This window comes from Vigna umbellata, chromosome 8 (genome assembly GCF_029865625.1).
Source record: "Vigna umbellata cultivar VRB3 chromosome 8, Vumbellata_1.0, whole genome shotgun sequence".
Classification (NCBI taxonomy): Eukaryota; Viridiplantae; Streptophyta; class Magnoliopsida; order Fabales; family Fabaceae; genus Vigna; species Vigna umbellata.
In genome coordinates this window covers 33,446,476-33,585,520 of record NC_142172.1, presented here as the reverse complement: position 1 = coordinate 33,585,520, position 139,045 = coordinate 33,446,476, and the positions used below count along the sequence as shown (strand labels likewise).

At 32.7% G+C, this 139,045-nt stretch overlaps 20 protein-coding genes and 1 pseudogene across 26 annotated transcripts in view; 15 read left to right on the top strand and 6 right to left on the bottom strand.

The window, feature by feature from the left end:
* Positions 1–1,822, bottom strand: part of LOC124844071 (Protein kinase superfamily protein) — a 3,512-nt gene extending 1,690 nt beyond the window's left edge. Inside the window, exons 1-2 of the mRNA XM_047320927.2 lie at positions 1,215–1,822; positions 690–937 (exon numbers count right to left, since the gene is read on the bottom strand). Of these exons, the coding sequence (XP_047176883.1) occupies positions 690–937; positions 1,215–1,518 (552 nt within the window). The 5' untranslated portion in view covers positions 1,519–1,822. The remainder of the gene's footprint in view (positions 1–689; positions 938–1,214) is intronic.
* Positions 1,823–12,987: 11,165 nt separating this feature from the next.
* On the top strand, positions 12,988–15,797 carry LOC124844069 (Heavy metal transport/detoxification superfamily protein). The gene is made up of 3 exons (XM_047320924.2): positions 12,988–13,313; positions 13,462–13,537; positions 13,879–15,797. Exons 1-3 carry the CDS (start codon positions 13,284–13,286, stop codon positions 15,462–15,464), a joined length of 1,692 nt encoding a protein of 563 aa, XP_047176880.1. The 5' UTR covers positions 12,988–13,283; the 3' UTR covers positions 15,465–15,797.
* A 16,428-nt stretch (positions 15,798–32,225) lies between these two features.
* LOC148194534 (nuclear transcription factor Y subunit C-3 pseudogene) lies at positions 32,226–33,191 on the top strand (annotated as a pseudogene).
* Positions 33,192–35,172: 1,981 nt separating this feature from the next.
* On the bottom strand, positions 35,173–37,474 carry LOC124828811 (HSP20-like chaperones superfamily protein). Of its 2 annotated transcripts, XM_088097714.1 has the most exons (3): positions 36,355–37,474; positions 35,695–35,776; positions 35,173–35,590 (listed from the first exon to the last, which is right to left on the bottom strand). In XM_088097714.1, the coding sequence occupies exons 1-3, from the start codon at positions 37,247–37,249 to the stop codon at positions 35,587–35,589; spliced, it is 981 nt and encodes a 326-aa protein (XP_087953840.1). In that variant the 5' UTR covers positions 37,250–37,474; the 3' UTR covers positions 35,173–35,586. The 2 variants fall into 2 exon arrangements, with proteins under 2 accessions (XP_087953840.1, XP_047158145.1); XM_047302189.2 differs by having other exon boundaries at positions 35,173–35,776; positions 36,355–37,469.
* A 7,922-nt stretch (positions 37,475–45,396) lies between these two features.
* On the top strand, positions 45,397–47,491 carry LOC124828812 (root phototropism protein 3-like). The gene is made up of 4 exons (XM_047302190.2): positions 45,397–45,594; positions 45,689–45,758; positions 45,880–46,968; positions 47,063–47,491. Exons 1-4 carry the CDS (start codon positions 45,461–45,463, stop codon positions 47,429–47,431), a joined length of 1,662 nt encoding a protein of 553 aa, XP_047158146.1. The 5' UTR covers positions 45,397–45,460; the 3' UTR covers positions 47,432–47,491.
* A 321-nt stretch (positions 47,492–47,812) lies between these two features.
* Positions 47,813–50,186, top strand: LOC124828810 (uncharacterized). 3 transcript variants are annotated; one of them, XM_088097716.1, is made up of 8 exons: positions 47,813–48,028; positions 48,382–48,476; positions 48,626–48,694; positions 48,774–48,853; positions 48,934–48,989; positions 49,103–49,215; positions 49,523–49,587; positions 49,660–50,186. In XM_088097716.1, exons 1-8 carry the CDS (start codon positions 47,899–47,901, stop codon positions 49,952–49,954), a joined length of 903 nt encoding a protein of 300 aa, XP_087953842.1. In that variant the 5' UTR covers positions 47,813–47,898; the 3' UTR covers positions 49,955–50,186. The 3 variants fall into 3 exon arrangements, with proteins under 3 accessions (XP_087953842.1, XP_087953841.1, XP_047158144.1); XM_088097715.1 differs by having other exon boundaries at positions 47,817–48,028; positions 49,657–50,186; XM_047302188.2 differs by lacking the exon at positions 48,626–48,694 and having other exon boundaries at positions 47,819–48,028; positions 49,657–50,186.
* Positions 50,187–50,701: 515 nt separating this feature from the next.
* Positions 50,702–55,065, top strand: LOC148194533 (amidase 1-like). Its single transcript, XM_088097713.1, has 10 exons — positions 50,702–50,971; positions 51,069–51,221; positions 52,008–52,132; positions 52,293–52,418; positions 52,870–53,052; positions 53,284–53,431; positions 53,548–53,716; positions 54,199–54,333; positions 54,444–54,605; positions 54,812–55,065. Exons 1-9 carry the CDS (start codon positions 50,862–50,864, stop codon positions 54,564–54,566), a joined length of 1,272 nt encoding a protein of 423 aa, XP_087953839.1. The 5' UTR covers positions 50,702–50,861; the 3' UTR covers positions 54,567–54,605; positions 54,812–55,065.
* Positions 55,066–56,100: 1,035 nt separating this feature from the next.
* Positions 56,101–57,635, bottom strand: LOC148194532 (NADPH-dependent aldehyde reductase 1, chloroplastic-like). The gene is made up of 4 exons (XM_088095628.1): positions 57,321–57,635; positions 56,802–57,178; positions 56,371–56,729; positions 56,101–56,285 (listed from the first exon to the last, which is right to left on the bottom strand). Exons 1-4 carry the CDS (start codon positions 57,618–57,620, stop codon positions 56,263–56,265), a joined length of 1,059 nt encoding a protein of 352 aa, XP_087951754.1. The 5' UTR covers positions 57,621–57,635; the 3' UTR covers positions 56,101–56,262.
* A 2,860-nt stretch (positions 57,636–60,495) lies between these two features.
* Positions 60,496–61,636, top strand: LOC148194531 (putative GPI-anchored protein At3g06035). The gene is made up of 2 exons (XM_088097628.1): positions 60,496–60,894; positions 60,989–61,636. Exons 1-2 carry the CDS (start codon positions 60,810–60,812, stop codon positions 61,483–61,485), a joined length of 582 nt encoding a protein of 193 aa, XP_087953754.1. The 5' UTR covers positions 60,496–60,809; the 3' UTR covers positions 61,486–61,636.
* A 771-nt stretch (positions 61,637–62,407) lies between these two features.
* LOC148194530 (uncharacterized) lies at positions 62,408–68,120 on the top strand. Its single transcript, XM_088096998.1, has 9 exons — positions 62,408–63,101; positions 63,582–63,830; positions 63,934–64,230; positions 64,443–65,090; positions 65,174–65,242; positions 65,682–65,849; positions 66,138–66,354; positions 66,459–66,803; positions 67,561–68,120. Exons 1-9 carry the CDS (start codon positions 62,514–62,516, stop codon positions 67,653–67,655), a joined length of 2,676 nt encoding a protein of 891 aa, XP_087953124.1. The 5' UTR covers positions 62,408–62,513; the 3' UTR covers positions 67,656–68,120.
* Positions 68,121–69,670: 1,550 nt separating this feature from the next.
* LOC148194529 (serine--tRNA ligase-like) lies at positions 69,671–74,263 on the top strand. 2 transcript variants are annotated; one of them, XM_088097570.1, is made up of 10 exons: positions 69,671–69,883; positions 69,977–70,047; positions 70,136–70,297; positions 70,400–70,505; positions 70,885–71,078; positions 71,553–71,656; positions 71,741–71,924; positions 72,341–72,520; positions 73,298–73,501; positions 74,020–74,263. In XM_088097570.1, exons 1-10 carry the CDS (start codon positions 69,751–69,753, stop codon positions 74,131–74,133), a joined length of 1,452 nt encoding a protein of 483 aa, XP_087953696.1. In that variant the 5' UTR covers positions 69,671–69,750; the 3' UTR covers positions 74,134–74,263. The 2 variants fall into 2 exon arrangements, with proteins under 2 accessions (XP_087953696.1, XP_087953695.1); XM_088097569.1 differs by lacking the exon at positions 74,020–74,263 and having other exon boundaries at positions 69,673–69,883; positions 73,298–73,702.
* Positions 74,264–74,908: 645 nt separating this feature from the next.
* Positions 74,909–76,894, bottom strand: LOC148194528 (uncharacterized). The gene is made up of 6 exons (XM_088097644.1): positions 76,838–76,894; positions 76,703–76,736; positions 76,412–76,495; positions 76,129–76,315; positions 75,448–75,715; positions 74,909–75,354 (listed from the first exon to the last, which is right to left on the bottom strand). Exons 1-6 carry the CDS (start codon positions 76,892–76,894, stop codon positions 75,148–75,150), a joined length of 837 nt encoding a protein of 278 aa, XP_087953770.1. The 3' UTR covers positions 74,909–75,147.
* Positions 76,895–80,311: 3,417 nt separating this feature from the next.
* LOC148194527 (uncharacterized) lies at positions 80,312–81,870 on the top strand. Of its 2 annotated transcripts, none has more exons than XM_088096788.1 (5): positions 80,312–80,539; positions 80,620–80,675; positions 80,787–80,899; positions 81,207–81,271; positions 81,344–81,870. In XM_088096788.1, exons 1-5 carry the CDS (start codon positions 80,454–80,456, stop codon positions 81,636–81,638), a joined length of 615 nt encoding a protein of 204 aa, XP_087952914.1. In that variant the 5' UTR covers positions 80,312–80,453; the 3' UTR covers positions 81,639–81,870. The 2 variants fall into 2 exon arrangements, with proteins under 2 accessions (XP_087952914.1, XP_087952913.1); XM_088096787.1 differs by having other exon boundaries at positions 80,318–80,539; positions 81,341–81,870.
* A 516-nt stretch (positions 81,871–82,386) lies between these two features.
* On the top strand, positions 82,387–86,749 carry LOC148194526 (amidase 1-like). The gene is made up of 10 exons (XM_088096786.1): positions 82,387–82,655; positions 82,753–82,905; positions 83,692–83,816; positions 83,977–84,102; positions 84,554–84,736; positions 84,968–85,115; positions 85,232–85,400; positions 85,883–86,017; positions 86,128–86,289; positions 86,496–86,749. Exons 1-9 carry the CDS (start codon positions 82,546–82,548, stop codon positions 86,248–86,250), a joined length of 1,272 nt encoding a protein of 423 aa, XP_087952912.1. The 5' UTR covers positions 82,387–82,545; the 3' UTR covers positions 86,251–86,289; positions 86,496–86,749.
* Positions 86,750–87,748: 999 nt separating this feature from the next.
* Positions 87,749–88,826, bottom strand: LOC148194525 (NADPH-dependent aldehyde reductase 1, chloroplastic-like). The gene is made up of 3 exons (XM_088095895.1): positions 88,450–88,826; positions 88,019–88,377; positions 87,749–87,933 (listed from the first exon to the last, which is right to left on the bottom strand). The coding sequence occupies exons 1-3, from the start codon at positions 88,686–88,688 to the stop codon at positions 87,911–87,913; spliced, it is 621 nt and encodes a 206-aa protein (XP_087952021.1). The 5' UTR covers positions 88,689–88,826; the 3' UTR covers positions 87,749–87,910.
* Positions 88,827–92,139: 3,313 nt separating this feature from the next.
* LOC148194524 (putative GPI-anchored protein At3g06035) lies at positions 92,140–93,280 on the top strand. The gene is made up of 2 exons (XM_088095896.1): positions 92,140–92,538; positions 92,633–93,280. The coding sequence occupies exons 1-2, from the start codon at positions 92,454–92,456 to the stop codon at positions 93,127–93,129; spliced, it is 582 nt and encodes a 193-aa protein (XP_087952022.1). The 5' UTR covers positions 92,140–92,453; the 3' UTR covers positions 93,130–93,280.
* Positions 93,281–94,051: 771 nt separating this feature from the next.
* Positions 94,052–99,764, top strand: LOC148194523 (uncharacterized). The gene is made up of 9 exons (XM_088095894.1): positions 94,052–94,745; positions 95,226–95,474; positions 95,578–95,874; positions 96,087–96,734; positions 96,818–96,886; positions 97,326–97,493; positions 97,782–97,998; positions 98,103–98,447; positions 99,205–99,764. Exons 1-9 carry the CDS (start codon positions 94,158–94,160, stop codon positions 99,297–99,299), a joined length of 2,676 nt encoding a protein of 891 aa, XP_087952020.1. The 5' UTR covers positions 94,052–94,157; the 3' UTR covers positions 99,300–99,764.
* A 1,550-nt stretch (positions 99,765–101,314) lies between these two features.
* LOC148194522 (seryl-tRNA synthetase / serine-tRNA ligase) lies at positions 101,315–105,907 on the top strand. Of its 2 annotated transcripts, XM_088097565.1 has the most exons (10): positions 101,315–101,527; positions 101,621–101,691; positions 101,780–101,941; positions 102,044–102,149; positions 102,529–102,722; positions 103,197–103,300; positions 103,385–103,568; positions 103,985–104,164; positions 104,942–105,145; positions 105,664–105,907. In XM_088097565.1, the coding sequence occupies exons 1-10, from the start codon at positions 101,395–101,397 to the stop codon at positions 105,775–105,777; spliced, it is 1,452 nt and encodes a 483-aa protein (XP_087953691.1). In that variant the 5' UTR covers positions 101,315–101,394; the 3' UTR covers positions 105,778–105,907. The 2 variants fall into 2 exon arrangements, with proteins under 2 accessions (XP_087953691.1, XP_087953690.1); XM_088097564.1 differs by lacking the exon at positions 105,664–105,907 and having other exon boundaries at positions 101,317–101,527; positions 104,942–105,346.
* A 645-nt stretch (positions 105,908–106,552) lies between these two features.
* On the bottom strand, positions 106,553–108,538 carry LOC148194521 (Integral membrane Yip1 family protein). The gene is made up of 6 exons (XM_088097645.1): positions 108,482–108,538; positions 108,347–108,380; positions 108,056–108,139; positions 107,773–107,959; positions 107,092–107,359; positions 106,553–106,998 (listed from the first exon to the last, which is right to left on the bottom strand). Exons 1-6 carry the CDS (start codon positions 108,536–108,538, stop codon positions 106,792–106,794), a joined length of 837 nt encoding a protein of 278 aa, XP_087953771.1. The 3' UTR covers positions 106,553–106,791.
* Positions 108,539–118,050: 9,512 nt separating this feature from the next.
* Positions 118,051–126,674, top strand: MIRO1 (MIRO-related GTP-ase 1). The gene is made up of 15 exons (XM_047302181.2): positions 118,051–118,211; positions 118,294–118,533; positions 119,099–119,231; positions 119,502–119,651; positions 119,757–119,933; positions 120,091–120,339; positions 120,462–120,530; positions 120,645–120,700; positions 122,954–123,035; positions 123,325–123,536; positions 123,619–123,688; positions 123,845–123,957; positions 124,550–124,700; positions 125,062–125,248; positions 126,266–126,674. Exons 2-15 carry the CDS (start codon positions 118,316–118,318, stop codon positions 126,337–126,339), a joined length of 1,941 nt encoding a protein of 646 aa, XP_047158137.1. The 5' UTR covers positions 118,051–118,211; positions 118,294–118,315; the 3' UTR covers positions 126,340–126,674.
* Positions 126,675–133,253: 6,579 nt separating this feature from the next.
* LOC124822151 (rRNA processing protein-like protein) lies at positions 133,254–135,637 on the top strand. Its single transcript, XM_088095660.1, has 2 exons — positions 133,254–133,362; positions 134,559–135,637. The coding sequence occupies exon 2, from the start codon at positions 134,564–134,566 to the stop codon at positions 135,431–135,433; it is 870 nt and encodes a 289-aa protein (XP_087951786.1). The 5' UTR covers positions 133,254–133,362; positions 134,559–134,563; the 3' UTR covers positions 135,434–135,637.
* Positions 135,638–139,045: the final 3,408 nt, after the last annotated feature.

Genomic DNA, 139,045 nt, shown 5'->3' with positions numbered 1-139,045 from the left:
TCACAATATGAGTTGGCAAGTGGGATGGACTGATAGAAAGGTAAATGGATGTTCATTCCAATTTTGATGGTCCCAAATTTGGTTACAAAACGCCAGAGATTTCTTTTAAAAGGATAATCGCTGACGGGAAATGTCTTATTGTCTGTATTTTAATGACCTATGAATAAATTTTATTAATATTTTGATTCAATAGTAGTGCATTATTCAAATGACTTAAATCTTTTTAACTTATTTTAATTTTGTGAATGATTTTTTTAATCTTTGACATGGTTTCACACTATACAAAAATTTCTAGGTTAGAAGATGCAGAAAGGTTAAAACTTTAAGATATTATATATAGAAAACCTAAGAATAATTTATATCCCTAATTGCTGGAGTCAAATGTCAAACCATTAAGGGATAAATAATCTGCTAGTAGGATATGAAGTTTGTCACGTGATAGTTTGTAAAATTCCTTTCACATTAATGTAAACATTTCGTTACGACTTACAAATTTTGTTAGGCAAGCAATACTAGTTTGAGCTTAACAAAAGACAAAAACAAAGTCTCTGAACAAACTGGATCTAATACAAGGAAAGGAGACATTGGGAGAGAGAGAGAGGTGCAAGTAACAACAAGAAATAATTCAATCTCTGCATGCTGAAAAGAAGAGGATATAGTAACTCATTAAATGAAGCACACTGACTCACCTCTATTCTGAAGGCACGTTCCCCTTGCTTACCCTCACTGCGAAGCAACTTAATTGCTGCCAAAGTGCCATCACTTAGAACTCCTCTATACATCAAGCCATGTCCTCCATTACCACCAATCATATTTCTTTCACTGAATCCATCGGTAGCAATTTCTAGTTCCCTATATGTGAACACTTGGACTCCTCGAAATGTAGGTGCTGGGGTCCTGCCCAAATTTCCCCCGTGAAGACACCCACTCTTTACTTCTACAATAAATGTCTCCAAGCATTTATGGATTAGCTTCTGAATTTAAAGCCTCACCCCTCAAAGACTAGTTGAATTAATGTTAAGAACAACTAATGAATTAATGATATGCTAGAGACAAATTTATATGATCATCTGCAGTCTGGAAAGTTATGCAGTTGTAATTGCTAGCAAATTAACTCTTCTAAGTTTGCACATAGTTATAGTATTGCTTCACTAATTAGTATTTAAGATACTGTTTGCAATTCATTGATATCATGTGACGAGGAAGCTAGTTACCTGGGCTAGAATTCAACGTTGATGAAGTAATGAGCCTGCTGCTTGTGTCATGAAGCTCTGTGCTGTCTTCTTTGCAAGTGCCACTTTTGGAGGAAGATTTTTGGCGACGGATCAAGAATAGGACCACAAAAATGACAAATAGGACCGTAACTAAGGTAACGAATGAGACGGTAATGAGAATGGTTTTGGTGGGGAAATGGCCGTGGCTATGTCTATGTCTTTCTGAATGTAAGCGGTGCTGTGTGAAAGAATGGTTCTTAGCTGGTGGCCCTGCAGGTACGGTGGCCGTAGTATTAACTTCCATGACTGACAACAGAGAGAAAAAAAGTAAATGGGTTGTGTGTTTGAGGTGAGAAAGAAGTTTGAGATTGGAAGGCAGGAAATAAAAGAGGATGGGGAGAGTGGGGAATGCCGAAATGGATTTTGTTTACAGTAATAAACGAAAGAATGAGGGTGCAAGCATTTTGCTAGTTGTAAGCCTCCTTTCCTAGGAGGGCAAGCCAGCCTCTCGTGAATATTTAATTAAGTGGTTTTGGTGTACTTCCTTTGTCTCTTCTTCTGTTATTTTCTGAAGAATTGTCTTTTTCTTTGCATAAGAAAATCTCGGAAGCTTTTGCACAATCTTTCACTCTTGCTCTCTCTAATAATTCCCTAATTTTATATCATACGCATTCTGTTTTCCTAAAACAAGAATGCATTTGTAGCGTATCTTTTTCTTGGTCTTCTTTGGAAATAGAAAACAGAAAAGATAATTATGCTTTTGGCTGGCTGATCAATCAATTTATATCTGCTTTTGCTGCAGGGCGTGGTCACCGGTCAACCAGTTCCACCACTGTTAAGAGTGGAGCAAGGAGGTGAGTTTGTATGGTAACTTTGCCATCTCACACCAATAACTGCCAATAACAACAATCCAATTACCACCTGCATAACTCAAAATCCCCGAATTCAATAACAACCAGTTCCAGTTCCTGGTTCAGTAAACCACTTCCATCATGCATCATTTTATATGATTTAGTTTCTTCATTTGGCTTGAAGGCTAGTTAAAGAAGGGGACAAAATGACAAATAAACTTGCTGCATTTAGCTAATCTAAATTAGCAGCTGAAATATGCTATTTTACCCTGGTCTTCGTCCCCTGCTTGTTATTTTTTCAGGATGAGTACCTGATTATGCACATTTTAGCTTATGTTTTCTTCTTTCTATCCATTGAAATGATATTTGTTTTAATTAAACCATTTTTCTATTATTTCTTTTTTCTCTTTCTATTTTTCCATTTTAAGGAGATGTTGGAGTGAAATAGGCATATTTTGTCATAGTTAAACTTTTTAAAAAAGGTAAATTGTATGGAGTGGAAAGAAGAAGCCCCCACATGGATTGTTAGGGAAAATTGGCAATCATATGGCTCGCAATCACGTGCCTTTGAGTCGTGCAAAAAGTGAAGTCGTGAAAAGACCAAAAGGGGAAACATTCTCTCAAACTTAAACACATTTGCTAATGCCCTACCTTCCTTCCCATGTCACCAAATAACATTTACAACTAATCAACACGTTTCCTCTTACCACAACATTAGGGTTATCTACTAAATAAATACCAATACTACATCAAATTCCACTCAATCAACTTAATATCACATTTCATAAAAATAAATTACCTTTCCTAAAAATATAAATGCCATTATTCACAAATTATTTTATACAAGTTCTTAGTGGCGCATCTTCAGAAAATAAAAAATTTTGGATCCCGAGATAGATGTATAAAGTTTTTGAAGGTGCCAAAACATAAAATATATTAAAATCAATAAATATACAAATTTATAATTTTTTCTCACAAAAATTATAAACCTTTTTATACAATCTTTCTGAATAAAAATTGCAATTCTTCTTGTACAATCTTTCTAGAAAAAAAATGACAAATTTTCTTGTATTTGTATAATTTTATTAACAAAATTCTAAACTTTTTCGTAACACATTATTACTTAAGCTCTCAATACACTTGAGAGACTTACGGAGTTGTATAATTATCAAATCTACTATTTGTTCTTGCTTTTTTTTTCCTTTTCATATTACTCAGTATAAGATTTGGCTGAATAATTGACATATTCTCTTTTCACTCAAATAAGATTATAACACATTGTCACTAAATCTATGTGAATCGTTTTTGTCCCTAGTGACAGTCATCAACAACAAATCATACTTTCGTCATGGTTGATACCAACTACATTTTCTTAATTTCAAAGTAATTTATTTTTATAAAATTGTAATTATATTTCATTAAGATTGATAACCCTCACCTTTTTTTTATTATTTAATTGATTAATTTATGGTAGATGAACCTAAAACGTAATGTGCATGCTTACCATTTGAAGGATCTATGTTGTGATCTCAATTTAAAAACTTGTAAGAGGAAGAATTTATATTATTAAACCATCTCTTAATCTTAAATGTAGTAAAAAATATATTAAAAAGAAAACCTTCCCATCTTAAATACCTTTTCAATTTTAAACGTGAGTGTATACTTTATTAAAGAAATACGCAAAATGGCTATCATAGATAACTCCTCGTCATTGACATTGATAAAAACATCTGTTGGTGCAAAGTCTCCTAATTTTGAACTCGTTAAACAGACATCAATACATAAAACCATAAAACATGTATCCTTCTTAAGAGGTAATCATGCTCAAATCACAGTTAAATCAGTCCTTGATGGTAAGAAAAATTATTTCGGAATTATGAAAATACTTCACTAAACTCTGAAATGCTTATAAGGTGATGATAAATTAAAATAAATGGTTTTAATTCTGGAGCAGGGTGGGGAAATGTGGTTCGTGGAGTATGTGAATAGAAGCCCAGATAAATGGGCCCATGATCTCTCTGGCCCGGTTGAGGTACCAGTAAGACCCGTTATTTGGTCGGATTGTCGCTCCTTTTTGTTCTTGCTGCTTTTTTATTTTTATTTTTATTTTTATTTTTGTTCTTCCAATTTGAATGTTGTTGTGGGGACCACGTAAACTGAATACAGTACTTCTTATCTGATCAAAATATTACTTTTTGACCCAAAGTACACACAAAGTTAAAGCTTCACTTTCAATTAAAATTACGCGTCGAAGATAAATAGTACAAGTAACTTATTATTATTATTAAATAATTAACTAAGCTAAAATGTAAACTATTGACATTACAAACTTTAGTTTTAATATATTTTAAAAATTAATCTAATAGAGATTGGAAAAAATTGGTTTAGTAAGGATTTGTAAATTTGTAAATATATAATTATAAGTGATTGACTATATTTGAGTGTTAACACAAAGTAGAAGATCATAATAGTAAATGCAGAACAAAATTAATTGTGACACAAATTGGACAAGAGAGCTTATTTTTCATTATCTAATTATAGTAAAATCTTACCCAAAGTTCATGACCTCCTACGGTTTGGCAGGTTATGATAATATTATTTGGCACACATACGCAGCTTGCTCTATAAACACATGCAGCCTGCAACATTCAGCCAAAGATTTTGTCACCAAGTTTGTTGTAAAGGAAGAGGACATGAAATATAATTGGCGTGACAGCTAACAGCCGTGACTTGGAGAGTACATATATGACAGTGAGAGACAAAATTCAAGATATATATTACCCTTTTGTAACTGAGATGCATGCAAAAAAGACAACACCTCCTCATAATTCATCCCAACTTGTCAACAGAATCTCATCACTGATATACCACTTACTTAATAACACCAATTATACCTAGGTCAAAATCTTAAATTTCAACTTATCAGAACAAAGTTAAGGATTCAGAATCATGTTTCAAAACGGAAAGAATTCAGAAATTTGTTCGCATCCATCGGAAATCATAAGCAACAGATAATGAAAGAAAAATAACACATGCTAAACTTTATCTGATAGAAAGAGTATATACTGATTATATCTGCAAAAGTTTAGCTACTATTTCATATAAATAAAGTATACACCGAGTTAAAGAATCTGATATCTTCAATGACAAATTTCAACCATATTTTTTTATCCACAAAACAAAATCCTAGTTCAGTACTTTGTTTAAAAAGGTTATAAGAGAGCAACTACTTCAAAACTATATATTTACTGAGTCCTTGGGCTCCGGTCATGGGCCTATGGCAGAAGACCTCCCAACCACCAAAGTTTTTTCTGCAAAAGATTTTCTCACTAAATATTCATTTTAGATTATCAATTCTTAGTATGAAGTTAACCAATTCTGTATAACTTAAATTTAAGATTTTAAAATTTATATTTAACCATTTAATTTATTGGATTAATCAAATTTGGTTTGTTTGAATTGCGAATCGAATTAGTGGGATTTTATGGATTGCTAATTTGTATTAAATAAAAAGTTTTTAACGAAAAAAATTGCTTTTGTTTTGAATAAATGAGATAAAACAACCATTATAGACCACAAGCTTCTTGTTCCAAATGTGACAAAAATGGTTTAACCAGATTCCGTGTACCCCAAAAGAACTAGTGGAAAATAGAACTAATGAGACAGAAGTTATATAGACAAAGCCTTGGTGGGAGCACATTACCCGAGATCCATTTGAATAATGAGAAAGTGGGTACATGTTTTTTTTTTTGGAGTTCTCTTTTTTTCACAAAAATCATCCCAACAAGTTGTCCCTACAGATGAAAATCACTTCTGTTACTTAGTGAATCATCCAAGACTTGCATGGTTTATTTAGTTTGAAACTTCTCCAGATTCAAAGAGATCTTACAAATACATTTTAAGCAGACAGAAAAATAAAAAACTTCATGGTAACCAATGCAAATGTAGGACTATTGGGGTGTAAAACTGCACCAGGCTAGGTTGTCACGATAAAAGAAACAGAGATTATCCATTAATACAATGGAGGACAAATTAATGTGACAAAAATGTTGAGACAGATTTTAATGCATCTCGGAAATTGTTGTAAAAATTTGGGCATGGTTGAAGAAAAGACTCATGGTTAAGTTCTGTCAAATTTAACAAAGAGATTTCTTTCCATTCAATCTTACAAAACTACTTTCTTTCACTGATGTTTTTTTCAGCACTATCCTAATGTAATATCAGCTAAAATTGTGTACAGTTACACATATTACATTGAGTGAATAACATCATATAACACTAACTATTGACTTGGACTTGGCATTGTACTAGTCTTAATTTTAATTTTGAATCAATTTATCGTGTTATGAAATTTTGAAAAAAGCTTGTAGAGATTTTGTATGTACATCAGAGAGCAATGTGATGATCTTTTTCCTTTTCTCTTTTTTACTTCTTTTCCGTTTTATGTTTTAGCTGGTTAATCATTACAGACACCATTCCTTTTAGTTTATTTACTGTTTCCATGCCTTTGGCCAAGAATAAATTTGTTGTTGCTATAAGAGTTGTTTTAATTTCTTGCAATGTTACAGTATAAGTCAATATATACTCAACATATTTCATTTCATCACCCCTCTATTATCCACAGCCTACATTCTCATCTCTCAGTAGCTGAGAATAGAATCAGTCTATAGTAACATTGTGTCTTTCTTTTCAGATAAGATGGTCATTTGAATGTTCACTGAGAATATGTGGTTGTGAGGGCATAGTATTGGTAAGGTGGACGAGACTATGAATGTCTGCAGATGCTGATTCTGTGTCTTTTGAGTAATTCTTTTTAACTTTTTTACCAATCTCTGAGTGACATCGTTGCAGTTTAATCATCTTTAAAGTTGACACTTTTATCATTTGATGTGGACTGAATTGATGTTGGACCTGCAATGGTGAGTCTCTATACAAGTTAGTTGAAGGTAAGGACTAAAGTTATTGTATATTCTACCCTTGATTTCTGCTTATTGTAGTTTGAGAATTAATTGAAGACCTTCCAGATGTGTGTTGAAGTAGCTTGTAGGTAAAATCTGAGAGAGGTATGTTTCTTATTTTGGCTTTAAGACTTTAGTGCACAAAGGTTTATGCCATGAATTAGACCCTGCTGCTAGGCTATGCTATGTTTTGTCATTGACATGTTACTTGTACAACAGTATCTTTGCAACCTTATTGAAATGTGAACATTATTTGTCGCCTACCCGAATCTAATAATGGTCTGAGATATCATTCATACCAAATTACAATAATCTCCCTTGAGGTAAAGCAAAATTTCTGATAATGGTTTTCAAACAACCACCAGATAACTGTCTCACTGTTACAGCAAATTAAAGTATTCTTATTGGTATATCACTACTATAGGATTCATAATTGATCTTTTTGCTAATTGTTGTTATGTATATATATCAGAAAGGAAAAATAAACATCTTTGTAGTCTTATGCTTTTAATCAAAATTGTTTAAGTTCTTTATACTTTCAGATTAACAAATCTGGTTTTCTAACTTAGCAGAGTATAGGCTTTAGAAAAATTATTAGTTTAAAAATAGAATAATTAAGTTTATACATTTTTACATAAAAAATTACAAACAAATTTTGACAATTGACTGAAAATATTGACTAAAAATATAATAACTTCAACATAATCAAACCAAATTACTTTTAGAGCTTGTAAGAAATAAATGTACATTGGAATTTCTTTCAGTCTATAAAGAAGACTATTAGCACAAGTGATATTAGTTCAATTCCTGTACATTGGAATTTCTTTCAGTCTATAAAGAAGACAATCAGCACAAGTGATAGGTAATATACACTTGTCTTCATAAGTAGCCCAGGTGAAATGAATGAATTACTGTTAGCCTGGTATTTTATGGTCTCTGATAAGTTTCTCTGGTCAAAGCTGCCAAATTGGGAATGAGATTATTCTCTCTTTTGGCACAGTTTTGCACTGTTTCGCATCCATTTGTTACCACCTCTTCCTTTTTTTTCTTACTTATTTATTGATTATCCCACTCTATCTTTTAATACATAAGAAAAATGTTCTTGTGCATACTTGTGTACTCTTGTGAATATCATGAATATGGTTCCGTTTGCTCAAAGGAATCACACATGCATAGCATGTGAACTATGGTACTGCATGATTTCAAGAATTGATATTTTTTGAGGTGACTTAATTAGTATTTTGAACTTAACTACGGTGGTTTATAGTAATCTTTTCTATGTGTCCAAAGGAAGTGGAGTCTCAGATCTGTTGTGCAATTTGCACAATGTTGAACATCATTGACAACTTCAATTTTAGCTTGGTTAGAAAGTGGGACATCCATGGTGTTTATCTGTCCAATTTTATCTTTATGAAGAAAAAAGTGTATGGTAATGTAAGAGAACAGTGAGAGAAATTGAAGTAGGAGGTGAGTGAGTTACTTCCTAGAGACAGAGAAGGATAATTTCAAAGCTGTCAATCAAGTTATGTTACGTTGCATCGTTGTTGGAGAAAGTGAGGTAAAGAAGACATCAGTCAAAATGGTCTGTGAAGGAGCATAACATAAATGTTGTATATTTTCTTTTCTCTTCTTTAGTTGTTTTGTGTGTTGGTTGCTTGGTGGTGTATCATAGATGAAGTAAACTCTGTGGTGGGTGTCCCCTGCACAAGGTCCCAGGAGAATAAAAAGGCAGAACAAAAGTGGGAATATAGAATATCAACCGCGACAAGCAAGCGTAAAACCACAGTATCTTTGGCATCTTAATATTATTATCTACTTTAAAGTTGAATTTTTTGATCCAAGCCTCTCAGAATTTAGAATATCGAAGTCAAATAAAGGTACCCAAAGCACACTCCTCTCTGTGCTCTCAAATCTCAATGTCTGAAACTCTTAATTCCTGTCTTAAAGCAAACCCAACCACTCCGGACACTAACAATCCTTTCTTTCTCCTCAAGGATTTTCCACCTTCTGGGGATTGCTGCTTCCTCTTCCATCAACTTCAATCTATTAATTAACTCTGCTTTCATATAATTCATACTATTCTATATCATGCTACTGTTCCACACTGTCATAAATTAGTAACAGTATAATTTGTCTTTGGTCTTTGTATTGCTACTTTGCATGATCAAACTTTCTGACTTGAAATTTCACTGAAACCTGACATCATGGTCAACTGTCATACATTAGCAAACTAGAATGTCATGAGTTCAGCTTCAGCATGCGTACTGTCTAATGGGTCGGGTACGGGTCACCACGGAACCATGTTACCCCGATTCATCCTTTTTATTAGGTTAGGATGTGTAGCATCTGGCTTCCACTTCCACAGGCACACATGGTGTCAGTGTCAACACCTTACCAGTTTGCAGAACCAATAATTCAGTTCGGTTTCAAACCAAGCAGTGTTAAATCTAGTAGAAAATTTAGCATCTTTTTTTATGTTTTGTAAACTGTTTTTCTCTCACTCTATTACTTGAAATACTGAAGAAGTATTTCATAACAAGCATGTCTTGAAGATGATTTTTTTTTGGCTGAAATGTATGTGTAAAGAGAATAAAAAAGGAAATGGAATTGAGATTGGGTTTTTGGTTCCTCCAATCTCATAAAAGCACTTATGACTCTGAAGTGATTACCCAACAACTCCACTGTACCAACCTGGCCCTTCTGTTTGGGGTCCCGAGCTCTTAATTTATCTGTCAAGTTCATAAACCAGTCCCTGCCTTCCTAGGGCACATGTCCCTCTATGAAAGGTAGCCTATTCCTTCTGATAAGGACCTTACTTCAGTTCTCATTGCCACTACCAACACCAATCACTATCCTTCTTCAGGATTAAATTAGCCCCCGCAAGTGTTGTTGCATGTCTTTTGTTATGTCAAATCTTACTCTAATATCAAAAATTAAACAACCCTTAACCAAAATCAGTGTGAACATGATCTACCACGTCTTAATCTGCTGTAGAAGTGCTCAAGTTTGGTCACGACTGTTACTTGCACGATAATAATTTTTCATATCTTTCAAAACTTAGGCAATAACAATAGTACTTTTTTCATGCACTGATACATCTAGATCTTGAACAACTTTATGCATGTTGCGTGAATTATTTGACTACAATTTTGGGGTTAGAAGTCAAATTTTTCTTTTCTCCATTTTCCGAAATTCGGCTATATCAGTTCTGTATGTGACCATCACATAGCTAATCAACCAACCGAGTTTTTAAGAGCAACCGTCCCACTAAAATTTTGCTCTTTTTTTTTCTTTTGTGCAAGTGTCACTTTTTAACCAGATTTAGGTGGGATATTTGTATTCCCATCTTAATCATTGATTTCCTCGTTTATTACGAGGAGGGATTCAAACATCTCTAGCCGAAATAATAATAGTTGCATAAATAAAAATAAAATTTCTTTTTTTCATAATATCAGATGACTTTCACTATACTGACTGAATTATTGGACTGTGACGTCTTGAGGATTTTGTAACATATCTCTAATAATTTTCAGGAGTTTGATATGTTAGATTCAATGGGTTCATTATTTGCCAAATACATCTGTTGCTGTATAACAATGGAGGGGGAGGTGAAACATCAATTCAAAATGGAATTAATTTATTTTTAGTCATTTTCCAGACAGAAAGGATTAGCAGGAAGTGGCTGTTTTAGACAGATTTTGAACAACATCAAATTATTTGTGTTTGGAATGAAACATGTATGCTAAATTCTAGCGGATTATTTATAATAGTTGAGCTTTCCATACATGTGATGGGTTTCCTCATCGCTTTCCTCAATGTAGTTTCACATTTCCTGGACCATTTTGCTTGTTATTTTCTTGGTAACACTACCAGCAAAGTTTTGATTTTAAGTCAAGGAACCCCAACCTGAAAAAGACCATTTAATAATTTTTAATGCATTACAAGAGTCAAAAAAAAAAGAAAAAGTACTCATTTTTATAATACTGTTAAACCAACCCCATAAGGTAAAAAAAAACACATGAAAATATCATTTGTTGAAATTTAAACACGAGAAGTGTCTAATTCAATAAATGAGACATTAAATAGCACATGAAATAATTTATTGTAATGAGATATATGCTTCAAACACTCTTGTCAAACAGGTATATATATTTATGTCAATTGGGTCAGTGGATCCAAAAACTTGCATCTGAATAATGGAGTGATGGGTTAGTTGACAGCCAGGTATTTATCAAGCTATTCTTATTGGCATGTTCACTCAATGATGCAACAAATTCTCTTTACTTTTGAATCTTAAACATTTAAATATGGTAAACTCCTTACCTCAAACACTGTTCGTTTGGTTTTTCAAATAAATTGGAGACTGTAAATATCAAACCAAAAACTGATAGTTCTGTTTTAAAATGTATTAAACTGCAAAAAAGATGTTATATTTTATGTTCAATCATGTGTAGAGTAAAATCTATAACTTAAAAGAGCAGTTGTGTGTGTCCTTTTCAGTGGCAGGGTCCCTAATTAAAGGGTCAAATAATGATCAATAAGAAAAATGTGAAGTGGAAAGCTTGTGAGAAACGAATCTTCTATTCCTTTCATAATAATACAAGATGTTCGATTCAACAACAGGAAGGAGTTGTCCATGAACAGAAAACAAGTACAATCCATATAATATAATTTGCAGCACTACAAAAACAAAGATTGATTAGCACATACACTACATTTTTTTTTTATTGATTTAGTATACACACTAGTCGAATACCAAGTAGTAGGAAACTATAAAAAAGGAAAGGAGACAGAAAAGAAAAGAAAGGATAAATGGAAAGTGGTGGAAATTATACAAAACTAAACCAACCCCACATCCTACAAAAACAAGCATTTTGATAAACTTTGGATTTTTTTAGGAAGGTGGGGTGGTTCTTTTGTAGATTACAGAAATCTTTTGAGGCTTTTTTTTTTTTAAATTTGAAAGGGTAAACATAAAGAAAAGGTGACATGGGGACAGCAAATTTGCACCAGGTTGGACTTTTAATGAAGACAAACAATGATTTTGGTTGGAAAAGCAGGGTCCTAACTCGCAGAAGATCATTGTTCTACTTTAAAAAATTGTGCATTATTTTAGAGTGTAGTGATTGGCTGTATTATATGTCAGTACCATCGGGATGGGTTTTAGAGGTCCCTGTGTTCCTTGCTTTTACACACAAACCCAGAATCACCGTCTTACCTTCCTTTCTGAAACTCCAAAACCATCTTCTTATTCCACACTTTCACAACGGAAACATTAATCCATAGACAATATATACGTTACAACACCTAATTCTTTTATAATCATCAAAGAAAGAAACAGTAACAAAGCATGAAATGGTAATGAGCTCTTCAAGAAACACATTCCAATTACAAATTATAGTTTCACTAGAGTGTAGTGCAGTGGATTGTAACGTAATGTGCTGCACAAATTATCCCTTCCAAGAATTGAACTTCTCAAGTAGTTTCATTGACTATTCTTCTTGATAGGGAGAGTTCTACTCTGCTTTCACGCAAGGTCACATGCTACATAAGCTATTGTACCTTTTTTGTGTCATTTATTTTTCTGCTTCTTTTTGACTGGTTGAATACCAGTTTCTCTTGAACAATTCATGTAATGTCATGAACAACTTGACCTTATTTTTTGAGACCTTATTTTTTGAGACAAATTACTTACATAAAATATATACATTTTTGCATGCCCAATTTAACAGGGCCGGCCCAGAAGCTAATGGGCTGAATAGGGTAAAAGAAGGGGGTCAAAGTAAGTCAGTGTGTCATTTTATGAAAAGGAAAACAGATTAAAAAGATAGTTTGGTCCTAATTTTTTAGGTGAGGCATGGCAGTATTAAGCTGTCAGTGTGAGACCACTTTGAAAGGTTCACGAGTTTCTTATTTATATATATATATATATATATATATATATATATTATAAAGCATAAAACATAAAGCCAACTCACAGTCATAGGAAGCTATCTACCCTGGTTCGAAAATCACCTTCTCTCTTCTCTTCTTTCTTTCTCTCTAAAATGTGACTTTGCTGTTCTTGTACGTGTGTTTGAGCCTAAACAGTACGGATACTTGAGGAAAGGAACAAATATAGAAGTGTCCAATGCGTACCAACAATAACCTTTCCTCTCTCTAAAAAAACAATTCTCAAAACACTACTCTCACTGTCTGTTCTCTACTTCTCCACTCACATATCTGTGCTGTGTGTGTGAACCACCACCTATCCAACCAGGATGAGTAAACAAGACATGCTCAAAGTTCAGGTGCACACTTGTTACTGCTTTCACTCTTTTGTTCATAGCTTAATTAAACTAGTTCAAAAGACAAACCTGTTTGTTATTCTGCTTAAGATGTACTGTTCCCTAAACTTGTGATAACTGATCTATGTTGTGTTTTTATTCCCCCGTGTAGAATTGCCTTCTCAAGGTGAATATCCACTGCGATGGCTGTGAACAGAAAGTAAAGAAAATCCTGCAGAAAATTGATGGTACATCTCTAGCACCCACCATTTTGCCTTTTCTTTTTTTCAAATTCTCATGCGATGCTAATTAGCTTCATTACTCAACTTTATCCTGTCGCCTAATTTATCCACTTTATTTTGATGTTATACATCAAGCTTCCAACTTTACTCTCTTTTTCTTGGTATGTAGCTTCCAAGTTTACTTTTTTATTTTTTTTTTCTTGGTACATAGATTGGAACTTTTCTTTATTGGGTAGGATGGTTTCTGTATTTGCAAGCAAAGATAATTAGATTTGAGATTCGACAGTTTAGTTTTGGAGAGTATTATTTAAGTTTGTCGTTAAGCATAGTGAGTTATTGGTGTGCAGGAGTGTATTCCGTGAACATAGATGCGGAGCGAGGGAAGGTAATGGTGTCAGGGCACATAGATCCAGCGAAGCTGATAAAAAAGCTGAAGAGGTCAGGGAAGCATGCCGAAGTTTGGGGTGGGCAGAGAGGCATGATGTACAACCAAAACTACCCCACCTACCCTCAGTTCAAGAACTTGCACATAGATAACACCAAAGGAGGCAAGGACAACAAGTCTCACAATCACAAGGGTGGTGCTCCTCAGAAAGGTGGAGGAGGCGGAGGCGGAGGCGGTGGAGGTGGTGGTCAACTAGCACACTTCCAAAATATGAAGGAAGGGTCAAAAGTACCCCCCAAGAATCAGAAATCTGTCAACTTCAACTTATCAGAGGATGAACTTGATGAAAGTGATGAAGATTTTGATGAATTTGATGATGACTACGATGAGTTTGAAGACGATTATGATGATTTTGACGAAGAGGATGAGGAGGAACTGTATGGACACGGCCATGGTAATGGCCATGGCCGGGGGCAGGGACAGGGGCATCCTATGCAACACAACAAGATGATGAGCCAGATGGGCCAGATGGGCCAGATGGGGAACGGGCGTGGGCCTCATGGGCCTGGCGGAATGATGAATGGGCCTGGGATGAACAGCCATAAAGGGAATGGGGGTGGGAATTTTGGGAGTGTGAAGAAGGGTGAGGTCATCGATCTACCCATACAGATGAAAGGCAAAGGTGGAAACTTCAACGAGGGTAAAAATGGAAATGGAGGGAAAAAAGGCAATGGAGATGGTGGTCAAAAGAACAAAGGTGGAAAGCAAAAGGGTGGTGGCGGTGGGGGAGATAACAATCATAACCATGGTAACAAGAAAAAGAGCTCCAAAGCCAAAAATGGTGGTGGCTTCCTTGTTCGGTTTCTCGGCCTTGGGAAAAAGAACAAGAAGGGAGGAGGTTCGGCCGACACAACAGCAACCAAGAATAAAGACAACAGAGGTGGAAACAACAACAGCAGCGGCAAAGGAAAGAAAAACGGAGGAGGTAAAATGGACAAAATTGACTTTGACTTTCAAGATTTCGATATCTCTCCCCAAGGTAAAAATGGCAAGGGCAGCAATAATGGTAAAAACAGTAATGGCAAGGGTCACGGTGCCAATAATGGTAATGTGGGTCACATGGGTCCAATGAGTCACCAGATGGGCCCCATGGGTCAGCGAGGCCCAACGAATCAGATGGGTCAAATGGACCATATGAGGAACATGAACATGAACATCCCGGCGGTGCAAGGATTACCGGCAGCGGCAGCCGCGGCGGCGATGAACGGTGGCTACTATCAAGGGATGCAAGGGATGCCGATGCATATGCAACAGCAAAACCCTTACAGCATCCAACAACAGCAGCAACAACAACAATTGATGGCCATGATGATGAACCAACAGCAGCAGCAGCAAGCGAACATGGGTATGTACCCACCGCATATGATGTACGGAAGGGCACCGTCGATGAACTACTTTCCACCGCCACCAATGCCGTCACACCCGATGGCGGATCCTATGACGCATGTTTTCAGCGACGAGAACACGGAGAGCTGCAGCATAATGTAAATTATTAGTGGTGACTAGTTTGTTTTAATTAGGTTTCTTTGTATTTGTTTGTAGTATTTTGTTTGGGGGGTTCATTAAATTTTGTCCTAGTGCTAGAAAACTGTGCAACATTTTTAGGAGTACTAGAGATATCATGTGTTGTTTGTTTTGTTTTGGTCCTGAGTAGGGCATCATGGTGTAAGTCATCACAGACTCTCACATGGCCTTTTAATTTCCTCAAATTAAATACAGCCATATGGGTCTCTAAAATTCAATGCTCTTCATTCTATTGCCCAAATATCCTTACAATATTCTAAACTTCTACTTTCAATTTCAATGCTCTCTTTTTTCTGACATTATTTTACTCATTTCTTTTTATAAGTTGCTTCTAATCAAAATATCTGAACACTCCCTTCTTCTTCTTAGTCCTTACCTAAATAATTAGTTCAATAAACCACAGAGAGTCGTTATATTTCTGCTGTATCTTCTTTTCTTTGAGTCTTTCTCTGGGCTGTTGGGAATAGGACAAAAAGTCAGAAGAGGCAACAATGCTTCTTCAAACTTTTATGTTCCTGATTGGAGGTATGAACAGTAAAAGCCCCAGACTTCTGTGGGACCACACTCTAACTTTTTCTTTTCTTATACGCATCTTTCAAATCTTTCATTCTTTTTAACTCACATCTTACCTTTTCAAACAAATCAAAATATCAGAAATCTCTGTGTAAGACAATGTTATTTCCATTTACGTATACTGTTTTACTATATATTTTTTTAAGTACAAAATTTGCATGCATTACTGTATACGGTACATACTGTTGGCTATTAATTTATAATTAGATATAGAGTTCTCTACCAATCAATAATATGTCTTCGTTATCATTGTTTATTGTTAATAAGTTGTGTTTGATAAATAAATATATTTTAAAATGTTGTAGTATTTTCTATGTACAATTAATTTTTTTTTATATCTTCATAATTTTTACATTTTATTTTTTGTCATTTCTTTTAATCAATCTGGTATATTTTTTTAATTTTATCAAAAATGGACAATTTTAAAAAATTTACATATAAGTCACGATGAGATGACTTTAACTTAAAATGCTTTAAATTAAAATCTAGCCACTTTAGATCAAGAGTTTTAAAAATATTATAGATTAAATTCATGCTATTTTGACATAATTTTAAATAAAATTGTGTCAACTTAACACGATTTATCTATATCGATAATTGTTTTTAAAGATTGTTTATTTTGATAAATTAAAAAAATAATATATGCTACTTTGATAAAAAAAAAATTATAATAATTATTTAACTAATATTATTTGACAAAAGATTATATTTTTTTTTGTTAGAATCAATTAGATATTTTTCTTGTAATGATTTTATCCTTCAAAAAGTTATAAGAGCAAAATATATTTAAATTATTCTTGATATCGATTCTTAAACAATATCAAATATGCTTAAATATTTTTATGTAATATGTATCTATGTTAATATACAATATTCTTAAAATTAGCGTATTAAGATAGTTAATACAAAGATATTAGAATTAAATTCCTATATTTATTAAATTTTAAGTTCCAAAATCAATAATGTTAGAGATATAATTTTTAATACGGTCTAACTTTAGAAGTAATAAAAACTTATTTAACCTTAGTTTTATTTACACAAATATAATTTTATTCTTATATTTTTTTTATCATGGGTTTATCTTACAGAGCAGATAAGATTTTTGGGCGTAGTGATCGACGAAACATTAGAATGAATAAAGAAGGAGAAAAAAAAGATCCGAATTGAGTCGGAAATTATAAAAGCAAGAGTTAGCATATGAGAGCGAATAAAGAATGTAATATAGTATAGTTGTCTTTAACTTCAATCATAATTGTGTGGAATATCAGTGATACATCGTACATAAAGTATTCACTTTCTCGTTAATCCAAGAAACATAAAGTGAAAGAAAAAAAACAAAAGAGATTCATGAAAGAGAATGTACACACATCTCATACATATTCATTACCAATCATATAACTATTAATATGTTTTATCCTAATAACAATAAATCATAAATAAAACTAATTTTTGAAAAACATTTAGCCATAGATATTATATTGTAAATTCTCAAAAGGACTGAGTGGGCTTTCTTATAAGTTATCAACGAGTGGACTCCAAATTTTATTGGGCTCATTGCCAAAATTTGTCTTGCTCATGCTCTAATTCATTCTGTCTAATTGGCTAAATTCGCGAATTGAATTGTCATCTCATTTTTCTAAAATTAAAAAGTTAAATACAATTCAAAATTATTTTTTATGTTATATTACTTATGAATATAAATATGTAATAATAATTTAAATTTTTAATACTTATGAATTAAATTATAATACAGTAATTTAACATGTAAAAACACTAACTAATTTAATTTATTTGACTAATAATACTAAATAACTAATTAAAATTTTATAAAATATGTATATTATTAAATACGTTTTTAATATATATATATATATATATATATATATATATATATATATATATATATATATATATATATATATATATATATAAGTTCTTATTATAGAATTATGGTAATCAAATATTTCTATCTCAACATTGCTCCTCAAAGTTGGTAAATAAATGTCACGCACTTCCAACTTGTTAATAATTTATAAGAAATTTGCTTTGTCACTACAAACTAAGTTTTATATTGAATAGTTAACAATTTTAAAATATTTTTATCAAGTTTTTTTTGATAAAAAATCTATTAACTTCCACGTGCTTTATGTGGGGTAAGATTATAAGAAATGTCACTTAATACAATTGAATGAAATATGCATGTCCATGTCCTAAATCTTACAAGTAGTATGAGTCATAAATATTTACAAAGGCCAATAATCATTCTTTTAAATTTAACTTTTGTAATTGATTTAGCTTCAACATTCTATTTTTTCTTCTCCATATGACAAACTTATTTCTTAATAAAGAATCTACATGTTGATCTTCTATTATTAAGGGTGCATGTCAATCTGTGTTAGAATAAATCATCATCCTTATAGTTTAAGTTCTTCTTAATAGAACTTTTTATCCAAATGCAAAATTTTGTGTCTCTTAAAATCTTTATAATAATACTAATGTGTTTTTCACTTAGATTGTGTATGAACCAACTAACCATACTAAGAGCATAAACTCAATTTATTATGGTGTGTGAAAGATTCATCAATATTCATATACATCTTTTATATCTCCCCTTGTTAGCAAGAGTTTGATTTCTCTTAATAGAGAACTTCAACCACTCTTCAATTAAAGAATTTGTCCATTTTGCATGTAGTCATCCCAATTTCTTTCAATAAATTCAATGTATACTTTCTTTGAAAGAGAAAAATATTTGGTTTTGATCTCTAGACCTCAATTCTCACAAAGCATTTTAATGATCCTATATCTTTTATCATTAATTTATTTGCCAAGTATCGTGTTTAACTATAATATTATCAACATAGGCAATTAAATTGTAAAAAAAAAATCTTTGGAAATAATGTATGACATTGGTTACTTTATTGATATCCAAAAACAATATTGACTTACTGAATCTATCAAGCAACACTTGTGGCAAGCGCTTTAGTTCATACAATAATTTATTCAACTTGTATATCTTCTTCTTGTTATGTTTATTCGGGATTCCACATCCTTCTTGTAGTTCCATATAAATTTTTGCATGAAATTTTATGTATGAACACATTTTTCACATCAAATTCTTATAAGGATTTCTCAATCTACAACTAGATATAACAATACTTAAATTGTGTTAATTTTAGCTATGAAAACAATTGTTTTAGAGTAATACACTTTTATTTTATTACAATTAAATATAAATTCTCACATATTATCTCTTTATTATAGGATCTCATATCCTCGTTCATAACATCCTTATATTTGGAGTTAGCTAAAGTTTCTTACACATTGTTAGGAATTGTTACATTAGATAATTGATTTATAGATACAATATTTAAGTTGTACAAATTTTAGTTACAAATGCAATTACTTACCCTTAAAAAACAACAAATAATCACAAAAAAAATTCAATCACTAAATTAATAAAATCGGTTACTAATAAAAAATAGTAACCGATTTAATGATCAAACAAATCAATTATTATTTGGTTCGTCATTGATTCACATTGACCTCTTTGGTTATCAAAATTAGTGATAAATTAATGACCAAATTATTATATTTCTGGCACATTTTATATTTTAGCATACTATTTTTCATATCTGGCATCTTTTTCTATTAGAGATAGGATGATGCATACATTAAAGACATCTTTGGATTAAAATACTACCGAAATTGGTTTATCTGTTATCTCTTGAGGTAAGGTCTCAAGAGCTTAAAAAAAAGATACTAAATTATGTTGTTATAGCATTTTACTCCTACAAATCAAGTCTATGTTAAAGAAATTTTGATTTTACAATATTTTGTACTGTTTTAACTATAAATTAACTAAAATGTCTTATTTTAATCCTACAGTTTCTACCTCTCACACTTTCTCTTCTAGAAGGTGTCAACATATCACACAGATTGTAACGGAAGTTCTTTCGGTCTTATAACAATAACTTTTCGATTGCGCAATTTGAAAGTGATTTTTGAATGGTACAGTCTCAAAATTTTTTAATGCAAAATATAGGTTTTAAATTGTACAATAATTTGATAAAAAAATATTTATTTTACATTCTATGATAACTTTTTATTATAATATCTATTTTTAATTATCATTTTTTATTTTTATTATAAATGATAGATTATTACAATAGTAATAAAATTGAAATGAAAATATAATTAAAAAATATCTTAATAATTTATTAAATGAATTTTATCTTTCACATGCTTTTTGTAAGGTCTTGGAAACTATATGGGCTATTGAGCCTTATTTTCTGAGGCAGTCAGACCCAAAGGACCAAAGACACCATGACCTTAGAAGGAGTTCCTTCATTTTTTCAACTCTGATCTCATTTTCCAGTTCCCCTTTCTTTCTCTAAACTCATCTCCATTTTTCTTCTTCTTGCTCTGACTTCTCTCTACCTTTCCACCACTTTCCACCGTTGGAATTTCAAATAGGTGGTGTGCTTTCGTTCACGGAGTTGAGAGCTTCCCATTCATCCGATTGAAATTCTGATTTGGACGGGTAAGTCGGTTTTTCCATTTTCTTGAATCTAGGGCATGCAACTTTACTGGTTGCATGCAGCTAGGTAGTATTTCCTTTCGATTTCCTGCCTGTTCTAGCTCTAAGAGCTGTTTCCATCACCATTTAGGTGGTTGTAGGAAACTGTTTGGGTTTTTGCTGTGAAGGCACGGTTAGGGCACTCTAGTTGACTACACTGCTCAACTTCAAGGTAAGGGGAGCTAGTTATTTATCTTTGAATGGAATGCTTAAATCTGTTTGATAAATGTAGGTATGTTGTACTCTGGAATGTTGTACTGCTTTGAACTGTGTGTTTGATTTTTAAGTTGAATAGATGGCATGAACTGAAATGTGCAATTGGTGAGATTGAAATGTGGAATTTATGAATGTGACTGGTGGGGAATTAGTTGCTATATATTTAATGCATGGGAAGTGGTTGGGGTGAGGCTCTATTGTAGTATTAATCAGATAAGTGGTTTAACAATTTGGTAACCTCTAAGGGTCAATTTAAGGGAAGTGACATAGTGATTTTGAGTAACAAAGGTCTAGGATGAGTTTACAATGTTGAAACAGTTTGGAGGGATCAATTGTGACTTGTTGAGAGCACTTTGTTGGTAGGATAGAGGAACCTTAAAAACTTCAGTTGGCACATCCCTGATCATAGAGCAGCCCTGGCCTGGTCCAATCAGTTGTGACTAGTCATATGTGCTGGCGTCGAAGGTGAGTTTGATGCGTTCATACATTGGATTTTTCTCCGATGACCCATTGGGTAGTTGGGTTAGTTTATAAGAGTGAATTAGAATTGGTTATGGTCAGAGAACTGAATAAAGTCCTTAGCAAAATGGTTGAAATGAGATTGGGTCCATAAGTTACAGGAATTGATGTTTTAAAAGGTAAAACTGGATTTAATCACTTTAGATTAGTATTGGGGAGGATTTGGATCATCTAGGCAAGTATAATTACATCTAATTCTCGAATTGGAGGTCTTAGAAGTTAGCCAAGAGTCCTAGAAATGGTAAGGATCAGTGTGAGTGTGTGATTCTGCAGAACTTGCGTTTTGCAGATTATGCAGTGTCGCAATGTGAGCCGCCTCGCATAGCGAGACCCTGTAGAGGGTGCTCACTGTCTTGGTAATTCGCTGTGCGAGCTGGTGCGCTGTGCGAATTACCAGAGGGTGATGCTCACTGTTTATGGACTCGCCATGGCGAATCCTGTCGCTATGCGACTGGTGGTGGTTTGGGATCACTGCCCACTTAATTCGAAGGGCGAGTAGGGCGCATAGCGAGAGATTTGGGGAGGTTGGTCTCTGTCTGGGTTCTCGCATAGCGACCCGGGTGCGCTATGTGAGAGGTTTGAAGTCTGATGTATGTTGCGACTTAATTCACTATGCGAACTAAGGTGCGCTGTGCGAGATCCTTTTGTCTCGCCCTGCGAGTAGGATGCGTTGTGCGAATTCTTTTGGTGCCAGCCTTTTCTTTTACTCTCTCTTGATTGATTCTAGTGTGTGAAGTGTTTGCCATGTATAAAATGATCTGATCAAGTGATTTATGTGGGGGTGTGTATGGATTCACTGTGATAATATGATGGTATCTGGATAATCATGTATGGGTTAAGTTTCAAAGTGATAGTATGGTTCATGGACGTAATTCCATGATCCTCAAGGAGAGGATACATGGTGGTGCCTTGGTAATGTGTAGAATGATTGCATGGTAGCTCAATCTTGGGGGTTTTCCTGATGCTCCAATGGTCTTTCATTCTCAAGTAGAGAGGATTGATCCATGTAGTGAGGAGTAGCAGGAGGTCCTAGTCTTGGAGGCTTCCAGTATGCTCCAGGGCGCGGAATGGACTAACCTCGTGAGTGTGGTAGGGTGGAACCCATTGGCAACGGCTTTGCAAAGCAGTAGAGGCCACCACGAGTGCATAACCCACCATAGCTCGTGATAGGCTGTCGTTGAAGCTATCAAATTAATACTACTTTTCAAGGCAACTTCAGTATTGCCAAGTAGTATTCAAGAAGGTAGATAGGGCTAAAGTAACCCTGAGTCGTCTCCCAACGAACACGGAATTGCTTTTGAATATCTCACTCTTATGTTATGCAATGCTTATGAATAAAAATGATGTTTGGAGAATGTTTAAAGAACAATTAATAAACTTAAAAAACAGTTACGATGAAATAGGCTAATTCCACTGCTTTTCCAAGATAGATTCATCATCGGTTATTCACGGATAATTGTTCAATTGATTATTGTTTAAGTTTCAAATTAATTAAAGTACATTCTTAATTAATTTGAGGGCGATCATGCATTTAACCAAAGTAAATTCTCAATCAAATGCAAAACCTTTCTAGATTATTCACAATAAATTCAACCAAAGTACATTCTCAATCAAATTCTATTGTGTTTAATCATATCTATTCTTAAATCTCCTAACCAAATTAAAAGCTAATCAATCAAAGTAAATTCTCAATTGATTATAGTTGAAATTATTACTAATCAATCAAAGTACATTCTCAATTGAAAGTAAAAACCATTTAATCATATGAAAGTTTCTAAATTAAATCAAAGTAGATTCTCAATTAAACCTAGAAACCCTAGAACTCATATAATCAATATGCATGTAGATTCAAACACATTATGATGGAAAAATCTTTGCTTTTAATTTGGTAGAGAGATGAAAGACATAGAGAAAACAACTTAAATCAATAATCAAAATAAACAATTGCATTAACTCAATCTAACCTCAGAATCCATAATGGAATTACAGCAGAATTAGCCCTAAAATGCTTAGCTCTCCATGAATGGAGTTGAATACAAGATGAAAGAAAAGTGAGAGGAGTATGAGAGAGAATGAATGTATGAAGTGAAGTCCCCTTTTCTGCCTCCCTTGGGTCTCTTTATATAGGCTTGATTGGGCTTGGACTTTGAATAGTTTGTTGATAAGATATTTTCTGTTGATATATTATATCTTTCAAATATTCATTAGATTAAATCAGTTTCAAAGAATATTTGATAGATATTAACTTAATTATCTTATATCCTATATCTTCCAAATAACTAAAAGATTTAGATAATGATAAAATTATTTGGAAGATATTTTCTATTGATATTCCCAAATTAAATTCAACAACTGAATTTTATCTTTTAGATTTTCTGACTTTCCAAAATTGCACAAATACCCTGAAATTTCCTCTATCTGCACTTTAGCCCCTTCTGAATTTTCCAAATAAAATCTGACTTTGGGCCTTGAATTGCCATTTGGACCAATAAAACTTATATTCTCAGCTGCACAAATAAACATTAGAAAATCCAAGAATAATTTATGCATTAAAACTCACTTTTTACGTCTCTTTATTTTCCAAAGCCAATAATTCCAATCATCACAAATTCACTTAAAATAAACCATTTAAACACAATTATCCCATCAAAATTTTAATTTTCAAACATAAATGTGGGCATAAATATGCACTCATCACACCCCCACACTTATCCTTTTGCACTCCTGGGCAAAATTGATTAATTCCAAGACTTTGTTCTGAGTCATTTTATTTCATATTTGCACTTGGATAAAAAGAATGAGTAGCACTAGACATAGATCAATCATTTAGGCATTACTTTGTCATGGACATGCAAATGGAATCACTTTATTCTTCACACATGAGTTAACCTTTTTGAATTCCCAAGAAAATCAAATATGAAAGACAACACTCAAGTCAACATGTATCTATTTCTCCTGAACTGTCTCAAGTGTTTTTCGCTTGTGTTTACACTCAAAATACCCATGTAAGTAGACACCCTTGATATTTAGCAAGACTCTAACATTCACACACTTCAGTAAACATGCAATTATTGATCATGAGGGCTTTTTAAGGTTTTATTGAGGCCAAGGCAAAGGTAGGAAATTTTCTTGGGAATCTGAGCTTTTGAAATTGACATAGAAAGAGTAATGACACTTGATTTCAAAAACAACTCTATTTCTTGCTCTTTTAAGGAAGATTTTTTTCTTCTTTTTTTTTCTCTTTTGTTTTAAAACTTCAACTTTTTCATCTTCCTTTTTACCCTTTTTATTGTTTTGTGGGTGAGGTACTCACCCACACACTTATTCATCACTTTACTTTTAACAGAATCCATTACTCTTTCTTCTTTCCTAAGGTAAGGAACATATGATTTTTCTTCTTTTCTCATTTGACAATGACTGGAAACAAGAAAAATAGGCTTAAGGCTCAAAGAGGGTTCCAATGGATTAATGTTAGGACAAGTTTATTTGGCCAAGTAGCTAAAACAAGAAATGCCTCAATCATATCAAATCATGCATATTCACCTCTGTTGCACAACATAGAATCAAGCTAACTATTAGAGTATCAACAAAACATGGGCAAATCACACAAAAAAAAATAGGTATGGCACATGGTGGTCCATCCTTAACATTAAGCCCAAAACTCACATGGTTTCAAATTTCTTTCACAAAAGATTTAATCAGGAAATTCTCAAGTCAACTCAATTAGCAAATCATAGAAGCAATCCACTCATATCAACATGACTCATTTTTTTTTCTCTTGAATTCATGATCATTCCAGTTACTGATTCAAACTCTCAAATCCAATGCAAATATTTATTTAAAACAAACAAAATAGACAAACAAAATAGGGAACAAAATTAATTGTTTCCCCACACCCCCACACTTAAACTATGCATTGTCCTCAATGTATGCCTTATATATAAAATGCAAAGAAAAAGTATGGGGGAACTTACCTCCTTCATGGTGGAAGGAATGCTAGTAGGACTTCATTGGAAAAGTCATCCTGGATAGGAATGTTATCTTTTCCTTTTTCAATCCTACTAAGATGGTCAACTACTACATTATGTGACCCACCTCTGTCTTGAATAGGAGTCAACTTGTCCTTCTGGTTCTTGACCATTGTGATTCCATATTTCTTGGGAACCACATGTATAAGGTCCACCCAAGTGTTGTCAGAATTTGAATATTTAAGACCTGTTTGTAGCAACTTGGTGTCCTTTTTCTTTACAACCCCCATCAGTTGAGGATTTAGTCTTCCTTGAGGTTGTCTCACTGGTTTAGCATCCTTCTCCAAAACGGGTGGCTGTACCACAGATGGCAACATCTTACTGCCTAAGGTATTCTCGGCCACCTTAACATCACACTCGGACGCCACAAAGGTATCATCTATTAATACCGCGTCCTCAATATCACCTGCTTTACAGTTTCCTTTTTCGTCCAAAATTAGGGACGACATATTTGAAAAAGAAAAATTGTTTACAACATCACTTGATAAATCAATACAAAACAAAGAATGATCTTTAATCTGGTGCTTCCCAGCTTCCAACACGTTGAACCGCACCTTCTCGTCTCCTATCTCCATTGTCAGTGATCCTGCATGCACATCTATCTTGGTTCGTGCTGTCATCATGAAAGGTCTTCCCAAGATAATAGTTGTTGGACTGATTCCCTCATCATCCTTCATGTCCAAGATATAGAAATCTGCAGGAAAAATTAACTTGTCTACTCGGACAAGAACGTCCTCAAGCACACCTGCAGGGTTAACTGTGCTACGGTTGGCCAGTTGAATGACCACACCAGTAGTCTTAAGAGGTCCCAAAGATAGAGAAGTAAACACTGATAAAGGCATTACATTTATGGAAGCCCCTAAATCTAGCATGGCATTGTCAAACTTTGAATTTCCAATAACACATGGAACAGAAAACATACCTGGATCCTTGCATTTTCGCGGTATTTCAATATGCTTCTTAATCAAACTTGACACATTTCTTCCCAAATTCACAACCTCATTATCCCTAAAACGCCTTCTATTTGTGCAAATTTCTTTCAAAAACTTGGCATATTTAGGAATTTGCTTAACAGCATCTAGCAAAGGAATATTGATCTCCACCTTTTTGAAAATATTTAAAATCTCTTGGTCTAATTCCTCCATTTTTTTGTTTCTCGGCTTCAACCGATTTGGATATGGAGGAGGTGGAGAATAAGAAGAAGAAGTTTTAGAAGAAGAGTTAGAAGATACTAACCTGGATTTATCAGTGGTAGTCTCAGGTGATGGTTCACTCGGTCCTCCATTGTCATCAATTTGCGCTCCTTCTTTCTCCTTATCTTCATCCTCTTGGGCTCCTTCAAGGCTTTCTACTTGCTTACCCGTTCTCAAAGTAATAGCACTTACATTTTGCGGGTTGATCACTGTTTGTGCAGGCAGTTTGTTTGATTCCTTAGCCTCTAATTTTTCCACCCTCTGAGTCAACTCTACAATTGATTTCTTGATTTCTGAATTTTGCTCAAGTATTGTTTTCATGAAATCTTGTAGTGACATTTCAGGTTGAGGTTGCTGCCTTTGTTGAGGTGGAACATAAGGTTGTTTATTCTGTTGATACCTATTGGAGGATGAGTCATGATAATTCTGGTATGGTCTATTTCCTCCAATCATGTTTGCAGCAAAAGCTTGAGATGAGTTTTCCACAGTGGTTTCCACCAAGCTAGGACATTCATCAGTATAATGGTTAGTTGAAATGCAAATTCCACACTTCTTAGCAATTTGTGGAGTTGAGGTTTTAAACAAACTTGCAATCTCGTCAAGTTTGCTTTCTAGCTTATTCAGTCTTTCATCTATCCTCTTTCCATCAACTACACCATTATCAATTTCATGCACTCCCTTCAACAAAGTCACTGAATTTTCTCTTGTGCCATACTGTTGATTGTCTACTGCCTTCCGTTCTATTAGATCTATACCATCTTCTGGTGACCTGTCTAAGAAAGATCCTCCGCTTGCAGCATCTGCCCATGACCTATCAGTAGGACTTAAGCCTTCATAAAAGCTTAGAATAAAATCTTCCATTTGGAGTTGAGGGCATGAAGAACATAATTTCTTGAATCTTTCCCAATATTCACTAAGATTCTCTCTATCTCTCTGTCTTATATCTTGAATTTCTCTGCGGATAGCTGATAATCTGGATGCAGGAAAATACTTCTCAAGAAAGAGTCTTTCAATAGTTTCCCAATTTGTAATCCGTGCAGAGAGATAATACCACCAATCTTGAGCTGCGCCTTGAAGAGTAAAAGGAAAAGCTCTCATTTTAAGGCTCTCTATTGTGATCCTGGGAGATCTAAAGTTTTCACACAACATGTGAAATTGTCTCAAGTGCTTGTGTGGATTCTCCCTTGATAACCCATTGAACTTTGGTAAGGCATTTAACAGGTCAGGTCTCAGCTCCCACTCCTCATTAGGATATTCAATGTTACTTCGGATAGCTGTATTGTGGGAGGTGGCTAATTGTCTGATGGTTCTTTGTGCCATATTGTTTGGGTTAGGATCAGGTAAAGGATTGGATGGTATGTTTGTGATTGGAGATAATGAAGGTGGAATGACTTCAGATGTAGGAAGTGTTCCCTCAGTAGAACACCCAAATTTCAATCTTCTCCGCAGCTTACGCAAATTCCTTTCGACTTCCGGGTTAATTTGATAAAATTCTCCCGGGTTAGCTCTGGTCATGCACTACGCAATCTGCTGGAAGTTGTTTCTCTGTTACTTCTCTTTTTTTTTTTTTTTTTACCTTTGTTTTTTCTTTATAGAAAGATTTCAAATAAGAGATAAAAGAGACTTGTTGGGTCCACTCCCAGGAAAGAGAGGTGCGTCACAATGGACAACTTAAGTACCAAGTCTTTCCTAGCCAGAGTGTATTCAAACTAGCCTCAAGTATTTCTCAAGAGAAATTCTTAATAAAAACAAGAACAAAGATTTTTGATAAAACAAGAATGACTAAAGGCTACAAAATAACTCAAATTAAATTAAATGTATGTGCGTAAAAAAATAAAAATAAAATAAAAATAAAGAAAAAATAAAAATAAAAATAAAAATAAAAATAAAAAATAAAAATAAAAATAAGAATTAAATATTCAAAATACTAACCGTATTCCCCGGCAACGGCGCCAAATTTGATAGGCTGTCGTTGAAGCTATCAAATTAATACTACTTTTCAAGGCAACTTCAGTATTGCCAAGTAGTATTCAAGAAGGTAGATAGGGCTAAAGTAACCCTGAGTCGTCTCCCAACGAACACGGAATTGCTTTTGAATATCTCACTCTTATGTTATGCAATGCTTATGAATAAAAATGATGTTTGGAGAATGTTTAAAGAACAATTAATAAACTTAAAAAACAGTTACGATGAAATAGGCTAATTCCACTGCTTTTCCAAGATAGATTCATCATCGGTTATTCACGGATAATTGTTCAATTGATTATTGTTTAAGTTTCAAATTAATTAAAGTACATTCTTAATTAATTTGAGGGCGATCATGCATTTAACCAAAGTAAATTCTCAATCAAATGCAAAACCTTTCTAGATTATTCACAATAAATTCAACCAAAGTACATTCTCAATCAAATTCTATTGTGTTTAATCATATCTATTCTTAAATCTCCTAACCAAATTAAAAGCTAATCAATCAAAGTAAATTCTCAATTGATTATAGTTGAAATTATTACTAATCAATCAAAGTACATTCTCAATTGAAAGTAAAAACCATTTAATCATATGAAAGTTTCTAAATTAAATCAAAGTAGATTCTCAATTAAACCTAGAAACCCTAGAACTCATATAATCAATATGCATGTAGATTCAAACACATTATGATGGAAAAATCTTTGCTTTTAATTTGGTAGAGAGATGAAAGACATAGAGAAAACAACTTAAATCAATAATCAAAATAAACAATTGCATTAACTCAATCTAACCTCAGAATCCATAATGGAATTACAGCAGAATTAGCCCTAAAATGCTTAGCTCTCCATGAATGGAGTTGAATACAAGATGAAAGAAAAGTGAGAGGAGTATGAGAGAGAATGAATGTATGAAGTGAAGTCCCCTTTTCTGCCTCCCTTGGGTCTCTTTATATAGGCTTGATTGGGCTTGGACTTTGAATAGTTTGTTGATAAGATATTTTCTGTTGATATATTATATCTTTCAAATATTCATTAGATTAAATCAGTTTCAAAGAATATTTGATAGATATTAACTTAATTATCTTATATCCTATATCTTCCAAATAACTAAAAGATTTAGATAATGATAAAATTATTTGGAAGATATTTTCTATTGATATTCCCAAATTAAATTCAACAACTGAATTTTATCTTTTAGATTTTCTGACTTTCCAAAATTGCACAAATACCCTGAAATTTCCTCTATCTGCACTTTAGCCCCTTCTGAATTTTCCAAATAAAATCTGACTTTGGGCCTTGAATTGCCATTTGGACCAATAAAACTTATATTCTCAGCTGCACAAATAAACATTAGAAAATCCAAGAATAATTTATGCATTAAAACTCACTTTTTACGTCTCTTTATTTTCCAAAGCCAATAATTCCAATCATCACAAATTCACTTAAAATAAACCATTTAAACACAATTATCCCATCAAAATTTTAATTTTCAAACATAAATGTGGGCATAAATATGCACTCATCAGCTCGGTAATCATTCTGGTACGGACGAGTCGGTCTTTAAAACAATGAGTCTTGTGATGTCAAAGTATCATGTTTGAGTGGCTTTTACCTGTCGTGTGTGATTGAATAACATGATTTAATAACATGATTTTTATATCTAGCTCACCCTTGTTTGTTTTCATTGCTTGTGTATGTTTCTTCTTGCGATGATAATCCATTTGGATGGGAGCAGATGACGAAGAGGTTCCTTTGGAGACAGCTTTGGAAGTTGAGGACAATGATGCTGCCTAGTCTCCTAGGATGTATTTAGTTGATTCTGTATTATGAAATACTAATTCCCTTTCAGCTTACAATTTAGATCCCTTGAGAGTTTAAGCTTAAACTCTGAAGCTATATTGAGGATGACTGTAATCCTATTTACTCTCAACTGCTTTCCTATATTATGCATGATGACGTCTTTATTATATATGCTTTCTATATTGGGATGTCATATTTTTAAATCAAACAAAATGTTTAACATAATATTAAGATAGTTTCAACGTAAATTTTAAAATAATATAATATTATTTTAGTATTTTTTAACTTTTACTTGATTACCTTATTTGAGTACTGTATCTATTATTGCATTTACAATAAAAATAAATAAAAGTTAGGTTCGTATTAACGCTGAATATATTTTGTTAAATATTATGGATGAATTAAAAAGTAGGCATTAAATATTTGTTGATTTATATAACACAATTTTTTAACTAGTGAAGATAATTGTAAAGATACCAATTATGCGAGAAACACATGAAACAACTAACGCCTTATGCAGTGCATTTAACAAATATAAATGAGTTTATAGTTTAGACCTTTAAAACAAAACTACAAATGTGTTATATGACAAAAATTATATTATATGATTCTCTGTAGGTTTAAATTAGAATAATCATTGAAAAGAAAAAAATATTTTTTAGCTCTACTATCCCAGGAATATGTTTTTTTTTTCTTTTGTTCTATTTTAATCACTTGTTTTTGTCTTTGTTTTCAAATTAAATGATCACAATGACACATGATATTATCATGCATGTTTCGAATGACAATGTTATTTGATATAATATGATAAAAAAATATAGAAAATAATACTAAATGTTGATGAAATATTTAATGTCATAATTACCACAAAATTATAACTTCTATAGATAAACTTAATATCACAAAAGCACATAGATATATAAGATTTCATTTAGTGAAGTAATTAATCCTATTGATATTATTTATTTTATGTAAAAAAATAGTTATATCACATAGAAAAATAATAGTAATAGTTACACGAATAAACAACATAATAACTCTCCTTTATATATATATATATATATATATATATATATATATATATATATATATATATATATATATATATAGTTATTATAAACAACAACAAAATAGCAAAGTTGGAACTTACCCCCTCCTAGTTTCATTCGAAGAAAACTTCATTAATAGTTACGGAACTCTGTCTTTTGTTATGAAACCCTGAAAAAGAATTCGGATCTTTGAGCGTGCAGGAAAACATTCCACAATGTGTTTTTGGTGCACTAAAACTCGGGCATAATAGATCTATATAGAGATTTCTGATGATTTTGCCTTTCCCTTTTCCTTTCTATTTTCATTTGTAACCCGGTGCAGATTTTTAATATTTGCAGAACAAAGCATCACGTGTCATAGAGAAGGTAGCAACTCTAGCTACATGAATACACATATCTACGTAATTGTGTTCATGTATTTAGGTGTAGTGTAACCGTGTGTCATTATCTACCTTGTTGTCAATCCAAACCCCAAAATTTGGATGAGTTTTTGTGACATGAATAGCATTATCTATCTACCAAAACCATGAAATATATGTAGCATTTTTCTTATGATGCATACTATTGTATGCAGTTTTTGAACTTGTAAACAGATTTGCTTTTAAATATGTAGATGAAACGAGTGAAGATCAAGATCTAAGGATGAATTTTATATATAGTTTTTTTTACTAGTTTTGCTTAATGCATACAGAGAAAAAGGTGTCTTTTTTTCTTCCCTCCAACTCCAGTATTCCCTGTCTAAAGAATCTGGTTTTTGTGTATATGGTGATTCCACATTTTGTGCTTGTTTGAATAAGGGTTCTCAGGATACTTTCAAATGATTGAACATAGTTTTAGATAATGGTATTTTTATACCTATGATTCTGGATGTACATTTAGAAGGGAGCAATGGTAATCCAAAGATGCAATTGTCTGCATGCATACTATTATTTTGGTAGCATGTAATGTGCAGGCATTGATTTGTTTGATTTGACATGAAACAGGATGGATCATCAAGGACATGGGCATGGGCAGAATCCATCTCTGGGAGTTGTTGGGAGTGGAACTCAACTCACTTATGGTTCTAATCCATACCAGGGCAGCCACATAACAGGTTCACCTGGGATGGTTGTTGCATCACCTGGGACCATTCAATCCACTGTTCAAGCAGCCGCAACTCAACTAGGACAGCATCAACTTGCTTATCAGCACATGCATCAGCAACAACAACAACAGATGCAGCAGAGACTCCAAGCCTTTTGGACAAATCAATATCAAGAAATTGAGAAAGTGACTGATTTCAAAAACCACAGCCTTCCTTTGGCAAGGATAAAAAAGATTATGAAGGCAGATGAGGATGTCAGAATGATATCAGCTGAGGCACCTGTCATATTTGCAAGGGCATGTGAAATGTTCATATTGGAATTAACCCTGCGTTCTTGGAACCACACTGAAGAGAACAAAAGAAAAACACTTCAAAAGAATGACATTGCAGCAGCCATCACAAGAACTGATATCTTTGATTTCTTGGTTGACATTGTGCCTAGGGAGGACTATAAAGATGAAGTGCTTGCATCAATGCCAAGAGGAACTGTACCTGTTACAGCTCCCCCTGAGGCACTTCCTTACTGCTATATGCCTCCTCAACATGCACAAGTAGGAGCTGCTGGTGTCATGATGAGTAATAAGACTGTGATGGACCCTTATGCTCAACAGTCTCATCAATACAACATGGCACAACAAATGTGGCCACAACCACCAGAACAACAACAATCATCATCAGACCAGTAGCTACTAATTATAAAAGGCACTTCCTTGTTAATTAGTTTTCCCAGGATTTAAATCTTAAATTTGGTGTTGGACTGTTCATTTCAGTACATTATAGTAAAATTTAAGTCTGCAGTTTTTGAGTTGTATTTTCTATATTTTTCCTATTCACTCTCAGATTCTTAATGTATGACAAATATACAAACTAATTAATTGCCAATAATGTTTATGCTTTATCAGTTATAGTTGCCCTTGATGTTGGTCTCGAAACTGCATTATGATTTGGGTAATTATTTCAATTTGACTTTGCATTGGTGAAAACATCTGGCTTTTAGATGTTATTAGTAACTGTCCTGTCTTGGGTTGAAGATGAAGCAGTCGATGTTGTGATTGAACTGTTGGATTATTAAAGTAGTGAATGTTTCAATAATCAACCATAGTCAATTCTATAAATAAATTATATAAATGAACTTCATAATTTACCTTCTAAATTTCAATTACTTTGATTACTCTTTTGCTAGAAAATACACATATTGCAGGTTCCTGTTATTTTCTTCTGAGAATAAGTATATAGTTTGCTGAAGTTCCACATGGGATACTTCATTGTGTATGTTGTTAATAATAATAATAATTTTTCCATTTCACTTTTCATCTGTGCTTCCAACGTTGTTTTGTAAAAACAATAAAGACATTACATTTTTTTAATTATAAAATAAAGCAAATGTTTACTTTTATATTTAAAAATGTATGGATACAATTAATAAAAAAACAATCAGTATGATATTATTTTTACAAAAAGATAAATAAATACAATAAAATCATTTTCTAAAAATTCAACACTGAACAAAAAAAAAGAAACATAAAGAAATGCATGTTAAGGTTTTAGTGTGAGCTAGAATAGCATTTTAAGTAATTTAACCCACTTATCATGATTTTTTTTTTCAGATATAAATATTTGAAATGAAATTAGTTGATAAAATAAAATAATAATTCTGTTTGATCTTGTTTGATCGAATTTTACTGGTTCACCATGTCTAGTAACCAATTCCAATTTTAATTGACTGAATGTTACCAGTTGATGTATTTTCTTACATAAAAATAAATAAATTTGTTTGATAGTTACATAATGGGATGTAGAAAGAACAAAAAATTAACCGCATAAAACACAAATTTCAAGTAAATAAATTATTGATCTTAATGCTTAAAATATCTAACTTATCTGATTATTATTGTATTGGTATATAAAGTTTTAAAAAAATATATTTATAAAATATGGTTAACAGTAGTTTGACTTATTGAGTCTTTTCTTTTACCAAAAAGTAAATTACAATATTTGTTATATTATATTTTTTTTCTTATAAAAAGAACTAAAGATAATAATTGAAAATTAGGGTATTAAATATGAAGAACAATGCATCTTCAACCATAAACAACATATATTAACATATTTAACTAATACAAATAAGAGAGTGTGTAAAAATAATATATATATATATATATATATATATATATATATATATATATATATATATATATATATATATAGGAATCAAATAGTGAATCAATGTACAATTGAAAAATGTTAATCCCTCAAATCATTGACATTTCAGCTTCTATTTAAGTATTATTATACATGTAAAATAAAAGTACATGTTTTTGAAACAGAATTGGGAACTTATTTAAGGATCAGAATGAGAATGTGTCAATAATAACAATGGAGCTAAATAACACTAATATGGAACAATATAGCTTTCAAATTTCAATTGAGACCCTCAAGAACAACACAAAGTCATTGGTCAAGTGTCAAGATTGTAATATGTGAAGGTCTCAATTATCAACCAATCTCTTCCCATAGTTAATTTATGAACTTGATCATTCAGTCGCGTGTTTTTGACTTGAATATAATGAAGTAAGATTTAAAAGTTTCAAAGTTCAGTAATAATGGACTGCAATCTTTCAGAAATGAAAAAGTAGGAAAATGCCAGAAATCAATTCTGAAACCATCTAATAAGAAAGAACTGAACTTTTAATGTTATCCAAGTCACTTGATGAAGGTGTCATCTATTTCCATGTGCAGTCACTGAGGGCCTAGTTCCAGTTGGGTGGAACAATATAGTTACATATAGAGTTACCAAATGAAGAGGGATTGTGTGTTTAAGTTGCAGAGTAGTCAGCACAAAATTAACACAAGTCTGTGAATCACTCTTTCATATGTGGATAAAATGGACTAATTAATCATGTGACAATTGGATATTCAAAGTGAGGATAGTGTAGCTACCCTACTTGATATTGTCACTCAACCCAATAGTAGCTTTCGATGGTGCCTAGTGAAATAAAAGAGATGATTCTAACCAAACAACTTTTTCATCCTGATTTTGCTTTCATAACAATTCCTTCAAGAACTCCATCAGTGCAAAAATTACCTGAAAAGTGATGTGGATCAACAGGACCAGGCAGCCGGAAGGACAAGGTAAATTGACCTGGTGGACAAAGGTTTTGAGTTTGCATTTCAAAAGCATGAGAATACCTGTATACTGTAGTCTCTCCTGTTATAGTTACTCCTGTTATCATTACCTTCCCATCAGTCTCAACATCACAATAGAATTCCTCTGCAGTTATAAACCCCAGCTATGTTAGTTATCAGTAGCATATCTGAGACACAATGCTGTAAAAGTTATCAAACGGGGTTATTATTTTCATGGCCAATTTAGAAATTTGGCATACATAAGCATTACTTAACACACTTAAAAGCACCATTGACCATATTTAAGAAAGCAAATTACCAAAAATTAAATATAATAAGCTTCCAGAAGGGTAGATTTCTCCTACAATAACAAGTCGACCCCTTCATATATTGAGATCCATATCAGCTGGCATGAAACTTAAAACAAACCATTTCATCAATCAAAAGCTTTTTGCAATAAAGTTCACAGCATTTACACAAAATAGGCATTCCCAATATTCAGGTGCATACAGCATAAAACCTCAGAATTAAAAGAATAACACACAAATACATCAAGACAAACACTATTCAGTTCTTCACACTGGTTAAAGAATTAAAATATGTAAAATTGTGTTCTTTTGAATTTTATATGAGTCCTACACAATTTTCATGGAAATTTTCAGTCAGCAAAGCCAGTATATTAGAAATGAATTCTTGAGAGTTGACACTGAACAAGTCACTTACTTTCATCCCTCTTGACTCCTGGAAGAGACACACGAAAGAGGTAGGAGTCTTCACACTCTCCAATGTCCAGAAGTCCTATGCTGGGACCAAATTGTGCCTTAGCCACACTTCCAGTTAAAGCAAATCCATTCTTTGTAGCAGCCACCATGTCAGACAATTCCTCCCTAGAAGGAGGGGTAGGAAGAAACAACATAGCTGCCCCAACTTCTTCAGGATCATCCCTCACCTCATCTTCAATATCACCACCCTGATGTCGACTTGTAGCATCCCTCACACGACCATTAACATTATCCCGAAACTTATAAAACCCACCAGAGAACTCATTCTCATTCTTCCCCATAGACATGTTAGAGTTGTTGAGAACACAATTGTCTAAAGAAGAAGCACCCAGTTGCAACCTGACAGCGTCTCTGTCCACATGCAACTCTTCAACCCCACTCAGTCTCTTGAACCTCGCAACATCCTCTGGCTTTATGTACCTGATATCAGGATTGTTAATAAACACAATATTGTGAACGATATTATAGAGGTTTTGGAAGCGGGACTGAGGGTGCAAGTGGGGAGGGAACAAATCGAGAAAGTGGGGGTAATTGCTATTTCCACCCTGACCTTGAAAGAACCGACGCAGAAAGCTTATCTTCAGGATCAGTGATTTATCACTCTTCCTGAGTATATAATAATAAACACGTTCCAATTCAGCAACTTTGACGAAAGAATTGGTTAATTGATTCAATGTATATGGAGGGAACCCTTCTGCTACTCTCTGCAATATTGATTTTTTGGTGGCTCCTTCGGATTTGATGTCAGGACCAAAGTAGGTTCCGACAATGAAATACACTAAAAAACACTGATCATCATTGGGCATCACATTTTTTTCATCAGCCTCGGAAACCATCTCGCACCGCCCCTGTTTGTTGGTTTGTCACAGTGAAAAACAGAGCAGCATGCACAATGCATAACACACAGCACAAATTGTACAGAAGGAGTTACACCAACAGTCAGCTTAAGGGAAACTTTAATGGTATTAATTATTTATTGTAGTTATTTTTTCTTTTGGAACTATATTTGGGCCTGGGCTGCTGCCCACCCACAATTCAACCAATAATCAAATTTGTGCCGCAAGCTTACCCAATCCTTAAAACCCTTGCACGTGATCTTCATTAACTTTTTCTTTCTTCCGTTCCAAAATCAAAACAAAATTGACACAGCCTTCTATGAAAAGTTCTACATTTGAAGAGAGATAATGGTTCCGGTAAGAAATTTATGTAGATTTTTTTTAAGCAATAAATTAATGAATATAATATATGTAATCAATCATGTAGTGTTTGGTTTGGATGAGAAAATTGATAAAAATAAATAAATGAAGTAATTAATATAAATATTTGGTGGAGATGAGAAAAAAAATGAGAGAAATGCATTTTAAATAAATTTCAACTGGGCAACTTTATCTTCATTTTTTGTTTGTTTATTACTTTTTTACTCTTTTTACTATTGGTAAGATCATATTTAGATAAAGTTCTATTTCACCTTGAAGTTATGTTTGGTTATACCAGAATTCAGGATTACAAAATCATACTTTCTATATTTCATATACATTTTAAAATAAAATATTTCTTAAGAAGTAATATTTCTAAAGATTGTATATTTTATATTTAAATTCGTGTTGTTATTTGTTTAGCTTTATTTGGAAATTTATATCTATAAAAAACATTTCTTAATGTAAATTAATTGGATATATAAAGTAAGATTCTTTTAATAATTGATTTTTAAGATTTTCTTTATTTAAGTCAAGAAATTCATTAAAAATCTATCATTTTGTTATGGAAATTTTAGCTTCAATATTGGTCCTTGGATGACTGTTATAAAAGGAATTCAATGCATTTTATTGATTATTAACTGCCAACCAATAAACAAACTTGGGAGGCAAGGTTACTCAATGCCTACCGCCTTCAGAGTTATTTTTATTAATTTTTTTATTTTAAAATCAACAAAATTATAAAAAACTTTCTTTTTATGAAAATCATCCTAGTAATATACTTATTTAAGGTTTGATGAGTATTATTAGAAAATAAAAATGTTAGAATATTATTTCTCTTTTTGGTAGAATATTAAAAAATAAAAATTATAATTTCTAGATCTTTACATTATAATTATAAAAAATAAATGTGAATACTTTTTTATTTTTTTATTATAAAATTATTTTATTTAAAAAAAATAATTAAATTCAAAACCACGGATAACAAGAAATAACAGTTAAATTTAAAAGAAATTACTTAAAATAAATATTAAGAATAAAATTTTCAAAAATTATATACACTAAAATAAATACTTTTCTATATAATAGTATAGATATAAATATATTATTAAAAAATAATACAGAATTTAAATGATAATATAATTAGTAAAAGTAAAATCGATATTAAAAATATATATAAAATAACTGAACAATTAAAAATCGAAATCCTAATCATCCTAATCAAATATTGATAATTGATAAATGAACAAATAATTCTCTTATTTTCACAGTTGATTACAGTTGGAAGAGATTTTGTGCACTATGTGTTGATTACTACACTACAAACCAATAATTTCATCAGTATTACGCAATTATTGAATTTTGAATCAAAGAACAGATGATTTTTTACATTGATGCAACTATTCACTCATTTGAATATTCGCCAATATCTGTTTCTACTTCTCTTTCTAATTACAATTACACTACCAGGAAAAGAGGAGAGTTTATGAATCCAAAATTTCATGTCCACATTCCTCAATTTTGAACTAAAAATCAAAACTATCCCAAATATAAACCCTAAAAACCATTCTTTCACAGCTTTCTTTCCTAAGCACAACTGAATCAATGAAATCCCTGCAAGACAAAACGACAAAACCCTCAAAAACAGATCAATTTCTCCAATCTTCCACGACCACAAACTGCCTACAATGCAGATAAAAAATAATGCAAACCAAGCCGACTCCTTCTTTCTCATCCTCCATTTTCCCGTCGTTCTCTTTCTACCGCCACCTATAAGGCGACTCAGAGTATTAGTATCGCTGCGTGAGATTTCGCCAGCAATGGAATTGAAAGGCTCAGGTAAGATCTTGAGATTGAACGCGACTGCAGAAGCCAGTTGAAGAATCGTTCGATTGGATGGTTGAGACCAATCACGCCTTTTAACGCATGCGATTGTGGGAGATGGACGGGATTGCGAAAAACGAAACGAAATAGGATTGAGAATGTGAGAATTGAAGCGGATTGAGGGAATTAAAAATGGAAGAGGATGATCTGAAATTGAGAAGGAACATTGGGTTCTGCAGATGTAGGGTTTCACGATCAGCATTCTACTGTATTCTATTTTATTGTGACCGTTGTTTCAGAGAAATGTAGAAGAAGAAGATGAAGGAAAGTATATATTTATTTGGGTATTTGTCCATATCCCAATTTCAATTTTCAATCTTTTAAAAGAGGCGCATCTGGTTTTTGAATTATTTTCAAACTCAATGATAAATTATCTACTGGACAATTTTTTTAATAAAGTATTTCATATTTTTTACTTTTAAGTTATAAACATTCATTTTACTTACATTAAACTCTTTCACATCCTCTAAAGTTAAATTGTAATTTTATTTTATTTTGTTTTAATTTTTTATTTATTCTAAATTCTATTAAAAAATCATATTTAATCTTAGTGAAATTTAAGTTAACTATAAAATATAAATAATGTAATGAATTAAAATATAAAATAAATATTTACAAGAATAAATATTAATTATAGTTATTATGTGACATTTTACAATTTCTGAAATTATATCTATAAAAAACAACAAATTTATCATATATATATATATATATATATATATATATATATTATATAAAATTAAATATCAAGTATAATAATTACTAAAATCATATGATATTTAAACTAAATATTAAAAGTTTAATATAAAGATTCATTACTTGTTGTATTAAAATACATAATAATTATTTAATGCTATTCATGTGTTTTAAAATTCATGTACTATATATTCAATATAGTTAATTAAGAATAAAATGTTCAACTTAAAAATCATTTACATTCTCTATGCAGGGAAAACATTCAAATTAAAACATCTATTTACTCTGTTACACTTAAACAAAACATAACTATAATTAATATTTGCATAAGAGATACTCTCATGACCTTTAAAACTCCATGTCAGTGGAAGATAGGTGTAAGTGCAAGGTTTCTAAAATTCAGAAAGTGTAAAACAGGTATGGACTGCAGAATGGACGATCGGTTTTGACGGTAGTAAATAAGTCAAGTTTTCAAATTTTCGTGCCACTTTTCCGCATGCACCATTCATTTTCAACCTTCTGAGTTCTTCATTTTCTCCTCTTTCTTTCTACAATCTTCTTCTTCTATCTACAAAATCTTACCCTTTTCTTCTTCCGATCATCATTCAGGTATCGCCTGAGTCTTCCTGGTGTCAAGGGCTTCACTTTGCACCAATCAAGTTGTTGGTTTGAACTGGTAAGTTCATTCTTCTCTTAGCACGGTTGTTTTTTGGCACATGCAAGCCAAGTTTCTGGTTGCATGAGATTATTATCTTCTTCCATGAAATTCTGATAGCAATTATGGTCTTTTATTTGGTCTAGTTTCGTAATCGGGGAACTTTAAGTGTATAAGATTGGTAGTGGTGAGCCACATCCTGCAACCGTGAGCGTTCGGCTGAGTTTAGAGGTAAGGGAAGCTTGTTTAATTAATTATGATTCTCTGTTTTGAATGGTTGTATGTTTGAATGATACTTTGTTTGATTTTTTATGGATATGAAATAGGGGTGTTATTGCATGTTCGGCTGTATGTGTTGATGATTTACAAATGGTATGAACTGGGTAGGAATATGGTTTGATTTTAAATCTGCAGTATTCTGCGAAATTATGTAATTGTTGCCGATAGTCATTCTTGACCATTCAGTTTTCCATTGGGCATTCGGTCTCGAATGGATTCTTTTTTTGTAGAGAATTTCAGTTAATGACCAATCAGTTTTCTATTAGTATACTTGTAAATAAGTGTTCTGCCTACGTATAGTTTCCTATTTATACTTCGTAATCAGTCTAGTTAAGGTATTCAATAATACTTAAAGTCTTAGATATTATCTTTATCCTCTGTTGAAAATAAGTGTTAGGTAATTGTATTTAGAATATATTTATTCATTTTGTATAAGCTCAGTAGTGCTCGGTCTTGAACCAAGCGCTCGATCTCGTCACAATACTCAATTATGTACTTATATTTGAAACTAGGCCCAACTCAATAGTGTTCGGTTAAAGCTTGTAATGTTCGGTTCAAGCTGTTAGGTTTCGGTTAAAAGCTTTCATATTTTCGGTTAGGTCTAATTATAGTATTCAATAAATTCTTTGGGTTTTGTCTAGTAAAGATCGTTCGGTCATAACTGTTGAGTATTGAGTAAACGTTCTGTATTACTGTAAGTGTTCGGCTTCTGATGAGTCTTACCTAGTATGGACCGTTCGGTCCTGTTCTGTGGATAAGTGAAAGACCGCTCGGTCTTACACTAAGCATTCGGTTATGTTAGTCTAAAAAGTATTCTCTTGTTCGGTCTTGCTTCTAAGATGGAGGTTATTTCTTTCAGTTTTGTTCTAAGATGGGATCTTGTTTTCTGGGTTAGGTTTGAATGTATTGATAATGAAGTATGATGGTATTTAAAATGTGATATGAATGAAATAGTATGGATATGAAGGAGTATTCCAGGGAGGAATATTTCAGGATTGGTTATTGAATGGTAAAGTTTGAATGTGGTTATGCTTAGCTGACGTTTATCCTGATATTCTGTGATTACTCATTCTCAAGTAGAGAGGAGTAAATCATGTGTGAGAATGGCAGGAGGTCCTAGTCCATAAGGTGAACTTGGGCGAGGTATAACGGACTAACCTCGGGTGGCAGCTGTTGAGGGCATCCCGGCTACTACATCACCCGGGTGCAAAAACGTCGTAGCTACATAAAATTCAAACAATCAGAGTAAAGTGGTCGGTCATTGCATGTATTGTTGTATGGTTATGGTTGGAAATGTATGATTGGTTGTTGCATGATTGACCTATTGATTTATGTCAGATTTATGTGAATTATATGTTTTACTGAATTAATTAAATTACATAAGCTTACCTTACTTTCTTATCTTGTCATGTTGTTCGTCCGATTATTCTTCCTGTTGCAATGATCATCATGTGGATGTGAGCAGAAGGGGACGAGTGTTTGCTGGAAGAGGCTTTGGAAGAGGTGGAAGTTAAAGCTGAACCTTAAGACCGTTCGGTCGTTAGAATTAGTTCTATTTTGGATAATCGATCGGTGTAAGCATAGTTTTGGAACCGTTCAGTTTAGTATTTCATTTTGTAAAGTTTAAATTCTGGCGTATGGTTGTAAGGCCGTTCGGCCATAGACGTACCTCTTTTTTCTCAGAACTGAACTGTAATATTGTTAATTGTGAGTATTCTATGATATAGTTTTATACTGTATTTTTGGGATGTTACAGATACTAAAACAAAACTATATAGAAAATGTATTCTCTAAAACCAAAAGAAAACTTCTATATTCTCACCTAATGTTTGTTCTACATAAACATTATCTCCCTCTACTCACATGATCATCGTTTAAGAATCAACACACAATAACAATTAACAAAGAAACACTCAAGTAGGATAAATTAATGATAAAAATAATCCAACATGGTATATTAAAATTGCATTATATATCACATTTCATACAGAGTAAATCAAATATTCTAATCATGTCATAAACCTATACTTAACCATCCGGATATAGTATGAATATCGAGCTATGGCAGGTCATGCACTTATGGTGGTCTATGTTGTTGTGCAGAGTCATTGTCAATGAGTTTTACCCTACTACACACAAGGTTGGTCTATTCCACGTCTTAAGTCATAATGGAACATTTATCTCTAGTTGAGAATGAATGACCATTATAGTGTTAGGATAACCACAAGACTGAGCTTCCTACATTCATATCAACACCACTTTGATATAATCATTAAGAATTCTCCTTAGAACCGTTAAAAACCTTAATTCCGTACCATCATATATTTTTAATCATATCACTAAGTATTAAATGAAACACCACACCATTTAATCCAAACACAATAAAAAATAGAAGATAAAATAACCAAGAAAGCCGAAACCCACCCAACGTCAAAATCATGGCATCCATCTATGTTGTCCAATGAGAGAAAAAACAAAAAGTTTTCCCAACCCAACGAGAGAGTTCATCCACCCCTAAAAATCATTGTCAAAACTCTTATTTTACTCACCCACAGCAAGCTAGTTGCTCGCTTAACCACTCTGCATAATTATGCAAAACACCAATTTTGTAAAATTTTCAACCTCTCAGTCCGATCTTATGCACTTCTACCACTTCTATTTATATTATTTTACATGTCACCTTTCTCTCACTTGATTTCCACATCATCCATTCTGAAATTGATTAATGGCCACATACCAGGAATGCCATATTCAGGTGCCATCTATAAACTAACAAAATGTAAAATACTTAAAGGATCGGTAATGGAAAACGTCTTATAATAAATCTATATATCAGCAATTTATATATATGCTATTCTATTTTCAATGTGTTTCATTATTTTTTTAATAAATCGCATCATATTTCTGTAAAAGAATAAATATTATGATAATCCCATTTTTTATATCTTTTATTTTTACTTTCATTTTTTTTACTTAAAACATATATTTAATACAAATATTTTCTAAGACTTAATTAAGTTTTAAATATTTAATAAATTTAAATATTTTTAAGTCTATTATTTTTTAGTATATATTGAAAAATTTTATATTCAAATTAAGCCATTTTTATTATATAATTGTTATTTAATTATTTCATTTGTTTATTTATTTTCAAATGTGATAATTTTTATAATTAATATAAATATTAATACTGTAGTTGATGTAAACATTAAACGACTAATCCTAATATTATTTTATATTAATTATGAAATATCATACTTTTTAATAGGCAAGAAAAAAAAAGATAACGTGACAAAATAATAATTATATTACTCTATTAAAAAATTTAAATAGAAGATAATTAATTTAAAATATATATAAATTTTGAATATTAAAAAATTAACTAAAACTTGATCAATAATATACCAAATTCACTATGAATTTGGCTTTAATTAATACTGTGACCAATTTTTAATTCAAGACTTGAAATAGTTTTTGTAAAATTCTGAAGCTTGTAGCTAGGACATTTCTTTAAACCTCCTAAATGTTACAATGTTTTAAAAAAAATTACGATCTCTTAAACAAAGTGCAAAAGCATTGTGTTGGCAATCAAGAAAAAGTGCATCGCAATGAAAAAGAAAAAAAGCTTTCCATTTTATTTTTGTGGTGATGGTTATCATTTTAAAACGCAAAAGAAGACAAAAAAGAAAACGTAGGTGAGAAGCTTGAACAGGTTTTCTGACCACACAATGATGTTTTGGATGAGAAGGTTTGGGATGTCTTATTAATTTGCTACAACCTGCAGGAAACACCTTCTTAATTGATGAAGCTGACACCATCAACAACTTTAGTTTTCTATTTATCATTAAGTGGATGAGATTGCACTCTTGTGGACTCTCCAATATTCCAATTGCTATAATGTTTCAGCATTGTCTCCAAAATAACCAAATACTGCTTCAACCAATTTAAATTCACACAGATATCATGATTGATAGTTTTTCTATTATATTCAATCGTTTTACTCAGTTTAAAAGTCGAGATTAAATACGTATTTTTTAAGAATCGAGATTAAATGTAATTTAAATATTTTTAAAAATAAAATTGTTACAAAATTTTATATTTTAAAATAAACAATACTTTAAATATATACTGATAGATGCTGATGATAGATACTAATTATGTTTCCGGTCGAACTTGCATAGAAATATTGATAACATAATTGATGATCATAATAATGAGGCAAGAGTGACACCTTCTACTCTTATTCTAAAAGCATGACTTTTTTGTCTATATATTATCTACAATCCATGCTGAACCTCTTCATATAATTTCTACCACTGAAGTTCTTAAAGCTAGGAATGATGAAGAAAAGGTTTGAGTTTGCAGTGCTTGAAAAAGGCACAGTGGGAGGTAAAAGTGTTGACCCATGTAACCTTCTACCACCTAATCTTCCTGTTCTTGCTCATTCCTTGGAACACACACAACCAAACTGGTAAATTAATGTCTCTCCCTTCTCCTTGCAAACAAAGTCAAAATTATAAACATGTGTGCCTGTTTCATCTTAACTAATTAGTCTCATTATGCAGGATTGCTAGGTCAAATTCCCCTACAGATTTAATTATACAAATTGGTGATTCTAGCTTCCACTTGCACAAGGTGGGTCAATCACACATTTCATTATATGGGAATTTGCATTTATACATAAAAGTTGCCAAAAAAAAACAGTGTTCCATGAAATATTCTTAAAATTTTGGTTGTCTATGTGGTTGATTTTCAGCTTGTGATGGCCTCAAGAAGCGAATATTTGAACCGGCTTGTGTTTGAGAGGGGAAGCAACAGAGAAAGTGCCGGTGAGAGTCTGATCATCCAAATTAAAAATCTTCCAGGTGGTACAAAGTCTTTTAAATCCATAGTCAAGTTCTGTTATGGAAGGAAATTTGATATAACTGCATCCAACATTGTCCCTTTGTATTGTGCTGCACATTTCTTGGAAATGAGTGAAGATCTCCAACAAGGAAATCTCATATCCAAGACAGAAACATTTCTCACTTTTCTCATAATATCTTCATGGAAAGACACATTTCGAATACTTAAAACCACCGAATCTGTTTCCCATTGGGCCAAGGACTTACAAATAGTCAAACGTTGCTCACAGGCAATAGCTTTGAAAGTGTGTGCAGATCCAAATGCATCTAGTTTTACTTGTCAAAGTGAAACTGATAATAGTGTTTATGATTGGTGGTTTGAAGACGTGTCATTTCTACGGATAGACCATTTTATTGAAGTGATTCAATCAATCAAAAGATGTGGAATCAAACCTGAGCTTGTAAGTTCTTGTATAGAACGTTGGACAAGAAAATGGTTTTCTCAAGTCACACTTGGACTTGACAAGGAGACTCCTAAATCCTTGACTCTGCACAGAATATCCATTGAGTGTTTGATTAACATACTTCCTGCAGAAGAAAACTCAGTCACTTGCAATTTTTTGCTTCATCTACTAAAGGTAGGGGTGATGCTGAAAATAAATTCTGAGTTGTTGTGTGTGCTAGAAAGAAGGGTAGCTTTAATGTTGGACAAATGTCGTGTTCCTGATCTCTTGGTAAAAAATCAACAAGAAAAACATTCTGTGTATGATGTAACTGTGGTACTTAGGGTGTTACGGTTTTATGTTTGTGGTATGTCAAGTAATCATTCAGCAAAAGCAAAACCAAACAGTGTTGGAAGGTTGGTTGATGGGTATCTCATGCAAGTTGCAAGGGATGAGAATCTGACAATGGAAAGTTTCAAATCAATTGTTGAAGCATTGCCACAAAATGCTAGACACTGTGATGATAACCTCTATAGAGCCATTGACATGTACCTCAAGGTAATAGTGATGATAATATTTATCTCCAGCTGAAGATCTCATTTTGTTCTTCATTCACATCACTGAGACTCATTAAAGTAACTTAATTTTGCAGGCACATCCAAATTTAACAGAAGAAGATCGAACAGATATCAGTAGAAACTTGGAATACCATAGATTGTCACAAGAAGCACGTAAGCATGTGATGCAAAATGATAGGTTGCCCTTGAAATTAACTACGGAATTTGTCCTTTTGGAGCAAGTGAATATGACAACATCAATGACAAGTAATGGATCGAGTTACCGTAGGACAAATGCTCAGACAATCATGAGAGTGAACCAAGATTTGGAAAGAAGGGAAATAGTAAATGCCCAGGAGATAAACATGATGAGAAAAGACGTTGAAATGATAAAATCACAACTCTTGAAAGTGTATACCTGCAAATTAAAGCTCCAAAAGCAACTAAAGGGATGCATTCGTTGAAAGAGAGTTAGTTCATTATGTAAAAACAATTCTATAAACCTTCTTCATAGATTGATAGAATCATGTACAATATAAATGCTACTTAACTTTTTTCTCAGAATAATGTCAAGACATTTGTATGCAATAGCAACTACCATGTAAAATGTCATAAAATAAGATCAAGACTGTTTGAATTTTTCAATAATAAATTATATATAGGTTTTGAGATAATTTATTTGGTTTAAATTATCTAATCGTTACATTAAATTATTAGAACACGTAAATTATTTACCATCATTAACGTTGCATTTAAAATACTCAATGATTAAAAGTAAATAATAATAATAATCAATAAAGTTTCAATCTTTAACGCTAAAAGTTTATATACTACTAGAATAAATAATTTATCGTATGTAGCGCCGATCCAAAAAAAAAAAATAGATGTGACAAAAGTTTGTGCTTTGGAAGGAAAAATAGGGTTGGAAACGATGGAAAATGATGCAGCGATTGGGGTGAGCGACCGTGTTTCATCGGACTCGAAGTCGGAGGATTCCAGTTGCTGCTGCCCAATCTGCTTAGGGCCTTTTCTTCAACTTTCTTACCTCGACAAATGTTTTCGTATGCCCTCAAACTATTCCCTTTTACTCTGTTTCTTAATAACCATCTCATTTCTACCTTCTTTTGCAAGACGATGGTAACTTTTCTGTCTTTTTAATCCAGAAGTATGTATATTTATTGCATTTTGTAGAGTCCTTTTAATGGGTTTGACTGATTGATTGATGATTTGGTTGCATGCTCTAATTTGTAGTCTTCGGGAACCCTTTTGTTCGAAAATCACCCTCGCAAATTTTATATCAAGAAAATACTTTATTTTATTAGGAGGCAATAAGAGGCAAATGTACCACAATACCACTTTTACTGTTTTTACATGTTATTATTCCTAGCTAAGCATGAGCTTATTCTTGTGACAGACAAGTTTTGCTTCAATTGCATTTTACGCTGGACCAAGGTGGCTGCTGGCAAGCACCGTTCTGTTCCTTCTTCTGTAAAATGCCCCCTCTGTAAGGTTGGGTTAAATACCTTCAATTTTTAACTCCTAGAACACCATATATTTTTGTGCGTTATTGACTTTGATTAAGTATAAATTATTCTCTTCATTTTACACCCTTTAAAAAGAATTTCAATTCAGGATTTTTAAGTGCTCTCAATTTACAGCTCCCTGAAATGCTTCTTATGGATGTCCAAATTTGCAAATCATTAAGGATGATGATTTATAACAATCAAGTGGGTGAATGATAGTAGAAGTTAGTATCAAGCTCGATCAAGTGACCTGCTGACTTCTTAGTTCGTGTTTAATATGCAGACAGAAAATTTTTCTATCGTGTATGAAGTGGAAGGAAGTTGCATTCAGCGGCACTATGTGAATAAGGATTTTGAGGATAGGTTTGTCTTGTTTCAGTCCAAGTTAAAAATTTTGGTAGATTTATCCGTTTTATACTTTGTTCCTCTGTTTGTGTGTGCAGTTTTATCTTGTCAAGAGCGCACAGATATAGATTACAATGCTATTACACTGATCAAGGTGTTCGTCCTACTTCTATGAGATAATGGTGTCTGTCTATCCTTTGGTTTGTGTCAAATATTCGTTCTTGATATTTTTATGTTACTTTTTTTTTATGAACTCGCTGTGAGCAGGTTTGTTAGATGACATATTCAATATATCACAATATTGGAGATCTCGTAAGTACTCTCAGCCAAACTCCTGGCTTGAAAGTTGGTTAAGAAGAGAAATTCAAGCACTTATCCAGGTTAGTAAACTTATCAGATTAGTGGTTTGTTGGTGCATTATCTCTCAGGCCTTGACACTGGAAAATATCCAGTAACAGTGTGATTTATCTGCTACACGTATATTGATTCACATTTACGTTTTCTTTAGTGCTATTGTATGTATGTGCTTAATAATCATTGGTGAAATTTCTGATTCTTTCAAATCCTTCCCTCTCTGTCTTTTAATCAGTTTTTCTTGGGGAGGGAGGAAAACGGGAGTGGGGGTTGCTATAGTAATTGCATAGGTGTCTTAAATCTTGACTTAAACCTGCTTTTTCTAATCTAAAGGAGGAGGATGTTGACATCATTGTGCACCATATAATTGGCGTGGTCAAAGCAGCATTATATACAAGGTAAGTTTCTTTGTGCATTTTGAGTGCGGAAAACATGGATGGTGACTAGTAATAACTCTTGAATTACAGAAGAGAGCAGAAGTCACTCGTGATTGCACCCGAAAAGAAACAGGAAGAGTTCAAGATGTCAGTCTCTGAAGCTGCAAGGCGATTTCTGGCTGCAAGAACGGACAGATTTGTATATGAGATTCAACTATTTCTTGCTTCAGGAATGAACATTGAAGCTTATGATGCTGTGTACGTACAACGTTTAGGTTGGAGCTCTCCCGGGATAAATACTGAGGTTTCTCACAGTGCATTAGTTGATCGCACAACTGCGATTCCATACCTATACATATTTGATGGTGATCCTGATGAAAATGAGTAGATTATTTGTTCTGTTATTCTCATGTATTTGCTGTAATTTCTTCCTGAATAGCATAGGAAAATTTTTTTCACACTTCAATGAGTGGTATTGATCCTGTTCAGTTACCGCAGAAGGTGCCATTCTCCACCCAAGAGTGTAAAGTTGTTTAACACATGTTTGTTGTTAGTATAACAATTTCCATAGTCTAATTTTATGAAGTTGTAACGAAACAGGGGAGGCTCCTTTTCCAGCATGTTAAAAGCTTGATTTTTTAAGCATATAAGCTAACAACATTTGCACACTTTCAAAAATTAATAAATAAAGAAAGCATGTACACATTTGATTATTTGGTTTAATGTATCATATGAGGTGTTACCCAATGGTGTGTGAAACATGTTATCTCCACTGTGCGATACGCCATAAATCAATAAAACAAAAAAAGAAAAGTTGACTGCTGGAAACACTAAGAAAAGTAATGATCGATAGGAATACATAAATTAATCAACACGAATAAATGGTGCGAGAAATTTAAAATGAAGTGAATAAAGTGCGTAGGTTTCAACAATCTTGCAGTTGGAAAAACTAAAAACTATGGAGGATAATAGTATAAATGAATGAATGATGCCAGAAGTGAAAACTAAAATAAAATGGTTTTTAAACTTGAAGTAGAAAAGTGGACAAGGTGTACAAGAAAATGAATGAATGAATGGTGTGGAAAATAAAATATACTAAATGGTTGGTTAGTAGAAAAGAAATGTTGTGCGACTGGTATTTGGATTGACCAATCAAAGTTTAGCCTTATCTTTACAAGAATCGTGGAGTAAAACACAATGCTATGAAATTTATTCTGACTTGAGATGCTCTTTAATTTATTAGCATTACCATCCATTAGTGGTTTGTAAACGTGAGAGAGGAACTTACAACAGGAATGGAGACAGCTTCAGATGACTACGGAGCATTCATGGAGAAATTCACTTTACCACCAAATTCTGTTCCCGATCTTCCGCTCAATTCACTCACCTTTGCTATTAAAGAGATGTATGTATTTTTCCTTTCGAGCCACAACATTTCTGTTGTCAAAAATCCACTTTTTCTGCAAGTTGAACTTGAAGGAGGTTTTTGTGTCGAACAACAGATTTGACGTGGAAGGATATGTGACCGGCTTCGGAAATCCTGACTGGGCAAGGACTCATCCGGTGGCCACTTCTACTGCTCCAACAGTTTTGGCTCTTCTCGGAGCAGGTGCCACTTGTGTTGGTAAAACTGTCATGGATGAAATGGCTTACAGGTTCGGTTTTTTTTGCTCATATTTTTGCTCATTCCAAAACCCATAGGGATCTATCCTGTAGTTCCCAACAACATTTAATGATGTGCCTACTTAGTAGAAATTGAATGCTTAATGAAAACCTTTTAAGAGTATTCAGTAATATTTATGGAATTCTTTATACAAGTAACTTTTATAGCATTCACCACAAAACTTAGTTCGTTGAATACTGGATTCCAACATCCCTTCTGCATACCACCAATAGAGGGCTACCGGAGTTGCAGAACCTTTTAAACTAATACAAAATAGGGTGTAAAACATGCAACATTGAAGAAGAAAATCACATAAGCTCGAGTTTTTTCAGATGATTGGGAGAGGAGTCTCACTACCCAGATTTTTCGAAGATAGTGAGGGAAAAAAACAAAGGAAATATGAGAAACTTTATAACAAGAATTACCTTCTTTTATGACTAGCTTTAATGTTCAAAGGGTGACTATTATCTACCATTTTTGTGTAGACTGATTTGTTAGGATAAATCTTAGAGTTGGAAGTAATATAACTTTCTTAGCTTTCAGTCACTATGTAGATCATATGGAAAGGACAAGGTTCCCCAATAATTAAGATGTCTCAAAAAGTACGCAAGTAAGGTTGCACTTCATTTAAATGGATAATTTCTCACTTCTGTTCATTTTTATTGAGCTTTCACCTTATAAAATATGACTGATTATTTGTATTTTTTGTCTCGGATATGTGCATATTTTGAACACCATATTTCTTCTACTCACATGACCGAGTACTCTTTTGTGGCAGTATAAACGGGGAGAATATACATTATGGCACGCCTAGAAATCCTTGTTCAGCAGACCGAGTTCCTGGAGGATCTTCTAGTGGCTCTGCTGTTGCAGTTGGTGCAAAGCTTGTTGATTTCTCATTGGGTGATTTATTCTTCCCTTCCATCGGTCATTTTTTGTCAAAATTTTGTCAATAATTTCAAGTGCTGATACGTTTTCCTCAAGAGTGAGCTATTCTTGTTTTCCGTTGAGTATCATTTTGGCATCATTTGATTAATACTTGGAATGGTCTTATTAATCATAGGAACTGACACCGGAGGGAGTGTAAGAGTGCCCGCATCATACTGCGGGATTTTTGGTTTTCGTCCTTCTCATGGTGCTATCCCAGTATCAGGAGTTATCCCTATGGCACAAAGTTTTGACACTGTGGGTAATAATCCATTAACTTGATGACTGTGTTAAATCTCTACATTTCATGATTTTTATTTTAAAGCCTAAACGTATCATAATGAAAATGTGATTAGATAGTCTCGAGGGGAGTTAGTTATCAGTTTCTCTTAAACTTTACAATGAATAAGTTTCTTTATTCAATCCCGTGCTCTGAAATTTACATAAGAATTTATGTAAAATATTTACCTCACGGTTCTAGTACTTGTTTTTCTCTACTTATCTGGTTAAAAGGTATTCATGATATATAGCAATACGAAGTTAGCTATGAATTTTTTCCTCCAAATTTTTAGTTTGAATTTTCCCTTTTCTACATTTCATCTCCTAGTGATATGGTGTACAAGTAGTGGTGTTGAAATTATAGCTCCACCAGCTGTTGAGCGCTTCTTCTCGGTACTCATTTTCTTGTTCCTCATCTTCATCTTTACATCTAGGATGGTTTGCCAGGGATCCAATGATTTTGAGCAAAGTAGGTGGTGTAATTCTACAATTGCCAGAAGTAGCACCAGTCAGACCTTCTTGCTTCATCATTGCAAAGGACTGCTTCCAGCTTTCATTCATTCCATATGATGTAGTTACACAAACTGTCGTGAAAGCAGTAGAGAAGTTATATGGAGGTGAATGATCAGATAGATCCGTTGCTGTCAATTCAATGTTATTAATTGTTAATTATAAAGCAAAAGATTCCAAGATATAAATTCTAAATTAATAGGAATTCTTGTTCTACCCCTTTTAGTTTAGTTATAAATCTATTTGTGGTTTCATCCCACTAACGATGTATGATATGCATTTTGGAAAAAGTTTATTTTACCAAGTGAGAAGGTTTTTTGTTGTATCCACTATTGCAGGGGATGTATTAAAGCAGGAAATCCTTGGAGACTATGTGAAGACCAATGTTCCAAGTTTGAAACATTTCATGAGTAAAGAGAATACAGACCAAATATTTAACATTCCATCACTGTCTGCACTTTCAAGTGCCATGCGGTTACTTCAAAGGTATAGCTCACCATTAATCCCTAGTCTTCAGTAAAGATAATTATAATTTTCTAGCGGATTGTGGATTGCCTTAGATTGAAACTTGATTCTAGCTTTATTTTTCACTTGTAATGTAGGTATGAATTTAAGAATAACCATGGTGAATGGATCACAGCAGTCCAACCAGATTTAGGTCCTGGAATCTCAGAACGTGTATCAGATGCCTTAAGGACAACAGGGGAGAACATTGATACCTGTTATTCGGTAAAAAGAGAACTGCACGATGCCCTTGCTGCTCTTCTTGGGGTATTCTTCCTCTTAATTTACTGATAATCAGCATATTTCAACATACGAACATGAATTATATTTTAATCAAACCATATAGATATATGTGTGTGCATATTATATGCATAAGCCATTCTGTCTGGCATAGATTCTCTCTTTAAGTCTTCACTAAAGGAAGCCTTTATTTTTTGCCCATTGAGAAATAATTTCAAACATGCTTGTTATTAATCGTGGAGCAATTTTTTTGAAATACTATTTGAAACCCTTCTGATTTTCAGCAAACCTTTTCATTTGTCAGAAGTAAAAATTATCTGTACTTTTCTTTTATATCCTCTAGCTGGACTGTGTTTGTTTTCGAAACAACTCATTCCACAATGAAGATTATAGATTCTCCCTCTTAATCTCTTTTGTAAAAATAAAGGAGTGTAGTCATTAAGCAACACTTATTTTTGTAAGCTTTCCTTTTGTATAAGTTACTATAATACTGTGTTAGAAAATTTCAGGATTTTGGTGTTCTCATGATCCCCACAGTTCCAGGGCCTCCCCCAAAACTTCAAACAAATACGTCTGAATTAGAAATCTTTCGTGCAAGGGCTTTTAGCCTGCTGTCCATTGCTGGAGTATCTGGATTTTGCCAGGTTGTCCCTTTCTCTAGTGTTTATGAAGCACTTGGACTCATATTTTCCTTAATCAATTAAGCTTCATGTCAGAATGTTATAACAATGTGGTATTTCCTGACATTGTGTAGGTAAGCATACCACTAGGGATGTATAATAATCTTCCCCTATCAATTTCTCTGGTTGCCAGACATGGTGCAGATAAATTTTTGCTTCACCTTGTTGAGAGTCTTTATGCTAGCATCAAAGAATAGAAAGCAGCATAGCAGAGAGCATCAGTTACTGATATAGATGTAAGTTCTACGTTTTTACCATAACTGAGAAAAAGAAATTTATGGAAGCTTTGAGATCTCTGTGCCGTCACATTTTAGTCCCTCTTTTTTATGTACTTGTTGGAACAATGAAAGTCAGCGATAAACTAGATATTTTCTGTTTTTTTCTGTGTCTACACGTATATTCTTAGGCTTATGCGCAATAATATGTTTCCCATCTTTTGCAGATGCTTTCAGTATGGATACCAATGTCAAAGCTGGGAGAGAAGCAGAACCTGAACAATGGACATAAATCAAAGAAGGGAAATTGTGTAAGGAAATTCATGCTTATCTGAGTCCTGTTTCATTCGGATGTTATAAAGTTCAATCATTCCTTAAGTCATTGGCTATGAAAGCAAATAAAGTCGCATTGAAATTGATTGTAATTCAATAGTACTATATCATGTTAACAAATAATCAGTTGTTGTTGATGCATTTGATATTCAGCTGTGTCAGCCTTAGAGAAATTAGTTTAATGGGAACCTCACCTCACAGGCACACGTGAAGAGCAACATCCATTTATCACACACCAACACTTCTCCCTTCTCTTCTTGAATTTGGCTGGCGTGTCATCAAATATGAAGTTAACATTATAGTTATATTACAGCTCAATCCACTGCCAAACCCCTTTTAGGTATTTTAATAACTTTTACTTTCAAAACTAAAAAAAAACCTCTCAAACACCTGGAAAAAAATCAGAAACACTTGTTGTTAAACAATTTTTTTTAGAGACGATGATTCAATATATGCGGAATTACAGTAGAGATGACAGAAAAGGTAAGAGATGAAAGAAAAGGTTAGAGTAAGAGATGAAAGAGAAAAGATTGAGAAGGATGAGAGAGGTGAATAAGGATTTGGAGTTTTTTTTAGTTTTGAGAATGAAACTTAGAATCCAAGGATATTTTTGTCTCTACTAAAATCTGATACACATTGTTAAGGTATTATTGTTAAGGTATTTTTGTCTAATAAGGTATTTTTGTCTAATAATGTATAAGAGTATTTGTCTAAGAGTATTTTTATCTACTAAAATCTGATAGACATTGTTAAATTAAAATATACTAACTGAAATAAATAAATAAATATATATATATATATATATATATATATATATATATATATATATATATATATATAACCAATCCATTTGTTTAAGAAAAATTCAATTTAGGAGTGGAATTGGAAGGCGCAGAAATTTGTTGTGATTAATCATATCGTGGTCCTGATCTTCAAGTTGTTGGTATAATTAACTAAACTCTTCCAAAAACTAGAAAGACTTGAATTTACTGAGAGTGTCCATTTTATGACTCTTTTTTTTGTAATCTTAGCATAGGATGTCTCTGTCGTCTTGTGATGAAGAGGAATCAAGAAAGTTCTATTATCATTCATTTCTGTAACTTTGAGCCTCTGATATGTCTTCTTAGTTATTTGTTAAACTCAATTAAGTAGAATGTCACACGCACTTATAACCAGACACATATACACCTTAACACATACCGAACTTTATTGCATGATTTTACTCTTCGTATTTCTCTACAAAGACTTATTTTATTCAGCTAACACCCCCACCTCGAACAGTGAAGAGAGAAGCTGATTCACACAAAAACGTAACACCGTACTATTAGAGTATCACTGATGCAGTTTAACCATTGACAATAGTTCCACCTGAAAATGCACATGCAATGTTAATTAGTAAGTCAACCAGAGTGTAGTAGTATATAAAGTACTATATAACCATAAGCAGTGTTACCATTGGGGTGAAGGACTTGTCCAGTTATGTAAGAGGAGCACGAGTTGGAAGCAAGAAAAACAAAAGATGGTGCAACCTCAATAGGCTGACCAGCTCTCTTCATTGGAACTTCACCTCCAAATTCTGCAGTTTCTTCCTCCTTGAAAGATGCCGGTATCAGTGGAGTCCAAATGGGTCCTGGAGCCACCCCATTTACCCGAATTCCCTTGCTAACCAGCTGAAGGGACAGTCCCCTCGTAAAGGCCACAATTGCTCCCTTGGTTGAAGTGTAATCCAGTAGTTTCGAATTCCCCTTGTATGCATTCACTGATGTCGTGTTGATTATGCTGCTTCCTTCCTTCATGTGCTTCAAAGCATGCCTAAATAAAACAAAAACACATCATTTCATGTTTTCTATCACATCATTTATCATTCATGATTCACGATTTTACCTGGCCATGAAGAAATAGGCAAAGATATTGGTTCGAAAGACCCTCTCAAGCCTAGGCTCATCTATATCCTCCACAGTTCCACACTCGTATTGCTCAGCTGCATTGTTGACCAGAATGTCAATACGACCAAAAGCACTCACCACCTCGTCAACCACCCTCTTGCAATTCTCATCATAACCCAAATCAGTCGGTATGGCAATTGGATCCTTGGCATCCGCAGTCTTGGCCCTCTTTATCATCTCCAGGGTCTCCTTTGCATCCTTGTCCTCACTCCCCTTCACATACGTGAAGGCCACAGTAGCACCTTCTAACGAAAACAAGTTACTCACAGCTCGTCCTATCCCAGAATCACCACCAGTAATTAATGCAATCTTCCCCTGAAAAAGGAAATCCAATTTTCTACACAGAATGAATAGCAGTGACACCAAACAAACAAAACGCAACGTGCATGCATGCGTGCACCATCTTTTCTAAACTAAAAAATTAACAGGAAACAATAAGGTTTTGCTGTGTGTCTACTTGGAGTTTATTGGAAGGCTTGTAGTCAGGGCTGGTGAATTGGGGTGGTGGAGTCATAAGATGTTCCTTGCCGGGCTGTGTTTTTTGCTGCTGAGGGGGGAATTTCTGTTGACCGGAAGCCATTGTTGGAAAGAAGTTTTGGAAGAAAGTTGATGATAATGAAAGATGGATGAATATATATAAAGGATTGGATTTGAAGGTGGGAAGAGGTGAGGATGATGTGTTGATCAAAAGGGGTTTGAACATGCAACGTGGTGAAGAGTGGCACAAGGAGGTGTTCACGTGTCCTTTTATTCGCATGCACTGGACCCGTCTGAGGAAACGGACATTCTCGACCAACACACTACGTCTTCTTTTATGTTTTTAATCCACTTTTTTTTTCTTTCATATTATTTGATATATGTTTTTACATATTTAAAGCAACTTTTCATTTCTTTTTCTAATAATTTTACTAACAAAATTGCTTTAAAAGGAACTATACTAAATGTATGATGGGTTTAATTAAATTATAATTTAATAGATTTCATGATATTAATATATATTTCACTATCACTTACCAATTTAGGATTTATTTGCGTTTCGTTCGAGAGCTTTCGACATAGAATTTATTGAGACAAATTTATTTAGTTGGAAAGGAAAATTCTAATTTCTAGACAAATTAATCTCATACCCTATTCTAACAATATAATAATATATATATTAGTTTATATAAAAATATGAAAAAAATTAGAATTGGAATATTAATATATTGAATTGTTAAGTGATTGTATTTTTTTGAAAAATAATTGATGGACATTCAAAATATAAATTTGATATATACCTTAAAAAAAGATAAATTATAGATGTACGGGTGTGATAAAGAGAAAGATAAAAATAAAATAAATAAATATTTAATATATGTGTATAAAATAGAAGTGTATGTATAGATATATAATTTTTTTAAAATACTAAATATATAAAATATATTAAACCTATCAAGAATATATTTTAAAATATATACTAATCTATGATTACAAAATTTGGAAGTCCAAAGCCTTATATTACCACTAAGATCAGCCTCTTAGTATGTGCATGACTGTGAGTATTTTTTTTAAAAGAGGTATTGGGCAAAAGCACTAAAATAGTGATTTTTTTTCTTTCAAACTTGCCTAAATGGATAGTTTTGAAAAATAGTTATAAAAATGAGCAAGTCGTCTTAACATAATATAATTTTATTGAATAAGTTATTTTAGAGTAACACATTTTAGTATTTAACGTAGAATATTTTTAAATTTAAGTCTTAGTAAGGTAACACAATAAATTGTATTTTAAATTGAAGTCACTTTAATGTAATATGATTTTAATTTAATTTTGATAGAAGATATATCATATTAGAACTACTTCAAATTTGAAAATGTTTTGTTCTAAAGTTGTATCAGTTTCACACGACTTTTCACAAAAATCTATTATCTTGATATGATTTGTTCAATTTCACAATTTTTTAAAATTATTTATTTTGATAATTATTGAAAAAATTATACCAAAATGGTGCTTTTGCAGAGATATTAACACATCATTTTTTTTCATAAAAAAGGTAATATCATATTTTCATAAGAAAAGGAAATATGATCTTTTGACAATTTCTTAAATTTTTTTCATTTGTTTGATAAAAACTCAAAATTATTATAATTGTACGGCTCGTCAACAAGTTGTCCGAGAGATTAATTAGTTTATGATATTTAGCTTTGGAGGTCTTGTATACAGTATATATGGTTAATCATTAGTTAACCAAATGTGGTATTTTTATCTTATTAATCTAGTAAGGGAGAAGACATTTTTATTAGAAAAATCGAATGGTCAGAATGGAATGACTTAAAAGAAAAGATCGTTCTAATTAAATTCTTTAACCAGATTAGTGAAATTTGAGTTTGTAATTAGGTCAACAATGATAAAAAAAAGCCTATTATAAAAACTGTAAATATAGATTCAAGATAAAATAATAAACTGTGCATTAATTATACATTTATAATTTTTCCATTCAAACAAAGTGACTCTATAGTATCGAAAAATCTTTTATAAATATCTCTCAATCGATTAACAGAAAATAAGTTGGAATAAAGAGAAAAGGACAATCAACCCTTAAAAAAGATTTCACGGACCCAATTTTTTGAAACAATAATGATATCTTGTAAACTATTTGTATTATAAATTCAATTAAGATAAAGATAAAATTATATGATTAGTTATTTATTATTTTTAATATTTTTGAACAGTGAAACTTTTGGATATATCATAATAAATTTTAAAGATCAGACTTTTGTATTTGTTACGATTTTGTTTTGATAGATTTTTTTAAGAAGAATCATTGAAAAAAAAAATTAAAAATAGATCTGAGTCAAATTTACGTAAAAAGAACATTTAAAAACATAAACTTTTGAAATTTTTTTCTTACATGATTCCGAACATTTTATCTTCTTAAATTTATTCTTGACATAATAATAAAAGATAAAAAATAAACTACATACTTAAAATAATTTGTGGTGAAAGCTCAAGGATAATAAATCATTACAAAAGCATACTAAAAGAGATCAAATAAAAAAATAAACACATTTATTTATTTTTCTTTATTTTCTTATTCACTAATTTGATAATGTGATAAGACGTGAGCAGATATATGGACCTACGTTGAGCATTGTACACAAGAGAAAATTATGCATTCGGAATTTGATTAGAATGAAAAAAGCAAAAACTTTCCAAATCATGGATGCCTATCTTGTAAATACCACTTTTCCCAGAAGCAAAAAAGAATAATTGCACGTCAGAAGCAAGGTAGCAGAAAAAGTAAGGAAGAACTCCCTCTCTCTAATAAAGCATAAGGAATCATCCAACCATCACACACTCCTTTACTCATTCTATTTCTCTTAAATACCTCTCCATACATAATTTATACAACTTTACCTTAATTATTTTATATTTTTATTTCGAACTTAATTAAAACATATATTCCATAATTTCATGTATTATATGTGGCCGAAGTCAATAATAAGATATCTTTTATTAGATATTTAGTACTAGATAATCTGCATCCATTGCTATGCCAATATACCGTCATTCAAAAAGGAATCAAGAAGGCTTGGACGACAAGTATCAATAACGAAGAGTTTGTTAAACGAAAAAAAGGCTATACAGAGTAAGTTCAGTTCTGTTCCACGATAACATGTCACATTTTCTAAGAATTAAAATGTCTATCCAAATTCAATAAAGAAAACATGGTATTTCTGCATTTAGTTGGTAATTCCACAATTTCTGTAGTGTTATGTTATTGAATCTTTTCATTCTTATTCCATTCTCCTCGTCAAAGTCTCTTTTTTTACCTCTTTGTAATTCTACAGTTTTTTTTATATTTATAAATACATGTTTTCACAACAGTCTATCATAATCACATGAACACATTGTTACACACACTTCTCGTGAGACCATTCTCCTTGTGTTTTTTCCATCAATTCAATCATGCTCTCTTTCAATGTTGGTCTTTACCTTCTCATTGCCTCTCTCGTTGTCTTCCACCTGCTTCCCAGTCCAGTGGCCTGTGATGGTAAGTAAATCTCGTTAATCAAGCGAGAGAAATCACTACGTGTTGTGACATTTCTCATGTTACTGATGATTGATTTGTGTGGCTTCCACTGCAGACAAGGAGAAGGATCTGCTTCATGACATCAACACTTACAGAAAAATTTTGAACCTTCCTGTTCTGGATGAGAATAAGAAGGCTTCTTGCTTAGCTGAGGAGATTGCAGAAGATCTAGGAGAAGTGCACTGTGAAGTCTTTCGTGACTACTACCCGACGCCTGGTAATAACTCAAAAATTCCCAACTTTCAAAAGAGCATAGACAAATGCAACATCAACATCAACACCACCACAGAAGGGGTCGTCATGCCTCTCTGCGTCCCCAAGTTGAACTCCGATGACCTGTTTTCCAACTACACCAAATTCAATCGCTTCACCAAGTACCTCAATAATTCCAAGTATAAGTCTGCAGGTCTTGGCTCCGAAGATGATTGGATGGTTTTTATTGTCGCCACCAACGCTACTTCTGGAGATTTCTCCTCTGCATCTTCTTCTCTGCTTCCTCACTTCCTCATGCCAGCATTCTTCTTCGCCACGCTTCTTCTCTTCTTCAAGTAAATCCGTTTATTCGCTCCAATTTTCTTTTCCCCTTTCTTTATTTATTTCTCTAATTTTCCATAATTTGCATGTGAGAACATCACCATTCACGTGCTTGTAACTGTAATTCATCATGTATATTGGTATCTCAAATGTTGTTCTTCGGTTGAAATTTGGGTAAAAATTAGAATGTTTATCAACATATAAAAATGAAAATCTTACTTGGATTTTGAATTCCACGTAATATCAATTTATTTATGTAAAATGAAAATCTATTATTTTATTATTGTTAGATTTTGAATTTGACATAATATCAATTTATTTTATTTATGTACAGAGCCTGAGGACAGAATGATCCAATTGGTGGGTCTTAAACAACAAATGAGATTGATGATTATTTCCTTAAGTTAAAACATGATTATTAACATTTAGATTATAATTAGATTAATATTAATTTAAATAATAAGATAAGATAATTACATTGATTATGTATTTATTATTGAAACTATCGAATTCTTCCCAATATCAAAGTTATCAAAGTAAAAATTATGACCAACTAACATTTGGATGCACATTACTTAAAAGACTTATAATCGTGACTCTACATATCGAAACAATTTATATATGTTGAATTTATCTTTTATTCATGTTGTATTTATTAAATAAAATCTTCTAAAAATCATCAGTTTTCCTATTAATCTAAACATTTTAAAAGAAAAAAAAAAGGTTATTCAAACATGACGAAATAAATTGGTGAAATTTTTAAATGAATTATTAACTTTGTTGTGCAATATAGCATAAAAAAGTAGTGACTGTACGTTGAGGAGTTAATTTTAAGAGGATAAACAATAGTTTTCCAATAAATTAATGTTTATATGCTGAATTAGCGTAGCGCAATAAATCCACATCAGACGATAGGTGTAGTAGTGGCAGTGGCATTACATAATTCACACGTGATACATCACCTCACCATTTTTTTCGCAACACAGACGCGAAAACGTTATTAACATCTTACGAAAGAAACGCAATTGCTAGCGAGTCTGGGAGCTATGGCGGAGGAGGAGGACGACGACGAGAGCTTCGGCGACTTCACCTTCGCGTCGTTTCCGAGTCAACCCTTCCCTTCCACGACGAACGACAATAATAACTTCCTCGTCGACAACGATTGGGGCGACTTCGTTAACCATTCCAGCCGGATCAACAACGACCTATCGAAACCCTTACCCGATCCCACGACGAAACACGTGAATGGCATCAACGACGTCGCAGTTCAAGCCGAGGTGGCGAAAAAGGCCAATAGAGCTATTCCGCTCTCGATCTTCGGCGAGGAGGAGGAGGAAGAGGAGGAACCATCTCCTTCTAATGTTTTCCCCAACGGCGGGGTTGTCAAAGGGGGATCTGGTTCGAATGGGTTCGTTGGAATCAGTGATTTGATTTCCAGTTTGTATAATCAGCAGCTTCCTCAAATGGATTCTATCAACGGATCGGTTTCGGTATCCAATGGTGCTGCTCCCAATCCCGCGAACACCAAGGAAAACAAATTGAATGAGGAGGAGGATGAGGTGGAGGAGGATGAGGATGGGTGGGAATTCAAGTCTGCGGAATGGGAAACTGGAATCAAGAGCCAGGATGTTAAGGTAATAGAACGAATTTATTTAAGGTGTGTGGTTGTTGAACTTAAGCTGAAGAGAATGCTGGAATTCACAAGTATCATTGATCTTTCTTTCCTTACTTTTAGAATTGTCGGCGTATATTGCTTGTACTATTGACACGGGGTTTGGGGAAAGCTATGTACCATATGAGTTATGTGATTGCTTTTTATTTTTGCTAGTAATATGTGATTATTTTTAGTAGATTCCATGTGAGAAGCAAGAGTTAATTCCCCGAAAGAGAACAGAAAAGGGTAGGAAAATAGTGCTAGTGGGTATCGATGAGTTGTTTTGTTGCATGCTTAAATTTTTTGTTTCGTTTTTTCCATTGCCCGCCAATATCTATGATTTAAAGTGCATTAAGGGGCTATTTTCTTGGGCTAGAGATTGATTACGTCACATAAATACATACTGTCTCGTTCATGTAATGAATTTTGTCTCCCTGATAATTTGTATTATATTTTAAAGGCTGAATTGCAAAAGCATGATAATGGTGCTCTTCATGCTGTTACTGTGTCCAATTCGTCCAATGGGATTTCGGACAAAGCTGGTGGGTGGCACTTGGAATTTGAGTTAAGTCCAATATTTGCTTCGCAAAATCATATTAACCCACAACCTGGTCTGAATGGTGAATCAAAAGATGTCGCAACTGGGTTTGCCATGCCCAGCCAAAGTTTTGGGGAATTGAATTTAGGGTCTGGATCAAATCAAAATTTGGTCAGTTGTTTTCACATAATTTCTTCATTTTGTGTTACATTGTTCATTCACATTATTGAGGAATATCCATTAACACCATCTGATTGTGGTTTTGTGGTATTAGAAAGCATTGGAGAAGGCTGACGTTTATCCCACTAGTATGGAATTACTCAAATTTGACAGTACAATTGGTTCATCTCTTGCATCAGTATCTCATCAATCTGATGAATGGAACTTCGGATTTAATTTCAATTCCAGTTCTGTGGGGGAAGACAATCATAGCTCAGAGCCACACTTGAAAAGAATCGAAACCAAAATCAATCAGGCTGATAACAGCATAAACAATGCTTCCCCAACTAATATAAATGTCAATTCAGATGTCAATTTGTTTGAATCAGAGGGTGCTATTACAAAACAAGAGGTACTGAATCAGTATGATGTCATATTTTATATGTCATGTGACATTGTATAGGTTTAACTTCTTGAAGAAGGATTTTCAATCTTGATTCTTGAGTTACTTTGATTTTATGAAAAAATTTCACAAGTTTGTCTTATGACTCATTTCTCTGTTTATACTTAAGTGTTCATACTTTTTAAACATAATACTGTTGTTACTATTCTTTCTATTTGCAGAAGCCCCTAACAGGCACAGAGAATCGTAGGGAAGCCTTGCCTCTGTCAATTTTTGGTGATGAGACACCAGATACTGATGAACAATCTGTGCCTCAAGATCTATCTCACTGTACACCAACATCCCCAGTAAGGAACAATTTCAATAGCCTTGCATCCAACTTATCTATCAATGACATATGGAATTTGTATAATCAAGCTGAAAAACAAACTTCTCCAAAAGCAAATGAAAATCAGATTATTGCCTTACCTGAAGTATCAGGCTCCAGTTTGGTTACTGATAATGATGGTTTAGATGATGATTTCTGGGACTTTAAGGATGCTTCAACTGAATCAAGATTCACCCATGAATCACAGCGAACTTCTTTTAGTTACACATCACAAGTCAATGACAATGGGTTGCATTCTTCCCCAACTGTTTTAAATTCTGATTTGGCCAACGATGAAGATGATTTTGAGGATGATTCATGGGAATTCAAGGATGCCATCTATGGAACACAAAGTCAAGATCACACATCTACTCTAGATCTCACAGATTTACCGGTGGCCCAGTTATCCACGAAATTAGAGCTGAGTGACTATGCAGAGTTTTATAGCAAATTGAAGGATGAATTGTGCAATTATGTTCTGTCTCATCTTCAGAAACTCAAGGTAACTAACCTTCTGTGGTCTTTTTTTGTAGATAATGCTCAAATTTTCTGGCACTGAAATTACTTATAAATTAATGTTCTTAGAAAACTCTAAATGATGCTGCCCTTTCGGGTGAAGATGCCAAAGCAAAAGCTCTTGAGGAACAAATTCAGGTCAGTATATGAACTATTCTGTTATCTATTTCCTATCTAATGTTTTGTGGTTTTTGCTTATTTTTCCCTTGCTATAGTAAATGTAAAACTCTGGGAAAGGGATAGGTGAGTGGGTTTCTCTACATGGGGGAAATGAGAGAATCCGGAGGTAGGTCTGGAAGGATTTGGCAAAAATCTAGCAGAAACCCAGACCTAATGGTTTGCCTGTGACTTATGTACATTGGGTCGAAGTCTGCCCCCACCAAACACCCCCCTCCTACCCCCCACCCCCACTCCAAATCAAACATTATCGAGTTGAGCTATTAGCATTATGTTGTTGTGAATTTGGGTTTCTTCTGCTTTTGTATTTGTGTGTGGATATTTTTTCCTTGTTATTAATCAAATGTACAAGCTATTAATAGTTCCGGAACTGTTTCTACTATTTTTTCGTCTTTTATAGGAATTCTTGGAGATACTGCATCAGGACAAAATGAATGTCCCTACTGAATATCTCTCTGAGGATTATTGCCCAACAAATGTCTGCTTTAATGAACTTCTTGAAGTTTTGAAGGAACCTAGGTTCCAACCTTTTGAGTCCGAATACCAGCTAGCATCAAGGTTGTTGATGGTATGTCTATTTCTTGAAAATATTCTGTTGTATTTTTAAAGTTTAATGTGTTGCACGTGCAAATAGTACTGTAACTATGAATGGTTTTGATAGTTTCAAACAGAATATATGATTAAATATCGGATTTAGCCATTTCCGTCAATAGTGATGTACTGATATTTTTTCTCAATTTTCCTTGAGATTAATTTTATAGATTATAGTTTATATTTTCTTATTTTATTTATTGATAACATTCTTTCTTACCAGACCATTAAGTTTAACAACACTTGTATATTTGTATTTTAATAGGCTGAGAAGGATATTAAATCTGCAATTGAACTTTTGAAAGATACAGTATCCACGTTAAGGATTCTCAAGTTGGGATCAAGAGAAGATCAGTGTAATTATCTTACCATATGGTCCAAAATAGCCTTTGTTTGTTCTCAAGAGCTGAAGCATGGTGCTGATGTTTGGAAGCAAGTTGTACTAAAGAATGTCCATGACCAGATATTATCTGACCGAAAAGGTAAGCTACATAATTATGTCATGCCTAATACATATGCTGCTGATGTAGATGAACTTAAGGAATCTGCAATAACCTTTGTTTTCTGGGGTGGTGGGTTCACATAGGTGTTCAGTATATCATTGCACTCGGGGAAATTTATAGAGTTGCAGAAATCATTGGTGCTTCAATCAAACTTCACAAACCTTGGATGTTATCAGATTACACAGATCATAAAAGTTTATGTTTCCTTTTGGACGAGTGTTATAGCATATGGTTGGCTTCCGGACTTCAAGAAGCACTTTTGAGTATATCAAGTCAGAATAATTTTGAGCCAGATGAAATTTCAAGGGAATTAGTTGAGTCCATCAAGTATATTCACGAGCTTGATGAACATGCACTTCGTAGCTATGTTATCTCTGGAGAACAAACTACTTGTCAGTTGTCAGCCTTGCCAGGGGGTTGCATACCAGGTATGTGCGCTATAATTTTGACTTTCTTTGAATGTAAGTGATAAAAATTGATTTAAAATGAATTTGGATCCTGTGCTGTTCATGCTTAATAGGAAAAGTCCTGTTAATAAATTTTAATCACTTATTGAATATATTTGGTTAAAATAAAAGCTAACCAGCTAATTATCCCACTAAAGTAAGCACTCATCCCATTCTTTTATAGTTTTAGTTGGCTTTTATTTCAACTGAATTTGAAATAAATGTAATAAATGGTTAGGATTTTATTTAACAAGACCTCTCCTGTTAACGATAAACATGGGAGAATCCAAATCCATTTAAAATTATTTTTTGATAGAATATTTTCCTTATTGCTTGTTACTGTGCATAAAGGTGTCCAAATGTCCATTATTAATGAATAGGAAAAATATAATATCTTAAGTGTGAAAGTTTCCTAGCTCCTTTCGCAGTTGTCGCATGGAGCTCCTTCAGTGAAATCTTTTCATGTTAGCTAAAGAGATATGATAGCAATTGAGCAGTGAACTTGTTCTCCAATGGTTTCATGTTACCGAAAAAAATATTCCACATAGCCAAAAAGAAATGAAAATAAGGTGCACGTACTGCAGGATCAATGTTGGAAAGAGTCTTTTCTGCATTATATTACACCAATTTACATTTGCATTTAGTATCTGTTTGGATCAATAGCTACAATGTGTGGAAATTTCAACTACCTACCACTTTGGCTCTGTAATTCATTTACCAAATGACTGTTGTGGATCAGGGTTGAATTTGGTGACATGGAACGGGAAGCATTGCATCGTGAAGCTTGCGAACTTGTGGATCAACCTAATAAGTTCGGATTCACCCAAGATGTGACACCTGCCAATTCAACTGTCCCTCCTTCACAACGAGTGACTATTTCACTTTTTCAGTGGTTGTTTCGCGTTTCACAATGAGTTAGATTGTGGCGGGACCCATTGTTTTGTTAGTGGGGGTGAGACCTTTGGCGCACGAACAACAGCTGTAGTGAAGGGAGAGTCTGTATGGGATGAAAATCATTCTATTGAGTCGAACCAGGCAAAGTTACCAATTAAGTTCATTCTTTCTTCAATAGGTTACCATTCTTTCAGGAAAGCTTTATAACAATAGCCGGATTTGTTACAGGTGTAAGATGTATTACTAGTGATAACGAAGAATTATATACTACGACATAGAGTATAATTTTGGATACAATCCAGCCATGCAGAAGAAACTGTATTGCTTAGTTATCGTATGATTCTGGTGTTGTAAAGTAACTGGGATTCTTCCCTTCTCAATTTTATACAATGGTATTTGGCATGATTTAAATTCCCAATAGTTTGGTTTAAATTTGAAAACCAAGTGTGATATTTGTCTCTTGTGCACACCAGCACTTGCCGAATCAGCTCAAGACAACTCAATCGGAAAGACAACTCAATTGGAAAGACAACCGCAGCAACAGTACGTTATATACTTACAAGTGAAATGTATTTTTTTTCTTATGTTTTTTTCTTTCTGATATCACCTAAAAAATACTAAAATATATTATTAAACAAACACGATAACATATTCATGTTTTAACATATGAATGCACAACAGACACACTGAGCTCACTCATCGCATTTCTTAGGATACAAAATCATTGCTTTAATACAAAAATTTAATACTCCGATTATGGTGATACTAAAATAATATTATATCTTATTTATAGAAAAAATATAAGAAATTTAAGCTATGATACAACTAGCTAAATTAAAGTTATTCATGTATAACTGTTTATTTAAAAAAATGTAGAGACAACTTTAATATTTTAAAACTTAATTAAGATAATAAATCCGTAGTTAGTGCTCAAGATTTTTTGAAAGTTGATTTTTGTGTGCAGGACTTCTGTGCAATAAGTAAGAAATCTTGTGTATATCTTTTGTAAATGAACTCGTACATGCTCAGCATGACTTACCGACAAAAACATTTTAAAAATTTATCAATTCAAGTAAAATTAGTGCAAATTGTACCATTTTCTTAAAAAAAAAAAAATATTTTTGAATAAAATTTTGAATACATACTTTTATACCTCGCCTAGTCTAAATGAGTTTTAATTGCTAATTACACAAGCTCCTATAACTTATGCCATCAGACTCATCTCAACTGAAAATGTGATTTATTTATGTATTTTACTTCTAATGAATTTATTTCTTTATTTTATTTCTATTAACAGCATATTGTTTAATGAATTATATTTGTACTTAAAAAAATATACCAACGTACTTTTGGAGGTGCAAATCCATATCATTTTCTTTACTTGAAACTATGTCCTGTAATAAAAATTAGTTAGAATAGTTGATTATAACTAAGGTAATCTTTAGAATATTATTTTATCAATATTAAAATGAACGGTGTTTAAATAAGAACACGTAATTAATAGTATTGTGAATAAAATTAATTATATTTTGTATGGTTTGATTTTCTATAGTAATAACAACTGTTAGTATAATAGAAAAGAGTAATAAGTATTTTTTATAAGAAATCTTTTCTTTTTCCCATATTTTTTTGAACTAAATCATCTCTATTTTTAAACTTTTTTTTTTTAATTTCTTCTCTCACTTTCTTTACTTATATTTCTCTCCCATATGTATCCAATAAATCTTTTTAATAAATAAAATTCATAACTACTTTAATGGTCAATAATAACGTTTACAATTTAAAAAAAAAAAAGAGATGAATGAAGAAATTACTTTTATTACCAACCATATATATCCATTGGAATCTTCGAATTACGAAAAAGAAACTGGAGTCGCAATTATTTTTTTATTAACAATTGGAAATAAAAAATGATTTACATTTTGCAGTTAAAAGAAGGTAGCGAAGAAAATTAGAAGAGAAAAACCCTCTTGTTAAAGTCGTGAAACCCTTCTTCTCATTTCTTACATTCAGTGGTGGCGGCGTGAGAAGAAGCATGTTGGACATCAACCTATTCAGGGAGGAAAAGGGTCATAACCCTGAGCTCGTCCGTGAATCGCAACGCCGTCGTTTCGCTCCCGTCGAAGTCGTTGACGAGGTCATCGATCTCGACAAAGAATGGCGAAAGCGTACTCTCTCTCTCTTACTCTCTCTCTCTTCACAATAACAATGTAGCCAGTGGAATCTCGCACCAATGCTATATCTTATGTGTGATTTTTCAGGTCAATTCGAGTTAGAGACTCTCCGCAAGGATTTCAACAAGATCAATAAGGAAGTCTCCAAACTCAAGCGTGTAAGTGTCTTCATTTGGCTTTTCTATATTTTTTTTAATTAAGATGCTAATTTGAATGGTTTCATTTTAATTATGTTCTGCATGTTAGGCTGGTGAGGATGCTTCTAAGTTCATTAGTGAATCGGAGGAGACCAAGAAATTGATAGCGGAGAAAGAGGTTGAAGTCCGGGAAACTCTAAATCTCTTGAATTCCAAGTTGGAAACTATTGGAAATCTCGTACACGATTCGGTTCCAGTCAGCAACGATGAGGTTTTCTTATTTTTATTTTTCTTTTGTAATAATTGTTAGTACTATTTTACTTGTGTTTGTTTTTAATGCTCGTAATAAATCCCGGAGTTTTCTATGCGTTAGGCCAACAATGCTGTGGTTAGATCGTGGGGGGAGAAAAGAGTGGAGCCTAAACTAAAGAATCATGTGGATCTAGTTGAGCTTCTCGGTATAGCAGATACAAAGAAAGGTGTGAATTTATTTATATGGTGTTTAAGTGATGAATTTCTGTTTTACTCATTTCTATGGGGTGACAAGCATTTTGGTTTTACTTTTCGATGTAATTTTTTCCTCGAACTCTTTTCTCTCTTAGTAGTATACTTTATGAACTATAGCCGTGTGTATGATTGGTCTTGCTGACACCATCTTGATTGCGAAACTTATGAGTATTATTGGTCTGTAATACCGTTTTGCATGTGGCACAAAAATCTAATACTGCAGACTACGAACACGAACACTGTTAGATTTCAACAGTAGTAGCCAATGCTTTCCCTAATTTGTGCGTTTCTGCTCCTATTGTTCACATATGCATTCTAATCTCTTATCTCAATTTGCTTGCTACATAACAGGAGCTGATATAGCTGGAGGTAGAGGTTTCTATCTCAAAGGAGATGGTGTTCGTCTTAATCAAGCTCTTATCAACTTTGGGCTTGATTTTTTGGAAAAAAGGGAGTATACTTTATTGCACACTCCTTTCTTCATGAGAAAAGATATAATGTCAAAGTGTGCTCAGTTAGCCCAATTTGATGAAGAACTATATAAGGTAAAACTTAGTAAATTTCATTATCTGCCTATATCCAAATGCAATGTGATTTTTAAGACCTTGATAAATAGTTTTGTATATAATTTATCTTTATATTTATATGCCTATTTGCTTTGTTGAATAATATCCATAATCTTTTAGTGCCAAACTGTCAATAGCTTTTTTTGTACTGTATTGCTTAAAGTTTTAATGCTTACATAATGTTTGGTTTGGTCTGTTTTCTCCTTTCTGTTTCAGTTGAAATGTTTTGATTTATAATCACAAAATGCACCTTGTATTCATTCAATTTTCATTTTAAAAAAAGCCGAAGAAAAATGGAGAAAACAAGATCATTTTCTCCTTAAAACATTGACATCAGGTAGCACAGTAAAAGAAATGCAGTGTTTTTGTTGTTATGAAGGTAAATAATAATAGATATGAAACAAATACCACTTTAGCTGTTTTTTGAGTTCATCTAAAAGGTTATTGTGTTAGGTAACTGGTGAAGGAGATGACAAATATCTGATTGCTACAGCAGAACAGCCGCTCTGTGCGTATCACTTAGATGATTGGATCCACCCATCCCAGCTACCAATAAGGTAATATCATTTTCTTTCCCACATGTTAACATTGAAACCTAGAAGACTATGTTACCTTTAACTCCGAAAATATGCTTTCTGCAGATATGCTGGGTATTCATCATGCTTTCGCAAAGAAGCGGGATCTCATGGTCGAGACACTTTAGGAATATTCCGAGTTCACCAATTTGAGAAAGTGGAGCAATTTTGCCTCACTAGCCCAAATGACAACGATTCGTGGAACATGCATGAGGAAATGCTTAAGAACTCCGAGGATTTCTACAAAGCGGTATGATACAGCCACAGTTCTCATCATTAAGCAAATAATGTTTAAGGCAACTACGTGAATGAGTTCAAATTTCAAATAAACATGTAATATACAATTTGGAAACAGTGATCCCAGGGTACCATTAATAAAATGGGAAAGTATGTTGTTTGACATGCCAAATATATCTAACCATGGGAAAGTTTAGTGCGTCCCCTTATTTTTTTTCTAAATTTTTTATAACTACAACTTCATTGTACTTGGATGATTGTTTGCCCTCTGTATTGGCCAAGTGATTACTTAATTTTACCGTGTTCTACTTTTTATGGATATCATTGCATGTAGATTGATGTATTGGTTGGTCGTCTGACTATATTGACTTCTTACTACTTTCCACAATTTTTTTTGTTTCTCATGCTATTAAATTTTATTTACTGCAGTTAAACCTTCCGTATCAAGTTGTTTCCATTGTATCTGGTGCTTTGAATGATGCTGCAGCAAAGAAGTATGATCTAGAAGCATGGTTTCCAGCCTCTCAAGCTTACAGAGAGCTAGTGTCCTGTTCAAACTGTACAGATTATCAGGCTAGAAGATTAGAAATTCGATATGGTCAGAAAAAGGTTAGTCATGTTAATGACTGACTTCAGTAAGCATTATTTATTAACTTCACTAAAATTTTCATTTCCATTTATAAAATGGGACCTTCATGTAAAAACCTCTCAATCTGCTTTTATTGATAGATAGGATGATCATTTGGTATTAGCATGTCGGCTGACCAGGCTTAAGGTGTGGAGTGTATGTAAGGAGAAACAAAAGGGGGAAGGAGAGTGTTGATGTGGCGGAGTGTTGGAATAACAAAATTTGATTGAGGGGGTTTCTGTTATATTAGTTGAGTATAAGAAGCAAGGGTATCCTTTGAGGGTAATCAAACTAGTTATGGACAGAGAGCATTAGCCCTCTGTGGGAGCTCAGCTCTGGCTGTAGGAATGTTCATTCCCCTGTAGCCCTTTTTTGTTATTAGTCTGAAATAAATCATTAGTGACCTACTCCTTTCACCGATTGTTCATTACCTTTTCTTCCTATTTTTCTATAGTTGGTTGTGGTTCTTTAATATCTACGAAACCCATTCTGTCTGGAAATCTCTAATTTCTTACTTTTCGTGCTAGTATAGCCTTTCGGTGAAATTTATTGGGCAGACAAGCAAAGATGTATATTTTTATGAGGCTTCTTTGTGTTAAGAGCCTATGATGTTCCATAATTAAACCTTTAATTGATCATAGTGTGATGCTGAAAATTTCCCGTGAATAATGTTCCATTTTAGTTCTAATTGATTCCAATGCCCCTATAAACTTTCAGAAGTTTAACTATTTGACTTTGCATCCGTTTATCTGTTTCAGAGCAACGAGCAGATGAAGCAATATGTTCATTTGTTGAATTCTACTCTCACGGCTACTGAGAGGACCATTTGCTGCATACTAGAGAACTTCCAGAAGGAAGATGGGGTAGAGATACCAGAAGTCCTTAGGCCATTCATGGGGGGAAAGACTTTCCTGCCTTTCAAGAACCAACCATCTAATGAAGCCAAAGGGAAGAAATCGAAGGCCTAATTACATTTTAAGTCAGTGATATTTATGAAAAGTTTTCTAAGAGTTGTAGGTTATGATGAGCCTTTCTTTATCCACCACACTGTTTACAACTGCCATTTTTTATTTTTAGGAGCACGCACAAATTTTTGGTCAAAGTACACAGCATAATACATTCTGTAATTCATACTCTAAAATATTTGTGCATTTTTAATTGCATTTTGGTGTTCTTAATATTGATTGCGAAATGGTTAAAAAATACAGATCCTGATCTGATTTTGCTTGAAACGCGTCAGAATGTGTTTATTTTCATTGCTTGCTAAGTCTGGTTATTTTGAGAAGAGATTATTTGATTGGGCATAAATCTTTTTCTTCCATAGGGGTTACGGGGAATAATTTGATCACCGTGACAGAATCCTGTGAAATACGAATATGAAGCTGAATTTGAGTGCTGTAGAAGTGCAAGGAAAATTCTGGGATATGGGATTAGAATTCTGAAGTGTGTATTGGTTTTGTCTTGCAGGGTTTTGAAACAGAAACACGTTCAATTTAATCGAGCTGCTCAAATACTAAATTCATTTACAAATTTCGTGGGAAAGAGGAATGCGGTCTGGAAAATAGGGGCTAGAGTTTTTAACCTAGTCTTGTAGTAATTGCCCATAACGTTCATAGGTTTTACGCGGTGGACTGATTCCCATGTTTCTGAATCTCTATTATTCGACGGTCAAATAGTTTATTCATAGAAAAAAATTGTCAGAACCTCCTACGATTCCTTTCTTATTCTTGTGTTCTGGCATGGATTTCCCAGTGGTAATTCGAATTTTAGTCAAATACGCTTTAGAAAGTTAATTAAAATTCCTAGACTTCAAAAACCTACTGATGTAATAAATCTTAAAATAAATTTGACAATTATACAGAAAAAGAAATAGTATTTAACAAAAATAGATAATTTATCAAAAACTATTCTATCCAATTTTGACGAACAATTTTAATTGAATATTTTATTTTAGAATAAGTAACCACTGCAAAGTTCATGTTTCATCCCATATTTTTTTTTCTTATTCTTAAAAATAGTATTCTAGGAAAATATTATATTAAAATATCAATTACATTGCTTCACTTCTTTTTTAATCCATCTCTTCCTCGCCCAATAGTAATGTTAAGTTTGCCATGTTCTTCTATACTAACGAAATAAAATAGAATATTTTTCCTTGTTAGAAAAACAGAACAGGGTTATACAACAAGAAGTTACTTTATTAGCAACTATAGAACAAAACCTACTACCATCGGATTATACCATTGTTATTCTATTTAATTCTAATTCTAGTCATTGGCAGAACCTCTCATGTAAATAATATGCCAATTTCTTGTTATTTCTTCACTTAAAAAAAACAGTGGAATTTAGATGCAACAAATTATAGAATACTTCGCCACTATTTTGGTATTGAATTTTTCTCAGGTATTCTGGCACAAGATTGGTGAGCTTGTATCCAAATTTCAAGTCTAAAGGTTCTTACTTGAGAGACATGTTATAGATGTAATACACTGAAGCAATTGCTAGTAGTTATTCAACATACAAATCATATCACTGAAAATTAAAAACAACAAAAACTCTCTTTATTTACACTTCATTGATGTTGATCGATAACAATACCAGTTTCCTTTCATACTGTTATTTTGAAGAGGTAGATCTTGAGTACAAGAGACAGAGCCAACTGTAATAGAAAAATGCCAGCAACAATCAAAAGCCATCGTTCTCCAGCTGACATAATATGTGCCCGAAGGTTAAGTGCTACAAAAGTTGCTGACATGAATCCAGCCACCCCAGCAATCACCCATCTGAATATCTCCCATGGCACAACAGACAAACACTGCACCAAACAAAGGGTTTGGAAGATGCAAAGAAAAATGTCAAATTTCATATTTTTCTTGCGAGAGCTAACATTTTAATAGCAGTCACTTACCAGTGCTGGAATAAAGACAAACAGGGAATATCCATAAAGACAAAGTAGTTGGACAAGGCCAGAAGGTACAGAGAAGTATTTGAGGATTAGATACAAACAAAGAGGAACAAAGATGGCATAACCATAAAACAAGCCAGCAGACCAAGTCACCACATTTATGTCATAGTTCCATTCCTGATGCTTCAATTTGTGAGCTATGTATGTCACAAATGTGCCAATAGAAGCCGCTACAAATATTAAGGTGGTGCAGATCCAGAATGGTCCATACCTGTTGCACATTTCTGGTGAAATTCAAACCTTGGTAATCAGGTAACGAGAAACTCAAGCAACTAAAAACACTACTGTGAAATAACATGAGAATTAACACAATCAAGTGAAATTGAATGCATTTCATCTAATCTAATTAACTATATATTCTTCTTCGTCTCCAGTTTGGAGAACATGAAATGGATTCACACTGTCTTATCCTATTTCAATATAAAAATAAGTCTAATATTAGTTGAGCCTGAGAACTAAAATTTCTTATTTAAAGTTAAATATTATCATGTCTTCCTCATAACCTAGGTTTAGAAAAGAGTAAGCAATGAAAGAACTGTCAAGTTGGTGGTATAATATATTAATAACCATTGATCTGTAATTTGGTAACTAAAGAAAAAATTAGAAGGAATAAAGTAAACTTACAAATCAGGATTGGAAGCAGTTTTTTCTTTAAAAGCTCCATTGAATGGATAGAGTGAATCTTTAATTCGATCCAGAACATCTATAGTGTCAATATCAAAGTATGGTTTGTAAGTGGAGAGTGAAAATGCCTGAAACCAACCACTTTGCTGGGATTCGTCGGAACTAGATACTGTTTTTGAAAATGTATCTGTATAATACAAATAAAAAACAATCACACAATTCTTGTTCCAATGCAAGTAACAAATTACAACGTAGTTATACAGAAAATTAAAAAAAAAAATACCATTAACATTAGTTGGAGGCCTTGAACCACCACTGCCACCAATCTTTCCTTGTGCTGCAGGAGGAAATGTTTGAAGATTTGAATCTGCATCCATCAATACAAAAATATCTTACAAACTAAAAACAATAAAATCAATGCATGACATTCAAAAAACTTACGTTATATATCTATCCATTATTTCTTTGTTTAAGATTCGTGTAATGTAATTTAATGATTTTATTTATTCAATGGCATGGGCAACATTATAAGTGACAAACATGAAAATGAAAGTGGATTTGGTAATGAATGAACCTGAAAATTTGAAGGATTGTGGATCTGGAACGGCCTGCATGAAATTAAAAATGAATTGTGATGATAATAAAAAGTGGAAGATAAACTGAATTACAAGAAGATTTGATGATGATGATATTGATGATGGTAACTTACAGGTACCGATCCTGAAACCTTTTGATTTTCAATGGAGGTATAATGTCCTGACATCATTTTCAATATTTTTCTTTCACTCCAAAGTTTCTTTCTTTAACTTCTGTTCATGTTCATCTTTTCTTATGTTCTTCTTGAGAATTTGTTAATCTAGATGCGTAACTGGACCAACCTACAAAACTGGATTGGGTCATGTTAATTCATTAATGAAACTTTCTTCCTGCACCTCTATAAATTTCCCATGCACCCAATATAAAAAAAATATTTTATGGCAGAATGAGCTTATTTGAAATATAAAAAAATAAATCTATTTTTTTATTTTTTTTATTGTCTGAAAGTTGTTTTCCATATACAATCCCAAAGTCATTTTTTTTCTTTACAAAAAGATTTTCAGATTATATAATTGGAAGTCAAAAGGACTTTCAAACTGTATAATTTTAAAGTAAAAAATACTCATGAATGTTCATTCTGCAAGCTATTGTTTTCTTGAAAGAACTTTTAGATCCTAAGATTTGAAAGTTATTTGGTTTTTAAATTATACAATTTGAATATTATATTTTAGTTTCAAGCTATGTAATTCGGAAGCCTTTTTTCTTTTTAACCCTCTTGATTTTTGGAATTTATTTTTTACTTTTAGAGTACATAATATGAAAGTCATTTTTAACTTTCAAATTAAATTATACAATTTTAAAAAATAAAAATAATTTTTTTATGGGGTGCAAGGAGAAATTTATGAAGGTGTGGGAAGAAGATGTATCTTATTTAAAATTTTACTATTGTGCTTTTTTATCCGTTGATTATATGTCCAAATAAGGTATAGAGTAAATCGAGTGATGATATTCTAATTCTTGATGATTTCTTCTACAAATACCATTGGTCTTCCTTTTAATTATAATCTTGGTACTCTTTATGTTAATTTTCAGAAATGAAGAGATAACAAAAACCGAAAATAATTTTCAGAATCAAGGTAAGTTCAAAATTATCAGCTTTACTTTTTAAATTTTGTTTGTATCTTAATGTTATGTTATAGTTGTGTTTATTTTTTTAGCATGAACAGCGATTTCTATATATTTTTGGAAGATTAATATAATTTGATAATTCCTTTGAAAATAAATATTTTTAATTTTTATAGATTAAATCTTATTACATTAGTAATATATTTATTTTCTTTTTCAGCATAACATTTATAAGACATAAATTATTTTTATTATTTTTTTATATTTCTCATACAATTATAAATGTGCAACATTTATGCCATTTTAAAATTTATTCATACATACACACAAATCATAAACACATGATTTATTTGGGAATATCAATTAAGATATACGAAGTAAAAATATTAAAAAGTAAATTTTCTCTTTTGTTAATAGTTTTTCTTTTGCTTTTGATTCAATCTAATTTACATGGTTGAATAAGTCAAACGTGATTATATGATTAAATATATATTTATAGTCCTTAAACTTAAGATATAAAATAATAATTTATTTATATTTAAAATTTTGAAATATTTTGATTTTTAAAATTTTAAAAATAAATTGATACAGTATTTTTAATTTAATGAGATTAACTTTTTCATATGTTAAATTATGTTAGATATACTAACATTTGAATTATAAAGTATTAAATGTTGTAAACAAGTTAAATATAAGCATGAAACGACACATGTTCATTAAATTTAACTCTAGATTTTAATGACTATATGATAGCAGCCTTTTAGTTAAGTTAGGCCAAAACTAGAACACAAGCTATGGTGATAGTCTAAAGGTGAGATGGTGCAGAAGCTATTGATGATTTTAGGTGAAGGCTCGTGACTTGTGATGTTGTGTATGGTAAAAGAATTTGAGTGGAAGATGCTCTTAAAGAGGTTAGGTCAACTCTTCAAGAAAGGTGATTAGAAAAAACTATGGGATGCTCCAGCGTTGATTTTAGAGACTAATAGAAAGACTTAATATTTTGGCAGCATTTCATTAATAATTTCAAAGTAAGAATACAAGGGTAGAGACACATTTATTTATAGACTAAGTGTGTCTCTAAAATGTAGAAGCAAAATTCTAAAAACACTACCTTGACCTGACTTAGAGACAAAGACAAAATTTCTTTCCAATAGGAGGAGGACATGTAGTCACTGTTTATGGATAATCCTCTCTGTTCCTAGAGTGGAATCTGGCTAATAACTATGAGAAAACTTGTCCAATGTGAGCATGACACACGACCACTCTCACATGGAAATGTCCTACACACTCTTGTTTACCAAGCTAGGTTAAAACTTTGACCACGTTATTAACATAAGCTCATGGACGTCCACTTTAGGTTAATAATGGGCCTTGACATTTGTTGATCCAAGTGGTCTAGAAATCCTCTATTACTCGGTTCAGAATACATGATCAAAATAAATCTTATACTATCCAAAATATAAAGTTTAAATTATTCACACTCTACTAGAAGCTCCATAATGATTCAAGATGGCTCAATAGAAATAGTTTATATCCATATTCCACGAATAACTTCAACTTTTCATCACTATATTTATTATTTTTAAAATTTAATAACTCAAACTATATTAAATATTAAATATAGATAGACAATAATTCCAGGATTAAAAACATATTTAATTTTTGTTCCATATAGGTAATACAATTTGAATCATTAATCTATTTTATAATATGAAATAACGTGAGAAAATATGTACTCAATATCTTTAACTATGTTATGAAATAAACTATAATATATTAAGAGGAGATGCGTACCCAAAGTTATTAAAAGAGTGTTATTTCGCACTATTGATATTAGTTTAAGAAAAACAAAATTCATTCTAACATAACTACATAATATATAATACACATTTACTAGATATGTATGAACGCTCTGTGATAAGATAATCAAAAGTTAACTTGTAGAATTCAATAATTAAAAAATTGTCATGAACTTCTATAAACATTAAGTCAACAGTGGAAACAATAATGAAATAATAAATTTAAAGAATAATAAGTATGTGATTGTATTTAATATATATTTATCAGAACTGTTGATTTTTTATTTATTTTGACATTAAAATACTTTTTAAAAATAATTTAAGTTTGAGTGAATAAACAGATATTTAGAATGAACTATGACAAAAGTGAGCATTCAAACTTTTATGACATATATAACATAGTAAATAGTTGAATTCGATTCCTAACTGAAACATTAGATAATGTCCTCTCGTTTATATTTTAAGATGATTTTTCACTTTGAGTCTAATAATTTAGAAGGTATTCATATTTAATGGAATGCATGAATGTGTGAATGATAGTAGGATAAGTTTCCAAGTGATATTTCGTATTCATATTTAGCTTAATGGGATACTATGAGACAGAATTACAAGACAACTGAAAATGACATATCAAATGTTTCAAGAGATGTAAAAGATAGTTCCAACCATCAAAGTGTCAACACTGTCCGGGTGACTAAGTAANAAGTGCTCTCAATTTACAGCTCCCTGAAATGCTTCTTATGGATGTCCAAATTTGCAAATCATTAAGGATGATGATTTATAACAATCAAGTGGGTGAATGATAGTAGAAGTTAGTATCAAGCTCGATCAAGTGACCTGCTGACTTCTTAGTTCGTGTTTAATATGCAGACAGAAAATTTTTCTATCGTGTATGAAGTGGAAGGAAGTTGCATTCAGCGGCACTATGTGAATAAGGATTTTGAGGATAGGTTTGTCTTGTTTCAGTCCAAGTTAAAAATTTTGGTAGATTTATCCGTTTTATACTTTGTTCCTCTGTTTGTGTGTGCAGTTTTATCTTGTCAAGAGCGCACAGATATAGATTACAATGCTATTACACTGATCAAGGTGTTCGTCCTACTTCTATGAGATAATGGTGTCTGTCTATCCTTTGGTTTGTGTCAAATATTCGTTCTTGATATTTTTATGTTACTTTTTTTTTGAACTCGCTGTGAGCAGGTTTGTTAGATGACATATTCAATATATCACAATATTGGAGATCTCGTAAGTACTCTCAGCCAAACTCCTGGCTTGAAAGTTGGTTAAGAAGAGAAATTCAAGCACTTATCCAGGTTAGTAAACTTATCAGATTAGTGGTTTGTTGGTGCATTATCTCTCAGGCCTTGACACTGGAAAATATCCAGTAACAGTGTGATTTATCTGCTACACGTATATTGATTCACATTTACGTTTTCTTTAGTGCTATTGTATGTATGTGCTTAATAATCATTGGTGAAATTTCTGATTCTTTCAAATCCTTCCCTCTCTGTCTTTTAATCAGTTTTTCTTGGGGAGGGAGGAAAACGGGAGTGGGGGTTGCTATAGTAATTGCATAGGTGTCTTAAATCTTGACTTAAACCTGCTTTTTCTAATCTAAAGGAGGAGGATGTTGACATCATTGTGCACCATATAATTGGCGTGGTCAAAGCAGCATTATATACAAGGTAAGTTTCTTTGTGCATTTTGAGTGCGGAAAACATGGATGGTGACTAGTAATAACTCTTGAATTACAGAAGAGAGCAGAAGTCACTCGTGATTGCACCCGAAAAGAAACAGGAAGAGTTCAAGATGTCAGTCTCTGAAGCTGCAAGGCGATTTCTGGCTGCAAGAACGGACAGATTTGTATATGAGATTCAACTATTTCTTGCTTCAGGAATGAACATTGAAGCTTATGATGCTGTGTACGTACAACGTTTAGGTTGGAGCTCTCCCGGGATAAATACTGAGGTTTCTCACAGTGCATTAGTTGATCGCACAACTGCGATTCCATACCTATACATATTTGATGGTGATCCTGATGAAAATGAGTAGATTATTTGTTCTGTTATTCTCATGTATTTGCTGTAATTTCTTCCTGAATAGCATAGGAAAATTTTTTTCACACTTCAATGAGTGGTATTGATCCTGTTCAGTTACCGCAGAAGGTGCCATTCTCCACCCAAGAGTGTAAAGTTGTTTAACACATGTTTGTTGTTAGTATAACAATTTCCATAGTCTAATTTTATGAAGTTGTAACGAAACAGGGGAGGCTCCTTTTCCAGCATGTTAAAAGCTTGATTTTTTAAGCATATAAGCTAACAACATTTGCACACTTTCAAAAATTAATAAATAAAGAAAGCATGTACACATTTGATTATTTGGTTTAATGTATCATATGAGGTGTTACCCAATGGTGTGTGAAACATGTTATCTCCACTGTGCGATACGCCATAAATCAATAAAACAAAAAAAGAAAAGTTGACTGCTGGAAACACTAAGAAAAGTAATGATCGATAGGAATACATAAATTAATCAACACGAATAAATGGTGCGAGAAATTTAAAATGAAGTGAATAAAGTGCGTAGGTTTCAACAATCTTGCAGTTGGAAAAACTAAAAACTATGGAGGATAATAGTATAAATGAATGAATGATGCCAGAAGTGAAAACTAAAATAAAATGGTTTTTAAACTTGAAGTAGAAAAGTGGACAAGGTGTACAAGAAAATGAATGAATGAATGGTGTGGAAAATAAAATATACTAAATGGTTGGTTAGTAGAAAAGAAATGTTGTGCGACTGGTATTTGGATTGACCAATCAAAGTTTAGCCTTATCTTTACAAGAATCGTGGAGTAAAACACAATGCTATGAAATTTATTCTGACTTGAGATGCTCTTTAATTTATTAGCATTACCATCCATTAGTGGTTTGTAAACGTGAGAGAGGAACTTACAACAGGAATGGAGACAGCTTCAGATGACTACGGAGCATTCATGGAGAAATTCACTTTACCACCAAATTCTGTTCCCGATCTTCCGCTCAATTCACTCACCTTTGCTATTAAAGAGATGTATGTATTTTTCCTTTCGAGCCACAACATTTCTGTTGTCAAAAATCCACTTTTTCTGCAAGTTGAACTTGAAGGAGGTTTTTGTGTCGAACAACAGATTTGACGTGGAAGGATATGTGACCGGCTTCGGAAATCCTGACTGGGCAAGGACTCATCCGGTGGCCACTTCTACTGCTCCAACAGTTTTGGCTCTTCTCGGAGCAGGTGCCACTTGTGTTGGTAAAACTGTCATGGATGAAATGGCTTACAGGTTCGGTTTTTTTTGCTCATATTTTTGCTCATTCCAAAACCCATAGGGATCTATCCTGTAGTTCCCAACAACATTTAATGATGTGCCTACTTAGTAGAAATTGAATGCTTAATGAAAACCTTTTAAGAGTATTCAGTAATATTTATGGAATTCTTTATACAAGTAACTTTTATAGCATTCACCACAAAACTTAGTTCGTTGAATACTGGATTCCAACATCCCTTCTGCATACCACCAATAGAGGGCTACCGGAGTTGCAGAACCTTTTAAACTAATACAAAATAGGGTGTAAAACATGCAACATTGAAGAAGAAAATCACATAAGCTCGAGTTTTTTCAGATGATTGGGAGAGGAGTCTCACTACCCAGATTTTTCGAAGATAGTGAGGGAAAAAAACAAAGGAAATATGAGAAACTTTATAACAAGAATTACCTTCTTTTATGACTAGCTTTAATGTTCAAAGGGTGACTATTATCTACCATTTTTGTGTAGACTGATTTGTTAGGATAAATCTTAGAGTTGGAAGTAATATAACTTTCTTAGCTTTCAGTCACTATGTAGATCATATGGAAAGGACAAGGTTCCCCAATAATTAAGATGTCTCAAAAAGTACGCAAGTAAGGTTGCACTTCATTTAAATGGATAATTTCTCACTTCTGTTCATTTTTATTGAGCTTTCACCTTATAAAATATGACTGATTATTTGTATTTTTTGTCTCGGATATGTGCATATTTTGAACACCATATTTCTTCTACTCACATGACCGAGTACTCTTTTGTGGCAGTATAAACGGGGAGAATATACATTATGGCACGCCTAGAAATCCTTGTTCAGCAGACCGAGTTCCTGGAGGATCTTCTAGTGGCTCTGCTGTTGCAGTTGGTGCAAAGCTTGTTGATTTCTCATTGGGTGATTTATTCTTCCCTTCCATCGGTCATTTTTTGTCAAAATTTTGTCAATAATTTCAAGTGCTGATACGTTTTCCTCAAGAGTGAGCTATTCTTGTTTTCCGTTGAGTATCATTTTGGCATCATTTGATTAATACTTGGAATGGTCTTATTAATCATAGGAACTGACACCGGAGGGAGTGTAAGAGTGCCCGCATCATACTGCGGGATTTTTGGTTTTCGTCCTTCTCATGGTGCTATCCCAGTATCAGGAGTTATCCCTATGGCACAAAGTTTTGACACTGTGGGTAATAATCCATTAACTTGATGACTGTGTTAAATCTCTACATTTCATGATTTTTATTTTAAAGCCTAAACGTATCATAATGAAAATGTGATTAGATAGTCTCGAGGGGAGTTAGTTATCAGTTTCTCTTAAACTTTACAATGAATAAGTTTCTTTATTCAATCCCGTGCTCTGAAATTTACATAAGAATTTATGTAAAATATTTACCTCACGGTTCTAGTACTTGTTTTTCTCTACTTATCTGGTTAAAAGGTATTCATGATATATAGCAATACGAAGTTAGCTATGAATTTTTTCCTCCAAATTTTTAGTTTGAATTTTCCCTTTTCTACATTTCATCTCCTAGTGATATGGTGTACAAGTAGTGGTGTTGAAATTATAGCTCCACCAGCTGTTGAGCGCTTCTTCTCGGTACTCATTTTCTTGTTCCTCATCTTCATCTTTACATCTAGGATGGTTTGCCAGGGATCCAATGATTTTGAGCAAAGTAGGTGGTGTAATTCTACAATTGCCAGAAGTAGCACCAGTCAGACCTTCTTGCTTCATCATTGCAAAGGACTGCTTCCAGCTTTCATTCATTCCATATGATGTAGTTACACAAACTGTCGTGAAAGCAGTAGAGAAGTTATATGGAGGTGAATGATCAGATAGATCCGTTGCTGTCAATTCAATGTTATTAATTGTTAATTATAAAGCAAAAGATTCCAAGATATAAATTCTAAATTAATAGGAATTCTTGTTCTACCCCTTTTAGTTTAGTTATAAATCTATTTGTGGTTTCATCCCACTAACGATGTATGATATGCATTTTGGAAAAAGTTTATTTTACCAAGTGAGAAGGTTTTTTGTTGTATCCACTATTGCAGGGGATGTATTAAAGCAGGAAATCCTTGGAGACTATGTGAAGACCAATGTTCCAAGTTTGAAACATTTCATGAGTAAAGAGAATACAGACCAAATATTTAACATTCCATCACTGTCTGCACTTTCAAGTGCCATGCGGTTACTTCAAAGGTATAGCTCACCATTAATCCCTAGTCTTCAGTAAAGATAATTATAATTTTCTAGCGGATTGTGGATTGCCTTAGATTGAAACTTGATTCTAGCTTTATTTTTCACTTGTAATGTAGGTATGAATTTAAGAATAACCATGGTGAATGGATCACAGCAGTCCAACCAGATTTAGGTCCTGGAATCTCAGAACGTGTATCAGATGCCTTAAGGACAACAGGGGAGAACATTGATACCTGTTATTCGGTAAAAAGAGAACTGCACGATGCCCTTGCTGCTCTTCTTGGGGTATTCTTCCTCTTAATTTACTGATAATCAGCATATTTCAACATACGAACATGAATTATATTTTAATCAAACCATATAGATATATGTGTGTGCATATTATATGCATAAGCCATTCTGTCTGGCATAGATTCTCTCTTTAAGTCTTCACTAAAGGAAGCCTTTATTTTTTGCCCATTGAGAAATAATTTCAAACATGCTTGTTATTAATCGTGGAGCAATTTTTTTGAAATACTATTTGAAACCCTTCTGATTTTCAGCAAACCTTTTCATTTGTCAGAAGTAAAAATTATCTGTACTTTTCTTTTATATCCTCTAGCTGGACTGTGTTTGTTTTCGAAACAACTCATTCCACAATGAAGATTATAGATTCTCCCTCTTAATCTCTTTTGTAAAAATAAAGGAGTGTAGTCATTAAGCAACACTTATTTTTGTAAGCTTTCCTTTTGTATAAGTTACTATAATACTGTGTTAGAAAATTTCAGGATTTTGGTGTTCTCATGATCCCCACAGTTCCAGGGCCTCCCCCAAAACTTCAAACAAATACGTCTGAATTAGAAATCTTTCGTGCAAGGGCTTTTAGCCTGCTGTCCATTGCTGGAGTATCTGGATTTTGCCAGGTTGTCCCTTTCTCTAGTGTTTATGAAGCACTTGGACTCATATTTTCCTTAATCAATTAAGCTTCATGTCAGAATGTTATAACAATGTGGTATTTCCTGACATTGTGTAGGTAAGCATACCACTAGGGATGTATAATAATCTTCCCCTATCAATTTCTCTGGTTGCCAGACATGGTGCAGATAAATTTTTGCTTCACCTTGTTGAGAGTCTTTATGCTAGCATCAAAGAATAGAAAGCAGCATAGCAGAGAGCATCAGTTACTGATATAGATGTAAGTTCTACGTTTTTACCATAACTGAGAAAAAGAAATTTATGGAAGCTTTGAGATCTCTGTGCCGTCACATTTTAGTCCCTCTTTTTTATGTACTTGTTGGAACAATGAAAGTCAGCGATAAACTAGATATTTTCTGTTTTTTTCTGTGTCTACACGTATATTCTTAGGCTTATGCGCAATAATATGTTTCCCATCTTTTGCAGATGCTTTCAGTATGGATACCAATGTCAAAGCTGGGAGAGAAGCAGAACCTGAACAATGGACATAAATCAAAGAAGGGAAATTGTGTAAGGAAATTCATGCTTATCTGAGTCCTGTTTCATTCGGATGTTATAAAGTTCAATCATTCCTTAAGTCATTGGCTATGAAAGCAAATAAAGTCGCATTGAAATTGATTGTAATTCAATAGTACTATATCATGTTAACAAATAATCAGTTGTTGTTGATGCATTTGATATTCAGCTGTGTCAGCCTTAGAGAAATTAGTTTAATGGGAACCTCACCTCACAGGCACACGTGAAGAGCAACATCCATTTATCACACACCAACACTTCTCCCTTCTCTTCTTGAATTTGGCTGGCGTGTCATCAAATATGAAGTTAACATTATAGTTATATTACAGCTCAATCCACTGCCAAACCCCTTTTAGGTATTTTAATAACTTTTACTTTCAAAACTAAAAAAAAACCTCTCAAACACCTGGAAAAAAATCAGACGATGATTCAATATATGCGGAATTACAGTAGAGATGACAGAAAAGGTAAGAGATGAAAGAAAAGGTTAGAGTAAGAGATGAAAGAGAAAAGATTGAGAAGGATGAGAGAGGTGAATAAGGATTTGGAGTTTTTTTTAGTTTTGAGAATGAAACTTAGAATCCAAGGATATTTTTGTCTCTACTAAAATCTGATACACATTGTTAAGGTATTATTGTTAAGGTATTTTTGTCTAATAAGGTATTTTTGTCTAATAATGTATAAGAGTATTTGTCTAAGAGTATTTTTATCTACTAAAATCTGATAGACATTGTTAAATTAAAATATACTAACTGAAATAAATAAATAAATATATATATATATATATATATATATATATATATATATATATATATATATATCCAATCCATTTGTTTAAGAAAAATTCAATTTAGGAGTGGAATTGGAAGGCGCAGAAATTTGTTGTGATTAATCATATCGTGGTCCTGATCTTCAAGTTGTTGGTATAATTAACTAAACTCTTCCAAAAACTAGAAAGACTTGAATTTACTGAGAGTGTCCATTTTATGACTCTTTTTTTTGTAATCTTAGCATAGGATGTCTCTGTCGTCTTGTGATGAAGAGGAATCAAGAAAGTTCTATTATCATTCATTTCTGTAACTTTGAGCCTCTGATATGTCTTCTTAGTTATTTGTTAAACTCAATTAAGTAGAATGTCACACGCACTTATAACCAGACACATATACACCTTAACACATACCGAACTTTATTGCATGATTTTACTCTTCGTATTTCTCTACAAAGACTTATTTTATTCAGCTAACACCCCCACCTCGAACAGTGAAGAGAGAAGCTGATTCACACAAAAACGTAACACCGTACTATTAGAGTATCACTGATGCAGTTTAACCATTGACAATAGTTCCACCTGAAAATGCACATGCAATGTTAATTAGTAAGTCAACCAGAGTGTAGTAGTATATAAAGTACTATATAACCATAAGCAGTGTTACCATTGGGGTGAAGGACTTGTCCAGTTATGTAAGAGGAGCACGAGTTGGAAGCAAGAAAAACAAAAGATGGTGCAACCTCAATAGGCTGACCAGCTCTCTTCATTGGAACTTCACCTCCAAATTCTGCAGTTTCTTCCTCCTTGAAAGATGCCGGTATCAGTGGAGTCCAAATGGGTCCTGGAGCCACCCCATTTACCCGAATTCCCTTGCTAACCAGCTGAAGGGACAGTCCCCTCGTAAAGGCCACAATTGCTCCCTTGGTTGAAGTGTAATCCAGTAGTTTCGAATTCCCCTTGTATGCATTCACTGATGTCGTGTTGATTATGCTGCTTCCTTCCTTCATGTGCTTCAAAGCATGCCTAAATAAAACAAAAACACATCATTTCATGTTTTCTATCACATCATTTATCATTCATGATTCACGATTTTACCTGGCCATGAAGAAATAGGCAAAGATATTGGTTCGAAAGACCCTCTCAAGCCTAGGCTCATCTATATCCTCCACAGTTCCACACTCGTATTGCTCAGCTGCATTGTTGACCAGAATGTCAATACGACCAAAAGCACTCACCACCTCGTCAACCACCCTCTTGCAATTCTCATCATAACCCAAATCAGTCGGTATGGCAATTGGATCCTTGGCATCCGCAGTCTTGGCCCTCTTTATCATCTCCAGGGTCTCCTTTGCATCCTTGTCCTCACTCCCCTTCACATACGTGAAGGCCACAGTAGCACCTTCTAACGAAAACAAGTTACTCACAGCTCGTCCTATCCCAGAATCACCACCAGTAATTAATGCAATCTTCCCCTGAAAAAGGAAATCCAATTTTCTACACAGAATGAATAGCAGTGACACCAAACAAACAAAACGCAACGTGCATGCATGCGTGCACCATCTTTTCTAAACTAAAAAATTAACAGGAAACAATAAGGTTTTGCTGTGTGTCTACTTGGAGTTTATTGGAAGGCTTGTAGTCAGGGCTGGTGAATTGGGGTGGTGGAGTCATAAGATGTTCCTTGCCGGGCTGTGTTTTTTGCTGCTGAGGGGGAATTTCTGTTGACCGGAAGCCATTGTTGGAAAGAAGTTTTGGAAGAAAGTTGATGATAATGAAAGATGGATGAATATATATAAAGGATTGGATTTGAAGGTGGGAAGAGGTGAGGATGATGTGTTGATCAAAAGGGGTTTGAACATGCAACGTGGTGAAGAGTGGCACAAGGAGGTGTTCACGTGTCCTTTTATTCGCATGCACTGGACCCGTCTGAGGAAACGGACATTCTCGACCAACACACTACGTCTTCTTTTATGTTTTTAATCCACTTTTTTTTTCTTTCATATTATTTGATATATGTTTTTACATATTTAAAGCAACTTTTCATTTCTTTTTCTAATAATTTTACTAACAAAATTGCTTTAAAAGGAACTATACTAAATGTATGATGGGTTTAATTAAATTATAATTTAATAGATTTCATGATATTAATATATATTTCACTATCACTTACCAATTTAGGATTTATTTGCGTTTCGTTCGAGAGCTTTCGACATAGAATTTATTGAGACAAATTTATTTAGTTGGAAAGGAAAATTCTAATTTCTAGACAAATTAATCTCATACCCTATTCTAACAATAATAATATATATATTAGTTTATATAAAAATATGAAAAAAATTAGAATTGGAATATTAATATATTGAATTGTTAAGTGATTGTATTTTTTTGAAAAATAATTGATGGACATTCAAAATATAAATTTGATATATACCTTAAAAAAAGATAAATTATAGATGTACGGGTGTGATAAAGAGAAAGATAAAAATAAAATAAATAAATATTTAATATATGTGTATAAAATAGAAGTGTATGTATAGATATATAATTTTTTTAAAATACTAAATATATAAAATATATTAAACCTATCAAGAATATATTTTAAAATATATACTAATCTATGATTACAAAATTTGGAAGTCCAAAGCCTTATATTACCACTAAGATCAGCCTCTTAGTATGTGCATGACTGTGAGTATTTTTTTAAAAGAGGTATTGGGCAAAAGCACTAAAATAGTGATTTTTTTTCTTTCAAACTTGCCTAAATGGATAGTTTTGAAAAATAGTTATAAAAATGAGCAAGTCGTCTTAACATAATATAATTTTATTGAATAAGTTATTTTAGAGTAACACATTTTAGTATTTAACGTAGAATATTTTTAAATTTAAGTCTTAGTAAGGTAACACAATAAATTGTATTTTAAATTGAAGTCACTTTAATGTAATATGATTTTAATTTAATTTTGATAGAAGATATATCATATTAGAACTACTTCAAATTTGAAAATGTTTTGTTCTAAAGTTGTATCAGTTTCACACGACTTTTCACAAAAATCTATTATCTTGATATGATTTGTTCAATTTCACAATTTTTTAAAATTATTTATTTTGATAATTATTGAAAAAATTATACCAAAATGGTGCTTTTGCAGAGATATTAACACATCATTTTTTTTCATAAAAAAGGTAATATCATATTTTCATAAGAAAAGGAAATATGATCTTTTGACAATTTCTTAAATTTTTTTCATTTGTTTGATAAAAACTCAAAATTATTATAATTGTACGGCTCGTCAACAAGTTGTCCGAGAGATTAATTAGTTTATGATATTTAGCTTTGGAGGTCTTGTATACAGTATATATGGTTAATCATTAGTTAACCAAATGTGGTATTTTTATCTTATTAATCTAGTAAGGGAGAAGACATTTTTATTAGAAAAATCGAATGGTCAGAATGGAATGACTTAAAAGAAAAGATCGTTCTAATTAAATTCTTTAACCAGATTAGTGAAATTTGAGTTTGTAATTAGGTCAACAATGATAAAAAAAAGCCTATTATAAAAACTGTAAATATAGATTCAAGATAAAATAATAAACTGTGCATTAATTATACATTTATAATTTTTCCATTCAAACAAAGTGACTCTATAGTATCGAAAAATCTTTTATAAATATCTCTCAATCGATTAACAGAAAATAAGTTGGAATAAAGAGAAAAGGACAATCAACCCTTAAAAAAGATTTCACGGACCCAATTTTTTGAAACAATAATGATATCTTGTAAACTATTTGTATTATAAATTCAATTAAGATAAAGATAAAATTATATGATTAGTTATTTATTATTTTTAATATTTTTGAACAGTGAAACTTTTGGATATATCATAATAAATTTTAAAGATCAGACTTTTGTATTTGTTACGATTTTGTTTTGATAGATTTTTTTAAGAAGAATCATTGAAAAAAAAAATTAAAAATAGATCTGAGTCAAATTTACGTAAAAAGAACATTTAAAAACATAAACTTTTGAAATTTTTTTCTTACATGATTCCGAACATTTTATCTTCTTAAATTTATTCTTGACATAATAATAAAAGATAAAAAATAAACTACATACTTAAAATAATTTGTGGTGAAAGCTCAAGGATAATAAATCATTACAAAAGCATACTAAAAGAGATCAAATAAAAAAATAAACACATTTATTTATTTTTCTTTATTTTCTTATTCACTAATTTGATAATGTGATAAGACGTGAGCAGATATATGGACCTACGTTGAGCATTGTACACAAGAGAAAATTATGCATTCGGAATTTGATTAGAATGAAAAAAGCAAAAACTTTCCAAATCATGGATGCCTATCTTGTAAATACCACTTTTCCCAGAAGCAAAAAAGAATAATTGCACGTCAGAAGCAAGGTAGCAGAAAAAGTAAGGAAGAACTCCCTCTCTCTAATAAAGCATAAGGAATCATCCAACCATCACACACTCCTTTACTCATTCTATTTCTCTTAAATACCTCTCCATACATAATTTATACAACTTTACCTTAATTATTTTATATTTTTATTTCGAACTTAATTAAAACATATATTCCATAATTTCATGTATTATATGTGGCCGAAGTCAATAATAAGATATCTTTTATTAGATATTTAGTACTAGATAATCTGCATCCATTGCTATGCCAATATACCGTCATTCAAAAAGGAATCAAGAAGGCTTGGACGACAAGTATCAATAACGAAGAGTTTGTTAAACGAAAAAAAGGCTATACAGAGTAAGTTCAGTTCTGTTCCACGATAACATGTCACATTTTCTAAGAATTAAAATGTCTATCCAAATTCAATAAAGAAAACATGGTATTTCTGCATTTAGTTGGTAATTCCACAATTTCTGTAGTGTTATGTTATTGAATCTTTTCATTCTTATTCCATTCTCCTCGTCAAAGTCTCTTTTTTTACCTCTTTGTAATTCTACAGTTTTTTTTATATTTATAAATACATGTTTTCACAACAGTCTATCATAATCACATGAACACATTGTTACACACACTTCTCGTGAGACCATTCTCCTTGTGTTTTTTCCATCAATTCAATCATGCTCTCTTTCAATGTTGGTCTTTACCTTCTCATTGCCTCTCTCGTTGTCTTCCACCTGCTTCCCAGTCCAGTGGCCTGTGATGGTAAGTAAATCTCGTTAATCAAGCGAGAGAAATCACTACGTGTTGTGACATTTCTCATGTTACTGATGATTGATTTGTGTGGCTTCCACTGCAGACAAGGAGAAGGATCTGCTTCATGACATCAACACTTACAGAAAAATTTTGAACCTTCCTGTTCTGGATGAGAATAAGAAGGCTTCTTGCTTAGCTGAGGAGATTGCAGAAGATCTAGGAGAAGTGCACTGTGAAGTCTTTCGTGACTACTACCCGACGCCTGGTAATAACTCAAAAATTCCCAACTTTCAAAAGAGCATAGACAAATGCAACATCAACATCAACACCACCACAGAAGGGGTCGTCATGCCTCTCTGCGTCCCCAAGTTGAACTCCGATGACCTGTTTTCCAACTACACCAAATTCAATCGCTTCACCAAGTACCTCAATAATTCCAAGTATAAGTCTGCAGGTCTTGGCTCCGAAGATGATTGGATGGTTTTTATTGTCGCCACCAACGCTACTTCTGGAGATTTCTCCTCTGCATCTTCTTCTCTGCTTCCTCACTTCCTCATGCCAGCATTCTTCTTCGCCACGCTTCTTCTCTTCTTCAAGTAAATCCGTTTATTCGCTCCAATTTTCTTTTCCCCTTTCTTTATTTATTTCTCTAATTTTCCATAATTTGCATGTGAGAACATCACCATTCACGTGCTTGTAACTGTAATTCATCATGTATATTGGTATCTCAAATGTTGTTCTTCGGTTGAAATTTGGGTAAAAATTAGAATGTTTATCAACATATAAAAATGAAAATCTTACTTGGATTTTGAATTCCACGTAATATCAATTTATTTATGTAAAATGAAAATCTATTATTTTATTATTGTTAGATTTTGAATTTGACATAATATCAATTTATTTTATTTATGTACAGAGCCTGAGGACAGAATGATCCAATTGGTGGGTCTTAAACAACAAATGAGATTGATGATTATTTCCTTAAGTTAAAACATGATTATTAACATTTAGATTATAATTAGATTAATATTAATTTAAATAATAAGATAAGATAATTACATTGATTATGTATTTATTATTGAAACTATCGAATTCTTCCCAATATCAAAGTTATCAAAGTAAAAATTATGACCAACTAACATTTGGATGCACATTACTTAAAAGACTTATAATCGTGACTCTACATATCGAAACAATTTATATATGTTGAATTTATCTTTTATTCATGTTGTATTTATTAAATAAAATCTTCTAAAAATCATCAGTTTTCCTATTAATCTAAACATTTTAAAAGAAAAAAAAAAGGTTATTCAAACATGACGAAATAAATTGGTGAAATTTTTAAATGAATTATTAACTTTGTTGTGCAATATAGCATAAAAAAGTAGTGACTGTACGTTGAGGAGTTAATTTTAAGAGGATAAACAATAGTTTTCCAATAAATTAATGTTTATATGCTGAATTAGCGTAGCGCAATAAATCCACATCAGACGATAGGTGTAGTAGTGGCAGTGGCATTACATAATTCACACGTGATACATCACCTCACCATTTTTTTCGCAACACAGACGCGAAAACGTTATTAACATCTTACGAAAGAAACGCAATTGCTAGCGAGTCTGGGAGCTATGGCGGAGGAGGAGGACGACGACGAGAGCTTCGGCGACTTCACCTTCGCGTCGTTTCCGAGTCAACCCTTCCCTTCCACGACGAACGACAATAATAACTTCCTCGTCGACAACGATTGGGGCGACTTCGTTAACCATTCCAGCCGGATCAACAACGACCTATCGAAACCCTTACCCGATCCCACGACGAAACACGTGAATGGCATCAACGACGTCGCAGTTCAAGCCGAGGTGGCGAAAAAGGCCAATAGAGCTATTCCGCTCTCGATCTTCGGCGAGGAGGAGGAGGAAGAGGAGGAACCATCTCCTTCTAATGTTTTCCCCAACGGCGGGGTTGTCAAAGGGGGATCTGGTTCGAATGGGTTCGTTGGAATCAGTGATTTGATTTCCAGTTTGTATAATCAGCAGCTTCCTCAAATGGATTCTATCAACGGATCGGTTTCGGTATCCAATGGTGCTGCTCCCAATCCCGCGAACACCAAGGAAAACAAATTGAATGAGGAGGAGGATGAGGTGGAGGAGGATGAGGATGGGTGGGAATTCAAGTCTGCGGAATGGGAAACTGGAATCAAGAGCCAGGATGTTAAGGTAATAGAACGAATTTATTTAAGGTGTGTGGTTGTTGAACTTAAGCTGAAGAGAATGCTGGAATTCACAAGTATCATTGATCTTTCTTTCCTTACTTTTAGAATTGTCGGCGTATATTGCTTGTACTATTGACACGGGGTTTGGGGAAAGCTATGTACCATATGAGTTATGTGATTGCTTTTTATTTTTGCTAGTAATATGTGATTATTTTTAGTAGATTCCATGTGAGAAGCAAGAGTTAATTCCCCGAAAGAGAACAGAAAAGGGTAGGAAAATAGTGCTAGTGGGTATCGATGAGTTGTTTTGTTGCATGCTTAAATTTTTTGTTTCGTTTTTTCCATTGCCCGCCAATATCTATGATTTAAAGTGCATTAAGGGGCTATTTTCTTGGGCTAGAGATTGATTACGTCACATAAATACATACTGTCTCGTTCATGTAATGAATTTTGTCTCCCTGATAATTTGTATTATATTTTAAAGGCTGAATTGCAAAAGCATGATAATGGTGCTCTTCATGCTGTTACTGTGTCCAATTCGTCCAATGGGATTTCGGACAAAGCTGGTGGGTGGCACTTGGAATTTGAGTTAAGTCCAATATTTGCTTCGCAAAATCATATTAACCCACAACCTGGTCTGAATGGTGAATCAAAAGATGTCGCAACTGGGTTTGCCATGCCCAGCCAAAGTTTTGGGGAATTGAATTTAGGGTCTGGATCAAATCAAAATTTGGTCAGTTGTTTTCACATAATTTCTTCATTTTGTGTTACATTGTTCATTCACATTATTGAGGAATATCCATTAACACCATCTGATTGTGGTTTTGTGGTATTAGAAAGCATTGGAGAAGGCTGACGTTTATCCCACTAGTATGGAATTACTCAAATTTGACAGTACAATTGGTTCATCTCTTGCATCAGTATCTCATCAATCTGATGAATGGAACTTCGGATTTAATTTCAATTCCAGTTCTGTGGGGGAAGACAATCATAGCTCAGAGCCACACTTGAAAAGAATCGAAACCAAAATCAATCAGGCTGATAACAGCATAAACAATGCTTCCCCAACTAATATAAATGTCAATTCAGATGTCAATTTGTTTGAATCAGAGGGTGCTATTACAAAACAAGAGGTACTGAATCAGTATGATGTCATATTTTATATGTCATGTGACATTGTATAGGTTTAACTTCTTGAAGAAGGATTTTCAATCTTGATTCTTGAGTTACTTTGATTTTATGAAAAAATTTCACAAGTTTGTCTTATGACTCATTTCTCTGTTTATACTTAAGTGTTCATACTTTTTAAACATAATACTGTTGTTACTATTCTTTCTATTTGCAGAAGCCCCTAACAGGCACAGAGAATCGTAGGGAAGCCTTGCCTCTGTCAATTTTTGGTGATGAGACACCAGATACTGATGAACAATCTGTGCCTCAAGATCTATCTCACTGTACACCAACATCCCCAGTAAGGAACAATTTCAATAGCCTTGCATCCAACTTATCTATCAATGACATATGGAATTTGTATAATCAAGCTGAAAAACAAACTTCTCCAAAAGCAAATGAAAATCAGATTATTGCCTTACCTGAAGTATCAGGCTCCAGTTTGGTTACTGATAATGATGGTTTAGATGATGATTTCTGGGACTTTAAGGATGCTTCAACTGAATCAAGATTCACCCATGAATCACAGCGAACTTCTTTTAGTTACACATCACAAGTCAATGACAATGGGTTGCATTCTTCCCCAACTGTTTTAAATTCTGATTTGGCCAACGATGAAGATGATTTTGAGGATGATTCATGGGAATTCAAGGATGCCATCTATGGAACACAAAGTCAAGATCACACATCTACTCTAGATCTCACAGATTTACCGGTGGCCCAGTTATCCACGAAATTAGAGCTGAGTGACTATGCAGAGTTTTATAGCAAATTGAAGGATGAATTGTGCAATTATGTTCTGTCTCATCTTCAGAAACTCAAGGTAACTAACCTTCTGTGGTCTTTTTTTGTAGATAATGCTCAAATTTTCTGGCACTGAAATTACTTATAAATTAATGTTCTTAGAAAACTCTAAATGATGCTGCCCTTTCGGGTGAAGATGCCAAAGCAAAAGCTCTTGAGGAACAAATTCAGGTCAGTATATGAACTATTCTGTTATCTATTTCCTATCTAATGTTTTGTGGTTTTTGCTTATTTTTCCCTTGCTATAGTAAATGTAAAACTCTGGGAAAGGGATAGGTGAGTGGGTTTCTCTACATGGGGGAAATGAGAGAATCCGGAGGTAGGTCTGGAAGGATTTGGCAAAAATCTAGCAGAAACCCAGACCTAATGGTTTGCCTGTGACTTATGTACATTGGGTCGAAGTCTGCCCCCACCAAACACCCCCCTCCTACCCCCCACCCCCACTCCAAATCAAACATTATCGAGTTGAGCTATTAGCATTATGTTGTTGTGAATTTGGGTTTCTTCTGCTTTTGTATTTGTGTGTGGATATTTTTTCCTTGTTATTAATCAAATGTACAAGCTATTAATAGTTCCGGAACTGTTTCTACTATTTTTTCGTCTTTTATAGGAATTCTTGGAGATACTGCATCAGGACAAAATGAATGTCCCTACTGAATATCTCTCTGAGGATTATTGCCCAACAAATGTCTGCTTTAATGAACTTCTTGAAGTTTTGAAGGAACCTAGGTTCCAACCTTTTGAGTCCGAATACCAGCTAGCATCAAGGTTGTTGATGGTATGTCTATTTCTTGAAAATATTCTGTTGTATTTTTAAAGTTTAATGTGTTGCACGTGCAAATAGTACTGTAACTATGAATGGTTTTGATAGTTTCAAACAGAATATATGATTAAATATCGGATTTAGCCATTTCCGTCAATAGTGATGTACTGATATTTTTTCTCAATTTTCCTTGAGATTAATTTTATAGATTATAGTTTATATTTTCTTATTTTATTTATTGATAACATTCTTTCTTACCAGACCATTAAGTTTAACAACACTTGTATATTTGTATTTTAATAGGCTGAGAAGGATATTAAATCTGCAATTGAACTTTTGAAAGATACAGTATCCACGTTAAGGATTCTCAAGTTGGGATCAAGAGAAGATCAGTGTAATTATCTTACCATATGGTCCAAAATAGCCTTTGTTTGTTCTCAAGAGCTGAAGCATGGTGCTGATGTTTGGAAGCAAGTTGTACTAAAGAATGTCCATGACCAGATATTATCTGACCGAAAAGGTAAGCTACATAATTATGTCATGCCTAATACATATGCTGCTGATGTAGATGAACTTAAGGAATCTGCAATAACCTTTGTTTTCTGGGGTGGTGGGTTCACATAGGTGTTCAGTATATCATTGCACTCGGGGAAATTTATAGAGTTGCAGAAATCATTGGTGCTTCAATCAAACTTCACAAACCTTGGATGTTATCAGATTACACAGATCATAAAAGTTTATGTTTCCTTTTGGACGAGTGTTATAGCATATGGTTGGCTTCCGGACTTCAAGAAGCACTTTTGAGTATATCAAGTCAGAATAATTTTGAGCCAGATGAAATTTCAAGGGAATTAGTTGAGTCCATCAAGTATATTCACGAGCTTGATGAACATGCACTTCGTAGCTATGTTATCTCTGGAGAACAAACTACTTGTCAGTTGTCAGCCTTGCCAGGGGGTTGCATACCAGGTATGTGCGCTATAATTTTGACTTTCTTTGAATGTAAGTGATAAAAATTGATTTAAAATGAATTTGGATCCTGTGCTGTTCATGCTTAATAGGAAAAGTCCTGTTAATAAATTTTAATCACTTATTGAATATATTTGGTTAAAATAAAAGCTAACCAGCTAATTATCCCACTAAAGTAAGCACTCATCCCATTCTTTTATAGTTTTAGTTGGCTTTTATTTCAACTGAATTTGAAATAAATGTAATAAATGGTTAGGATTTTATTTAACAAGACCTCTCCTGTTAACGATAAACATGGGAGAATCCAAATCCATTTAAAATTATTTTTTGATAGAATATTTTCCTTATTGCTTGTTACTGTGCATAAAGGTGTCCAAATGTCCATTATTAATGAATAGGAAAAATATAATATCTTAAGTGTGAAAGTTTCCTAGCTCCTTTCGCAGTTGTCGCATGGAGCTCCTTCAGTGAAATCTTTTCATGTTAGCTAAAGAGATATGATAGCAATTGAGCAGTGAACTTGTTCTCCAATGGTTTCATGTTACCGAAAAAAATATTCCACATAGCCAAAAAGAAATGAAAATAAGGTGCACGTACTGCAGGATCAATGTTGGAAAGAGTCTTTTCTGCATTATATTACACCAATTTACATTTGCATTTAGTATCTGTTTGGATCAATAGCTACAATGTGTGGAAATTTCAACTACCTACCACTTTGGCTCTGTAATTCATTTACCAAATGACTGTTGTGGATCAGGGTTGAATTTGGTGACATGGAACGGGAAGCATTGCATCGTGAAGCTTGCGAACTTGTGGATCAACCTAATAAGTTCGGATTCACCCAAGATGTGACACCTGCCAATTCAACTGTCCCTCCTTCACAACGAGTGACTATTTCACTTTTTCAGTGGTTGTTTCGCGTTTCACAATGAGTTAGATTGTGGCGGGACCCATTGTTTTGTTAGTGGGGGTGAGACCTTTGGCGCACGAACAACAGCTGTAGTGAAGGGAGAGTCTGTATGGGATGAAAATCATTCTATTGAGTCGAACCAGGCAAAGTTACCAATTAAGTTCATTCTTTCTTCAATAGGTTACCATTCTTTCAGGAAAGCTTTATAACAATAGCCGGATTTGTTACAGGTGTAAGATGTATTACTAGTGATAACGAAGAATTATATACTACGACATAGAGTATAATTTTGGATACAATCCAGCCATGCAGAAGAAACTGTATTGCTTAGTTATCGTATGATTCTGGTGTTGTAAAGTAACTGGGATTCTTCCCTTCTCAATTTTATACAATGGTATTTGGCATGATTTAAATTCCCAATAGTTTGGTTTAAATTTGAAAACCAAGTGTGATATTTGTCTCTTGTGCACACCAGCACTTGCCGAATCAGCTCAAGACAACTCAATCGGAAAGACAACTCAATTGGAAAGACAACCGCAGCAACAGTACGTTATATACTTACAAGTGAAATGTATTTTTTTTCTTATGTTTTTTTCTTTCTGATATCACCTAAAAAATACTAAAATATATTATTAAACAAACACGATAACATATTCATGTTTTAACATATGAATGCACAACAGACACACTGAGCTCACTCATCGCATTTCTTAGGATACAAAATCATTGCTTTAATACAAAAATTTAATACTCCGATTATGGTGATACTAAAATAATATTATATCTTATTTATAGAAAAAATATAAGAAATTTAAGCTATGATACAACTAGCTAAATTAAAGTTATTCATGTATAACTGTTTATTTAAAAAAATGTAGAGACAACTTTAATATTTTAAAACTTAATTAAGATAATAAATCCGTAGTTAGTGCTCAAGATTTTTTGAAAGTTGATTTTTGTGTGCAGGACTTCTGTGCAATAAGTAAGAAATCTTGTGTATATCTTTTGTAAATGAACTCGTACATGCTCAGCATGACTTACCGACAAAAACATTTTAAAAATTTATCAATTCAAGTAAAATTAGTGCAAATTGTACCATTTTCTTAAAAAAAAAAAAATATTTTTGAATAAAATTTTGAATACATACTTTTATACCTCGCCTAGTCTAAATGAGTTTTAATTGCTAATTACACAAGCTCCTATAACTTATGCCATCAGACTCATCTCAACTGAAAATGTGATTTATTTATGTATTTTACTTCTAATGAATTTATTTCTTTATTTTATTTCTATTAACAGCATATTGTTTAATGAATTATATTTGTACTTAAAAAAATATACCAACGTACTTTTGGAGGTGCAAATCCATATCATTTTCTTTACTTGAAACTATGTCCTGTAATAAAAATTAGTTAGAATAGTTGATTATAACTAAGGTAATCTTTAGAATATTATTTTATCAATATTAAAATGAACGGTGTTTAAATAAGAACACGTAATTAATAGTATTGTGAATAAAATTAATTATATTTTGTATGGTTTGATTTTCTATAGTAATAACAACTGTTAGTATAATAGAAAAGAGTAATAAGTATTTTTTATAAGAAATCTTTTCTTTTTCCCATATTTTTTTGAACTAAATCATCTCTATTTTTAAACTTTTTTTTTTTAATTTCTTCTCTCACTTTCTTTACTTATATTTCTCTCCCATATGTATCCAATAAATCTTTTTAATAAATAAAATTCATAACTACTTTAATGGTCAATAATAACGTTTACAATTTAAAAAAAAAAAAGAGATGAATGAAGAAATTACTTTTATTACCAACCATATATATCCATTGGAATCTTCGAATTACGAAAAAGAAACTGGAGTCGCAATTATTTTTTTATTAACAATTGGAAATAAAAAATGATTTACATTTTGCAGTTAAAAGAAGGTAGCGAAGAAAATTAGAAGAGAAAAACCCTCTTGTTAAAGTCGTGAAACCCTTCTTCTCATTTCTTACATTCAGTGGTGGCGGCGTGAGAAGAAGCATGTTGGACATCAACCTATTCAGGGAGGAAAAGGGTCATAACCCTGAGCTCGTCCGTGAATCGCAACGCCGTCGTTTCGCTCCCGTCGAAGTCGTTGACGAGGTCATCGATCTCGACAAAGAATGGCGAAAGCGTACTCTCTCTCTCTTACTCTCTCTCTCTTCACAATAACAATGTAGCCAGTGGAATCTCGCACCAATGCTATATCTTATGTGTGATTTTTCAGGTCAATTCGAGTTAGAGACTCTCCGCAAGGATTTCAACAAGATCAATAAGGAAGTCTCCAAACTCAAGCGTGTAAGTGTCTTCATTTGGCTTTTCTATATTTTTTTTAATTAAGATGCTAATTTGAATGGTTTCATTTTAATTATGTTCTGCATGTTAGGCTGGTGAGGATGCTTCTAAGTTCATTAGTGAATCGGAGGAGACCAAGAAATTGATAGCGGAGAAAGAGGTTGAAGTCCGGGAAACTCTAAATCTCTTGAATTCCAAGTTGGAAACTATTGGAAATCTCGTACACGATTCGGTTCCAGTCAGCAACGATGAGGTTTTCTTATTTTTATTTTTCTTTTGTAATAATTGTTAGTACTATTTTACTTGTGTTTGTTTTTAATGCTCGTAATAAATCCCGGAGTTTTCTATGCGTTAGGCCAACAATGCTGTGGTTAGATCGTGGGGGGAGAAAAGAGTGGAGCCTAAACTAAAGAATCATGTGGATCTAGTTGAGCTTCTCGGTATAGCAGATACAAAGAAAGGTGTGAATTTATTTATATGGTGTTTAAGTGATGAATTTCTGTTTTACTCATTTCTATGGGGTGACAAGCATTTTGGTTTTACTTTTCGATGTAATTTTTTCCTCGAACTCTTTTCTCTCTTAGTAGTATACTTTATGAACTATAGCCGTGTGTATGATTGGTCTTGCTGACACCATCTTGATTGCGAAACTTATGAGTATTATTGGTCTGTAATACCGTTTTGCATGTGGCACAAAAATCTAATACTGCAGACTACGAACACGAACACTGTTAGATTTCAACAGTAGTAGCCAATGCTTTCCCTAATTTGTGCGTTTCTGCTCCTATTGTTCACATATGCATTCTAATCTCTTATCTCAATTTGCTTGCTACATAACAGGAGCTGATATAGCTGGAGGTAGAGGTTTCTATCTCAAAGGAGATGGTGTTCGTCTTAATCAAGCTCTTATCAACTTTGGGCTTGATTTTTTGGAAAAAAGGGAGTATACTTTATTGCACACTCCTTTCTTCATGAGAAAAGATATAATGTCAAAGTGTGCTCAGTTAGCCCAATTTGATGAAGAACTATATAAGGTAAAACTTAGTAAATTTCATTATCTGCCTATATCCAAATGCAATGTGATTTTTAAGACCTTGATAAATAGTTTTGTATATAATTTATCTTTATATTTATATGCCTATTTGCTTTGTTGAATAATATCCATAATCTTTTAGTGCCAAACTGTCAATAGCTTTTTTTGTACTGTATTGCTTAAAGTTTTAATGCTTACATAATGTTTGGTTTGGTCTGTTTTCTCCTTTCTGTTTCAGTTGAAATGTTTTGATTTATAATCACAAAATGCACCTTGTATTCATTCAATTTTCATTTTAAAAAAAGCCGAAGAAAAATGGAGAAAACAAGATCATTTTCTCCTTAAAACATTGACATCAGGTAGCACAGTAAAAGAAATGCAGTGTTTTTGTTGTTATGAAGGTAAATAATAATAGATATGAAACAAATACCACTTTAGCTGTTTTTTGAGTTCATCTAAAAGGTTATTGTGTTAGGTAACTGGTGAAGGAGATGACAAATATCTGATTGCTACAGCAGAACAGCCGCTCTGTGCGTATCACTTAGATGATTGGATCCACCCATCCCAGCTACCAATAAGGTAATATCATTTTCTTTCCCACATGTTAACATTGAAACCTAGAAGACTATGTTACCTTTAACTCCGAAAATATGCTTTCTGCAGATATGCTGGGTATTCATCATGCTTTCGCAAAGAAGCGGGATCTCATGGTCGAGACACTTTAGGAATATTCCGAGTTCACCAATTTGAGAAAGTGGAGCAATTTTGCCTCACTAGCCCAAATGACAACGATTCGTGGAACATGCATGAGGAAATGCTTAAGAACTCCGAGGATTTCTACAAAGCGGTATGATACAGCCACAGTTCTCATCATTAAGCAAATAATGTTTAAGGCAACTACGTGAATGAGTTCAAATTTCAAATAAACATGTAATATACAATTTGGAAACAGTGATCCCAGGGTACCATTAATAAAATGGGAAAGTATGTTGTTTGACATGCCAAATATATCTAACCATGGGAAAGTTTAGTGCGTCCCCTTATTTTTTTTCTAAATTTTTTATAACTACAACTTCATTGTACTTGGATGATTGTTTGCCCTCTGTATTGGCCAAGTGATTACTTAATTTTACCGTGTTCTACTTTTTATGGATATCATTGCATGTAGATTGATGTATTGGTTGGTCGTCTGACTATATTGACTTCTTACTACTTTCCACAATTTTTTTTGTTTCTCATGCTATTAAATTTTATTTACTGCAGTTAAACCTTCCGTATCAAGTTGTTTCCATTGTATCTGGTGCTTTGAATGATGCTGCAGCAAAGAAGTATGATCTAGAAGCATGGTTTCCAGCCTCTCAAGCTTACAGAGAGCTAGTGTCCTGTTCAAACTGTACAGATTATCAGGCTAGAAGATTAGAAATTCGATATGGTCAGAAAAAGGTTAGTCATGTTAATGACTGACTTCAGTAAGCATTATTTATTAACTTCACTAAAATTTTCATTTCCATTTATAAAATGGGACCTTCATGTAAAAACCTCTCAATCTGCTTTTATTGATAGATAGGATGATCATTTGGTATTAGCATGTCGGCTGACCAGGCTTAAGGTGTGGAGTGTATGTAAGGAGAAACAAAAGGGGGAAGGAGAGTGTTGATGTGGCGGAGTGTTGGAATAACAAAATTTGATTGAGGGGGTTTCTGTTATATTAGTTGAGTATAAGAAGCAAGGGTATCCTTTGAGGGTAATCAAACTAGTTATGGACAGAGAGCATTAGCCCTCTGTGGGAGCTCAGCTCTGGCTGTAGGAATGTTCATTCCCCTGTAGCCCTTTTTTGTTATTAGTCTGAAATAAATCATTAGTGACCTACTCCTTTCACCGATTGTTCATTACCTTTTCTTCCTATTTTTCTATAGTTGGTTGTGGTTCTTTAATATCTACGAAACCCATTCTGTCTGGAAATCTCTAATTTCTTACTTTTCGTGCTAGTATAGCCTTTCGGTGAAATTTATTGGGCAGACAAGCAAAGATGTATATTTTTATGAGGCTTCTTTGTGTTAAGAGCCTATGATGTTCCATAATTAAACCTTTAATTGATCATAGTGTGATGCTGAAAATTTCCCGTGAATAATGTTCCATTTTAGTTCTAATTGATTCCAATGCCCCTATAAACTTTCAGAAGTTTAACTATTTGACTTTGCATCCGTTTATCTGTTTCAGAGCAACGAGCAGATGAAGCAATATGTTCATTTGTTGAATTCTACTCTCACGGCTACTGAGAGGACCATTTGCTGCATACTAGAGAACTTCCAGAAGGAAGATGGGGTAGAGATACCAGAAGTCCTTAGGCCATTCATGGGGGGAAAGACTTTCCTGCCTTTCAAGAACCAACCATCTAATGAAGCCAAAGGGAAGAAATCGAAGGCCTAATTACATTTTAAGTCAGTGATATTTATGAAAAGTTTTCTAAGAGTTGTAGGTTATGATGAGCCTTTCTTTATCCACCACACTGTTTACAACTGCCATTTTTTATTTTTAGGAGCACGCACAAATTTTTGGTCAAAGTACACAGCATAATACATTCTGTAATTCATACTCTAAAATATTTGTGCATTTTTAATTGCATTTTGGTGTTCTTAATATTGATTGCGAAATGGTTAAAAAATACAGATCCTGATCTGATTTTGCTTGAAACGCGTCAGAATGTGTTTATTTTCATTGCTTGCTAAGTCTGGTTATTTTGAGAAGAGATTATTTGATTGGGCATAAATCTTTTTCTTCCATAGGGGTTACGGGGAATAATTTGATCACCGTGACAGAATCCTGTGAAATACGAATATGAAGCTGAATTTGAGTGCTGTAGAAGTGCAAGGAAAATTCTGGGATATGGGATTAGAATTCTGAAGTGTGTATTGGTTTTGTCTTGCAGGGTTTTGAAACAGAAACACGTTCAATTTAATCGAGCTGCTCAAATACTAAATTCATTTACAAATTTCGTGGGAAAGAGGAATGCGGTCTGGAAAATAGGGGCTAGAGTTTTTAACCTAGTCTTGTAGTAATTGCCCATAACGTTCATAGGTTTTACGCGGTGGACTGATTCCCATGTTTCTGAATCTCTATTATTCGACGGTCAAATAGTTTATTCATAGAAAAAAATTGTCAGAACCTCCTACGATTCCTTTCTTATTCTTGTGTTCTGGCATGGATTTCCCAGTGGTAATTCGAATTTTAGTCAAATACGCTTTAGAAAGTTAATTAAAATTCCTAGACTTCAAAAACCTACTGATGTAATAAATCTTAAAATAAATTTGACAATTATACAGAAAAAGAAATAGTATTTAACAAAAATAGATAATTTATCAAAAACTATTCTATCCAATTTTGACGAACAATTTTAATTGAATATTTTATTTTAGAATAAGTAACCACTGCAAAGTTCATGTTTCATCCCATATTTTTTTTTCTTATTCTTAAAAATAGTATTCTAGGAAAATATTATATTAAAATATCAATTACATTGCTTCACTTCTTTTTTAATCCATCTCTTCCTCGCCCAATAGTAATGTTAAGTTTGCCATGTTCTTCTATACTAACGAAATAAAATAGAATATTTTTCCTTGTTAGAAAAACAGAACAGGGTTATACAACAAGAAGTTACTTTATTAGCAACTATAGAACAAAACCTACTACCATCGGATTATACCATTGTTATTCTATTTAATTCTAATTCTAGTCATTGGCAGAACCTCTCATGTAAATAATATGCCAATTTCTTGTTATTTCTTCACTTAAAAAAAACAGTGGAATTTAGATGCAACAAATTATAGAATACTTCGCCACTATTTTGGTATTGAATTTTTCTCAGGTATTCTGGCACAAGATTGGTGAGCTTGTATCCAAATTTCAAGTCTAAAGGTTCTTACTTGAGAGACATGTTATAGATGTAATACACTGAAGCAATTGCTAGTAGTTATTCAACATACAAATCATATCACTGAAAATTAAAAACAACAAAAACTCTCTTTATTTACACTTCATTGATGTTGATCGATAACAATACCAGTTTCCTTTCATACTGTTATTTTGAAGAGGTAGATCTTGAGTACAAGAGACAGAGCCAACTGTAATAGAAAAATGCCAGCAACAATCAAAAGCCATCGTTCTCCAGCTGACATAATATGTGCCCGAAGGTTAAGTGCTACAAAAGTTGCTGACATGAATCCAGCCACCCCAGCAATCACCCATCTGAATATCTCCCATGGCACAACAGACAAACACTGCACCAAACAAAGGGTTTGGAAGATGCAAAGAAAAATGTCAAATTTCATATTTTTCTTGCGAGAGCTAACATTTTAATAGCAGTCACTTACCAGTGCTGGAATAAAGACAAACAGGGAATATCCATAAAGACAAAGTAGTTGGACAAGGCCAGAAGGTACAGAGAAGTATTTGAGGATTAGATACAAACAAAGAGGAACAAAGATGGCATAACCATAAAACAAGCCAGCAGACCAAGTCACCACATTTATGTCATAGTTCCATTCCTGATGCTTCAATTTGTGAGCTATGTATGTCACAAATGTGCCAATAGAAGCCGCTACAAATATTAAGGTGGTGCAGATCCAGAATGGTCCATACCTGTTGCACATTTCTGGTGAAATTCAAACCTTGGTAATCAGGTAACGAGAAACTCAAGCAACTAAAAACACTACTGTGAAATAACATGAGAATTAACACAATCAAGTGAAATTGAATGCATTTCATCTAATCTAATTAACTATATATTCTTCTTCGTCTCCAGTTTGGAGAACATGAAATGGATTCACACTGTCTTATCCTATTTCAATATAAAAATAAGTCTAATATTAGTTGAGCCTGAGAACTAAAATTTCTTATTTAAAGTTAAATATTATCATGTCTTCCTCATAACCTAGGTTTAGAAAAGAGTAAGCAATGAAAGAACTGTCAAGTTGGTGGTATAATATATTAATAACCATTGATCTGTAATTTGGTAACTAAAGAAAAAATTAGAAGGAATAAAGTAAACTTACAAATCAGGATTGGAAGCAGTTTTTTCTTTAAAAGCTCCATTGAATGGATAGAGTGAATCTTTAATTCGATCCAGAACATCTATAGTGTCAATATCAAAGTATGGTTTGTAAGTGGAGAGTGAAAATGCCTGAAACCAACCACTTTGCTGGGATTCGTCGGAACTAGATACTGTTTTTGAAAATGTATCTGTATAATACAAATAAAAAACAATCACACAATTCTTGTTCCAATGCAAGTAACAAATTACAACGTAGTTATACAGAAAATTAAAAAAAAAAATACCATTAACATTAGTTGGAGGCCTTGAACCACCACTGCCACCAATCTTTCCTTGTGCTGCAGGAGGAAATGTTTGAAGATTTGAATCTGCATCCATCAATACAAAAATATCTTACAAACTAAAAACAATAAAATCAATGCATGACATTCAAAAAACTTACGTTATATATCTATCCATTATTTCTTTGTTTAAGATTCGTGTAATGTAATTTAATGATTTTATTTATTCAATGGCATGGGCAACATTATAAGTGACAAACATGAAAATGAAAGTGGATTTGGTAATGAATGAACCTGAAAATTTGAAGGATTGTGGATCTGGAACGGCCTGCATGAAATTAAAAATGAATTGTGATGATAATAAAAAGTGGAAGATAAACTGAATTACAAGAAGATTTGATGATGATGATATTGATGATGGTAACTTACAGGTACCGATCCTGAAACCTTTTGATTTTCAATGGAGGTATAATGTCCTGACATCATTTTCAATATTTTTCTTTCACTCCAAAGTTTCTTTCTTTAACTTCTGTTCATGTTCATCTTTTCTTATGTTCTTCTTGAGAATTTGTTAATCTAGATGCGTAACTGGACCAACCTACAAAACTGGATTGGGTCATGTTAATTCATTAATGAAACTTTCTTCCTGCACCTCTATAAATTTCCCATGCACCCAATATAAAAAAAATATTTTATGGCAGAATGAGCTTATTTGAAATATAAAAAAATAAATCTATTTTTTTATTTTTTTTATTGTCTGAAAGTTGTTTTCCATATACAATCCCAAAGTCATTTTTTTTCTTTACAAAAAGATTTTCAGATTATATAATTGGAAGTCAAAAGGACTTTCAAACTGTATAATTTTAAAGTAAAAAATACTCATGAATGTTCATTCTGCAAGCTATTGTTTTCTTGAAAGAACTTTTAGATCCTAAGATTTGAAAGTTATTTGGTTTTTAAATTATACAATTTGAATATTATATTTTAGTTTCAAGCTATGTAATTCGGAAGCCTTTTTTCTTTTTAACCCTCTTGATTTTTGGAATTTATTTTTTACTTTTAGAGTACATAATATGAAAGTCATTTTTAACTTTCAAATTAAATTATACAATTTTAAAAAATAAAAATAATTTTTTTATGGGGTGCAAGGAGAAATTTATGAAGGTGTGGGAAGAAGATGTATCTTATTTAAAATTTTACTATTGTGCTTTTTTATCCGTTGATTATATGTCCAAATAAGGTATAGAGTAAATCGAGTGATGATATTCTAATTCTTGATGATTTCTTCTACAAATACCATTGGTCTTCCTTTTAATTATAATCTTGGTACTCTTTATGTTAATTTTCAGAAATGAAGAGATAACAAAAACCGAAAATAATTTTCAGAATCAAGGTAAGTTCAAAATTATCAGCTTTACTTTTTAAATTTTGTTTGTATCTTAATGTTATGTTATAGTTGTGTTTATTTTTTTAGCATGAACAGCGATTTCTATATATTTTTGGAAGATTAATATAATTTGATAATTCCTTTGAAAATAAATATTTTTAATTTTTATAGATTAAATCTTATTACATTAGTAATATATTTATTTTCTTTTTCAGCATAACATTTATAAGACATAAATTATTTTTTATTATTTTTTTATATTTCTCATACAATTATAAATGTGCAACATTTATGCCATTTTAAAATTTATTCATACATACACACAAATCATAAACACATGATTTATTTGGGAATATCAATTAAGATATACGAAGTAAAAATATTAAAAAGTAAATTTTCTCTTTTGTTAATAGTTTTTCTTTTGCTTTTGATTCAATCTAATTTACATGGTTGAATAAGTCAAACGTGATTATATGATTAAATATATATTTATAGTCCTTAAACTTAAGATATAAAATAATAATTTATTTATATTTAAAATTTTTGAAATATTTTGATTTTTAAAATTTTAAAAATAAATTGATACAGTATTTTTAATTTAATGAGATTAACTTTTTCATATGTTAAATTATGTTAGATATATACTAACATTTGAATTATAAAGTATTAAATGTTGTAAACAAGTTAAATATAAGCATGAAACGACACATGTTCATTAAATTTAACTCTAGATTTTAATGACTATATGATAGCAGCCTTTTAGTTAAGTTAGGCCAAAACTAGAACACAAGCTATGGTGATAGTCTAAAGGTGAGATGGTGCAGAAGCTATTGATGATTTTAGGTGAAGGCTCGTGACTTGTGATGTTGTGTATGGTAAAAGAATTTGAGTGGAAGATGCTCTTAAAGAGGTTAGGTCAACTCTTCAAGAAAGGTGATTAGAAAAAACTATGGGATGCTCCAGCGTTGATTTTAGAGACTAATAGAAAGACTTAATATTTTGGCAGCATTTCATTAATAATTTCAAAGTAAGAATACAAGGGTAGAGACACATTTATTTATAGACTAAGTGTGTCTCTAAAATGTAGAAGCAAAATTCTAAAAACACTACCTTGACCTGACTTAGAGACAAAGACAAAATTTCTTTCCAATAGGAGGAGGACATGTAGTCACTGTTTATGGATAATCCTCTCTGTTCCTAGAGTGGAATCTGGCTAATAACTATGAGAAAACTTGTCCAATGTGAGCATGACACACGACCACTCTCACATGGAAATGTCCTACACACTCTTGTTTACCAAGCTAGGTTAAAACTTTGACCACGTTATTAACATAAGCTCATGGACGTCCACTTTAGGTTAATAATGGGCCTTGACATTTGTTGATCCAAGTGGTCTAGAAATCCTCTATTACTCGGTTCAGAATACATGATCAAAATAAATCTTATACTATCCAAAATATAAAGTTTAAATTATTCACACTCTACTAGAAGCTCCATAATGATTCAAGATGGCTCAATAGAAATAGTTTATATCCATATTCCACGAATAACTTCAACTTTTCATCACTATATTTATTATTTTTAAAATTTAATAACTCAAACTATATTAAATATTAAATATAGATAGACAATAATTCCAGGATTAAAAACATATTTAATTTTTGTTCCATATAGGTAATACAATTTGAATCATTAATCTATTTTATAATATGAAATAACGTGAGAAAATATGTACTCAATATCTTTAACTATGTTATGAAATAAACTATAATATATTAAGAGGAGATGCGTACCCAAAGTTATTAAAAGAGTGTTATTTCGCACTATTGATATTAGTTTAAGAAAAACAAAATTCATTCTAACATAACTACATAATATATAATACACATTTACTAGATATGTATGAACGCTCTGTGATAAGATAATCAAAAGTTAACTTGTAGAATTCAATAATTAAAAAATTGTCATGAACTTCTATAAACATTAAGTCAACAGTGGAAACAATAATGAAATAATAAATTTAAAGAATAATAAGTATGTGATTGTATTTAATATATATTAATTATCAGAACTGTTGATTTTTTATTTATTTTGACATTAAAATACTTTTTAAAAATAATTTTTAAGTTTGAGTGAATAAACAGATATTTAGAATGAACTATGACAAAAGTGAGCATTCAAACTTTTATGACATATATAACATAGTAAATAGTTGAATTCGATTCCTAACTGAAACATTAGATAATGTCCTCTCGTTTATATTTTAAGATGATTTTTCACTTTGAGTCTAATAATTTAGAAGGTATTCATATTTAATGGAATGCATTGAATGTGTGAATGATAGTAGGATAAGTTTCCAAGTGATATTTCGTATTCATATTTAGCTTAATGGGATACTATGAGACAGAATTACAAGACAACTGAAAATGACATATCAAATGTTTCAAGAGATGTAAAAGATAGTTCCAACCATCAAAAGGAATCATGATTGAAGGTTTCAACTTAAAATTAAAGCCATTAAGTAGCCCGATATTAGATGATGGCTCCATAATTATAAATTGATTTATTATAATTTTTATTTATCTTTTGACCTTTGTTGTTAATATATTATGTAATTTGGTTGAATTCTTTCATTTTGTAAATGTTTGAAAATATTATTATTATAATGAGTAATATATAGTATTTGATGTATTATTTCACATCTATAATTAATATATACAATAAATTTAACCAATGCACAAGAACATCACTCTTCCTATCATCTTCTCTAGCGGGATAGTTTCCACTGGAAAATCGATTGCTTATCATGTATTTCAGAGTTCCCTTAACGTCCTCAACTTCATCTGGCTTCAACTCCATATCCATCAGCACATGTATAATCCCAGCCAATCCATGCACAACACCCCAATACTTATCCCCATACCATTCATACATCAATAGGCACCTTCCCTTTCTACCCATCCTCCACCTCCTCCAACCCCACCACTTCCTCCTCCGACATCACCACCATGTCCGCCACCAGGTTCTCCTCCGATACCATTAGCTCCTCCTTCAGCTCCACTACCTCCTCCTAAACCCCATCAGCACCACCTCCTACACCTCCTCCTTTACCACCAACAACACCACCTCCGGTTCCAGCACCTCTAACTCCATCTTTGTGTCCACCTCCAACACCACTTCCCATACCACCTCCAACGCTGCCGCCATTATCAACTCCACCTCCAACACCGCTTCCTGTACCATCTCCAACACTGCTTCCTGTACCATCTCCAACCCCACCGCCATTACCAACTTCACCTCTAACACCACCATATCCACTTTTTGTGCCGCCTCCAACACCGAACACGAGGCATTCTTGAAATCCCATGAGAGCTGGAATCGAATACAACACGGGAGGAATCAAATACGCATTGTGTGAAATTTGTTCAAAGTAGTGGAACCAGATACACTTGAGATGGAACCGAATACAACAAGATGTGGATTTTCTCACCACTAGAACCGGATACCCCATTTGTAGAACCGAATACACGGCCCTGAAGAACATCAAACTCTTCTTCAATGGCTGCTTCAAGGTTTCTTCATCTTCATCCATCAACCTCCTCAACATGAAGCTTCTTTTTCATCATCAATCAACCCAGTTCTTTGAACGTAAATCGGGGTGGAATCGAATAAGATTTAAAAGCTTAATATATTGTCGTGGTATTTTACAAGTATCAATGGGCAAATATGTCATTTGAACATAAATCAGCGCAAATCTCCTCCATATATATACGAGATTGTTAAAACACTCTCATCTCGCAAATCAACACATTTCTTTCCTCGCAAATCAGTGTAAACAAACAACAAATATCTCGCAAATTAGCGCTCGCTTTTACTCGTAAACAAACTTTTCCCTTGAAGTGAACACGACGTTAATGTTCTTTCATCAGCATTATTCCCTTTACCATTTTTTTCTCAGTGATTAAAAGAGTATATAATATTTCCCTCCCTCATCACCCTTTTGTCTGGTTTAGAGGTGCAAGTATTGTGAGATGTTATAGATAGAAAAAATCGTGTATACGCCTAACCACTCTATGATGTGGTGGTACAGTGGTACTCCTTCTCTCTCTTGCTAATCGAAAAATGTCACGTCATTGACCTTCTCTCAGGTTGTTAGTGTGTTTTTTTGTGTGGTTGTTGTAGAAATGTTAGTTTTTAATTGGAGGGAAATAAAAAGAGACAAATAAATGGGGACATGTGATTTGAATACCGAGGGTGTTGTGCCTTCGTCTGAAGACTTTTGGTGTAGTGTGAAATTTTGTGAAAAGTTGAATCAATTATTAGTAAAAGGAAATTATGTAGAAAATACTGCTTGCCCCGAGCAAAAGGTGTTTTAGCAGGTGAATTCATTTTCTTTGAAGTAGATATGTGGCATTGTGGACTATCATACGAATGGCAGGCTAATATAAGAGTTACTTTTTAATAGAGAAGACAAAGCTTTGTGTGTAAAGTTTTCAACCGGTGAATATAATAAAGAAACTAATTAAAACATTATATGTATTGGTTATGCAGTTTGTTGCAGCTTACAAGAAACCTCCTATGTTCTGCATTATTACTGAATATTTGGTCGGGGGTTCCTTGAGAAAATACTTGATTCAGGAAGGACCACATTCGGTTCCTCACAACGTTGTTCTTGTCGAGGGTTAGTCTCGAGACTAGGTCTTTTACTCTTTGGGGGCTGGGAAGCTTGGTGTTGTAGAATGCATAGTAGGGTGAGTTGGAGAAGGAGTCGCAGGAATGAGGAGGCTGAGTTGACTCGGTGAGGAGGAGAGTTAGAAGGGAAGAGGTGATGAAAAATGTAGTGGAAACTGAAGAGGGAGGGAGAGCTATGAGGTTGCGAAGTGTGTTGATTGTTGGTAAAACAGAGACAGAGATGTTGTCTTGAAAAGTAAATTCAAAACTAACAAAGTAATTATTTTATGCTGCAAAATACTGACAAAAAATTGCTTTTGCACACAGAAAAAAAAAAAAAAAGTTAACATCGTTCCACCGAAGTTGATGCAAAAATTTAATAAGTCATGACTAATTTTAAACACTTTTAAAATGAAAATAAAATTGAATTATTCAGTAAAAGTAGAGACAAAATAGGTTATTAAACCTTAAAGTAATTATGGTAATTATAATATGGAAATAGTTTTATTTATACAAGAATTTTTTATAAGTTTTTATTTTTTTTAGTAGTTATTTATAAAAAATAATGTTTTAAATATATTAATTATTTTATTTATATTTTCACTATTCATTAATTTAAAATAAAATACTTTTGATTATTTTTTAAATTTATACATTTGTTAAAATGGTTAGTTAAAATGGTTAGGCTAATTACTTATTACTAAGTCTAAATTTATTGGAAAGTTATGATATAATTTCTTTTGATGCAGTAATGTAAGCATAAAATAAATTTATATTCTCACTTTCCTTGATCCAGATCATGAAATAAATAATTTATAGGTTTAATAATTTTGATAGTCTCTATTTAGGTTGGATTTTTTCAAATAAGTCTATTTCTTATATTTTTTCTTCCTCAATTGGGTGTTTAAAAGTGAAAAACCATTGCAATTGCATCTCTGCTATTAAATTAGGTTAACGGGATTAAATTATGTGACTGTGAGGTGGAGTCATTAATTAATGTAGTAAGGTGGAATTATTAATTAATGTGGCAGATGCAGAGTCATCAAATTAAGCTGAGTTGTCACCACATTTTGCCACGTCATCATTTTCAATCTTTTTCCAAATCAGAAATCCTAACGGTCCATGACAGTCACATAGAGAAAAAAGTGACTGATTTTTTTGCCATGTCAGTACATAATTAACTCCATTTCTATAAAATTAAGAAAAGAGAATTGATTGAAGCAAATTATACTAGTGTAGATGAAATTGAAATTTTTTTAAAAAGTAGAACTAACTTTACACACTGCAGTAAAACTAGATACAAAGAAAACAATTATATATATATATATATATATATATATATATATATATATTACCCGAACATAGACCTTTATACAGAAAATAATATTCAAGATATAACTTAAATACTTCTGATATTAGAATAAAAAGAATATATATCGCACATCCATATGATGCTCAGATAAACAAGAAAACATTGTGATGTGATGTATATAAATAATATATTGAATATGAATTGAATCATAGCTTATGAAAAAATATCACGTATATTTATAATGTTTATGGGTAATGTTTATGGGTCATGAAGTCTCTTATAAAATAGATGATATTAATAAATAATAAAAACTTCTTGTACGTGTGATAAAATAGTAATAATGTATCATGTAATTAAGGGTTAAATATGTTTTTAGTCCCTAAACTATTAGTCGTTTCTGATTTTCGTCCCTCTTTCAAAGTAAGGTACAATTTGGTCCTCATTCTTTTCGAAACGTTCGTTTTAGTCCTCGAAAACTAAACACTGTTTAAAAATTTGGTCCTCATTTAGCAACAAATGAGGACTAAAACCAAAATTTCGATGACTAAAACGAACGTTTCGAAAAGAATGAGGACCAAATTGTACCTTACTTTGAAAGAGGGACGAAAACCAGAAACGACCAATAGTTTAGGGACTAAAAACATATTTAACCCTTTAATTAAATTAATCATATATATATATATATATTTGATATATGATATAAAGTATATTTATAATATTAATATATCATTTAATCAAACTATAAGATTTGACTATATATCTTTTTTTATTTATATATGATAACGAAATTAACAAATATCTCTTTTAATATTATTTAGTCAATAATTTGAATTATATTATTTAGTATAATTGTTGGGTTGGATAAGTAATATATATATTATAAAATAAAGGATTAAATGTGTTTTTTGTCTCTTAAGTATTACACAATTTTGAGTTTAGTCTCTACTCAAAGTTTTGATGGTTTTTAGTCCTTATAGTTTTAAAACTCTTACTATTCCTTAAAAGCGTTAACTTTTAGTAGATGTGACAAATGGCGAGGCTACGTCTTATGCTAGCTTGCTTCTTCACTCTCTGCCACGTTGTTTGTGCTTGAGAACTTCGTTCGTCTTCTCTAGCAGAGCCCAGCCTCCACCAGACCAGCCACCGTGTCGGACCTTCCGCTCAGTCCAAGGCGTCGCCGGCAACACCAATCGCCACTGGGGCCATTGTCGGTCGCGACGTCGATTTCTCCCTCCTTGCCTTTTCTCCGCGCGCGAGAGAAGCTCTCTCATTCCTCCGCTAATCACCGCCTGAGAGAGCCCAGCCTCTGCGAGCCACAAACCAGGATGGTCACTGCCGATGCCGTCCTCGACAACTGGTTAGAGTTGTGAGGACTGGTCTCCCCTTCCTCTGATTCGGCGTGGTCCAAAAGTAGGGGTTATCATCCCCATTTCGGCGAAGCAGAAACGTCTACTGTTTCGTGCTGTCAACACCTGCTCCATGGCATTCCAGAAAACGCGAGCATCCATGGCTTTCCCAGAATCACCTGAAACTCAGACAAAACCAGAAAACGCGAGCAACCCTAATCGCAAATCGCACCGTGCCAGAAGATGCACACCGAGTTCGCTCCGACCAATCGAGAACCATGGCCAAGCGAAATCCCAAATCGCGAGTGCTGCGACGAACCCTAAATCGCCTAAGCCTCTCCGCCATCGCGCCTTCATCTCGCAAGCTCCCCTACAACGACGCCATCCTCCATCAGCGCCACCTTCAACGTGCAAAATCCTTGCAAGTCGCGACATCCTCCCTCGCGTCATCACTGTCATCCCCATCACCTGCAACAGACCTGCAAATCCAAAAACACAGCAGAAACTCCATTTGCTACCTGCAAGAGAGCAACCCTTCCGCGTTCTTGGCTTATGACGGCGTAAGATAGAAGAGCAAAATCGTGGCGGAGGTGCAGGGGCAAGTTTCCCCAATCTGGCAAACCCTAGTTTGGGGTGGAATGGGGAGTGACACGTGTCAGGTTCTTATTGGCCAGATAAAAAAGAAAAGCAACGTGATAAAGAGTGAAGAGACAAGCTGACATCATACGTGGCCTCGCTGTTTGCCACATCTACTAAAAGTTAATGTCGTATAATTTTAAGGACTAATAGTAAGAGTTTCAAAACTATAAGGATTAAAAACCATCAAAATTTCGAGTAGGAACTAAAACCAAATTCGTGTGATAACAAAAAACATATTTAACCCTAAAATAATTATATGATTTATATTTTACATTAAAAAAGATAGTATATTTTGAAAGATACTGTGAAAATCATGTTGACTTCAAAATGGAATGATTATATTGGATACTCTACAGTTGAAAGGTTTTATACATTAGTTCTTACCAATTTATATTTTTATCAAAATAATGAGAATTTTTTGTTGTAAAGATTGTGTGGAAAAATAAAAAGATTTACTATTGCGAATATTTATATTTACTTTGGAGTTTGTTTTTGGTCATTATTTTGAGTGTAAAGATTATGCGATTAATTTGGAATAAAAAACTATGCAAAAATAAAAACAATTTAATTAAAAGATTATTTCAAAAATAGTTATACAAAATAGTATTTAGAAGCTGGGTTGAGAGAAGAGGGCCGATAGAGTTAGCGTAGAAGGACTACAAAGTTATTAGACGACAGTCGTTTATGGAAAAGGCCAATTCTGTTGGTAGTGTGGTACAGTATTCTGCGGTGCAAGAAAAGTAAAGGTGTTACAAATATTAACCGCTGAAGAAGTGGCCACCTACAAGCACCGTCTACTCTAGGGTACACCACCATACTTTCCTTCCTTAGGGTTTTTGTTTTCACTCCAACGCCAATCTCTCACTCTTTCCCTTCTCCATATTAGACTCTTGCTGCTCCCATCACCCATGGCAAAACCCTCTTCTGGAACAGTCAATCCTCACAGCCGCACCGGAGTTCGTATCGTCGTCGCTGGAGACCAAGGCTCCGGAAAATCCAGCCTCATCATCACCGCGGCGGCGGATAATTTTCCAGTGAATGTGCCGCCGGTTTTGCCTCCCACACGTTTGCCGGAAGATCTCTATCCGGATCGAGTACCTATCACCATCATCGACACCTCCTCTCGGTACGTTCCCTTTTTGTTTGTCAGATTTTATTTCAAGTAAAGTGTGACGCGGTTTTGGATTGGGTTAGCCTGTGTGTGATTCGTTTTATTCTTTCTCCAGTTAAGAGCCGAAAGTCATATAGAGATGATTGAAGTTATGCTTTCTCTTTTTAATTTAAGATTCATAGGCCTTATAACATCTGGTTGAAGTGGAACGGCTTGATTAGCGGCGCTAGGTTTTGTTGTTATTGTTTTAATTGGATGTTTTTTCGTCGTTAAAATTTTTAAACCTTTTGGTAGTATTTTGTTGTATTTTCTTCCTTGAAACCGAAGAGCTATATTGTAATGAACCAAATAAATGCACTCTTATGCTTATAGGTTTGTCTTGAGTTCAGTTTGTTTGAAAATATTAATATCTTTTTTTACATTGGCCAGCGAAATAAAAAAAGAAGTAATTATTTCTCAAAGTAGTTTCCAGCAAAACATGCACAATTGATTTATTGTTGAGTTGATGTCGATCCTAAGTCTGAATGTCTTCATTGGTTCATTCTATTATTTGTTTTTTGTATTGTTGTTGTTATTGCAGTTCTGAGCATAGTGATAAAGTTGCTGAAGAATTGCAGCGAGCTGACACAGTAGTCCTTACATATGCATGTGATCGACCTGAGACACTTGAAAGTCTGAGTGCATTTTGGCTTCCACATCTTCGCAAATTAGAGGTCCCGATCTTTTTTATCGTCTTAGAAGTTTAGAGGAAAAAGGGAGGCGAGAAGTAAATATTCATAAAGAATGGATGGGGAATGACCCAACTAGATTATTGCATATTGTTCAAACCAGATATGTTATTTTCTTGTGTGAAAAGAACATAACTTGTACATGCTTGCATACATCTTTTCATTTCACAGCTTAATCGTATTCACATAATATATTTGTCTATTCAGTTTTGGTGTATGTATGCATGGATGTTGATATTTGAATTTAATGAACAGGTGAAAGTTCCAGTTATAGTAGTTGGTTGTAAGCTTGATTTGAGGGATGAAAATCAGCAGGTGAGCTTAGAACAGGTGATGTCGCCCATAATGCAACAATTTCGAGAGATTGAAACTTGTATTGAGTGTTCAGCATGTAGGCATATTCAGGTATCTTTTACACCAACCATTGGTTTGACATCATATTATTAAGTTGCTGATTAATTGTATTTGGATTTCGTTTCATGCATTGCCTATTAAATTTCCTTATTGAAGGTCCCCGAAGTTTTCTACTATGCACAAAAGGCCGTTCTTCATCCAACAGCTCCATTATTTGATCAAGAGTCGCAAACCCTAAAGCCTAGATGTGTGCGAGCCTTGAAGCGGATTTTTATCCTCTGTGACCATGACAGAGATGGTGCCCTTAGTGATGCTGAACTGAATGACTTTCAGGTTGGATTCCCCTTTTAAGATGACAATATTAAGCAAAAAAATTGAGTCATTTATTATCAAGTATAATAGTCTGCCACCTTATTAGCATTTTTGCGTTATGTTATGACAAGATAGTTATATATTTGAATTGTGAAAAAGCTATCAAAACATTCAACAGGTTAAATGTTTCAACGCCCCTTTGCAACCATCTGAAATTGTGGGTGTAAAGAAGGTTGTACAAGAAAAAATGTCTGAAGGGGTGAATGAACGTGGGCTTACTTTGACTGGATTCCTATTTCTTCATGCCCTTTTCATAGAAAAAGGGCGTCTTGAGACAACATGGACTGTGCTAAGGAAGTTTGGATATAATGATGATATCAAACTTGCTGACGATCTAATTCCACCTGTAAAACTTGCCCCTGATCAGGTATTTCTTTGGAGATGAATTGTGACACTGGTTTTTATTTGTTCTACCTGTCTGAAATCAATTTGTGGATGACTGGGTATTTTTTATCTTCTTTTGATTAAGATTGACTTTAATGTCTGCAGAGTGTGGAGCTGACAAATGAAGCGATTGAATTTTTAAAGGCAATTTTTGATGCATTTGATGGTGATAGGGTATGTTAATTCTTTTCAATTATTTTCACCGATGATTCTATTATGATGCAAGTTGCAAGTAGTAACTTGCCTAAGTCTATTTTTATTTTGGGAAATATTTTTTTGTTACCCCAGGATGGGATGTTACGACCTCGTGAACTTGAAGAATTGTTTTCTACTGCCCCTGAAAGGTAGATTGCTTTTTGTCATATTATCTGCCGTTCCATAATAGATTATTTTGCATTGGTTTCTTCTTGAATTGGTAATGGAGCACTGTGATGCGGAATTAATCATATTTTGTTATTTTTTCAAATTTACACATGCTATGATCTGTTACTTACCTAAGATGCAGAACTGATCACAAGTGTGGTTAAATTGTATCCTTAGGTAAATTTAGCAACCTGGAACCGTATTATGCTTCTGCAACCTTAAGTACTGAAAAGTTTGAGTCTTCTTAGGTTTTTGAATTAGCATGATATATTTTCTATTTATAATATTCTGAACCTTAGGATACATTTATACAATATGATAAGAATTTTTTTTTTTCTGAAACATAACATTTTAGTCGAATCAATGTTGTACTAGAGCTCTCTTTCAAATTATATCAGATCTAAGCAAATCAGATCAGGATATGCTTTCTATCAACGAAGAGTAAAAGTTACAAGATATATACTTATAAGATTTTAATATTGAGTTCCCCTTGTCCACCTGAGCTATGTTCAACCCCCACCTACCATGTGGGGCTTTTCCTTGGAAGTTGACTGGTGCACAAACTACAGTTTTCCTTAGTCGGGCCACACTTTAGAGTAATATAGTATTAAGAAACAAACAGAAAAACAAGCAAGGAGAGCTACCAAATATTTGGTAGTCTCCTTTGTTAACAAGACAATCCATATAATGACATAATTATTATGTTTTGAGAAATTATGATGATTGGTATGTATAGACTATATGATGTGATATATGATTTCTAGATGAAGTATTTGTATGCCTTTATGAAGTATTTTTAAAAACCCAGTCCATATCCAATTCAAATTCGATGAAATAGATTGGGCTGTATTTCAGATTCATTTAATTGGATCAAGTGAATTTGGATTTATTTAGTCTATTTTTAAATTTACGTTTAAATTAGATTAAATCCATATCCATTTAATTTGGATAAAATTGGCATTAAAATTGAGACTATTATTTCTGATAAATTAATCTATTTTATTTGAATTAACTGTTATATTTTTCAATAAATAATTAATATATTTATCACGATTAAATTGTAAAGTTTGGGAAAAGGAATGATCGTATGCAGTGGCAAGTGGCAGTTTTCTCAACGGACAGTGACAAACTGAATACCTTCCTTGATACTAATTTGGGAATGAAAACACGAGCAATGATGTTTCAGAGAATATTATCTCTCAGCTTATTTGTATGTGTGTATGAGTTCTTACGTTATTAGAGATACAATGGGTAGATACAGACAGCTTTTTAGCCTTCCCATAGTTGAACAAAAGATAAGTTAGCCTATTCTGGCGAATTAAAGTATTCCAACATAAACATTCCTCAACTCAAAGAAAATGACAGAAATGAGATATTAGTTTTTGTGTGAATTATGTTTAAGATTATACTGATGACTATCATGTAGTTACGAGACTTGTATAAATGCTATAAGTTTTAGGTTGTTATTATGTTGTTTTTAAATATATTTGTTTTTTTTTTCTTTCGACATATGTGTGTTGGTTTCTGCCAGTGGTAGTTATTCATTATTGATGACATTTTTCTTGAAGTGTCTAGACCTACTATAGTATGAAGTTGCATGCTCTTTTCAATAATGGATTGCCATCATTTTGGCTTTTTCAGCATTAGTTTGTTATACATCCGAGCTTGTAGTTCTGTCTAGCTTGGTTGTTTAATTTTTGAAGGTTATTCTGTCGCCTTAAGGTTTGACATTTGAAGATTTCTGAATTGTTCATAGTATTGTTCTGTTATAAATTTCTTATGTTCTCAACACTGAACCCTCTTTGGAGTCTACCTGATCCACTCTATATTTGTGTTGTCCTAATGGTTAGAGTTTTATCTAAATTTTCTTGATTTAGTTCAGAACTTTTGAAGACTTCTAAATTGTTCATAGTATGATTTGGTTTTCAATTTCTTATCTTCTTAACCATGAACCCTCTTTGGAGTCCACCTGATGCACTGTCTATTTCTGTTATCCCAATGGGTTAAGTTTGATTTAAATTTTCTCCTTTAAATGTCCTTCCTGTGAATTTGATCTTGAAACCTGTTATTTTACCTCGTAACAGTCAACAGTCAGGTTAGATAACTTAACCTTAATAAAAATGCTGTTCAAAACAGCTTGTGTTATCAGGTAAACCAGGTCAGGAGTCTTGATAGAAATTGGACTTGGAAGTATTCCAGTGTTATATATGATATTTTATTGTTTTGATTTGCAGTCCTTGGACTGGAATTCCATATGAAGATGCTGCAGAAAGAAATGCATTTGGAGGACTATCACTGGATGCATTTTTGTCAGAGGTGAGCAAGTGTTTTTATCTTTATCGGTCTACCCTGCATATTGTTGAATGTTAGTTTTAGAAAATTGTTGGCTGCTCTTAAGAGTTTTATCACTCATGAATCAAGGTTGCATAGTTTTACTTGCTCCATTGTGGTTACATGTTCCGTTAATTTATATAATTTAAATATGTATTCTATAACTGTATATCTGGGGTGTGTGTGTGTGTGTCTTACAATTGCTGATAGCATTTTATTTGCATTGACATTGATTGTTGATTGTTTTAACAAAATTTTAATTTTTTCTTTACAGTGGTCACTTATGACACTTCTAAACCCAACTTTTAGTATGGAGAATCTGATTTACATTGGTTATCCTGGTGATCCATCATCTGCTATCCGTGTCACAAGGAGGCGGCGTTTGGATCGCAAGAAGCAACATTCAGACAGAAACGTTTTGCAGTGCTTTGTTTTTGGGCCTAGGAAGGCTGGGAAATCTGCATTATTGAATTCTTTTATTGGAAGGTTTTTCCTTTTTTGTGTTACCTTTAAGCTTATTGATATTATAATTTCCAACACCTTATACCTTGTTGAATCAATAATGTAGGCCATATTCTGAAGGTTACAATCCAACCAATGAAGATCGTTATGGTGTAAATGTAGTTGATGTTTCTATGGTAAGTGATACCTGGTTGACATTTTTCAATAGCTGCTACTTACAGGGCAAAAAAACTATCTTTCTCATCTGTTTCAGTACCTGCCCCTGCTTCTATTTATTCATTTTATAAATCTGAGCTTTTGTTTTATCTCTTAGTAAAGTATATCTTTTTCAGGAAAACAAAAAATATCTTGTGCTGAGAGAGATACCAGAAGATGGAGTTAGGAAGCTCCTGTCCAATAAGGAGTCTTTGGCATCATGTGACATTGCAGTTTTTGTCCATGATAGGTGACTTTAATATCAGAGATCATTATATGATCAAAGTCATGGATAAACTTTGTTAGTATGAAAAATATTTAGGTCACTTTTGTGAAGTTCCATTGATCTACACATCTATTTCCTGTTCTCTTTTAGTATATGCATCAGTAGAGGATACATTTCACTTTTAAATAACTTATTTAGAAGAGGCCTCAAAGAGTTTTGGCATTACATGTTGCTGTGAAAATTCATGTTTTAATTGATTGTGTAGTATGCTTGATATTTTTAGCTTATATACTATATTTCAGCATCAAAATTCGTAAGCGCTTCTAATAAATCTGCTGTGCATTTGGATGACTTCGTGAAAGAGATTGTATATTGAAAAGGAAGTAATTTCTGGGTGATCCGTTTTAGATTAACATGTGCGACTTTCAAACAAGTTTTAAACAACTTAGAAGTTAGTGCTCAAGATTTGCATTTTATGCATTAGAAGATCACTGTTTAAAATGGCAACTCGTCAACTGTATTTATAATTAATTATCATTTTGTGATCAGGTGGTGAGGACAACTCATTTCATGCCTGAAAAAAATGTATATATAGCTGACTAGATGTTCATTTCAGGTCTGATGAATCCTCCTGGAGAACATCATCTGAACTCCTGGTTGAAATTGCTAGTCATGGAGAAGATACCGGCTTTGAGGTGCCCTGCCTGATAGTTGCAGCTAAAGATGATCTGGATTCATTTCCAATGGCTATCCAGGAGTCCACTAGGGTATTTTTATTGACTTGTTCGTTTGCATTATTGTGTGCATATTACTATACATAATTATTAGACAAGAAACTTTTGAGGGGAATATGAAAAGTAACATAAATGCCAAATAGGCTTTTGTATATGTATCCTTTGATCATCAATAATTTAAGTGAATAACTTTTGTATTTATGGGCAACAATTATATAAGTAATGGATGGATAAGCATAGTCACGAGTGTTTGAACAGATTATCAAGTAAATGTTTTTTTTTCTTTTTATCGTAGCATGTGTAATTGTGATAGGTGTGCTTCTTGCTGAGAAATTTTAAAGCACTAGATTTGTCAACTGCAATGCCACTTTTGACATGTAAATGTGTTTTGTAGGTTAGTCAAGATATGGGAGTTGAGGCTCCTATACCCATCAGTGTCAAGTTAGGCGATTTCAATGGTCTGTTCCGCAAGATTGTAACCGCTGCTGAGCATCCTCATTTAAGCATTCCAGAAACTGAAGCTGGAAGAAGCCGCAAGCAGTACCACAGGCTTATTAATCGATCTCTAATAACTGTTTCAGGTATGTCAGCTTCAGGTTGACTAGCTTATTCCGTACAGTATGTCTTAAGGTTGTTTGAACTTCAATATTGTTTCCTAACTAAAAGAAAAGCGAAAGGGTGGCCCACAAGAAAGAATATTATATGGTTATAGAATTTTATTGGATATAATTAGAATATTATTTAGTTTTTAGTTTAATGTCCTAAAATTAATGTCCTAACATTATTCACTTATCGGCACATTTTAGGTAATGAATGCACTCCTCTGTACCATTATCAATCAATGAATGAAGAGTATAATTGCTTTTTATTATAGTTTTTTGGTGAGCGTTGTAGCGCACGTAGCTTCCTATCAATATAAATATATTCTTATCAATTTAGGTTATGTTGGTCCGGGTGGTTGTGTAGTTGTTCGTTGTAATTTCCCTATGTTCTCATATAATTACGTAAGCTTGTATTGTCTCTTAACTGTTTTATTTTTAAAGTATTATTATTTTCCTTTTTTCTTTCCTTTTTTCACCTGAGTTGGTCCTTTACTTTGTTTGTCTCTTGTTGGTTGGATGTTGCTCGGAATTTTGGGATTAGTTTGGCAATGAATTATTATCATTGAACAGAATGAAATGGTAGACACTGTGAGCATCGGAGTTTTCCATTATCAGTACTATAATTTATTTATTATTTATTCATTTTTTTCATCTCGTTGTGCTTCTTGCTTAAGCGGTTTCTTGTCGGGTAGATTTTGCTTGGAATTTAGGGATGAATTAACAGATGAATCATCAAAATCAATGGTAGTTAAGGAGTCGCTGAATCCTACATTACAAGCTCCTATCTTTGGAGCTCCTTTCGGGTTTTTGTGATTCTGGTTTCAGCTTGTTATGACAATTTTCGTTTTGGTGTGTTATTGAAGCTTTTATAAACAAAGAAGTGGAATATACTTTATTTTGAGCTTTGATTTGATAAGCAAGCAATCATCTTTAGATTATATGCTTCCTCCATTTGTTTCAACATTTAATGATTTTGCATCACTCATCATGCTGCAGTTGGAGCTGCAGTGGTCGTAGTTGGGCTGGCAGCTTACAGGGTATATTCTGCGAGGAAGAACGCGTCTGGTTGAAGGACAGGTTTTGTGAGTGGATCATTGTCCATTTACCTTTATCAATACAACCTGCTCCTGGTTAGATATGTCAAGTTCAACATTCAGTTGGCTTTTTTATGCCACCTGTTGTAGAGTTTGCTATTTTTACTTTACTTTTTATGAAATGGCTATCTTCAATTTTTATTTGCCAAGGTGGAATTTAGCGTTTTTTTTCTACAAATTACGGTGTGTTTCTTTTTTATTTATTAGGGGCTTCGTGGTAGTAACGTACACAATAATGGAAGCACTGGAAACTATGAAAAAAATGAAAGCATCCTGTGTTGAAGTATGGATTATAGATTTATTTTTCTTTCCGTGCGGTATGAACCAACAATAGTCCTTTTCAGGTTCTGTCAAATATTCTAAAAATCATGGTTATATTCAGTGTAATGATCGTTCACAGTATATACATTTATAGTGTAAAAACGGTTACAATAAAAATTAGATGTAAAAGAAGTTACCATATAAATATAAATAGTTTGGTTGAATTTTTTAATAATCATTCAAACGGGGGAAAATTAATTAAGGAGGTAAGTAGACTTACCATTAAAAGGTGAATGTAGTTTATGCCTTTCAAATTTCTAAAGTTTGACTTATTATAATGAGTTGTGAACCAAAGAATGACCTTTCTCGGGTTTTGTCAATTTCAAGGCTAATATTTGGGATTTTATTTATCGTTATTATTTTTGAACTTTGAGATAATGTAATTAAAGTTATTTTGTTTTTTCGTTATTTTTATTGGACAACTGTTTTGGAACTATTATTTTTTATACGATTGAGGTTATTTTTATATGTAACGTTCCAAATTTCAAGGTGTAACGAATTATTCAAATACGGTAAAAATTTTAATTTTAATATAATGCAGAAATGTATAAAACATAATAGTTTTAAAACATTTGTCTAATAAAAATAAGTGTCTAATAAAAATAAGGAAAGAAATAAAATGACTTCAATTACATTGTTTCAAAGTTAAAAAATAATAACTGTAAATAAAATTTCAAGTTTGTTCTTCGTCATCTCTTGAATTTATCATGTCTTAAACATCACACATTATACGATCATTTCATTCACATGCACACAAAATGTATGGGGTAAGATTGTAATACAATAATAATAATATGATATAATGGGGTAAGATTGTAATACAATAATAATAATATGATATAAACATAGTGCTTAAATCAGCAATAATCAAACACTTTATACATAATTGTAAAACAATAGGATTTCTAATCTTCTAACATAACAATTCAATCAAATCAATTACTCGATTCTTGATGTCATTACTAACATCTCACATAGACTCTTGGTCCATCCATTCCTTAACACCTATGCTAATTCTTACTATACTCTTATAGTAACACCGCTATCACATAACATCACTTGGAGCATCTCAACCACTATGATCATCATCATAGATACACCATCATCATTACTATCTCAGTAATGAAAAACACCATGAGCATCAGCATACCATAAACACCACAGTGGAAAAAATCAGTCACACTCTTGTACTCTACCTCACCGATTGTAACCGCTCCTACAATCTCATATGTATATTTCCCATACAGATATAATCGAGTAATCCCACAATCTAGCTAAAGAATATGTAATCCTGCCATACAAGGACAAGGGAAGACACCTTCACTCTATAACTCAATATCTTAATAACCCTTCGATTGAACACTTCCTGCATTTGAAGCTTTTTCAGTTTGTTTCTTCTTTAACAATTACTTAGTTTGAATAAATTTGTCAATAAATACTTGTGAAGAAAAATGGAATTAATTAGAAATCACACATAAACTAAAATGATTTTTATAATTTTTATTATAAGTTTTAAATTAATTACTAAATTTTAACTATGAAATTGTGTTTTTAAAAATAGGTAAACATGAGTGGTTTTAAATTATATACAAATAATTCAACTTTTCTATTGTGTTTCTTTTTTACCACTCTAAGAATAATTTTTCATATTATTAATTTACCTTCTTACTTTTGTAATATTAAATTATTAGATTTTAGGATCAGTTTTTAAGACTTTTGAAGCTATTTTTTATTCTAAACAAATGTTATAATATAAAGTTTTATGGTACTTTCGGTGCATCTTACTATTTTTACTTTGTAAGACTTTATTATACTTTTTAATACAAATTTCTAATGAAATTCACAATTAAATGTTTTTTTATTTATGCTTCAAGTTTTTAAATTTAAAAATAAATTGTTATCTTTGTAGTTCATAGTTTTATGTCATAGGAGTTTTATGTAATAGAAATATCTTATAAAACTTATTTTGAAGTTATAAGAATGACTTTTGGATTAAAAATCTCCTGGTATATAGAAGTTTTCTATTACAAAAATAAATCCTATTAATAATTTTAAAGAAGTTCATTTTTCATATTTTAAATATTATTTAAAAACTTTTCCAATAAAAGTATTTCAAAACAAGTCACATTTAATTTCTAATATACTATTAAAATATTTATTCAAAAAAATTTCAAATTACTGTCATACTATTCAATATTTGTTGTTGAATGTTTAAAGTGAAATTAGGTTGTTGAAGGGTGTAACATCCCAAAAATACACTATACAACCATATCATAAAATATTCACAATTAATAATATTACAGTTCAGAGAGAAAAGAGGTATGTTTATGGCCGAACGGCTTTACAACAATACTACAAAGTTTAAACTTTACAAAACAGTAGACTAAACCGAATGATTTCAAAACTAAGCTTATACTGATCGGATGCATAAAATAGAACTACTCTAACGACCGAACGGTCCTATGGTTCAACTTTTACTTCCACTTCTTCCAGAGCCTCTTCCAGCAAACACTCGTCCCCTTCTGCTCACATCCACAGGATGATCATTGCAACAGGAAGGATAACCGGACGGATAACATGACATGACAGGAAAATAGGGTAAGCTTATGTAATTTAATTAATTCAGTAAAACATATAATTCACATAAATCTGAGATAAATCAATAGGTCAATCATGCAACAACGAATCATACATTTCCATCCATAACCATACAGTAATGCATGCAATGACTGACCACTTTACTCTGATTGTCCTGACTGTATGAATTCTGTGTAGCTACGACGTTTGTGCACCCGGGTGATGTAGTAGCTGGGATGCCCTCATCAGCTGCCACCCGAGGTTAGTCCGTTCTGCCCAAGTTCACCTTATGGACTAAGAGCTCCTGCCATTCTCACACATGACTTACTCCTCTCTACTTGAGAATGAGTAATCACAGAATATCAGGATAAACGTCAGCTAAGCATAACCACATTCATACTCTACCATTCCAATAACCAACCATGAGATATTCCTCCTTTGAATACTCTTTCATATCCATAATATTCCATTCATATCACATTTTAAATATCATCATACTCCATCATCAATACATTCAAATTGAACCAAGAAAACAAGATCCCATCTTAGAATAGAACTGCAAGAAATAACCTCCATCTTAGAAGTAAGACTGAACAAGAGAATAATTTTTTTTATTAATCCTAACCGAACGCTTAGCGTAAGACCGAGCGGTCTTTCACTTATCCATAAAACAAGACCGAAAGGTCTTTACTAGACAGAATTCCAATAATTTACGGAATACTATAGAATACATATCATTAAACCTAACCGAAAATGATGAAAGCTTTTATTATAGACCTCAGAGTTTAAACCTAATACTACAAACTCGAGCCGAACACTATTGAGCTTGGCCTAACACTCTTAATACCTACTACATATATTTTACGGAATATACTACTAAGACCGAGCACTTGGTTCAAGACTGAGCACTACTGAGACCGAGCGCTTGATTCAAGACCGAACACTAATAAGATCGAGCGCTTGGTTCAAGACCGAGCACTACTGAGATCGAGCGCTTGGTTCAAGACTGAGCACTACTGAGATCGACTTTAAATATTATAGAATATCTCAACTAAGCTGATTACGAAGTTTAAATAGAAAACCAATCGGTCAGTAACTGAAATTCTCTACAAAAGAAGAATCCAGTCCAGACCGAATGCCCAAGAAAAAACCCAACGGTCTAGAAAGACTATCGGCGACAATTACAGAATTTCACAGAATACTGCAGACTCAGAATCAAACCATATTTCTACCTAGTTTATACCATTTATAAATCTTCAATACATACAACCGAACATGCAATAACACTAATATTTCATATCCATCAAAATCAAACAAAGTATCATTCAATCATACAACCATTCAAAACAGAGAATCATAATTAAATTATACAAGCTTCCCTTATCTCGAAACCCAGAAACTGCTATGCTTCTACAATATTGCCTACACTGTCAGAACCTTTATACCCTCATACAAACCTCTGCTCGGTGAAGAAGAATCCATCATAAAATCAAAGACAGAAACTCGATTCAAAGGAGAGTTTGATGAATACATGCAAGCTGAACAGTGCTTGCATGTAACAGAAAAATACATAAATTCTAAAAGGACGAAGGGGTTTAACTTACCACTTCCAAACAACCACTTGATCAGTTTAAAAGAGAGAGCTTGACACCAAGATCGTTTAGGTGCTGCCTGAATGACGATCGGAGGAAGAAAAAGATAAGAATTCTTAGAGAGAAAAAGAAGATTGTAGAGTAAAGGAGGAGAAAATGAAGAAATCAGAAGGTTGAAGATGAAGGGTGCATACAGAAAAAGTGGCACGATCGGCCACTCTGCTACCCACATCTGTCTTCCCCTTTCTGATTTTCACTAACACTTGGCTTCCACTCACACAAGATTTTTTAAGGGTTCTGACAAAGGGTCACAATAAAATAACATACTCATTCTTACCTAACTTGTATATTTTTTTTAAACATAGCTATTTTTAGTCAATGAAGTATTTTTTTAAATGTTTAGTTATTTTTAATTAAAAACTCGAGTATTATTTTGAAATATAACCACTCTTAATTAATCGATCGAGTATTCTTTTAAATTGTCACTCTTAATTATGAAAAAAATCTAAAAAAGTAATCTAAAATAATCAAAGCGTTATTCACTGTGGAGAATAATGTCTTTTAAGATATAAAAGGTTTAAGCGCTTTACTAGTTTGCTAATGAACATTGTATTGTTTTTACAAAGCTTTTTAGGGCATAAAATAAATTTCAATAATGTTTCAATAATATGCAAATTGTTATTTAGCCATTAAGTAACTTCAACTCCATGATCTTCCTTGAATCTCATAAACTTGAATGTAGAAGATACATTAAATGTGTTTCATGCATACATTATATGCTTTTTTTTCTCTTACAACATATCTTCATATTTAATATTATTTTCCATCCTTGGTTAGGGTAACTTTATTTGGAATTGTATAAAACGCATAATCGTATAGATCAGATAATCTTTTTCAAAGTTAACAAAATATACTTGAGTGAGTTGTTGAAGCATAGTAATTTTAGCTAATTTCTAAAGAGATCTTTGATGTTGTAGTCTACATGAAAAATCTCCTTGGTTTGTTACTTAGGGAGAGTCTGATTTTGTTTATAAGTTACATTACTCTCTCTATGGTTTCAAACAATCTCTAAATGATTGATTTGAAAAGTTTAGGAACCATTATTTTTTAATTTTGATAAATTTAGATGACATAAGTGATTATTGTTCACACACACAACACAATAATGATGGGTTTAGTTTTAACATATATGTATTCACTTATAATATAACCAAATGAGACTTATCATATTCACAAGGATTAGTAGATATTCAAATTACTAGGACTTTTGTTTTCACAAATTTAGATATAGGTAAATATTAGAATAATAGTTATGCAAAAAAAAAAAAAAAAGTAAACTATGACTTTTTGTTATAGATAGAGTGAGATAGACACTAGACCCAAGGTTGTGTTATCCATTGAAATCTGTGATGGAAATGAATGACTACAATAAACAGTACATATTCATACATGCAATCGTTGTTCCAGTCAACAAAGAGCTAAATAAACTTAATCAATGTTATGCAATACAATTAATTATCTAGTTACTTTATGAAGGCTTAGTCCCACAGATATTGTTCCATCCCTGACATTTTTTCTTTGGATGATTCAGCTAGGAACATCTCCATTCCTAGTAGTTGCTTTTGCAAATCACATGGTGATGTTTATACCCTTCCTTGTCCCATAAGGTCAAGCCCATTTGATCTATAATTATAACATTATAAAATTAACAAAAAATATTTAGTTTTTTTAATTTTTTCCATAGTAATTTTTATTTTAGTAGTTATTATAATATTTAACTTTGTATTTGTATTAACTATAATACTTCTCCTTTTTATCTATTTTTGTGATGTGCATAAATCCTTACTATTTTATCTTTAGATGATTGTTATTTTAAACTTAATTAACTGTATACAACAAAAAATTACTTATGATACATTTATAAATATTATTTATTTTTTAATTACCTTTTACAAATATTATTATAAATTTATTAATATTTTTTGTGTGTTAATAATTATTATATGAAAAAGGTATTTCTTTATTTATTTTTGTTACCGTAAGAAGGATTTATAATATTTTATTCAAAATTATTTTTTAAATATTTGATAAGAACTAAAAATAGAGGGTTTATATCTTGTAGAAGCTAAAAAAAGGTTATACCAAAAGAGTTAAAAATAAATAAAAAAATGCAGAAGAAGAAAATTGAATATAATTATGTTTCAGAATAAAAAAACATTTAAATCTAAATTTATAATATAGAAATATTTAGTAGTTGGTCCAAAGAAGGAAAATCTGAAGGAACACGTTAACCGGATCCATATACTACAAAAATAAGCCTGGTCGGAGCCTAGTTAAGGTTGACCCGACCCGAGTGTTTTTTTTTTCTTTTTTTTCTTCAAACTCGCAGAGTATTTAAAAGAAAAAAAAATTGATTCACAACTTTAGTCCTAAACCCTAAACTAAAACCCTTCAACTTTGCGTTCGGCCAGTTTCTCCGCCGTCGCAATCTCCCTCACAGCATCGTTAGGTTTGTTTTCACTTTCTGATTCTGATTTCACTTCGCAAGCCTCACTTTTTTCTTTCGATGTTCTGCGCTGGATTGGATGTGTTGTGTTTTTATTTTTTAATTTTCTTTATTTTCAACGTATTTCTGTTTTCCAGATTGTTACCAAACAGTGGCGAAGTTAGAGTGGTTTTCCCCAACCCTCATGTTTATTTTTTTTTTTTTTTTTCTGGTTAAATGATCAAAAGCACAATCCTATACGTGTTTTCTATTCAAAACGCAAGATTAAGGTTACACTTATTTAATTCTATTTGTTTTTTTGTCATTATCCTTTGTCATTCTAGACTAAGTGAGAGTGAGTAAAGTTCAGGTTTTGGGGGAGAGGGAGCAAAAGTGGCGCTGTTCTTGCCTCTCTTTTGAGGGGACAGGGCTTGCGATTACTGAATTTTAGTTTTGGAGTTTGAAGGAAGCTCATCAGTTCTTCTCTCTTGATCAGCTTTTCAATGAAGTTTTGTTCTGAATTCTTGATTGAGATTTTATTATTGAAAATCTGCTGCTTTACTCCATTTGGTTCTTTACTAAAATTTAATTCATCCCACCTGCACACTACGGCCCTCTGTACAATTGGTGCACTGTTCATGAATTAAGCCATTGTATGCTAGGGACTAGTGTTTCTCTCATCCTCTTGCGCCTTGTGTTACCATGTTCATTCTTATATTTCTATTTCTAATGTAAAACAAAGTTGTGAAGTATTTTAGTAGTTGTGTTGTGGGAGGCCGGTGAAAGCGGATTAATGTTAAGTCAACAGGGCATTTTGGATTAATGTAAAATTTTGGAATATCTTTTACTACCTCTATTTTACTCAACATTGGGCTTTTCCTCTATTAAAAGAATATGAGCTTTAATTTCCTTTCTTGACCCAATATGACTGTTATTATTTGTTTTTGTTATTGTTGATATTGTGTTATGCGAGTTATTTATGTTATCATGTATGTAATTATGCTGATTATATTAAGGGTCTGCTTATAGCATTACTTCCGAAATATGGTTTATTTGGCCCATTGATCCTAGGGATTGGTGCCAAATTGAGTTTTGGTTATAAATTATTGTGAAATCTATGTCCCTTAAATCTGAAATGATGTTCTGTTTTGCTTATAAATGCTAACTACACTGTGTTGGTATAATGCGAACTTTCTTTTCCTTTTTAAATGCTTGTATAGGTTTAATGGCGATGCCATCGGAAAATGAAGATACAATGATTGAGAATGAAAATGAAGATATGGGTGAAGAAATGTCATCGTCTGAATCAGAACAGGAAGAAGATGTGAAATTAGCTGAACCATCAAAAAATGCAGTATATAAGAGAGATGCTCTATTAGATAAACTTGGAGATATCAGTTGGCCTGAGAATGTGGACTGGATACACAAATTATCCATTGATGTTGATCAAGAGCAAGAAGTAGATGTCAATGATGATTTGGCGCGAGAACTTGCATTTTACACACAGGCATTGGAGGGAACTAGGCAGGCCTTTGAGAAACTTCAGTCAATGGGTCTACCTTTTCTGAGACCTGCAGACTATTATGCTGAAATGGTAAAGACAGATGTCCACATGCAAAAGGTTAAAGGTAGGCTATTATCAGAGAAACGAAAGATGGAAGAGGCTGAAGAGAGAAGAAAGGCCAGGGAGGCCAAGAGATTGGCTAAAGAGATTCAGGCTCAGAAACTAAAAGAAAGGGCTAAGCAGAAAAAGCAAGATATAGAATCTGTTAAGAAATGGAGGAAGCAGAGGCAACAAAGTGGGTTTGCTGACAATGGCGATGATGCAGATAAGGCTTTTGACTTTGAGGATGGAAAAGTATTTGAGAGGTCAAATAAGAAAAGGCCAGGAGTGGCTCCAGGGGATCGGACAGGAGGTAAGGCAAAACAAGCCTTTGGTAAAGGAAATAAACAAAAGAAAAGAGATGTCAAGAACTCTAGATTTGGTTTTGGAGGCAAAAAGGGGTTGAAAAAGCAGAATACAGCTGAGACCACGAATAATTATGGTAAATTCAATAAGGGTGCTGTTGCTGTAAACAAGAAGAGAAAGAGGTAAATGCAATGTTTTTTTGTTGTATTGAGGAAGTGATGTCTCGGACGAGCCAATGACCGAAACCTAGGAATTTTCATCTACTTTAATTTTACATTTTGGATGCATTTATGTTAACTTGATAAGCTTTATCGACAACTAAAGATTCTTAAAAATTTCTACTTCAATCTTTTTGACGTTTTGCTAAATGATTAGTTTCTTTATGTTGTAGTTATTGAGTTAACCAGAGTAGACATATTTGGTGTACTGTTTTGTTTGTCTATTTATTTATTTTGTTTTAGATACTCATTCCTGTTAATGTCAGAAACTAAGGATATCCTACCTACCATATGGATTCCATGCCTATTGACTTCATTCATTGAGCAAGGTTAGCCTGGAGTTAGGTTGTCGAACTTTATTTCGGGTTTTGCGAGTTTAATAGAGTATTTAACAGTCGGTATTCATTGAGTGTTGATAATTTCATTTAACAATGTCTCTATATGGGGAGAGATTCGGTGTGATGGCCAATGATGTTGTTAATTGCAAAAAGTATGAGGCGATTAGTAGACCGTCCTTATGTTTTTGAGTGATGCATGCTGGAGATTTCAGGTCCTTTAAAAGTAACGTAATCCTTTGATCTTAAATGCATGCGATTTTAAGAGAACAATCTTTGTTTCACGCTGTCTCTACTCCGTAGGTGGGTCCCTCTGTGGTGCTTGATGAGAAACATGGTTTAAATAATAAGAAAAAGCAAAATAATAACTCGCTAGTTTGATGAGAGTATGAAGGGTCAAGAGCAGAATTAAAATTTATAATTTTTTTTCTTTTATTTTAGATTTTTTTTTTGTAATTTCTTGTGCTGTGTTTTTATTGAATTAGGTTTAAAGTCTTAGTTTAAAGTTAGTGAAGGTTGGTTTTGGTGAGAGAAATTCTTTATAAATTCCTTTGAAATTTTTATTTGATGTGATGAATCTGTATTGATCTTTCAATTTTGATTGTTAACTCTTCCATTTTTCATCTCCTTTTGCATAATTAATTTACCTTGTTCGTTTAGTTAAATTTGTCCGACGCCTTAGTACATTTATGGTGAATACATTCAAGAGTTTGAATCAAGATTGGAAGACAAGAAGTTAGGATTGTGAGAAAAAAAAAATGTGGAGACATTGTGAGAAAAGAAAAAGTTAGGATTAAGAGAAAAAAAAAAGTAAAAAATGATATGGATTTGGATTGAGGGAAAGTTATTCGAAAGTGAAAAAGTTTTTATTGAGAGAAAAAAAATACACACACACACATATGTATATATATATATATATATATATATATATATATATATATATATATATATATATATATATATATATATATGTAATTTGTAAAATATAGATTATAGTTAAGCTAAATTTTAAATTAAAATAACATATTATTATAATAAATCTTAATAAATAAAACATTTAAATTTATTTATTATTCTAGTATATTTATTTTATTATAAAAAAATTATACTTTTATGTTTAATATATAATGTCATAAAATGTAAATAATATAATTATTTTAGTTTTTTATATGTAAACATAAATAATAATAATAAAATATTTCTAAATATAATCCATTATGCATTCAATATAATTATTTATTTATTTAACATAATCAACTTTTATCATAATTAATTATCTTAAATATATATAATAGACTACACTTGGCTTTCTTCCCAAATTCACTCTAATATGAAAAGAAAGATTCTAATATAAAATTTATCTTGCATTTTATTATTTAACATCTCGTTTTTCAAACTTTGCAAGTCTTGTGTTTTTATTGAGGAAAACAAAAACAATGACAAATATTGATAACGGGTTAAACCAAGTAAATAAATTATGATAATTTCAAAGTTTAGTAATTGAACTTTGATTAAACAAGTATCACTATAGTAGTAGTAATAAATATAAATAATGTATACATTGATAAAAAAACATAATTCATGATTTTGTAACATTAAAAATTGAAAGTATAATATCATTTTATATATTTTTAGTATTTAAATATACGCAAATTTAAATTAAACGTATAATTTTATTTGGGTTTAAATTTTAACAATTTAAATACATATTAGCAATGATAAGTTCCGGTCAAAACCAACTGATTCCTTCGCAATTGGTAATATGTTGTATTATGTATGGAAGACAAATTTCAGTAACTTTAAACAAATTGAAATACATAATATTTTAAATATTTAAATAATTTGTAATATTTTTTTAATTTTTTAAATAAAATATATTTTTATTTTTATTTTTGAATCAAATAATTAAATTGTATTTTAAAAGTGTTTATTTTAAAATATAAATTTTAAAATTAAACTTTATAAAAAAATTACTCAAATTTAAATATTCAAATGATATTCAATAATTGATTTTTTTTTTCATCATACATGTGTATAAAAAAGAGTAAAATTTTAAATTTTTTCTTATTTTATCATTTTAATTATTTAAAACATGTTCTTGAAATTCTTAAATTTTTTTATTAATTTTTTGTGTAAACAACTTTATTTACTAAAAACATCTTAAATTTATTAAATAATGAAATTTTTCTCGTAATTTTTCTCATCTAATAGGTTTAAACATTTTAGTTGTCCCTATTTACGTGGGTTTTTTTTCATATTTATGTGAGTTTTTTTTCCAGTTTGATCCTTTCTTATTAGAATCTTCAATTGAGTCTTTATAAGTGCTAATTTGAATCAATTCAACTCCTGTCCTTAAATTTAGTTAACAGGATTAAGTTTTTGCACAAGTGGAAGATTGATGTGTCAAATTTTTAAAACGTGGCATACTGAGAGTTGAATACGTGAAATTTAGCAACTTTTTAAATTTTAATGATATGAATTTCTGAAATGGGATTTAGGGTTCATAGAAGAGGAAGAAGAAGTTACAGGTGGCAAAGAAGATGAAAGTAAATCTGTCATTAAATGGACAGAGGATGACCAAAAGAACCTCATGGATCTGGGAAATTTAGAGCTGGAAAGGAACACGTAGTTGGAGAATTTTATTGCCAGAAGAAGAAAGGAGATTGATATCTGAGAAGAATCTAATAGACTTAGACTTTGCTAATATTCCCAGTAAAAACCCAAACAGCATCTAGAGCACCACCGTGAATCTCCTCACACGATCTCCTTCTTTCACCTGTAATTCCCAAAATCCTGAAAACGCAAAAAAAAAAAACAAAAACCAAATCGCCACTCTCCCTGAAATCGCAAGTCTTCTCCTTCATCACCGCCGCACAACCCAGAATCGCATCAGCCTACATCGTGCCACCTTCACTTGCAGATCCAGAAAATCGAGCCACCGCTTCCATGTTCTTCCTCCTCCAGAGATTTCGAAACCTACAAGGAAAGCAAAGAACCAGAAATAGATTCCTTAGTGTGACCCAGTAGCAATGTCGCGCCATCAGTAGCGGTGAGAAATCCTTCATTAGTTAGCCAAACCCACTTCGCGGTAGTGCACCATCTCCCCTTCGCGGCGTAGAAGTAGGAACAATTTTCCCCAATTTGCTGAAATGCAATTGGGGTGGATTTGATCAACAACCACTTAATCTTCATCCCTTCGTCTGATCTACAACCACTTATCAGATTTTTAATCCTATTCAATTTGA

Bases quoted from the DNA above. Each gene is read 5' to 3' on its own strand.
- LOC148194522 (XM_088097565.1), top strand. From the start codon at position 101,395: ATGTTGGACATCAACCTATTCAGGGAGGAAAAGGGTCATAACCCTGAG. The intron at 101,528-101,620 runs GTACTCTCTCTC...GTGATTTTTCAG, and splicing joins CGACAAAGAATGGCGAAAGC to GTCAATTCGAGTTAGAGACT. The intron at 103,569-103,984 runs GTATGATACAGC...TATTTACTGCAG, and splicing joins CCGAGGATTTCTACAAAGCG to TTAAACCTTCCGTATCAAGT.
- LOC148194528 (XM_088097644.1), bottom strand. From the start codon at position 76,894: ATGATGTCAGGACATTATACCTCCATTGAAAATCAAAAGGTTTCAGGA. The intron at 75,716-76,128 runs GTAAGTTTACTT...AATGTGCAACAG, and splicing joins ACTGCTTCCAATCCTGATTT to GTATGGACCATTCTGGATCT. The intron at 75,355-75,447 runs GTAAGTGACTGC...TGTTTGGTGCAG, and splicing joins TTGTCTTTATTCCAGCACTG to TGTTTGTCTGTTGTGCCATG.
- LOC148194525 (XM_088095895.1), bottom strand. From the start codon at position 88,688: ATGATAAAGAGGGCCAAGACTGCGGATGCCAAGGATCCAATTGCCATA. The intron at 88,378-88,449 runs GTAAAATCGTGA...TGTTTTATTTAG, and splicing joins GCCTATTTCTTCATGGCCAG to GCATGCTTTGAAGCACATGA. The intron at 87,934-88,018 runs GTAACACTGCTT...GTGCATTTTCAG, and splicing joins ACAAGTCCTTCACCCCAATG to GTGGAACTATTGTCAATGGT.
- LOC124828812 (XM_047302190.2), top strand. From the start codon at position 45,461: ATGATGAAGAAAAGGTTTGAGTTTGCAGTGCTTGAAAAAGGCACAGTG. The intron at 45,759-45,879 runs GTGGGTCAATCA...GTTGATTTTCAG, and splicing joins CTAGCTTCCACTTGCACAAG to CTTGTGATGGCCTCAAGAAG. The intron at 46,969-47,062 runs GTAATAGTGATG...TTAATTTTGCAG, and splicing joins CCATTGACATGTACCTCAAG to GCACATCCAAATTTAACAGA.
- LOC148194532 (XM_088095628.1), bottom strand. From the start codon at position 57,620: ATGCGAATAAAAGGACACGTGAACACCTCCTTGTGCCACTCTTCACCA. The intron at 56,730-56,801 runs GTAAAATCGTGA...TGTTTTATTTAG, and splicing joins GCCTATTTCTTCATGGCCAG to GCATGCTTTGAAGCACATGA. The intron at 56,286-56,370 runs GTAACACTGCTT...GTGCATTTTCAG, and splicing joins ACAAGTCCTTCACCCCAATG to GTGGAACTATTGTCAATGGT.
- LOC148194531 (XM_088097628.1), top strand. From the start codon at position 60,810: ATGCTCTCTTTCAATGTTGGTCTTTACCTTCTCATTGCCTCTCTCGTT. The intron at 60,895-60,988 runs GTAAGTAAATCT...CTTCCACTGCAG, and splicing joins CAGTCCAGTGGCCTGTGATG to ACAAGGAGAAGGATCTGCTT.
- LOC148194530 (XM_088096998.1), top strand. From the start codon at position 62,514: ATGGCGGAGGAGGAGGACGACGACGAGAGCTTCGGCGACTTCACCTTC. The intron at 63,831-63,933 runs GTCAGTTGTTTT...TTGTGGTATTAG, and splicing joins CTGGATCAAATCAAAATTTG to AAAGCATTGGAGAAGGCTGA. The intron at 64,231-64,442 runs GTACTGAATCAG...TTCTATTTGCAG, and splicing joins GTGCTATTACAAAACAAGAG to AAGCCCCTAACAGGCACAGA.
- LOC148194529 (XM_088097570.1), top strand. From the start codon at position 69,751: ATGTTGGACATCAACCTATTCAGGGAGGAAAAGGGTCATAACCCTGAG. The intron at 69,884-69,976 runs GTACTCTCTCTC...GTGATTTTTCAG, and splicing joins CGACAAAGAATGGCGAAAGC to GTCAATTCGAGTTAGAGACT. The intron at 72,521-73,297 runs GTTAGTCATGTT...TATCTGTTTCAG, and splicing joins TTCGATATGGTCAGAAAAAG to AGCAACGAGCAGATGAAGCA.
- LOC148194523 (XM_088095894.1), top strand. From the start codon at position 94,158: ATGGCGGAGGAGGAGGACGACGACGAGAGCTTCGGCGACTTCACCTTC. The intron at 94,746-95,225 runs GTAATAGAACGA...TATATTTTAAAG, and splicing joins TCAAGAGCCAGGATGTTAAG to GCTGAATTGCAAAAGCATGA. The intron at 96,887-97,325 runs GTCAGTATATGA...CGTCTTTTATAG, and splicing joins CTCTTGAGGAACAAATTCAG to GAATTCTTGGAGATACTGCA.
- LOC124822151 (XM_088095660.1), top strand. From the start codon at position 134,564: ATGGCGATGCCATCGGAAAATGAAGATACAATGATTGAGAATGAAAAT.
- LOC124844069 (XM_047320924.2), top strand. From the start codon at position 13,284: ATGAGTAAACAAGACATGCTCAAAGTTCAG. The intron at 13,314-13,461 runs GTGCACACTTGT...TCCCCCGTGTAG, and splicing joins AAGACATGCTCAAAGTTCAG to AATTGCCTTCTCAAGGTGAA. The intron at 13,538-13,878 runs GTACATCTCTAG...ATTGGTGTGCAG, and splicing joins AATCCTGCAGAAAATTGATG to GAGTGTATTCCGTGAACATA.
- LOC148194526 (XM_088096786.1), top strand. From the start codon at position 82,546: ATGGAGACAGCTTCAGATGACTACGGAGCATTCATGGAGAAATTCACT. The intron at 82,656-82,752 runs GTATGTATTTTT...GTCGAACAACAG, and splicing joins ACCTTTGCTATTAAAGAGAT to ATTTGACGTGGAAGGATATG. The intron at 84,737-84,967 runs GTGAATGATCAG...CCACTATTGCAG, and splicing joins AGTAGAGAAGTTATATGGAG to GGGATGTATTAAAGCAGGAA.
- LOC148194527 (XM_088096787.1), top strand. From the start codon at position 80,454: ATGCAGACAGAAAATTTTTCTATCGTGTATGAAGTGGAAGGAAGTTGC. The intron at 80,676-80,786 runs GTGTTCGTCCTA...CGCTGTGAGCAG, and splicing joins ATGCTATTACACTGATCAAG to GTTTGTTAGATGACATATTC. The intron at 81,272-81,340 runs GTAAGTTTCTTT...CTTGAATTACAG, and splicing joins AAAGCAGCATTATATACAAG to AAGAGAGCAGAAGTCACTCG.
- MIRO1 (XM_047302181.2), top strand. From the start codon at position 118,316: ATGGCAAAACCCTCTTCTGGAACAGTCAATCCTCACAGCCGCACCGGA. The intron at 120,340-120,461 runs GTATTTCTTTGG...TAATGTCTGCAG, and splicing joins TAAAACTTGCCCCTGATCAG to AGTGTGGAGCTGACAAATGA. The intron at 120,701-122,953 runs GTAGATTGCTTT...TTTGATTTGCAG, and splicing joins TTTTCTACTGCCCCTGAAAG to TCCTTGGACTGGAATTCCAT.
- LOC148194524 (XM_088095896.1), top strand. From the start codon at position 92,454: ATGCTCTCTTTCAATGTTGGTCTTTACCTTCTCATTGCCTCTCTCGTT. The intron at 92,539-92,632 runs GTAAGTAAATCT...CTTCCACTGCAG, and splicing joins CAGTCCAGTGGCCTGTGATG to ACAAGGAGAAGGATCTGCTT.
- LOC124828811 (XM_047302189.2), bottom strand. From the start codon at position 37,249: ATGGTTTCCGAGGCTGATGAAAAAAATGTGATGCCCAATGATGATCAG. The intron at 35,777-36,354 runs GTAAGTGACTTG...TTATAACTGCAG, and splicing joins AGGAGTCAAGAGGGATGAAA to AGGAATTCTATTGTGATGTT.
- LOC124828810 (XM_088097715.1), top strand. From the start codon at position 47,899: ATGGAAAATGATGCAGCGATTGGGGTGAGCGACCGTGTTTCATCGGAC. The intron at 48,695-48,773 runs GTGGGTGAATGA...TTTAATATGCAG, and splicing joins TGATGATTTATAACAATCAA to ACAGAAAATTTTTCTATCGT. The intron at 48,990-49,102 runs GTGTTCGTCCTA...CGCTGTGAGCAG, and splicing joins ATGCTATTACACTGATCAAG to GTTTGTTAGATGACATATTC.
- LOC148194521 (XM_088097645.1), bottom strand. From the start codon at position 108,538: ATGATGTCAGGACATTATACCTCCATTGAAAATCAAAAGGTTTCAGGA. The intron at 108,140-108,346 runs GTTCATTCATTA...TGATGGATGCAG, and splicing joins ACAATCCTTCAAATTTTCAG to ATTCAAATCTTCAAACATTT. The intron at 107,960-108,055 runs GTATTTTTTTTT...TGTATTATACAG, and splicing joins GCCTCCAACTAATGTTAATG to ATACATTTTCAAAAACAGTA.
- LOC148194533 (XM_088097713.1), top strand. From the start codon at position 50,862: ATGGAGACAGCTTCAGATGACTACGGAGCATTCATGGAGAAATTCACT. The intron at 50,972-51,068 runs GTATGTATTTTT...GTCGAACAACAG, and splicing joins ACCTTTGCTATTAAAGAGAT to ATTTGACGTGGAAGGATATG. The intron at 54,334-54,443 runs GTTGTCCCTTTC...GACATTGTGTAG, and splicing joins GAGTATCTGGATTTTGCCAG to GTAAGCATACCACTAGGGAT.